General features: G+C 41.2%; 1 protein-coding gene across 4 annotated transcripts; it reads left to right on the top strand.

The window, feature by feature from the left end:
- The first annotated feature begins 18695 nt into the window (after positions 1–18695).
- Positions 18696–121036, top strand: CDK6 (cyclin dependent kinase 6). 4 transcript variants are annotated; one of them, XM_083405505.1, is made up of 8 exons: positions 18696–19855; positions 29419–29913; positions 48726–48861; positions 63508–63675; positions 83285–83394; positions 101068–101118; positions 108650–108785; positions 109413–121036. In XM_083405505.1, the coding sequence occupies exons 2-8, from the start codon at positions 29681–29683 to the stop codon at positions 109557–109559; spliced, it is 981 nt and encodes a 326-aa protein (XP_083261631.1). In that variant the 5' UTR covers positions 18696–19855; positions 29419–29680; the 3' UTR covers positions 109560–121036. The 4 variants fall into 4 exon arrangements, with proteins under 4 accessions (XP_083261631.1, XP_083261633.1, XP_083261632.1 ...); XM_083405507.1 differs by lacking the exon at positions 18696–19855 and adding an exon at positions 20839–21081; XM_083405506.1 differs by lacking the exon at positions 18696–19855 and adding an exon at positions 20853–21198.
- The last annotated feature ends 860 nt before the right edge of the window (positions 121037–121896 follow it).

Raw genomic sequence — 121896 nt, forward strand, 5'->3', positions numbered from 1 at the left:
TACATGCATTCCAGAGGGGAAAAGCAAAGATAATCTGCTTAGCCCGGACAAAACCTCTGCAGTTTGGGTGTCTAGAAATAACAAGCAGATAATTACATGTTATTTTTAGCCTTTCTTCCTTAATCAGGCTGTAATACATATAATGGCTTGGATCCAGAATTTAGAGAAGACCCATTGAAATCAATGGGGCTTAAGTTAATCATAACTGTCTTAAGTCCTGTTGATTTTCAGTGGGTCTACTCTAAATAGGACTCTAAGTCTAGAGCCAACCCACAGTATAAAATTTAAATACTTTGATAGTCAGCCTCTAGTCTTTGTCCTGAGTGCTAAACTCGTGGCACAGATACTCAACGCACTGACCCCTCTATTTACCGCATTGCTTCATTTACAAGGGAGTACACTCCACCCAACACAGTCAGGTCTACTTCTGAGTAAACATGCAGAGAATTGTGTTTGACAACTCTCTAAGGGGCTCGCAATGTTTCATTAGAACCACACCAACATGCCATTGAAACACACACACACACACACACACTCACACACAGCCATTTGAATGACTTAGTGCCTGCCATGAACTGGCAGAATGAAGGGGAGGAGGAAGAAGATCCCAGCAAGGGGTGACTGGGACACACTGGGGCAAGTAGGGCATGGGGGAGGAAGTACTTACAGGGGTGACAGAGAATGGTGAAGGGATGGAAGTCAGCGAACAGGAACCAGAGCAGCAAGACCCATCTATACCAGGAAGGGTGGGTGTGATTCCTCTGCTGGAGTAGGCTTGGAACAGGTGAAGGTCATATATATCTCATCAAGCCCAGTTGCTGCAATCAGCAGGCAAAGTACAAAAGGGAAGCAGAGGTGAGGTGCTGTGTCTGCTCTACTGCCCATGTTGATGGGCCTTGGCCTGGATGCTCCTGGACCTCTATGGGACTGTGCTTTGGGTTTGACAGTACACTGTATCCTGACAGCTGGCCTTCACACTTGGCTACTTGGATTGTGTTTCTTCACCTTTGGACTTTGCTTGTGTGGTTTGGCCCCTGGATTTGGACTTTGGACTTGACATACTGACTTGCTGCCAGGTAGGCCAGGGGTTCTGAATAGTGCCCAACCATGTACTTGATGGAACCTCCTTTCATATCAACTGGCCTGGGCCCTGAAATCAGCTGGGGGGTGGTATTCAGTGGGTACAACTTGCTGTGTGGTGAAATGGAATAGGGCCTTCTCTGTAGTGATGCCCTAATCACGGAATTCCACACCCCTTGGAGGTACAGCTGGCCCCTCCTGACACTCTCAGGCTTCCAACACCTGGTCAAAATGCATTTGTTCACTGTCTTGGGTGAAAGTTGAGTGCTTTATTTAATATTTTTGCTATAATGTACTGCTGTTGTATTTTTCAGATTTGAAGTTTCAGTTCTGTTGCTGTCGGTTTTAAAAATTTGTATATTGGTCTTTACTGATAGGCAATTTTTGATGTGATGTTTTGTGAACTGCCCTGTGATCTATTCAATGAAGGGCAGTCCATAAGATCGTAGTGAATACATCATATGTAGAATAAACCCTCAGCTGCTGCTGGTGTAATAACTTTACAAACCAGCTCCATTGCTGCTAAGCATGTAGGCCTCAGATTTTGTGTTGACCTCCTTGAGATGGCTGGACAGCCCTCCTGCTGGTCATTGCTCTACCTACCAGCATATAACCATGATTGCTTGGTTGGCCTACTGCTCCATCTGAAACACCAGGAGCACGACTGCCACTTCCATTCATTCAGACATAGACACAGAACTACCCCAATCCTTGAAGGTCCTTGAAGGTCTTGATTAGATGTTATAGAATTCCATTCACATAAGCATTCAGAGATACTTCTGGCCTTTAACCAATCATTCCTAAGTGCATTGAATACAGTGAGTTGTAAGTGCAGATGTAGGGAGAATGAGAGGAACTAAATTAAAATACAATAGTCTGTTAAACATTAAAAGCTTCCCTAAACAGGGCTGCCTTCAGATGTCTTCTAAGAGTCTGGTAGTTGTTTTTCTCTTCGACATCTGGTGGGAGGGTGTTCCACAGGGCGGGTGCCACTACCGAGAAGACCCTCTGCCTGGTTCCCTGTAACTTCACTTCTCACAGTGAGGGATCTGCCAGAAGGCCCTCGGGACTGGAGCTCAAAAGATGTAATGTGCATGCAGCTGTACATGCTTGGTACTTCTCCAGGTGATTTGAGAACCCTGAAAGAAAGAAAAAAACTGATTTGCCAGTCTCACAAAGTCCTATGCACATACATATAGTCAAATGCATTGGAGTTAATTTTGGAGCTTATCATAAATGCATGGAGGCTGAGTGCACCCCATGCTATTTCCACTCCTTCACTCTCCATCCACGTACTTATGTAATGCCTGAAAGGGGCTTTCATCTCTCTGCAATTGATGACACATATCAACATGTAGGAACTTACTGAAAATCATTGTGTGTGAAATTATGTGAAGGGTTGTGAAAGTTCTGTCTGAAGTCTCATCTGTGGTGGCTCATTTACACAATACAAGACACCACCCTGATACTGTTATTACTGACTAAGGAACATGCTTGTGTGAACTCTAGTCAAGAAATGGCACATCAGTGAAACCTGAACAAAGACAGAATTCCTTTGCTGCATTTCCTTGTCACAGAAGTTTAGGACTAACTGCAGTCAGGGGCAGAGGAAGGGGGTGCGGTGGGAGCAGGCTGCCCTGGGTGTCACCCCTGAGGGGGATGACAAAATGCTGGGCAGCACTCACCATGGGGTCTGCAGCGCACCCAAGCCACGCATCTCTCCTGGGTTCTGCGCTGCCAAAACGGTCTGCCCCCCTCCTAGCTGTAGGACAGCTGAGTGGGAGGAGGCAGGCAGACTCTGGAGGCCTCGCCCTCACCCCACTCCCATGGGCAGCTTGTCCCGCCCCTGGGCGTGCCGCCCCAGGCACCTAAGCAGCTTCCTCTGCTGCTGACTGCAGTAGCCTGCAATCATATTCCCACTTACCTGGGAAAAATCCCCATTGAATTTAATGGAACTTACTTCTTAGTAGACATATATATAGCTTGCTTTTTAAAAAAACAACAACAGGGGAGCCTCTAACAGCTGATACAAAACAAAGAGAATATGTGTCATTTTATTTAAGCGATTTATATACCGCTTAACTATAATAGTATTTAGCGGTTTACAAAGATACAATGCAACAAATAAAAATCAGTTAAAACTACAAAAATCAAGCTTCAGTTACAATGCTCGATGGAGCTGAAAAGTCTGCAGTAGTCGCCAGAAATTGAATAGGGGTCTGACCCGTCCAAACCGTGCCTGAACCCAAACTGAAAGAGATCCAAGTAATTTGTCTCCTCCAGGAATTCTGGTAACTGCTCAGCCACCACCCACTGCCCCACCTTACCCCCCAAAAGGGGTCCAGTGGAACCTCGACTTACGTACGGCTCTACTTATGTACGATTCCAGTTACGACCTTCAGTAGGTGCTTCGACTTATGAACCTTCCTCTAGATACGAACAGAGGCCTTGCCAGCAGCCCGGAGATCACCCCGCCAGCTACAGGGCAGCGCTGAGGCCTCTGCTGCTGGGGAGAGGGCCCCCATCCCACCCCCAAAGCTATGGAAGAGGTGCTGCCTACAAGAGGCACAGGAGGGCACACTGCGGCCCCAAACCCTGCCGAGGAACTAACCTGAGGAAGTCCAGAGAAGAACCTGGCCTGGCAAGAAAAACAAGTGACCCTGGCCGAAGTAAATCAGCTCTTTACTGACCCTTGCACCACCCTCAGCTTGTAGCCAGGTAAGCCCACCCACCCTCAGTGCACGTAAGAAAAAAAAGTTAATTCTTTTCATCTACAATATTGTCTTATTTATTTCATAGTACAGTACATTGATTATTGCCTTAAGTTTATGGATCTATGGTCTCGTTGGAGAGTAAAATCCACGTTAAATTGCTGTTTTAGGGGGTGTTTTTCATCGTCTAGAACCATAGCTGTCAACTTACAGATTTGAAAATAAGGGACCAGCACCCTTGAAAATAAGGGACCGGCACCCTTGAAAATAAGGGACCGGCAGCCTCACCTGTTCCAGGCACTCCAGTCTTCCTGTCCTCCTGCAGTCTGGTCAAACTCATGCTGGTAGCTTCGAGAACACTGTCCAACCAACTTTTGTAACCCCTTCCCACAAGATCTCCTTTCCTTTTCCCCCATCATGTGCCCCCGCTCCAGACAGACCTTTTCACCAGCAAGGATGAGTGGGCCATCGATGACGTATCCATCCGATTCTGATCCGAGCACTCAGCACAGGTATGTTCAACTTCTGAGCCCTTCTGAGCCAAAGGCAGAAAGCCCAGCCAGCAGCCAAACGAAGCCTCAAGGAAAACCACTGTCACCTCTCCGCTGGGAAGCGCTGAGCAAGTCCCCAGGCGAGTCCCCAGGCAACACAGCCGATTTGATCAGCACAAGGCATGCAAGCTCCACCCCCCAGCAGGGAGGGAGGGAGAGGAGCTGCTTCCTTTGAAATTTAAGGGACATCATTTAAGAGACATTTAAGGGACATCCATCAATAAGGACAGCAGCGGGACATGGCGCTGGAATAAGGGACTGTCCCTTCGAATAAGGGACGCTTGACAGCTATGTCTAGGATGGAACAATTCACTTTTCCATTACTTTCTATGGAAAAGTGCACCTCTACTTATGTACATTTCTAGTTATGACCAGACCTCCGGAACAGATTATGGTTGTAAGTAGAGGTTTCACTATATTTGAAACTGGGTGGTACTTATAAACCCTAGGATTCAGGTGTTTTTTTGTTTTTTTCAGGAGTGGGCACACTACTGACTGCTTAAGTCAGGCATCACTCCATCACATAAAGATGCATATAATGACCCTCTAATTCCTTGTAATGTTTGATACATTTACAGAACAGCAGCTGACAGCCCAAACAAACACAGCATATATGGATATAATAAATATCTGCAATATTTTAAATTGTTAATTTCTACAAAACCAAACTGAGGAGCCAGGAATAATTGTATCCTTATTTTAACTCAAGCTACAGACATACATTTTAACATCTTATAGGGGAGTTTTCAATTAAGTTTGTGGGGGTTAGCCTATAAAGTCATAAATTTCTCATGTTCCATGTCACAATTCACGTTTTCACAACAATCCACAAAATGTTGAAATAACACTAGTCTCAGAAACACGTGTTGCTTTTGCAAAGTGCAGTGCAGTCAATTTCTTTCATTTTTGCTATGGTCGAAGTGCTTGGATGATTCAGTATAACCATTTCCTAAATGCTCAATACCTTAAAAAAAATATTAAAAAGGAAACCAGTGATGATGTTTTGCTCATAAACTTTGTGATGAATGTGTTGGAAAAGAACAGTTCTGGAATTATAGTGTTGGTATAATGACTCAGACTACATTAGTTAGTGCATCAGCTTTTTTTCAACCCATACCTATGAACCAAAAGCATTTTATTGATGCATGGTGAATATTTAGAAACAAGATGGCCTTATCAAAACTGTGCAATGCTCAGTATATTGGATTTCCAGCTATTCTCTCTGCTCAGCCAGCTCAGCCTTCTCTGGTACCTTTAACACAGCAGTGGATAACCTTTTTCAGCTGAAGGACCACATTCCCTTCTGGGAAAAGCCTCACAGGGGCCAGAAGAAAATGTGGGCAGAGAAATGAATGCTAACTTTACCTTTGCACCGTAGGCTCATTTCTACACATGCCCCTCTCTACAGTGGCGTAGCGTGGGGGGTGCAGGGGGGGCTGGCCTCACAGGGCACAACATCTGGGGGTTAGGGTTGGGGGGCGCAAATCCACGGGTTAGAGGGCGCAAATCCACGGGTTAGGGGGCGCAAATTACTTGCCTTGCCCCGAGTGCTGACAACCCACGCTACGCCACTGCCTCTCTATCCAGGCAAGCATGAAGCATTATCTCAGAAACACTAGAGCCACGCAAAAACACATGAGGAGGGTGCAAACCAGAAGGTGTGACTTGGGAAAGTTTGTGTGTCTGGGAAGGGTATGGCCTGAGGAGAATCCCAAGGACAGGACAGTGAGGCCTGGAGGTCACATTTGCCTCCCAAGACTAAGGTTCCGCACCCTTCTTGGTGAAAATTTGATCCACAGAAACTAGATGCATTTTTCAGGTCATAATGGTGAATGGGATCACCTGGCAGTTGCCAGCGTCCAGGGGCACCAACTTGGGCTCCAGATTGTGGGTGCCCAGCAGTGCCCACATGTTCTCTAGCTTTCCTTGATTCAAGAGTTTTGTGTGGCTGAAAATTTTGCATGGTTTCAAGCTAGCAGAAATCTGCCGAATAATAACGACCGAATATCACCTTACCTGTTATAAAGAGCTCATTCAGTGGTTTAGAAAATGCAATTGGTCTCTAAGGAAGCCATTTGAGCCTCGAAATGGGAGTAATTTATATAAAGAATCAAAGGTACTCCTAACATATCATTAAACTAGCAGCTGTTCTGAAAACAGAAATTTGTCTGCAGTGAAAAAAATAACCTGATTTTTGTTTGTTTGTTTTGTATTTTAAAGGACACATGCAAGTTTTGGCACCACCTAATCAGCCACCCTTAGCGCAGATGCAGGAATACAGTTGAAAGTGCAATGAAACACCATCTAACTTGTAAAGATAAGGAGAAATGATAAAACAATAACTACAAAGCTGGCAGATATGATGCTTCTCTGGATTTACATGTGCTTTGAGCATATGATTAAAGAAATTAAGAAGCCAAGGAAATGCACAAAAGACGTATCTGTTCTAAACACTAATTAAAGGATTAAAAAAAAAAATAGAAATCAGCAGGTGTTCCTAAAAGTAAACACAGATCCATTCTGGGATTGCACACCTGTTAGCTTTGAGAAAGAGTTATGGTTATTGCATTTATCATTAGCAATCTGAAGATGCATGTATTGTGGTAGATTTTCTTCCCTTGTTTCTCTAAATAGCACCAAATAGAAACTGGAGGGTAGGGAATGCCCACCATGCCTTCCCAAACATTTATAATCCCCTAAAATACTACCTAATTAGCAGAAATGGCCATGTGATAGCCAGAGTAATAAGATATGATCAAGCCTGTGAGATGTCAAACTGACTGAATGGGGGCACCTGGTTAACATCTTGCATTAGAAACCGCAAGAGACATCGAGGAATCTAATCAGCTTATGCAGAATTTGCTCATTAATTGGAAGGACATGGTCACATTGGGCACCAGAAAATCTCCTTTATTGCTGGCAGAGTTGCCACTTTGAAGTGATTTGTGGCAATATGTGACACATATGAAAAGTCGTAGGGCAGCTGCTTTGCATCCAGAAGGTCTCAGGTTCAGTCCCTGGCAGCTCCAGACAGGGCTGGAAATATCCCGTCTGAAATCCTGGAGAGCTTCATCAAACAATAAGGAGCTAGATGAACCAGTGGTCTGACCCCAATGTAGCTTCTAATGTTCCTGGAAATATACATGCGAATACAGAGGGCGATTGCAAAAGGGAAACCTGAACGGTCCCTTTGTATATTTCCTGCTAGAATCAGAGTATTTGCTGTGGTGTAGATAATAAACAAGTGGTTTTGGAGTAGGGTTCTTATGGCACACAATTATTAGACGAATACAATGCTGGAATAATTAGTCAGAGTATAGAAAGAGCTTTGAATAATGGAGCGCAAAGTGATATTTTTGCGGTGTGGGGGAGGTAATAAGGCTCTTATCAACTGCAGGTGGGTCTTTAGCCCCTCTGGAACTCCCTCCCAGTACATTGAACTCAGGAATATGCACATCTTAAAATGAAAGAATAGTGGCTGACAACCATTTAATGCTTGGGAGAGACTCTCATTTAAACTGTAAGCATTTTCCCCTCCTCTATAGTGCATAGTTAGTTAGGCATTGGGGGCCAGGATGGAGAAGGAGCTGAAGAGAGAGAAAAGTCCCTTTCAGTCTCTATTTCATGGTTTTCTCGGCAGAGAGGTAGCCCTCACGTTTTTGTCAACCAATGTCTCCTCTTGCCATCATTGTGTTTGGAATCCCCCCACTGGACTGACAGCATGGATTTCAGTTCCTCACAGCAGGAGACAAGCAGTCTGGAAGCCAACTAGTAGGATGTCTTTGTCGCCATTTGACAATTCAGAGGAGGACAAAGGTTCTCCTGCAGGTTAGGAAGATGGATTTGCTTACTATTTGACCAAAGCAGATTTCATCCCTAAGATTGCCTAGCAGCGCAAGATGAAAAAAAAACACAAAAACCAGGCAGGATTTGCCTCCATATTTGCTCCCTAAAGAACATTGACTTGATTTTTCAGTTAAAACCACATTTGCCAACTACCCATTATTTTTTATGCCCATTATTGACCTTCATCCGTTGGGTGCCGATTCCTTATTACATTTATATTCCGCTCTTTTTCCAAGGAACTCAAGACGTTTATATATGTTCTCCCTATGTATATAATCATTTTCACAACAACACTGTGGAGTAGGTTAGGCTGAAAGTGGCTAGTCCAGGATCATTCATTGTGGCCAAATGAAGATTTGAACATCAATCTCCTAGGTCAACGCACATCAGGCCCCAACAAATAGGGTAGGAGTACCAGATGTTACAGAACTGTGGGCATAGGCCTCCTCAGCCTCTGGAATGGGAGGCTACTGTAAAGGAACCCTATGGTAGAGCAGGACATCAAATAAATAAAATTAATGTGAGACCTGCAACAGAATGTTGCAATGTATGATGCTACTATTCAGCGTTCCAGCCCATCAGCCATACTTCCTTGTGGGAAATTCCATTCTGTTCCCTGTCCACCTTGGTTTTCCATTTCCCATCTCTTGAGAGACAGTCGTCATTCCAACTCCATTAATTAGCTCTGTGCTTAATTCATTTGTTAGGAAGACTAGTTTCTTGATTAGTTTCTCAATCCTGCTTAAAAAAAATAAATGCTGCAAAACATTAGGGTTTTAATGAGCATACCGTTACCTCCCTCTTGTTTGTGAATGCTGCTGTTTAGGCTATGTAAGGATATGTACTCAAATTGAACTCATTATTGGTATATATGATTTAAATAGTGCTTATGTGTATGTATAGTTCTGTTGGTTTCACCGTAACTACCCCTGAACTTTTGTGTGATTTTCAAAATCGAGGATAAACTAGGAGAGATGTATCATACTTGAAAAGGATGTAAGTGCTTAAAATATAAGAGGAAACAAAAGAATCACCACCCAAGGACATTCCTTTTTTTTTTTTTTTTTTGTTTTTTGTTGCAACATCGCCAAATGGGATGTTTAGAAATCATATTTGGAGCTTTATGTGCTCTAACCCCAAATTTATAAGCTGCTTTGGACCCACTGGTTTATTGGTGACTCTTATTGTAAGCATAATATGACAACAGCAGGAGCACACATTTCTGATTCAAGCAAAACACGGACATTTTCTAAACATTTGTATGTAGTAGAAACATTTTAAGACACTTTGGTAAAGAAACAGAAATGAGAAATCGCAACACTGGCTCGAGTCTCCTAAATCTAAATTCCCAGTATTAAGTGAATCATGCATGTCAACCCTGAGAACAGCCCCAAACCACCAGTCTTCATTCTACCTAGCTACACCAGACATCAGCAAGCACCTGCTGCTGTGTGGCCCCGCCCCTCCGAGAACTGTTTGCATCAGCATCCATTCTGCTTGGCTCCATTTGAGGAAAAGCCAAAGTAAGCAAGGACCTCTTTGTTGGCTCAGCTGGGACCTACTGCCATTTGGCTCCTCCCTTCCCAGGATGCCTCTGCTGTGACTATTCCACCTTATCCTCCTGTTGTTTTCTTTCTTCAACACCATGACAGGGTTTATATACCTGGATAGGATTCTGTTCCTTTTTCTTCCCAGTTCTGTTTTCGTTTGGAATCATGCCCCATACAACTGCAAGCTTATAAAATGAAAGCTGCCTCAAGTACTTTGGCAGGATATATTTAAGTGTAGTAAGGAAATGAATGAATATGTAAGTGAGAGGCATGCGCCCCTAAGCAGGGCCAGAAGAGTTTGTTCACTGTTCTTCTGCTAACTGTACAATGTGAGAGAAGATTAGTGATGGCTGACAAGCTAGAATACTATATCCCATACCAGATTTTACCATCATGGAACCTTGGTAAACCCTGAGAGGTCTGTGGAGCACAGTTTGAAAAAACACACAGATTGGTTTGGAACAGTTAAAGGCCATGATAGTAATTCCACCTCCACACCCTGCAAATTTATAAGTTTCCATTGTATCCTAAGCAAGGAAAGCACGAGAGATGTAGGAACACCTGTCATTTAGCAGTTAACTGCAATGATATCATGTTCTAAGTGGCAGGTGTTAAAGTAGTATGGTTACTCATAAAGGCTAAGAGCGTTCAAGGACTAGGTTACTACAGATTAAAATGTTTGTTTGAGAGGGCAGCGCTCCAAGCTCTGCCCTCGCACACTGACATGTAAATCCTCTGGGAGCCCATATTTAATTTATGTTAATCAATTGGTTTGAGACTGAATTGTTCTTCGTGCTAGTCCTCATTTTGATCTTGTATTTATTTTTGCAAACCAAATCCTTAAGAGAACCCTTTCAAAACAGAATGCTGAAGCCAAAGTAGGGTGATAACACTCAGGTCACATCTGCACTGTACATTTAAAGCAGTATCAAACTAGTTTAAATAGTCATGGCTCCCCTCCATCCCCCCAAAAACCCCTGGCAACTGTAGTTGGTTAAGGATGCTGGGAGTTGTTAGGAGCCCTTTATTCCCCTCAGAAAGCTAAGGTTTGCAGAGTGGTTTAACAAACAGTCTTGGGGAACTTTGAGAATTGTAGCTCTGTCAGAGGGGTCTCCTAAAAACTCTCAGTATCTCCTAAGATACTTCAGAATTGTTCAAGTGGTATAATAGTACTTTAAATGTTGATGTGGATGAATCCTGAAGAGGAGCAAAAATCAGCCATTGTTGTATTCATTGGAAACTGGATAGAGGCTTGATTTACAGAGGTGTGCTTTAGTAATTTTGGATGCTACACAATGGCTTTAGTCTCTCTCTCTCTCTCTCTCTCTCTCTCCCTCCCTCCCCCTCCCTCTCACCCACCCACCCACCCACCCACCCACCACTCTTTAGAGAGTAATGTATATTGCTTCACTCACTTCAAAACATTGTAAGGTGTTTTATTGGGGGACCAACCTATTCATTTTACTAAGTAGAACCCTTGATTTATGCTCGCATGTCCTGCCCTCATGGTACCACTGCCAGGTGAGGGGGTTAATATTGTAAAGGGTCATTCAGATATTGCAAATGAGTTACTAGCAATAGATTTTCCTTAGGAAATGTAAATTGGGATTAAATTGTGATGGCGGTAAGTATGTCAGTATATGCTCTCCATATGTCCAAATAAGTATTCGGAAGTTGCTTTAAATAGTGTACTGGCTAGAGACAGGGGGGATTGGATTCAGTTTACCCTTAAAAAAATTATGCCTAATTCACAATTTGTGAAACAATATGTGAATCAAAACAGGCATCTTTTGAAATTTGCCCTCCTCTGAAATTCACAATGCAGTTTTCTCCCCCCCCCCCATGCATATACTAAAGTGTACATAAGAATGCATATATTTGTGGAATGAACTTGTGAGTAGGTGAAATAGTAGGTGAAAGTACATGGCAAAAATGTGTATATTAAGCAAAATTGCATACACAAATGTGTATACTGGGGGAAATACAAAAAATGTGTATGAATTTTCATTAGGAGCTTTCTTTTTAATTGCAAACTAATGTGGAGAACTGGAAACTGGAAAGATAAGAAACTGAAATAGATAGATTCACCTACTCAAATGTAGAGAGGGTAGTAAGGGCTCCGGTTTATGGAATAACTGGGGACAGAGAGCTAAGTTTCCACCATTGAAGTATAAGTCTCTTTATCACTGAAGGTGCTTTCATAGTCTATTTGTGTTGCCTGTCTGTTCCAAAGAGCAGGAATATAATATAGAAATGCATGGACATTCATGCCATGTGCATTTGAGGTCTGTGATTGTAGATAAGTAGCCCATAGATTAAGTCAAACAACTGACTGTAAAGATTTCTATATGTTAAGTATATATTACCTTCCTGCCATAAAATTCAGGAGATTGTCATAATGTCATTAAACGCCCAGCATAAATAGTCTGTTTCATGCAGAATTTGAAAGTGGATTGAGACTGAGCTTTTGCTGTTGAGACATCTAATAAACCATACATTGAAGGAAATTTCTAAATATCTCCAACTCGTTTTTCTAAGGGGGAGAACAACATCTCTTCCCTAAGTGTTATTCTCATTCCACCAGTTCATTACTAGACAATTATGCAAAAATAACAGAAAATTATTACAGGCAGATATGTAGTGAAGTAGGTGGCAGTTTGTTCATTCCATATACGTTTGGGTACTGTGGGTTTAGGGACGCAGGTGGTGCTGTGGGTTAAACCACAGAGCCTAGGACTTGCCGATCAGAAGGTCGGTGGTTCGAATCTCCACGACGGGGTGAGCTCCCGTTGCTCGGTCCCTGCTCCTGCCAACCTAGCAGTTCGAAAGCACGTCAAAGTGCAAGTAGATAAATAGGCACCACTCCGGCGGGAAGGTAAACGGCGTTTCCGTACACTGTTCTGGTTTGCCAGAAGCGGCTTAGGCATGCTGGCCACATGACCCAGAAGCTGTATGCCGGCTCCCTCGGCCAATAAAGCCAGATGAGCGCCGCAACCCCAGAGTTGGCCACGACTGGACCTAATGGTCAGGGGTCCCTTTACCTTTACCTTTACTGTGGGTTTAGATGACAAAGTTTTCTTTCTCTCCCCTGCATAAAGAAACAACTCCTAAGGAGTGTGTGCAGAGAGGGAGGGACTCTTTCCAGGCTATGGCAGTAAGAAAGTCAGCTATTTTCCAGGGACGTCCCTGATTTAGAAAAGCACTCCTGTCCCAATTTTCCTTCTGCTTTCATTGGAGAAATGTTGGAAGGTATGGAGTTATCCAACCCCTGAGCCATTTGAAGGCAATCCTGTATAGGTATGGTTGTTGTTGTTTTTTTACTCTTTAATGCTCTATTATGTTTTTATATATGTTGGAAGCTGTCCAGAGTGCTGGGGCAACCCAATAAGATGTGTGGGGTATAAATAGTAAAATTATCATTATGGAAAAGATGTCCCTATTTCCATTGGAGAAATGTTGGCGGGTATGGGATCCCAAAACAGACTGTTTAGCCACAAGGTTGCTTGAAAAGGAAGCCATAGTGCCTTCCCCTCCTCCTTTGTTCCCCCTTGCCCCCTATTCAAGGTGAGCTTTGAGAGCCATCAGTTATAAATAACATTTATTTTTTAGCTTTTATGGTCTCACAGGACTCTTCGCTGATCTTGAACTCAGCCAGCAATTGTCGGTGAAATGGTCTACATCAGCGGTTCCCAGTTCTACATGGACTTCCCGTGCTCTCTGCTACCCAAAAGAAGAGATTTCCTGGACCATTGTTTTTGTTAATAATGATGATGGTTTTATTTATCACCCCTCCACCTTCACCTTAATGTCCCAGAGTGGGTCGCAACTCTTCAAAATACATTAAAAACAGTTAACACAACTTAACAATCACAAAAATTGAGCGGGTCCTAAAAATCTAGCACGTCTCAGCTGTCAAAAGCCTGGGTAAAAAGCTGTATCATTCACTTTAAAACTATAAAGTGAAGACACCTATGGAGGGAGGAGATTCACTACTTTGGGGCTCTCCTAAGCCATCGCCACCTTGAGCTTTTGAGGGCAGTTAGTCATCTGCTGATCTCTAAGGAAGGAGGCAGTCTTTTGGATATCTGGAGCCTAAATAGTTTAAAGCTTTAAACGCTAATGTGAGCACCTTGAATTGGCACCAGATGTGAACTGGCAACCAATGCAGCGATTTTAAAACATGGAGGATATGATATTTAAATGGAACCCCAGCCAGTAGTCTAGCTGCTGCATTTCAGATCTGTTGAAGTTTCTGAGTCATCTTCAAGGGCAGATTCAGCACACTGTAATAATCCAATCTGGAAGTTGGCGGAGTACAGTGGCCAAGTCATTTCTGTCCAAAAGGGGTCGTAGCTGGCGAACCAGCTGGACCTGGAAAAACAGTTGTTGAATCCAGGAGTACGCTGAAGTCCTTGCTCCTGTAGCCTTAGCATTTACGTTCTACCTAAGCTTCTAGCCAACTCCACGTCATGGATCTCATCCTGTCACGTACCCCCCCCCCCAAAAAAAAAGCTGGAGAACTGATAATAGGCATGTCCTACTGTTGGGCAGATTGAGGAAACTGCCTTCAGGCAACTGATTTGGGATGTCATGAAGTTATTTAATTTCTTGCTATTTGCTTTTTACTCTCAGGGGAGGAGAGCTGTTTGTGGTTTGTTTGTTATTTTCCTTAGGTGCTATGATAACTTTAGCCTTATTACTATGCATCTTGGCTAGTGGGTTGGGGGCAGGCATTTGCTGCTCTGCCTCAAGCATCAAAATTACTTGGGCTGGTCCTGGAACCATTATATTACCTTGTACTACAAGTGAGAAACTTCTGTAGGGTTCAATGACTGCTCCAAATGTCCAAGAACTTGCAAATGCAAACTCAGAAGGGCCACCCACCTACCTCAGCAATGCACAGTACATTTATTTTGAACTCAGATGCAATGTCCAGAAGCTACTTCCAAACACAGTTGCAAACAGCATCCATCTTTGACCTCTCTGTCTACATCTCAAGAGTTTATGCAGATGGAACCACCTGTGTCTATTACATTTCGGTGCATCAGCATCTTTGAATCAGAAGCCCCTTTCTATGATTTGACAACATGAATTTCATTTCTTGACTGTGCTGTTGCCCTTTAGTGCGCTGTTAACTCTTATGATGGTGGTCTTCATAATGAAGCTTTGTTGGACATCATTAATAGGTATTATTTAATTACTGAATCACCCACCCAGATGGTCACAGGTTTTTATAGCATTCTATATACAATATACAATTTATTTTTGTACTTGGAATGCCTTTACAATTCGTTTCTGCATCCTCAGTTCTTTTTCCATAGATTCAGTTTTCACATATCTGCATTGCATTTACCAGATGGATTAAAAGGTATTAAAGAAAAGCCTTAAGGGATGTATTATTATCTCCATGCAAGGGAAAGTCGGCTGGTGTTAATGGGAGTTAGATGTCTATTGCCACATACAGGATGACAGTATACTCGCTGGAATGCAGATGGAAGGCTTTACATGTGGAAAACACACCTTCCTGTGCTCACAATGAACCTCTTTTTGTTTGGCAACTTGGCCAAAAGATTCTTAACTACTATTATTAAATAGGATTTAAGTCACGGGGACTTCCGAGAGCACTGCCTGCTGTTGACATGCTGGTTTGATTTAGAAGCATAATGCTACAAAACAGCTTATAGTTAGAGTACAGTAACACCCTATTTAAAAATAAATAAATTTAAGAGTATCCAATAAATTACCCTTATAGACAACTATTAAATTAAGGATTGGAGTGGAGGTTGATTGTGGGATGTGGAAGGTTATAAGAAAAGACACACATGGCAGAAGATTCCTTGCTCCCCAGTGAAGTGTAGTGTTGAGCTGTGAGGTTTACATAGAACACTGCAGTGAAAATGAATTTTAAAAAATATCTGCGTGGTGCATACAGGACTGGAAATCATGTTTATGCAAGGAATGTGTTATGCACCTATGGCTGTGTTATGCAACAATGTGGGGATTTACTAAGGAAGCTACTATACTGAGTTAAATCACTGGTTTATGAAGCTCAGTACTGTTTGCAATAATTGGCAATAAACTTCCAGGCTTACCCAACCCTTCCTGGTGATGCAGAGGGATTGAAACAGGGATCTTCTGTAGCAAAGCAGATGCTCTACCACTGAGCTATGGCCCCCTCCCCCAAATGATGCCCCTAGATTGTAAGAACATGAAAACGGTCATGCTGGATCCATTCTACTCTATCTTGTTTTGTATTTAAAAGATCCATCTAGTCTAGAATTTCAAAGCATTCCAGTGTCATGGTTGTACGCAGGGACCTCTCCCTCCCAGCTGCAGCAATGTGAACACACCCACACCCACCCAAAGCTGGGCTTTCCCCAGAGCATCACCCAATGGAACATGTCAAGGGAAATATCCCTGTGCATGTGTGGAAGTGCTTTCTGCTTGTGCACAGAGGTGGATTCCAGCCTCTTGTTTCCTCTACCACTAGCCAAAGATGCCTCTGGGAGCTTATAAGCAACAACTGAAGGTTATGGTTGGCACGTCTGTTAACCAGTTAATTGCCTCCTCAAGGTGATTTTCCATAAATGAATTGCAAACATCATTTACCGAGTTAGGAACCTAGGTAGCTGCCTTCTACCAAATCTATCAGTCAAGCATTGTCTACATGGAGAGGGGAAGCTGCTATGTGTGCCATCTTGAACACCTTGGAAGAAATGTGAAATTTAAAAGCAAAAATAAGTAAATAAAACCACCTGCTACCTGGTCCTTCTAACTAGAGATACCAAGAATTGAACTTGGGACCTTCCACATGTGTAGTATATTCTCTACCACTAAACCATGGTGGTTCTCAGGGGTCAGAACTGTAGTTTCATAAATCTTTGGGGCATCAGTGGATCATTATTGTTACACATCCAAAGCTCACTTTATGCCTTAACAAGCAGCATAATTTTGCAAGAGCATCAGTCTATTTTTTATGAGGTTGGGGTTGTTGTTTTTTTGTTCAAATAAAACTACTGAAGTAGATTTTAATGTGTAACAGTTGGATAGCTTGGATTATTATTCTATAAAGATTCAGTCTTGTTTTTTTTCTGTACATTAATAACAAATGTAATATAATATCACCACCTCTGTCATTCAAAATGTTTATTTCTGGTTTTAAGAACTTGGCACAGTATAATTAGGGTTAGAGAATGTGATGTCATTCAGATGTTGTTGGACTCAACCTCTCACCACCACCACCACCACCAATAATAATAATAATAATATGCTGCCCATCTGACTGGGTTGCCCCAGCCAATTGTCAGGGGTGGTGGCAGTTGGAGTCCAACAGCTTATGATGGCCAGAGTTTCCTCATCCTTGTCTTAGCTACTATTTTGTACTTGGCTCTGGATGATGGCCCTTCAGGTTCTACCACCACCAACATATCTCCCACAATGCTTCAAAAATGATACAAAAACTTTAGCACATAATTATTATTTTTTTGACATAAGTGTAGGACTTGCATTATGTCTTCTAGCCTCTGCAGTGAATAACATCTGTGGCATTCTACAGCCACAGGACAGTTTTCCTACATGGGGAAATACTTTGTGTATATATTGTAACATGAAAAAGTGCACATGGCTCTATTTGTTCTCATGCTGCAGCACCAAAACTCATTGTGCAATGTCACATGTTTTAAGTGCTGTTTTCCTGCATGGAACTTTATCTCTCCAAATAAGTTACATTAATTTCTTGGCTCCAAAAATTATTTTGGGAGAATCAGAAATGTTTGTATCGGCAGTTCAGAGCCTATTTAAATACAGAAATCCATGTTTATTCTTTTTTTATTCTTATTATGACATGGTGAAAAACAGCAGGCAGAATTTGCTTGCAAATTGTCGCTTCACGACACAATTTTCTTTCCTTTCCCCTTGCATGAACAAGCTGGCCATGAAAGAGTTCCTATTCCCCAGAATAGGAATATAAAGACTACCAACCTGTTCCATTATTCACCTGGGAATAAAATATTTTCCAGATTGTATGCACATAATATTATGTTTCCCAATTTTATGCATGTTTATTTGAAAATATGCCTCATGGAGCTCATTGGGATTTACTCTTAAGTAAGTCTACGGGATTGCAACTGTACAGCATGAGCCTATGCATGTTTACTCAGAAGAAAGTGCTACTGAGGTCATTAGGGCTTACTTCCAAATAAGTATACAATAGGATTTCTATGTCCCCCAGAATGGTAATTGTTGTGGTTACTATCAATATCATTAGAATACACTGGAGACTGATTTATGGGGTGGATTATGTGCATCCGCAATAAAGAAAAAAATGAAATGCATTCATAGTTTCCACATACATTATTTCAGAAATCCTTATAGCAGCCATACATAGGTCAATATTAATTATCCCCATATTGCAGATTTGTGGAATCTGGGGCACCTAATGAGTTAATATCTGAGGTGAGATGTGAGTTGAGCCTGAAAGTCCCTGCTTCATAATAGCAAACTATTTTCACAGCAGCCATGACCATCCAATTAATACTAAAGGAACCAAATTAATACTAGTGATGATTATAATATATGCTAACCATGACAGCAACAACAATCATTTATTTATTTTTGCATTTGTACCACACAGAGCACTCCGGAGCAGTAATGATAATCATTGTCCAGCGCTGAGCACTTGGTAGCAATTATAATAAATGAATAGTAATATTTTCACATTTGCACAGCACCAAGCTCCTACAAGCAATGATGATGATGATGATGATAATAATAATAATGATGATGATGATGATGATGATGATGTTTGAATTTGTACAGCCCTGAGCCCTGGGGACTAATAATACTAAGAGCAGCAATATTTGCACTTAAGCAGCAACAATAATATTTGTGCTGTACAAGGTACTTTGAAATAATATAAAATATATTAATGTATAATAATTTTTGTCAGCTGTACAGCAGTGAACACTCGGTAGTAATATTACTAATAATATAGCAGTAATAGCATGATCGCGCCTGTACAGCCCCGAGCACCAGGGAATAATAATGACAATAAATAACGTGTTTTTTGCATTTGCGCAGCCCCGAGCACAGCGAGCAGCGCAAGCGTGTCGGGCTACCTCCGCCCGCGCTCCTCCCCGCGGCGGAGGGCTGCCTGCCTCCTCTTCCCCCCGGGCTGCCCCTGCCCCGGGGCGCCTGCTCCTGGCCGTTGCGCTGGCTGCTGCGACCCTTGCGGTATGTGACTGCTTTTGGCAGCGAGCACATGAAGGATTTCATTGAGTGTGAAGACAGAGAGCAGAGACAGAAAGCAGAAGGAGGCGGCCGCTGCCTTTGTAGTCGGGGAGGAATGCGGAAATGTTGAAGCACTATGTCAAACTTTTTTGAAACGGGGTCAAGTCACATTCAGCCAGCGTGGGAAACGGAGGGGGAAAAAAAGTGGAGGCGAGGTGGGGGGAAACTCTTCTACTCCTGCTGCTGCTGCTACTCCCAGACTGAGCACAGACTGAGCACAGGAGCAGAGAGAGAGAGAGGAGAAGCGGCGGCAGGAAAAAGAGTGGCAGCAGGCAGGCAGCGTGGAGAGCTGGTGTAAGAGCCCCGCACTCTCGGGAGACTGATCGCTGCAAGGCTTTGATCAGCCCCAGAATAGTTAGCACAAGCCTCTCTCTCTCTCTCTCCTTCTTCTCCCCCCCCCCAAAGGGAGGGGGGAGGAGGCGAGATCCTCTGCGCATTAAGGTGCAGCCTGCCCTACCGCTTGCAGGAAGATGCGAACTCAGGGCAGAGGCAGAGCCCCAGAGGAGACGCTGCGACTACCTGTGTGGCCCCGCCACGGTGCCTGCTGAGACCTGAGCCTGCAACCTCAGCCACCATCACCATGTGAACGCTTCGAATCCGGTTCGGTGCTGCTGCTTGGACCCATCATTCTTATGAGATGCTGATTATTTAAGGAAAAAAGAGGGGGAGGGAAACCTCTCCCCCATCTTTTCTTGTTTTCTTTTCTTTTTCATTCTTTCACCCCCTCCCTTTTTCCTTTTTTTTTTTTTTTTAAAGCCCAGCTCTCCTGGAGATCACTTTAGGTGGGAGTTTTCCTCTGAAGACCGAGGCAGTTCCAGAGCAATATCAGGTACTTTGGAAAGTGCCCATGTGCTCTCCTGGGTAGACCCTGTAACTTAATGCTCCACTAATTTCCTATTTAGGGGTGGGGGTGGAGAGAAAAGTGGGTGGGAGCAGGAATCTTTTCCTCCCCCCCCCCCCCGCCCCAAGATCTCGCTCTCCGCCTTTCAGACATTCCTTATTAATTTGCAGATTGTGCCGGATCGAGCCCACCCACCCATCCCGGAGAGGGGAAAAAACTTATTCTGCCTTTCTCCCATTGCGTGCATGCTGTATAAGGGAGCTGCTTTGGGGTGGTCCTCGAGCACGTTTTCTATGAAATGCCACGAAGGGCGGGTGTGTGTGCGCGCATGCATGGATGTGGGTGGGTGAATGAGGACTCATGCGGGCATTATGGAGAGTCTTGATCCTGGTCTGAGTATTTTGGGGGGTGGGGGCTGCCCGCCCGCCCGGGGAGGCGTTGTTCTTGTGGAAATCGCTTACCACGCATACTCGGCCACCCCTCCCGATTCCCCCAGTTTGGGGGGGGGGGGCGTTGCAGTACGAAATGTTTAGGGAAGAGGGGCTCGCCCGCTTTTGCCGTGCAGTTGCAAGGCGGCCGGGCGAGCACGCAGGGCACCAGGCTCGCGCATGCATTCTTCATGTGACTTGGGAGGGGGGCAAGTTGCGATGTTAACCGCGCTCGAAAAGGAGCTCGGAGGGAGGAAAGTAACAACCCGCCGCCCCCCCCCCACCCGCACCAGGATGTGCGTTTCTTATAAGAGACCGGTAACTTTCCACTGCCAACCGGCCCGTTTGCAGCCTCCGGTAGCGGCTTCTCGCGGAACCTCCCTTGCAGCGAGTCTTCTCCGGGGCTCCGGGCTCCCTCGCCTCAGGCTGGCAGGCAGGCGCGGCGGTGTAGCCGCAGGCCCCGCCCCCTGGCGACCCCCCACACGCAGCTCCCCCCCCCCGCTCTCCCCGCGCGCCCCGCGTTCCCGACCTCACACAGACACGCAGGCAGAGGCCGCCTGGTCGGTTGGGGGCGACCTCCATCCCAGAGGCACCCAGCGGCCCCGCCCTCCCCCGGGCCGTTCTCTCTTTCTATTGGCTGACGAGGCGCTTCCCTCAGAGGATCCTCTTCTTCGCTCGCTCGGGGGCACGTGGAGCTTTTTCCCTTCCCCTCCCCACCGGCCGCCTCTGCAGTCGCCACTTTTCGCTTTGCTGGGCACGCGTCGCTATTCGTTTTGTCCACCTCAGGTTTTTTTTATTTTTTAATTATTATTTTTTAAAATTGGTATATATATCTATATATGTGTGTGTGCGTGTCAGAATGCCGGGACCTCAATTTCAAGCCCAGCAGGGCATGGTGTGAAGGTAAACGAGGCAGCAGCCAACCTTGCTTGGAAGCTAAAGCGGTGTCCTCGATAGGAGGCAGCATGGAAAGCTCCGTGGTGGGAGGAAAAGTGGGATATAAATATAAATAAATAACTTGGGAATAACAGAGAGAGAGCGAGAGGCGTTTAGCATGCACATGGGTACCTGTGCCTCACAATAAAATAGCCACAATACGCCAAAGATTTATGGGATAGGTTGTCAAAACGTTACTGCACAACAGACTTTTTTCTTTCTTTCTTTGGCCTTCCCATCTGAAAATGGCGCAGGTGGTCATAGCAGTTACTTCCATAAATGGGGGGGGGGGTTAATGTAAGCAGCCACTGTGATCTGCCTTTGCTAGATGGTACCTTGTTCACATGGCTGGACTTATTTCTCTGGGCAGTTACTAACTGGTTAGCTGGCCTCTATTATGCCTGAACTGGCTCAAGGAAGGCATAATGTGAAGTGTACACCTACCGTTTCAAATTTAAGCTCTGCTGCTGACAGTACTCAGTTATTTGTTGTTTCTGGCATATGCTTTAAAAATAATTTTCATATCTAAGTCTTGAGTTGGGGGGTTTTGTTTTTGTTTCTTGCATGTGTGATGCAGATGTAAAGTGTACTTTGGCAAGAATGTGCATTCAGGTTGAAAAAGGCTTCTGTTTTGCATCCACCTTAGAAACATGGATGCATTTAGACAAATAGCAAAATATAGGCTCAAAGGTGCTTTTACACATGCCACATATGAGATTGCTCTAAGGCTGCCATAGAGCAGTTACTCTAGAATAACTGTTGTCATTGTTACTCAGATGTTTCCGAAGCTTGGGTAATAGAACTTAGCCAGAGGTCGAACATATGCGCGCACACAGTTACATGGTCTTCGAAAGTCATATAATGCAATATGTTACTAAAAATGAAATTACACGCACATGTGAAATGCAAGAAAACTATTTTCACAGGGGTCCATAGCCCAGTGGTAGTGCACATGCTTTTTATGTGGAAAGTCCCAGAGTCAATCTCCGGCGTCTCAAGTTTTAAAAAGAGGTAGCAGGTGATGGGAAAGACTTCTGCTTGAGACTCTGGAAAGCTGCTGCCTGCCAAAGTAGACAATATTGGGCTAGTTGGACAAGTATTTTGACCTGGCATAAGGCAGCTTTGTATTCCCCAAACAGAAGTGATAAAGTAGGGCTAAAATAATATGTCAAAATAAGAACTATATCACACAATTGAAGGTTTTAAAAAATTATGTCAAATAATTGCATATCAGAACAGAAATACAGTGTCTATAGTTACCACAGAAAAAGTCTTAATTTTGTATTGATCTGTTCTGGTCACCTGTGAAGACTAAAATTAGCATGCCATCCTCTTTACCACTATTTAAGCATTCCAAAGACCAGTTTTCAGAATAATACAGTTTTGTTCCCAACACAATTTAAATCATGCTTGACTTCACTGCCAAGATGATGAGGAAGACAATTTATTTAATGTATGAATTGCTTCACAAAGCAATTTACAACATAATGGAAATATATATGAAACAGATACATATATAAAAAGTTAAAACAATTGCATGTATGAAATCACACATACATACACATACACATACATTTTAAAACAACAACAGAGCATACATAAAATCAATTCAATACAGGTACCAACTTGGATAAAGATCTCAGTTATTTCAATAAATGCATTTATGCTGTGTGCTGGTTCTCATCCATGTGTGAGAATTGGTGAGTAAATGCAAATATGATTTTTCTACATAAATCCAACCTGAATGCGATTGTTTGGATAAAAAAGTTGGTGAAAATGATTAGTAATTTTCTACTAAGTGAGCTTTTGAAATATAGAGAATATAGAGTATGCCTTCTTATGCTGTTGCTAACAGGTAAATGACATATAGATGAGGTATTAGTTATGCTCCAGACAGAACTATTACTACTCATCAATATTGTACTGGGAAGAGAGAAGGAAAATGTTGAAGCAAACTCCTGAACATGCGGGTATTTTATGGTAATCATCCTGTCTTGCTAAGTGTTTTTGTTCACATTGATCTTTATGTCAGAGTAGACAGCAATTGGTAATTGTTACTTATCTTTTGTCTTTCTCGTATGGCATCTTCCTTGCCACTGAATGGTCACAGCCATTTGGGTATAAGACTTTCAGACATTGACACCACTAACGTTATCACAAACATCCGTAAGCAAAATATTGTGAGCACCAGAAAGAAACAATGTGGTTTCTCCAGAGATAATAGTTATCCCTACCACAAACCAGTATGTGAACAAGTCTAAAATGTGGGCACTGATAAGTGGCAACTGCCGTGCTGTTAGTGCAATGGGAGAACTACCCAATAATCTGGTTTATTCAGTTGAGTTCTCTCAAGAGCCTATAGGTCCATTCTACAACATGTTAAACCACTGTTACATACATTCTGTGCCTTACTGGAGTTCCATAAGGAGTCCTGAACTGCTGGTTACTTAAGGGCTCTATAACACAGCATGATAAGATATAAACATCCATCTTTATATGTTCTCTACTCATTTCACAATGCGTAGCATCTGCCTAGTTCTTAGAACTGTTTGCATCTTCATCTAGCTTCATATCAATTAACATTGTTGTAGTTCTAGTAGGTGTCAACAGCTACTAGCCATGATGGCTATGTTCTGCATCCTCTGTTAGAGGCATCTTGCCTCTCAATACCAGTTGCTGAGAATAGAAGGTGGGCTGAGTGCTATTGCACTCATGTCTTATTTGCAGGCTTCCCACAGGCATCTGATGGGCCATTGTGAGAACAGAAAGCTGATGGGCCATTGTGAGAACAGAAAGCTGGACTAGATGAGCCATTGACTTGGTCTAGCAGGCTCTTCTTATGTTCTTAGTCTTAACCTTCCTTCACTTCACCAAGTTCCCTTTCATCTCATGGTACAGATGGATGCTTCATACAATTCGCAAAATGCTCTTAGCCTGGCCTTGTGAAAATTTAACATATGCCTCACCCTGCTCTGGAATATATTTTGAAAAAGTAGTTGAACTGAACATGGCGAGTTCCTCTTCTATGTTTCCGTCCCTGCCCAGTTTGTGACACTTGTAGCCCAATTCTGTGCATTAGCACAGCTCAGCAGCATCCCACTGTTTTCATTAGGGTTAATTCTTAGATAAGGATATGTAGAATCACAGTTCTAGTTTTTCTCTTTCCCTTCTAGCACACTGATGACATCTCTATAGAACAGGGCATGTCCACATTATAAACTTGATCATTCTTATTTCCAAGAATTCTGGGAATTTTAGTTCAGTGAAGTTAGTGGAAGCCTAAAGACCTGTAACCAAAATCCTCAGAAGCTCATAAAATTACAATTTCCAGAATTGTTTTTGGTAGAACATGTGGCATTTACACAGTAGGTGTCTACATATCAACAAATGGAGGGTGGCAGGAGCTCCATATCATCAAAATTGGAAGGAATAATGAAACATTATCTATTCTGTTGATTAAAATAGAAGTGCCATGAATTTACTTGAAGCTAAAATCAGGACAGAGATATTTCTATGATATAAATTTGAGTGTTTTACCTAAAGTTCCAAAGAAGACACACTTGATTTTAATTTGAACCTCCTAATCAGCTAAAATGTGCCATTTAGCTATTGGATAAGCTGCTGTGATGTCATGGACTCTTCATAAACCTTTGAATTGTTGAAGAAGTTGTCAGCAACAAAGTTCTGTCAGTTGAGCTTAAAATATGGGAAATGAAAGCCTACATTGGGGGGGAGGAAGACCACATCCATTACATGGAGGCAGGATCTTTTGGCAACTCATGGGTGCTAGGAGTGGAAGGTGAAAGGTGGGAAGGAAATAAAATGAGAAGAGAACCAATGATATAAGAAGGCAAAAAGTCAGAGAGCCCAGAAGGGTAGGGAAGACTAGATGGAGGATGCAGAGGGTTGAGGGAAGGAGAAACTTGTGTGAAATACACTTGCGAAGTCGTACAATAATTAAAAAGAAAGCTGTGTATTTTAGCACAAATGACAAAGAAAAGCAGATCTGCGAGGAAGGCTGTATGGAGAAAAGAGTGAAAACAAAAGTAGCTGAAGGACGCGGGTGGCGCTGTGGGTAAAAGCCTCAGCGCCTAGGGCTTGCCGATCGAAAGGTTGGCGGTTCGAATCCCCGCGGTGGGGTGCACTCCCGTTGCTTGGTCCCAGCGCCTGCCAACCTAGCAGTTCGAAAGCACCCCCGGGGGCAAGTAGATAAATAGGGACCGCTTACTAGTGGGAAGGTAAACGGCGTTCTCTGGCTCGCCAGAGCAGCGATGTCACGCTGGCCACGTGACCCAGAAGTGTCTCCGGACAGCGCTGGCCCCCAGCCTCTTGAGTGAGATGGGCGCACAACCCTAGAGTCTGTCAAGACTGGCCCGTACGGGCAGGGGTACCTTTACCTTTACCTTTAGCTGAAGGACAAGGGACACACCAGTTAGTAGATCCAGAAGTAGATCTGGTAGGGAGGTGAAAGGCAGGGCCAGTGTTGGGAAAAACCAAGGGGAAAGCTTACCCAGGGTCTTAAAGGCTGGTGGGTTCTAAGAGTCCAGGAGCAAAACAGGAGAGGCAGATCTATACTTGATGAAAAAAACTCAACTGCATAACCCAAGAACATTGGAAAAGTAATGCTAAAGTCTTGCTGTATATATTTTTCTAAGTTGTGGTTTTATTGCCATCCTTCATTAGCTTTGTCTAATTTGTCTCCCAAACCTGACTGCTTTGATTTCTGTTTTTTAATTTATTTGTAAAATGTTGGCCATTGTAATCTGTTGCCAACAGTCTGAGAATTGCTACATTAAAAATGAATGCAAATAATTGTTTTTCAAAATGGCTCCTTCATGATAAGATTAAGATTGGCAGTTATGAATAATATTTGATACTTGGTTATGCTTTGGTTAATCATTAGTATTTGAAAATAAAGGAAAGTTGTGATCTGTATGTAGGCAATTTTGTTGCTATTCATTACTTGAAAGATGGATTTGCTGTAGCTAGTCATAATTAAGCATTGATCTTGCATAACAACTCTTAAATTAAGAGATAAGAGACTTGGCCTGCTATTGCCACATCTTTGCTGGATTACTTTGGTCAAGCAAAGTGATCTCTTGGTTCTCATTTTTCCTTCTCAATCTTAATTTGGTTGAGGGACGAGAAAGAACAGAAATCTATCTATCTGTACTACTATCTGGCTTCCATAATTTTACCACATTTTTTCATTTAGAAATGATCCAGTCCTCATCCAAATATGCATTAACAAGTTTTGAAATGTATTTGTATAAAAAAATACCACGTAATATATAAAAAAATCTCTGAGTGGTTTACATAAAAACAATTTATTATTTTTTAGATGAATCCAGAGGAGTAATAAAAGTATTACTGAATGTTTATCATAATAGGGCAAGATACAGCATTAAAAGTCTTGCAGGCTGCAGTGGGAATGTTAAACACTCTGCCATGATTAAATTTCTCCCACTTAAAGCAGTAAGATTTAACTGTGCTTAACGTTGCTTGGATTGTGCTCCATTTTTAGCCACAAATGATAAAATTAACAAAATATTATATTCAGTTTTCAATCCAATAAATGGAACTACAGCGATTATATATTACCTAATCTGAAAGAGCATAATATTAATGTAAAACTCAGGCTTTACTGGTACAGCCTTTTGTGAGTAGCTCACAAAATGGGATGAGGATTATATCAGCAATGAAAAATCAATTGCATGATTCAGAAAATGAAACTTTATATCCGGCTAGTTAATAATGCACGTTCAGAATTTAAGTACTCATGGTCATTGTGAGCTATGTGTCCTAAAGATTTTGTCAAGTACTGCCAGCTGTGCAAGCAGTTACTGAAATGGTCTCAGACTAAATCTAAGCCCAGCTCCTTTCTATTTAGTCTGAGTACATGTTGGTGGATCTGGACACTTGTCATGCATGTTATACCGACTTGCTGATTAGATTACATGGGTCTACCCGTGAAGATGTTTCAGAAACTTTAGCTGCCATGAGGCACTAGGCAGCTACCAATTTGTTTATTAGCCCAATTTAAGGTGACAGTTTTGCCCTATAAAGCCCTAAAACACAGTATTCTGATTATCCCAGGAAGTGTCTTATTCCATGTGTTGTCCCTTGAGAATTGAAACCTGCAGATGGAGCCATCCAGGTTCTGTCCATTCTGGATGGTAGGTTGTATTTCACAAGAAACAGGTTTGTTTTCTTTTTTCTGTAGTGACCCTGGACCTGAATTCCAAGAGGTCTTTCTCTTTGTTTGTTAAAGGCTAGGTGGACTTTTAAAAAATTTTATTTCATCAAACCTTTGGGGTTTTAAGGGTACAGCTTGTGCTGTTGTTTTTCCTGGTGTATTAAATATATTTTTGTATATTTATTGCTGATTTGTGTTTGTGACTTGGCTTAGATGTAGCAGGAAACCCACATTTTGGTTTCAACTTCCAGGCATATAATAGGCAAACCATGGTTTAGTGGGGCTTTCCTGTTTAATTTTCTATCTGGGCAGAACTTGGGAGGTGTCCATTGGGAAAGACAGCAACACAGGTTGGTTGTTGCAGCACCACGGATAGCTCCTAGTGAGCAACTCCTCCATCCAACAAGGGTTGGAAGCAGCAGTCCACTCCATCTTAGCTAAGGGCTTATCAACACTTAAAATTTTGCCCCACGCTTTCCAGGCACAGGCCCACGCTTTAAAGCTCTGTGTCTAAGTACTCTTTTTTTCACCCCAGAGCTTTCCTTGAAAAAATCTGCTTGGACACAGAGTGTGTGGATAAAAGGTCATTGTCTTCTTGTGGAAAACAGAGTCTCTTAAAGGACCAACTCTAGCATGAAGACAGACACTTGTCCTGCTTTCCATGGCCTCCCACTTGGCATGTTTCTTAATATAAGAATGTTTTTGAACCACCAAAAATATATTGCACCATTGGTCTTGTGTGATACTGTGGGGGGCACTTGGTTCCTCAGACCAGATACTTTGGGGAGCTCTTTCAATGGGCACATGTTTATCAGGTTTAATGATCTGATCACCAACATCTGGCTTAGGAACTTTGTCTGGCTCCTTAGCTGGTAGCACTGTAGCCCCTGACTTGGTGTTTTGGTCATTGCTGGACAGTCCCCCTGAGGCAGAGCAGTGACTCAAACTGTGCTTTGTTGGTTGTCTGCGAATTCAGTTATAACAGCAGACCCCAGTTAGCCTTGAACTTGTAAATCATCACTCCCCATCTAGATTTACCTGCGTGGAGGAGGTTAGAAACATTTTCTTCCATTTTCAGCTAATCATGGTTTATCTTTATGGAACCAGGAACTACTGCTTATCCAGACAAGCATGTTTAGTTGCCTCCTAGCCATGCAATACTTTCTGTGCCATTCAGCCAACCCACAGGTTTAGGGCAAGGACGGGAATTTCTCCCTAGCATAGCATTGTACGACATGGAAAAACTTTTTTAAAAACTTACTTGCAAGAGAACAATTTGTTAGCAGGCAGTTGCATCTGCTGAAGCACAGAAATATGTCTAGGATTCTTTATGTCTTCTATTATCAGATGAAGACCTAATGAGACACACATACCTCCCCAAACCTGCCTAACACTACCAGTTGTTTTAAATAACATGCCAGTTTCTTACTTGAGATCAGACAAGCAGGCACTCCTGACAGGGTGTTTTAATTGGTGCACCAAGACTGTGGAATAAATTCCTATGGAGATCTGTCAGGCTATCTCTCTTTTCATTTTTTTTTGCTATCTATGGAATACTTGTTTGTTTCAATGTGCCTTTGATTGTGAGTTTTCTGCCATTTTGCTGTGCTTGTTTTTTAATCTTCTGCTGCTTTACCTGCCATGTTTTTAATGGTGGTTGTTTATTTCTGGAACCAGACTAAATTATTCTGAATGAACTGCAGAATGCACATTTCTTAATTTTTATAATAAAGTCCAAGTGTAACATTTAACTTAATTCAGTTCACAGAGCACAAATATTCTGTCCCCTTGATCTGCATCCCATTGCCTCTTGTAATTGCACTGTTTAAAGGGCTCATTTCACTTAAATGTGTGCAAGCCAGTTGTATTACATATGCCAACTAAATGTGCAGACAAAGTGTTTAATGGCAATATTCTATTATGGAAGCCGGTGGAGAGATACTCCTAATACTAATTATGTTCTCTTTGGTGGTTGTTTTTTTGTCCCTTAGATCTCATTAGCTTTACAAAGATAATGATTCCAAAGACTACCAGATAATTGCCACTGGCTAAGCAAGAAGGCTCACGTGGGCATTACTACAGTTCTGGAAGGGTGCAAGAACCATCCTGCAGGCTGCTCCATCTGTCAAAATATCTGGACACCCTGTTCCAATAACAACCAAGGACAGATTTGCACATAGGGAACAAGGGCAGCAGCCACAGCACCTGAAACACCACAGAAAGAAACTGGGGAAGAAGGAAAGCGGTGTCACCATGGAGAAGGACAGCATGACCCTAGCTGATCAACAATATGAATGTGTAGCTGAGATTGGTGAAGGAGCCTATGGGAAGGTGTTCAAGGCCCGGGACCTGAAGAATGGTGGACGTTTTGTAGCACTGAAGAGGGTGCGGGTGCAGACAAGCGAAGAGGGGATGCCACTTTCCACCATACGTGAGGTGGCTGTATTGAAGCATCTGGAAACATTTGAGCATCCCAACGTGGTCAGGTGAGGAAGGTGTGGGGGGCGGTGGCAAGGCATATGGCCAACTGTATCCCAGTTACACAGTTTGGGTGTTCTGAGCATCATGTTTGGGGTATGTGGCTCGATTGAGCACTAGAATAGTTGTCTGAAATGAATTTGAAGTTTGCTCAAGTGTATGTTTTGCCAACCTGCCTAACCCACCTTTTCTTGAGCTCTGCCTCCCACGCATTCAAACATCCATCTCCAGAGGCATAGGTGTGTGACTTAAGTATTTGAGTGGATGGGCATGGAGCCACATGTAAGCTGTGGTCTTTTTCAGCACAAAAAAGGAAGAATAGAAAGAGAGAAGCTCTTTTGTCCTGGGTATTAGTTGTGCCTAGTAAAAGCTGGTGCTATTTTAGCGCTACTAAACACTGCCTATGTGGCAATAAGAATCTTTTATACTAGGCAGGACAATTCTGCAGTTTTAGAAAGCTCAGAATTTGTTCTTGGTTAAGTAGCTTTCTAATGCTTAAAATGTTAAAAGTAATATGTAAAATTCAAAATGAACATGTAAATAAAAATATTAAAGGTTGAAATCTTGCTCAGCTGCAACCTTAACTCAGGCCACCAAAATCTCTGCCTGATTTAAAAAAAAAACATTTGCAAAAGATGCTCAGACTTGCCCTTCATGTCTCAGTGTGCCTAAGGATCGGTCTAAAGCATACCTCAAAATCATGGTCGGTCATGGGATAGGTGGTGGTCTGGCAAGTATGTTGGACACAAGCCATCTAGTGAAACAGAACCTCAATTGATTGACAGATAGTATAGAACCCAGCTGTATGTGGCCTGGAAGTACATTACTTTTTAATTTTTAAAAATAAATTCATACTCCTTCCTTCTTCCCAAAGGAGCCATTACTTGTTAGTCCACAGTGGTAGTTCCATTTCTGTCAGCAATTCTTGTCCTTCATCACTCTGAAGTTGGTTGATTGTGGGAGAAGTCAGAAAATAGAACTGACTTATTTTCATTATTGCTGCTCTGATACATGACAACTTTAGTTTTGTTCAAAACAGTGCAAGGCTGCCTGTCAGCAACCAGACAGTCTTGTGTGTTCAAATCTACATTATTTTCATTGTGTTCTTGCTGGTAATTGTGTTAGCTGGGGAAGAGGACTCGTTGACCACTTTCATGGGTGTAGTCTCAGTACTTTTAATCATACATTTCTTCAGATGAGTAACATGTTAGATATGTGATAATGTGAGGTTCAAGTCTGAATGGTGATTAATCATAGAAAATCGTGCCCGTACATACCAAGAATCATGATAGAATTTGGAAAGAATCAGGCTTGGGAGTTTTTGTGACATCTTCTAAGCAATTCTGAAGTATATAATTAATCCATAATAAATCTTCACATTGAGTGTCTTATTTTGGAATCCATTAAGATAAACAGTAACATTTGTGTTTACAAAGTAATTTTATATGTGCAAAGTCAAGTAGATTTGAAAACCCTTATTTTCTGCCTTTTTTAGATGCAGTGAAAGATCTGTCTTGTCATTAGGAAGACTGGGTAAACTGTAGTTTGTTTAAGATGGTGGATGGGATTATTTTGTGCAAAAGATAATTTCATCCCACCCAGTACTGCTGCTGATCAAACTCCATTGATTTCAGTAGAGTACAATCTAGTTAAAACCTGTTAATTATTACTCTCTGAGTGCAGTTTTCAACTAACTGTTCATCTATCTTATACTCATATATATCAAGCTTTTGTAGGAAGTTAAAAGTATTGCTGAAATCCAAATACGATTAGCATCTTTTTCTACTAAACCACTTCTTTATTTAAATAAAGAAACTGTGTTGGTCTCATATGACTTCCTCCTAACAAACTCTGTTGGTTATTTGTAATACCATTTATTCTTGAACTACCCAGAAACTGTAAAATTGACATATTTAAAGGCCTTGTACAGTGACTGCATACAATTTATTTATAGTAATACCTTTGAATCACCAAAAATATTATGGTGGCATACAAAAAATAATTGAAACGTCTTAAAAAATAAAATCATAAAATACAAAATAAATGACCAACGCTCAATCAAATTAATATTGTAATAGTTTAGAAGGCTGAATGCTTATTTCTTCTAAAACAAAGTTTAGAAGGCCCATCATCTTAAAACTAATTGATTATGAGGCCTATTTGTGAGGAGGTATCTCAGGGTTGTATCATTAATCTTCAATAACAATAAAATAAAGAAGAGAAAACATATTGCAACAACTTGTGTCATTCTCTATTACCCTCTTTCTTCCATATCTTTAGATCAGGGTTTCCCAAACTTGGGTCTCCAGCTGTTATTTTGTACTACAGGTCCCATCATTCCTGGCCACTGGCCCTGCTAGCTAGGCATGATGGGAGTTGTAGTCAAAAAACTGCTGGAGACCCAATTTTGGGCAACCCTGTTTGGATCATATAGCATAGTATCCAACTAAGTTTTGGGTGTTCTCTTATTTTAGATAACTTTATAATCCTCTTATTTTGCTATATATCTTTTATATTTTAGCCATTAACTTAAATACCAGATTGCCCTTTCAAATAATCAAATGAGGCCTGAGTCTCCATGTCCTTGCCATAATCCTCAATCTGAGGGCCCTGCTGGGGTGAAAGTGCTGCATCCCCAGGTCCCTGTGCACATCATGGAGCTTTGGACTACAGATGTTAACTACATCAACAAGATCACTTCACCAAGATAAAGCACAGAACGAACTCCCTCCCACGTTTTAATTCCTGGAAGAACCTCAGGTAGCAGGACTAATAAAGCTCTCTGCGCAGGATCTTGAAGAAATGCTCTTTCATATAGCTTTCCTAAATGCCAAACACTATCGTCTAGATACGTGCAGAACATAAGCAGCCTTACGTAATCAATCTGACCCTAGAAACATTCGCAACAGAATCTGCAGTTTAGAGCACTATGAGCTCCCTTGGAAAGAATTGTCCGGGTGTAAATGTTCTGCGTTTCACCTTTCCCCTACATAGAAAACCAATCAGTCTTTTGTCTAAATGTCTGTTTGGCATACCATGGACATAAGCACATCTTACTGTGTTTTGTTTTTTAAGAATCTTGACATTTCAAATGTATTTAGTAAGATAAACTTAGTGTATCCAGCCCAGAGTTCAAATGAGAAGATGAAATGCTTAATTAGCCTTTATTGTGCACAGTAGATAAATCTGGCACAAATATGTCCACTAGTTATGTAAGTTACTGCTGCTCTGCTTGCGGAAAACATGAAGTATACGTAGACAAAGGAGAGACTTTGCCAGGAATAAATGACATATTGGATTCAGGAAATTCCTGTGTGTAAAATTAGGAGTATTTCCTGCTGTAATGCATCTGTAAGAATTCTTCTGATTATACTTGTTGCATTCAGCTCCATTAGCTTGCATATACTAGAATCTGCATTTATAGAATATGACTCAGAACTGGGATATTTTAAGCTAAATTGCTACATTTTCAATGGAGAATTTATTTGTTTGGACCATAGGTCATAACAAAAATCGTAATTTGCATTTCAATTAAAGGTAGTCACTGAAAGTTTAAAGCGTTCAGTGTCTTCAAGTTCTATAGTCAGATAATACCTATGTTTGTAGTTTCCCGCCCACTTGATTCTTGGCACTTTGTATTCTCCTAGAAATATTGTGTTAAATGTTTTGAGGAGTTATTCTCTAAGCTTTGGGTACACAAAAAAGCCATACTAGAATGGAGTAATCTGAGCTCTGTGCTTGTTGCTTAGGAAGCAGCCCCAAATGCTGGTATATGTAGCTATTTCTAGTAAAATTAGTTATGTGTGATGGAAGCAGTGATTTCTAAGCTCACAAAAACACTCGGTGCACAATTTCTTTTTTGGGAAAACAACCTATCTTTTTCTTTTTTTTTGTTTGTTAACTCCCAAGGCACCAATTTTGGAAAATTAGCTTCAGCTCCAAAATCATGAATCAGACTACATGAGATATTGTATTACTAACGATGTCTCCTAAAACATGGGAGTACAACCTCTAGGGAGGCCAAAAAGTATTGCTCCTATTCTTTGTGTAACTTTCCAAAAAAAAATGCCACAGGAGCTGAAGAAAATGGTTTTGCAGAGTTCTTGTGAACCATATTGTTTCCCGTTAGGTTGGACCTCTCCCATCCAATGATGGCCTCTCACTATCATCACCAACCACTTTCCATGTGGTGTGATGACCATACAGAAGCTTTCACAACCTGAAGCTGAAGGGAGTTGCAGTCTAAACCATCTGGAGGGTGCCAGGTTGACAAAGCTGCCTTGCGGTATGGCTTTGTCTGAATGATGACACAACCTCTCTCACTGTTCCTGTCAAGCCACACCAGACTTCTGAAATAGGTGGGCAGGTCTTGGCATACATACTGGTTAAAGTTTTGCTTTGAGGTTAGGTGTTGCTGGTGCCTGATAGGTTAATGTGCCAAACCCCTCAGGACTCAATAGGTACCATTCATTTCTGTTTTAAATACATGAAATAATAACACACACCAAAAAAATTACCCAAAAAAGGGACTGTTCAGGAGGCGCACTCAAAAGTGATGACCCTTGTGATGTAGATTGGCAGGGATTCTCGAAGGCTCTCATTTGATCTTTAGAGGATGTTCTGTGAAGAATCAGGCGCCAAACAATAAACAGAAAATTACATAAAGCATAATTGGAAGAGCACAGAAGACATGAAGATATGAAGATAAGTGTTTTCTCTGCCTCCCAAATATGTGTATTATTTATATATTTATGGAGAGCTAGAGAGAGATTTTCCTAAGTGCTCAAAGCAGTTCACATATAATTATCGCAACAACTCTGTATGGTCACCATAATTATTCCCTTACTGTAGACTGTCTGAGGCTAAGTCTAAGAGACAGCAGCTGAGCTGACATTTGCACTAGGGACTTCCAAGCTCATCATTTATATTCCTAACCAATATTTTTAGATGGTAGTTAGCACCCTTGCTGCATGGGGAAGAAGCTGACAGTATTTCTTCTTTCTGCCTGGAGCCTTGATCAGAATACCTTGAACGGCAATTAAAGCTGCTGTGGAAGTCTAGTTAGTTGAACAGTGTAAACAAACAAACAAACAGAATAACATTATTGACCTCTTAAAATTTAGCCATGATGGCTCCTTCTGGGATTGCCTTTTGTCTTTTAACATTAGGAGAAAGACATTTGTTGTGAGCATCTTAAGTGGCATGGCTGTTTTTTGTCTGTCCCTTTAATTATCTTCTAACTAATGTCTGCATTTTGTGGTGTTCTCTTTTTTGAAGTTAATTGTTACTGTGGTAGGTTTTCCTACCCCTGCCTGCACAGCTGTTGAACTTTGAATTCCTTATGGTTGCTGTTGTAGCACACGTGGACTGATTTTTATGCCAATTCAGTGTTGTTCATAAGACCCCATAGCAAGGTTTCACTGTCATCTTGGATCCAAAGCAGTTCTTTCATGTGATCTTGTGCCTTTTGAAGACAACTGCTTTCATACAGCCAACGTTTCTTCCACATGTTAAATGGACAGCAGTGAGCATGGGCATTTATATTATAATGATAATTCTATTGGGTTGTATTTAATGTAGCAGTAGGTAAATTGTTCCATTAGGGCAAGGATTTATGCTTGCGCAAAGAAACTTTCTCCCCTACCTCAAGGATAGTTGTTGTGTCCTGCACACATGCAATAGCAGATGCCTGAATACATAGCTAGTTAACCCTATACTCCCTAAATAAGTTGCAACAAAGCAATGAGGCTCTTGGGCTTTCCGATTGGAAAGCCCACGGTTCACATCCACACGATGGGGTGAGCTCCCATTGCTCTGTCCCAGCTTCTGCCAACTTAGCAGTTTGAAAGCATGCCCGTGCAAGTAGATAAATAGGTACTGCTGTGGCAGGAAGGTAAACGGCATTTCCGTGCTCTCAGGCTTCCGTCACTGTGTCCCGTTGGCACCAGAAGCGGTTTAGTCATGCTGGCCACAAGACCCGGAAAGCTGTCTGTGGACAAACACCAGCTCCCTTGGCCTGAAAGCGAGATGAGCGCTATACCCCATAGTTGCTTTTGACTGGACTTAACTGTCCAGGAGTCCTTTACCTTTACCTTTTGCCTGTTTTACATTTCCATAATATATACAGGCAGTCCAGGACAGTAAATTCCTTGACATAGCCCAAGAAAGAGTAGCAAATCAGAGCCTTTTATCTTTTTGGGTTTAAGGGTATTTAGGATGGTCATTTACAGTAAAAGAAATTTGACCCTGCTGTGTGCAGGAACATCTGTCTGTATCACTATAGGACTGTAGTGCCTCCCAAATGGCTAGCAAGCTTTCTTAGAATTAAGAAGGATCATTACTCTTGGTGCATTTTTTAGAACTCCATTTGTCAGCAAAACGTATGTGTGCTTTACTTTGTGTTCTCTATGTAAACTCTACACATTTTGATGCAATGATGAACAAGTGGTTTTAAAATATTATAAATATGGGCTTAGAAAGGCACAAGAGTCATATGTAATTAATATATAGCGTTTTCCTGAACCGAAAGAAGACATTCCTTTGCTTAGATAAATTATTCAATAAATATGTTCCATATTATAATAGCAATAATGTTGTAATGAAATAAGCATTGGTAACATTTTGAAGTGCTATACATTTGAGCTGAAAAGCACTTGCTATTTATAGGAAAAAATGTTTTGTCAGTTTCCATGGAGAATGGTGTAGTGTGGTTTTAAGTTTTCCTCTGAGAAAAAGGTTTTAAAAGGAAATATTCATATGGCCAAAACTCAAAATGCTTCTCAATTAACTGCCATAGTTCCTGACTTACAATAAGTTTTTCATAAAAGTGGGAGACAGACATAATAGCTGCATACAAATAAATATAAATAACTACATTGATATTAAGATCATTTCTGCTATACAGTGTTTACAAGTGAATTGGTGCCAATGTCTTCATTGGTCTAGTTTGCACATCAGGGTAAACCATAGCTAATTGTTATTTGCTGTTAACACACCTTTCAAGGCTGTTTTTTCTCCTCTTTGCTAGTGTGCAAAGGAAACAAAATACAATCCCTTGCTTGCCATTACAGCTGAACCAGAGATTGTGGTTTGTTTTGCTCCGACAAACCATGATTAAGGCAAGAGCAAACCTTGGCTATAGATCCTGGTTCTTTGGGAGTAAAAGCAACCAGAAGCCTGGTTCAGACATAATGCAAAGCCAAGGGTCGTTGTTTATTTTCTCTGAGCATGAGCATAGTATAATAGAATTGTAGAGTTGGAAGGCATCCAAAGGTCATCTCGTCCAACTCCCTGAAATGCAAGAATTTCAGCTAGACCATATATGAAAGATGGCCACCCAGCCTCTGTTTATAAACCTCAAAGCAAAGAGAGTCCACCACCTCTCATGGGAGTCTGTTCCATGGTTGAACAGTAGGATGGAAACACGTGACCAAGAGCTAGGGATTAACTATTAACTATGGTTTACCATTATATGAGAACAAAGCCAGTGAGACTTTTACATATATTAGTGTACTTGGCAACACACACATATTTTCCTGATTTTAGAAGAGATAAATATGTATTTCCCAAATTATCATACACCATCTTACGTTGGACTGCCAGATCTGTGCCAAGTAACAGAAGAGCACAGAATCCCATTTTTATCATGTTGCAGAAAGTATTATTTTCTGACAATTTCCAGGGACAGGATTTATCATGAGCCCTCTGCATGATAGTAAATGAATACGACCAGCTTGGTATGGGCTGGGAGTTGGATTTTAGGGGATCAGACCTAAACCGGAAGGGACCTAATCTCAGTGGCAGAGCAGAAGCTTTGCACGCAGAAGTTACCAGGATCAATACCTGGCTTATTCAGATGCAGTAATCAGGTAGCAGGTGATGGGGAAGGGACATCTGAGACCTCTGGGACCCCAGTGGATTGTTTTTCTTAGAGTGAAGTGGTATATAAATTTTAATAAATAAATGTTCACTTGTCATTGTCAGTGAAGTTACCACAGCAGAAGTCATTTCTAATAAAAGTTAAAGGGCACACGTAGACCTTTAATTCTTGTAAACTCTTTTGTTGATCCTGGAGTTTCCACTGAAAAACTGAGTCAACTAATTTGGGAAGGAATCTGACTAATATAACCAAGTGTGCATGTAGGTTATGATCAGAAAGTCACACAGTTTTAAATAGTCATTTTTAGCTTTATAATACAATTCTATAATTCCTAGAGAAGGTGGGGCTGCTGAAAAGAGAACAATAGGAAAAGAAAACAGATTTTGGTGTTGTTGTAGGCATTCCCCATGTTTGTTTATGTAAGATATAAAATGAGTCATTATCACTTTATTTAAATCTTGTTAATCTAAACTCAGCAGAATGAAAAGACTTGTTTTAAAATGGGATATATATATATATATGTTCTTGCCATGAAGTATTGGGTAGTTTTAACATATGTAGATGAAACTCTACAGATGAAACTTGGGTAATGACTCAAAGTATCTGTTGCTGTTTAATATTTCTGAGGAATTCCCCTCTCAGAATTATCATGATATATACTGGCTGTGTCAGCTTTAATGTTTCCCAGACTAGCACATTTCTTCTCCAAGTGTTGTGTGAATGCATTTCCCTGCGCATGGGTTTTGTTTCTCTCAATCTTTCAAGCTAGACTTATAGTGTAAATGGGAGTTGTGGAAAGAGAGGGGAGGATTTTGCATCTTTATCCCCCCCCCCCTTCCACATTTGATCTGGTAGTTTGCATACAGCTGCTGAGTAGACAGTTACCTTTGAAAGGAACATTTGGCTGGTTTAATTTGATTAGAGCAAGCCACCTCAATCATTTCTTAACTAATAGTGCTTTCATTTTTGCCTGGCAGTAGGAGTTAGGAAAGTACTTACTGGTAATAAGATATTGGGGGAAATTACAGAAAGTGACACAAATGAACTAAATGATAGAACAGTTTAAGTGGAGTTTTTATTTTATTTTAAGTCTACACTAAACCCTGCTTTTAAAAAAACAACTTTCAGAAAGCAGATTAAGTTAACAAATGTACTTTATCTAGGGCAGGAGGGGAACCCCAGCAAATTAAGATCAGTTTGAAAGTTCCAACAAGAGCAGAGATATTTTGTAATTCTTCACTTCAAAATTTGAAATTAAAAATTGTGGGAAGATAAACACACGCACGCACACGCACACACACACACACACACAGAGAGAGTGTGTGTAAATTCACACTCTTTCCTACCTTTTTGTTGGATAGCCCAGTTGTCAAAGCACTGCATCAGAAATCTCACTTCAAAATTTACTTTTAAAAAGCAAGATTAAAAGGCAGTTTATTTTATTTTATCCCCATACATATGATTAACTTTCAGAGTTATCAGAGAGTAGTTGCCTGATTTTATTTCCAAATGAAATGAATTTAGTGAACTGGAGGAGGAAGAGTTTGAGATTAAAGAAATAAATTATGGGAAATTAGGAAGCGCTATTTAAAAAAAAGTCAACAAAAGATGCAGAGGGTGGACATACTGCACATTTGTGATTAAAATGGTTTATAATGTAGAAGTGATTTTAATATGTTTCAGAAAATTATCGCAATTGCAAAAAAAGTAATTCTGTATTTGACGGCAAGGTTACAAAGTTGGGAGGGCAGCGTTATATCTGCTGTAGCCTTGTTAAAGTTTTATTTTGATTACAGTACATAATCAAAAGCTGCCATAGAATTTAATTTTTCTTGTGCATTAATAATGCTTCTGCGATTAGATATTCCCTCATTAGCAACCATGGTTTTGCTCCTACCCTTTGAGACAACATTTCATCACTTCACTAAGCCATGGCTTTTTGAAACAAGCTGCAAATTAAGCTCTCACTTAAGATACAATAAAACTTGCTTGCCACTGTCAATCTTAAATAGGATGTAATGTTTATTGATATCAATTGAAGTGCCTTCCAAGTATGGAGGCTTTGCCTAGCTGCCTTATAGATGGCTGTGCCAGCCATAACTCATCTGTGAATATCAAAAGCCCTTCAGTGCATATCTTGCCCCATTTTCTTCATTCTTCCAACTCTACCCCCCTCAGTTACCTAAAGGTCTGCTGCCTCACAGTTCAGTGAGGCATGTCTACTCAGAAGTACGTCCCAGTTATTTCAGTGGGACTTACTTCCAGTTCCTGGTAAGCATGTATAGGACCGTAGTCTTAAATGATCCTGCCCACTGTTCTTTGCAGGGGCTTATGCCTGGTTCCTAGAATTTCCCTGTAGTACCAACTCTTTGTCCTCAAAAGTCATCTTAAAGAAGTCATAACTCCAGGGGTGAGGAATCGCAGGCCGGGCAGAAAGGTTTCTCATTCTTCCCTTGCGACTCTCTCCAGTGAACTCAGCTGAACTTAACTTTTGAGTTGAAAAATACAGAATTGCGCTGTGAATTCATCTTATCCGAAACTCAATATTTAAATATGTATGTACTATATATTTTCTCTCAAAACGAGTATTTAAATGTGTATTTTTATTGGTTTATAACTGCTGATAACATTTGGAGATGTATGAAATCTTTAGGATAGCTAATTTCTGATCCATGCATTAACTGGGAAGTGTGGGTCGAGTCATTTCATATAAGAATTTGCAGAGAATGAATTCCTCAGACATCCCTTGATTCACAGTGTGTGCCTGGTCAATCAGTTGAAGAAGACATCTGAGCAGAAAAGTAGATGCGTGCTGTAATTATTACTGTTCATTGAATAGGTCCAGCTGCCTCCTAGGATAAAATGTTGGCTATAGTGACATCTCACTAGGCATGCTTCTCCTTAAACTATTAAAAAGAAAGAAAGAAAGAAATATACCTCCAGACAAAAATGATTAAGAAGGGTTGGCATGTCTGGGAAAGAGTGATGTACTGAAAAAGCAAGGAGGGAGGGATGGAAAGAACACATTATTGGGCGCTGTTTCCTTGATGCCTAACAATGAGACCTTTTACAGGGCTGGTGACATGGTGTGTTAATGAGGCACTGGCCTTTATAACTCTTGGGCACAAGCTGTGGAAGTGAAAATTAGTTTGGTGGTTTCATCCTAGTCCCTACCAGACATTTGTCTCCATCCCCAAACCACGGTAGAATTTGGCAGTCAGGACAATGACACCTCAAAAAAAGTCTAGGGCTAGAGGAATCAGTACTGTGGAGATGCCCAAAGGCAAAACTGTGTACTGAAAGATTGCCCAGACTGACCTTACTGGGTTGGCCTTGAGCCTGAGCTGTTTACTTCATTTTCAAAAGAACTCGCTTGTGTGCACACTGACATAGGAATAAAACAAAGAGTATAATCTGTCCAGACCTCATCCTATGAACCCTCTTATATTGCCCAATAAGATGCAATATAACAACTTCCTTGCTGGTGCGGTGCCATCACCTGTATATTACCTTGTTCACGCCTTCATGCATACCTATTGCCTTCTCATCATTTGATTACTCAGCAGTTGATGACTAGCAGCTGAATGTGTGAACGTGACACCACTGGGATATGTTGACACTGGATGGTCTGAAACTCCTGTGTGGTAAATAGACTGATGGTTTGTTCATCAGTGCAAGTCATTTCTTGGTTCTGCAGGTAGGGTAATGAACATACATGTGAGAATTGGCTCAGAGCTGTTCTGCACATTACCAAGTTTCTGATGTCAAGTGAGGTACTGCATGTTTAAATGGTCCACTAAATCAACATCTTACTGGCCATGCAAAAATAGCTCTGCAGCTGGGAACCCGACATTTCTCCTTGATGTTTCTCTTGCCTTTCTTAATTTTAATCGTTGTAAAGAATGAAAACATACAATAGGTTGTATTTACGGCATTCAGTAGGCAAATCTTGTATTAATTTGGATGCATTTCTCTTTATTATACCTGCACATAATGTAGCCTTTTGAAGCAAGTTTTTCACATGTTCTGGCTTGTTACAAAGTTATAATAAGCAGAAAATGGGTGGGTAGGAGGGGGAACCCAGAAGTACTTCTGAGTAACTCATTATTCTTAACATAGTAGGCAACTGTTATGGAAACACATCTGTATGATTTTCACAGTGGATATAAAAAGGATACAGTTTGTAATAAAGAATTCTTACCCAAGCAAGAGGGTGTTTCTCATGGTGTTGTCTGCTTCTTCCAGAAATATTTGGCAGAGACATTTCTAGAAGTTGTTTTGTAGTATTAAGGCCTAATACATGTTCTACTTAAAGGTGCTTAGTTTAGATAGCATTTGTGGCTGCAGTTGTAGATATTTATGCTCAATTAGCGACAGAAGGGTAAAGGGTACTTGTTCAGTTTACTGTCTTCAAAATATTTCTAGATCTTCAGAACGTTCTTCCCACTTTTGTTAATTCAGAGGTGCTGACACTGGGTATACCTACTACAGTTTTAAACCAGTTTTAAACCTGGTATCTCCCGGAGAATCCTAGCAAGTGTACTTTGGACAGAGTGTTGTGCTAAATGATCCCTAGAACTATAGTTCCCTTGGGAGAGGGCATTTATGTTAATACAGCTAAATCCATAATATAGTCTTAGGATTGTGTACACATAGCTTCTTTGCACACAAATTGTATACAATGGTTGCACGCACAGGTTGGCACTCTCATGGGTAACCATATTGTGTGAACTGGTTAACCATGGATATTGGCATGTAACAGCTCCCACTAATGCAGCTGCTAGAAGTGCTTCTATGTCTATGGGAACAGTTGCGATTGGCTAACCTAACCTATTTGTGATTGGCTAACCTACACCATATATTTGTCCTAGGGAATTAATGCCTGGGAGACACACTGATGTGTTCCTAAAATGTGTTTTGTGAAGGAGAAAAACTTCAGGGTTTGTGTACATGTTGCCCTGTTGCTGTATGTAGAACCAACAACTCCCATTTGTAATTAGGTAGCTACACACTTATATCTAAGGAGAGGCTTGAAGTAATTGAGAACTCTATTTTGCTGTGTACAGATGCTGATGGCTAGTACTCTGGAGTAAATGAGAACAAAAGCCTAATGTGTGCATAATTCCAAAATGACAAGACCAAGCTTTAATTGTTTTACCTTCCAATTTACATCCTGGTTGGGATTAAGTACTTTGATTTAAATTAACTTGTTGAATTCTATGAGACTAACAACCTGATGCACATTGCTCTCCATTGACCCACATTGTATTGCTGAGAAAGTGGGCATAGTGTTGCAGCTTAAACTGTATTAAAACAAATTATATAATTTTATCTTGGTTGTGGAACATTAGGTAGCCCTACTGAGAGTCTTTGAGCTCCACATAAGCCCTTTGTCAAGAAAAAGATATTCAGAAGATCTGCAGGTGTGCATTCCTTTGTCTTGAACAGAGGGAGTTAGGATTTTGAATATGTTACAATATTGTACACTGAATGCATGCGCTTGGGAAATGGAGTCACACCTGCTACCCCTCCCCTCTCCTCCCCCTTCAGCATCACTATTAAAAGAACCTATTCATGTACAGACAAACTATACCTGCATAGGCTCTGTATAAATGCAATTAGAAACCATGCTTTAAATATGCATATCTAAAGCCTTCTAGATGTTGTACTTACAGTATGTAGAGAACACATGTAGGTGCATATACAGAGGCATTATGACTCTGAATACCAGTTGGTGGGAATCACAGGTGGGCAGAGTGCTCTTGCACTCATGTCCAGTTTGCAGACTTACCACAGGCATCTGGTCAGCCACTGTGAGAACAGGATGCTGGACTAGGTGGGCTGTTGACCTGATCCAGCAGGCTTACCTTACGTTCTTTGGTTTTTAAAACACGTTCATTGGGCACCAGTGGAAATGATCCTGCTCCCCCCCCCCCCCCCGGATTCAGTGTACAGTCGTACCTTGGAAGTCGAACGGAATCCGTTCCAGAAGTCCGTTTGACTTCCAAAATGTTCAAAAATCAAATTGCGGCTTCTGATTGGCTGCAGGAAGCTCCTGTAGCCAATCAGAAGCCGCAGAAGCGCTGTTGGATGTTTGGGTTTGCAAACGCTTGCAAACCGGAACAATCACTTCCGTGTTTGCGATGTTTGGGAGCCAAAAGGTCCGAGTTCCAGGGAGTTCAGGATCCAAGGTACAACTGTACACAATTATAACAGAACCTGACAGTACTCAGAACCTGACAGTTTGAATTGACAAACTTGTTCCAACAGATTCACATGTGGGTAGCTTTAAATGGTATTCCTAAGGCATGGCATTGAATTATTTGGATCTCAAAATATCAAGGCTGATACCCACGTTTTGTTTAAAAAAAATTTATACAGTTCAGTAAAAGAAATGAAAATAAAATAAAGCAAATAGCTGTAATGGGAAGTTTTTATTGTTTGATGTTTTACTGTGGTTTTATACTTTGTTGGAAGCTGCCCAGAGTGGCTGGGGCAACCCAGTCAGATGGGCTGCATATAAATTATTATTATTATTATTGTTGTTGTTGTTATTATTATTATTATTATTATTATTATTATTATTATTATTATTATTCTAAATCCCTGGGTCCCAATTGCTTGATATAATGAAAGGCTCTTGCATAATTATTGATATGTATAATATTTGTGCTTTCAAAGTGTCTCATAGAATTTATGAACAAATTGTGGTTACCATCATTCTGCAACCTGGTAGCATGGCCTGTCTGGTAGTAACTTTCTCCAGGGCAGTTTTGGAATCCCAGTCATGAATTCCCTCCCCACTGAATTGTGGCTGCTGCTACCTGCCCCCAATCACATTCTTTCCATGGACAGTGAAAAACATATTTATTTCTCCGAGACTTTGGGGAAAGTCGCCTATTATTTATTTCTGATGAATTGTGTATAGCGTGGATTAAAAATGTAACAAAACAAATAAATTAAAAGTCCCTCCTCACACTTTCCAGAAAGTAAAATAGATATTTGGATTTCAAATAAGCTTTGGAACAACTCTTGAGTTCTACTCCATATTTGTTTGCTATGTGCATACAAATATACCGGGGAATTATATCATGCAGATCTCATTGAAGTCCTGTTCCATAGCAGTGCTCTCTGCACCAGAGGAGACCCTGGTGGGTTTTGCCCTTGGATTTTTAGCCTGTCCTACACACTCAGATTCTGCAGTGAGTACTCAAAATACTCAGTTTGACAGGGAGGTTGATCAGTCACTAAAAGAACCCAGCCACAGAAACTTGGCCAGAACAAATCATCCCCCACTTGCTTGCCATGGACATGGGTAGAATAATAATATCAAGCCAAGTAACTTGGCCAAGATGTTAAAACATATTGTAGTTTAATGTTACTTATGAATTAAACTTATACCACTTTTCCAGTTGTGTATTTCCCAAGATAATTCACCATGACATTATATGATGAAACAGAATGCACAACAAAAATAAATGAATGAAAACAGTGACAATGCCACCAACCCCCAAATCACTAGCACTATACAGTCAGGAGCCAGAGGTGTAAAACCCTTTACAGCCAAGGGAACCTGGCAGCCGTAAGCATTTGATTGACCTCTAGAAGAAATGTGCAGAATATTGATGGCGTTCACATTCTACACAGAGGAATCTTTTTAAAAATACTGCATTAGGTGAAAGAGTAGCTTTGCCAATGTATTAAATACTTGGCAAAAAAGGTGTTTAAAAATTAAGTAAATGTTGTTTAACAGAAACATACAGTTGGAAATATTTTCCAATGTTTATGTTCAGATCTCATACCTGCCTGGCTCCTCTATGTTTGTTTACTGTGATACATGATTTATATAAATATATTGCAAATTATTAACTCCTGACAAATTTCAGGGAATTTAAATTTAACTAGTGACTTCAGCCCATAGTGGTCCTGCTATGCAAAGGCACTCCGTCCATGTTCCTTACCTAAATGAATCTAAGAAGATCTCTGCAGGATCAGACAAAGGGCATGAGCACAGTAGCAGCCTCTTGCTCACGATCCCCAGCAAATAGTGTTCAGAGACATACTGCCTCTAATACCAGACATGGCACATAGCCATCATGACTCAAAGTCCTTTTTTCCTCATGAATTTGCCTATTCTTATTTTGATCCTTGAAAACAGGCGGTTTTACCTATGTAGGAAAATGCCGCCACAAGTACACAACTGGAACCTGTCCTTGTGTCTGAGGAAGGTTTTTGTCGCATGAAAGACTGATAAAGAAATAACTTAAAATTGGCATATTTATACTATGGGCAAGGAACACAAGATTTTAAACTGTTCTAGGCCACTTAGAATTTGTATAGATGTACAGAAAGGGTAAGACAGAATGGGTCGGTACCTTTATTTCTCAGTGTGTGGGGTTTCCTCTTTGCATGATGAGCCTACCACTTCTCAATTTCAAAGAGATGCCTAATGTATTAGAATTTTTTTAAAAAATGGATTTGTTAAAGGCTTCATAATTCATTTTTGTGACTGCAGCGGTAGACACATATCTACTTTTACTGCACTAGTTTCCAAGGCCAGATAATACATAAGCCATGGCAGAGAAGATGCAAAGGACCTTTCACAAGGTGATGGTCACTGAGTCATGTAAACAGTTTCATGCTGGAAGGGAGAGTTCATGCATGGATTGTTTCTGCTCCACCACAGTTCCATGAGTCCCCTCCTCCTAAACTACAGTGAATTCACAAGTAGGCATTTTGCATGAGCAGCTACATTCACAGGTACTGCTACATCTAGACAGACACACGGACAAACCCAGTATAATTGCAAGCCATTATTCTATACCAGTTCTTTTTCTGTACTTTTTAAATATACGTAGTGCAACTATGTTCCTGTCATTCATCAAATTACCTGGGTTAGCTTCGCTGAAGACTAGCATCTCTCACTGGATTTGCTAGAAGATACCATGTTATAAAGCATCATCTGTACAATTAAAATATTACATTGCTTAAAAAAATTAACAGATATTTAAATTCACCCTTTAGTTATTTCTCTGGCGACTCTTTGTCTACTGCAGGGTAGAAGTACTTCAGGAACTCATCTTCCAATTTTCCTTTAACTTGAAAATGAATTTGGCTGAAGCCTGTAAGCTAGTGCAAGCCCCATTCAGCTCTGGGTTAATTGGGGCTTCTCTGCTTAGCCCAGGTAATCTCTGAAATGGCAGATCAGAATCTTAACTGAAAGATTACTGTGCTTCCACTTGCAGGTTGGTTCGGCTCTTTGTTCTTTGGGATATTAATGCTTACCCAATTTGCAAACTTCCTTTGATATCTGAAGATGAAAAAGTTCTAGACAAAGGCAAAGCATTTTTCTTAACTATATTTTTCTTAACTGCATTGTGACCTGTCTGGTATTATAGAATACACAACTTACTTACAAGGGGCAGATGGTATCTTCAAGAGAGAAATTAAAGTTGGTAGGAAGCAGTTGAAAGTGGAGCCTAGAAAGAGTGCATGTCTAGGGCAGATTCAGCTGTGTAGTATGTACCGAGTTTGGAAAAGTAAATTGCTACTTTCACTGGATCTTCCCTTTCTCCATAGTTTATGCTTCTTGGAAAGGGTGATGATGGGGGCAAACTGCTTGACACACCTCCCTTTCCCTTTGAACATACCAATAGCCGTACAGAGAAGCAAAGTGCTCAAGGACCTGGAGCAACAACTCCCCTATGAGGAAAGCCTACACTATTTGGATGAGAAATATTATACATGATGTGGATAAAGTGGATGGATATATGTGGGGTCATCCAATGAAACTGAATATTGGAACACACAAAAGTACTTCTTTACATAGCAGACAGTTAAACTATGTCATTGTCTCCTACAATATGTAGTGATGGCTGTCTTGGATTGCGTTAAAAGGGGATTAGACAAATTCAGGGAGAATAAGGCTCAGTGGCTGCTAGTCGCAATGGCTGCATTCATCCAACTCTATTATTTTCATTGCCATGATCCTACACTTTCCCACCAGAGTAGAAATCATATATCGAACAGATGGAAAGATCTTTAATCTGAGTAGGCTGAAAGCAAAGAGTAAGGTTACCGTAACTTCCGTCATAGAGCTTCAGTATGCTGATGACAATGTGTAAGCTTTCGCAGAATCTTACAAAAAGCTTGTCCTGTCACTCAGCATCCAAAACACCAAAGTGCTGCACCAACAAGCACAAAACAACCCCTCTGCAGCGCCACAAATCCAACTCAATGGTGTAACGTTGGAAAGTGTCAATCACTTCTCCTACCTCAGCAGTTATCTTTCCACAAGGGCCAACATTGATGTTGAAATCTAGTATTGCCTGAGCTCTGCGAGTGCAGCTTTCTCCCAATTGACGTGCAGAATGTTTGAGAACCAGAACATTTGCAGGGAAACCAAAATGCTTGTTTACAAAGCTATTGTACTACCAAGCTTACTGTATGCTTGTGAAACATGGACCACTTATAAGCGCCATCTTCAACTCCTTGAAAGATTTCAGCAACGGTGTTCGAAACTCTAGGCACATTTTGTGACAGGGAATATCATTAGTGTGAGCAGCTTCTGAGCTCTGGGTGCAGTACTGTGGCTAAGATTTCATATTAAAACTGCAGAGTTGAAGGATAAGAGGACCTTTTTATGCCTTCCAACTGCCAGCTACTCCGAAGACTGGAGAAAAGACCCTCTTAAGAATATTAAGGGGTGGGCAGGGGAAGGACAAGACAATGTGAAAAATGAATATAATATTTTAGCTGCAGTTCATTCATTTTCAGCTTTGTATTATTAAAAAAAAATTGCCTAGACATTTGGTTTTGTGCCCATAATCTAGGTTTAAGGTGCCATTTAGATCCTAGTTTTCATATCTCAGTTTCTAACACTAATCTTTTGCTGGTTTCCACCCATTTACTTAGCATTTATGTGTTTTTCCCCTTTCTTAGGTTGTTCGATGTATGCACAGCATCCCGAACAGACCGAGAGACGAAACTAACACTGGTGTTTGAACATGTTGATCAAGACTTGACCACTTATTTGAATAAAGTTCCAGAGCCTGGTGTGCCTAGCGAAACTATAAAGGTATCAAAGAAGGGTAGGGGAGGTTTGTACATAATTTTATGGAATAATATGCTAAAGACAAACATACAGCGGAAGCGTTTTCAGGAAGACTTCTATCTGATTTAGAGGAGATTAAATCAATTACTTCTCTCTCAAATTCAGAGGCATTGGTTCTTATAAAAATAATTTATAATTAATTATAAAAAATGCTCTTCATCATAGTTTCAGCTCCTGGGTTGAGAACAAGTGGTTTGAATAAACCAGTTTGCAGTGCATCTAAAATCACAAACTACAGTTTGTTGTAAATCAGAATCAGAAGCTTCTAGTCACCCCGCCCCCCTTTTATCTAAAGGCTGGGTACATATGGGGAAAGGGGAGAAAAGTGTTTATGAGCCTGAGGCTTCCCATTGCTTGTGCTTGTACCAACAAACCATGGTTCACATCCGAACTGGGCCTCTGTATTTATTATCAGCCTCTAGTAAAGAACCATAGCTCAGCAGTAGAGCTCATGTTTTGTAGACAGAAGCCCAGTGGCATCTCAGGTAGGTCCAGAAAGAGCGAGGAACTGCTTTTTGGAAAGTTGATGCCAGTTGATTGGGGTAGCCAAAGTGCTATCATTCAAATGTTGGTGGTCTGCAATTTTCATCATACCAGATATTTGGTCATGGTTGCAGAGGGTGATAGGAAATGTAGTCCAGCGATATCTGGAGAGCACAATGTTAGCTAATCCTATTGTACCCAGTAGTAAACTATATGGAGCAATGGTCTGACTCAACGTCAAGCAGCTTCATATATTTATATGATTTTGTTATTTATTTGCTGTCCAGAATATTCCTGTACTGTATTTTAGTGCATTCCACTATCATGTTCCTGTGACTTGTGTTTATGTGTTTTTAATAAGTCTATTAGATAGCTGGAAGGCAGAAAGAGCCTGTCCAGTTTTGTCCAGTATAAGAGGCAGATAATAATAATAAATTTATTTTATTATTTATACCCCACCCATCTGGTGGGGTATAAAGGCTTGATGCTATCACTTGGGCAGGCATGGTTTTTTTATATTTGATTCATATATTTTAAATATTTTAATCTTTCTGCAAAATGCTCATGGTGGCTTGCAGTTAATATAAGAAATACACTGAAACGATGAATACACAAGAGCTGCCAGCAACAAATTATCATGTCCTTAACCCAAAGCTTGAGAGAAAAAACAGGCATCACTCAATGTCTAAATGATAAAAAGTAGGCACTAGGCAAATATTTATTCAGGGGGGCTCTCCATAGGAGGGGGTGCCACTACAAAAAAGGCCCTGCCCCAGGTACAACTCAGCCTCTGAAGATAAGAATGCTCAGGGTAGGACTTGAGATCTTAAAGAATGGGCATGTTCATATAGAAGAGGACATCCTTCAGACATTGATTATAGGTCACTTAGAACTTCATAAGTCAAAGCCTAGGACCTTGAATTGTATCTGGAAACAAATTGGAAATCCTTTGTCATCTACTAGATATGGTCATTACATATACATCTGCTATAAAAAAAGGTGAAACCAGCATGCCATGTTTGAGCAATGGGTACTATCTTTAATGATATACTCAGTGGTGGATGCTGTGCTCCACTATAACTGTGCAATAGGGCATGGGACCAGGCTGCTAGTTATTGCCAGCTCTAAAGAATGCTTGCCATGTTTTACCCCATTTCGGCAGCTGTCCATTGTGAGGTTTGCACAGTCTAAGTGGAATGGACTGCGCGTCTGTTGCCCATTCTGTATGCTTTGCATTTTCCATTCTGTCCATAAAACAGGCAACGCATGACATCATTGCATGACAAAGAATCAATTACTGTGAAGATCTGGCTTCTCTGAGAATGTCAGTTTTCAGTGTTGAGGCAAGAGCCATTTGCCATCTGTCACTGATGCTCATAATCAGTTGATCATATTTGAGTATTGGCACAATGCACAAGGTGAAAAACTCCAGGACAGATATATATAAATAACAGTGAAATAAACAAAAGCTGAGGAACCCCAGAGTTTTAAAATCATGAGCGTTGCTAGAATTTAGCAAAAAGTGAAGTCATTGTATATAAATATAAAAATCATTATTTCTTGGAAAGTACATGGATATTTTACATTTGCCTATTTGAAAAACATAGTGAATGTGTTGTGTTACTAATTCTATTTTTACTTTTAATTCTACTGCTGCTTAATTAAGTGCCAACAATCTGGTAGACACTTTGCAGGAGCAACAAAGTCCTTTTCTGGTATGCTAAAGCTACAGTCCTGTGTAGTTTTAAGTGGAAATAAGCCCCACTGAAATGAATAAGAGTTCGTTCCAAGTACAGGCAGCCCCCAATTTACATGGGGGTTGCGTTCTGGGTCATTGTGTGCTTGCATGAAGACAGAAACCCACTGAAAAATCTTGCAAACGCCCCTTTCCACCCCTGTTCTGCCCTTTCAGTGATGTCTTTATGACATTTCTGGTCACTTCCAGGTCCGTTGCTGTGCGCAATCGCACACATATTTCTCACACCTAAAATGGGAGTTGCCTGTAAACCGCATTGGATTGTTAGCATTCAATCCTACTTATAGGCTTAATAGGAAGTGAATTTTACTGAAATCAGTGATACTTAAGTTAATGAGATCAAATTGTCACCAACCTTCTCCAAGATGAGAGCCTGCACCAAACAGCCTTGCATAATTTAACCCACATAAGTTGTGGTGATCATATGCTAATTTGAAAATACCTTCACCTCCTATCTGCAGGGGGTGCATGGGAAATCTCCACTTATATTCCATAGGTTTGTCAAATCAAAATTTCAGAATCAAGCACAAGACATCATTAAGGACCTGTGAGAGCTATTTGCAGATTAGTAAGGAGCTATAGGGTTCTGAAATCAAGGATACCATATTATGTAACTCATTTTTTGTGTCTTCGCAAAAACCTTTAATGATCAGTCAGGAATAATGCAATTTCCATATGTGAAAAAAATGAAATCCTTGCACTTACAAAAAAATAGCAATATCCTGGGACAGTCATTGTTTCTTTTCAAATCCATGCAAGCTCTTTTAGAGGCTATAAGCAAACGTATTTTCCAGTTATGAATTTCATCATTCCCCCCCCCCAAAGTATATAAACAGTTAAGTAAAGAATATACTTAACTCTCCTATTGAAATCAGACAGATGTGGAGGTGCTTAACTTTGGTTCTCATTCTTTGAAGACAACAACACCAAAGAACCACATATACAGAACAGAGATTCTCCACTTTGTTTCTTCCTACGTTTGCACACATTTTCAGAACTTTTCCCTCTCTCTTCGTCACCATTTCTGATAACCGGCATGCCAGTCCAGTTTCTGGTTCCTCAGGTTTCAAATCAGTATACATAGAACTGCCTTTATTTTGAGAGTTTTCCCCATTTTTAAAATAAACTCAAACAAAGTACACATTATGGGAAAGTTAGAGTGTTGCTGCCAGCAAACAGAAAACTACGAATGAAGACATGAGTGAAATAACAGAGATGCACTGTTTGGGTGCTTAATCCTTTAGATACTTACCTGATAAGATTATTTTCACTTCAGTAAAGTGGATCTGATATTACAGAATCTAAGAGATATCCACACATTTGGGCAGGGGGAGCATTTAGCATAGCCTCCTGGAATTGCATTACTCCAGAAGGCAGGAAGGTCAGAGGCTAAATATTTGAATGCTTCCCTTATATATTTAAACTCCGTACCAGAGCCATCCCAAGTTTTTTTTTTTGCTCCCTATGTCAAAGGACAAGATAGTATCCCTCCCCAATTCCACATGCAGTGTACAGAAGGCAACCAGACTGGCTGTCAACTCTTGACATTAACACTGGCAACACTGTCAGTAGGACAATATTCATACTGCCTCTGAGGGCCGCGGGGCAATTTAGGGAAACCACACAGCTCTGCACACCTTACTGCCACTTCCCGTCCCAAGACCTGTCATCTGGGATAGCTTCTTCATTCTGCCTAATGATAGGGCCAGCTCTCCAGACTACACACAGAGTCTTTCTTGTCATAATACTATTACATTGCAGGGAGTTGGACTAGATGACTCTGATTCTATGAATATTTCAGGGGCAGAGATTTTTAGTCAAACATGCACTTGTCACATCTTCTCTCTAAAGTGCTGTACTCTCAGGACCGTAGAATCAAATGATTTTTCTGGAGGTACAGATCTGCTGTTAGGTTCTTCTTTTGGGGGGGGGGGGGTTAGTGACAATGGATCAAGATCATTGTGATTTAAAATAAACTCTGGTTTGTTAAGCATGACAGCTTCATAACCCATGATTTGAAGTTGGCTTGTTTTGCAACTAAATGGAGTTTATTGTAAGCTGTGATTCCTGATTTATACATGACGAAAGTGAAACTGAATATTGTGGAAGGGAGAGGCTTTGCTCAGTCTCATACAGGCTTCTGCGCGTAATGCTAAATCATTGTTTAGTGTTAAAGGCATCTCCCTACTTACACAGACATTACATTCCCAGACTCCGTGCATATATGGGAAATCGCATAAAGTGGGAAGGGCACTGTTGAGAGAGGCTGGGAAGCGTATCTCTCTCGGCAGATCCCACCCATCCCACTTGCATTCCCCGGGTGGTGATGTGCCCTTGCACATGTGCACCCACCTGCCCTGCCTGCCTCCAGTGATCGGAAAGTTGAATGGTGGGTCAGTGGCTCCCAGTGCCCATCACCACTGTGGAGCCTCTTGGTGCTCTCCCTGTTAATCTTGGAAGTTTATGGAGACAGTTCCCTTTATCTAGTTTCTCCCCCATCCCCAAGAAATAACATGGCTGCATGCTTGTGGGGTGGCAAGGAAGAGGAACAAAATGGCCACAAGCGAGGGAAGAATGGGCAGGTGGGTGCTCAGAGGCATGGAGTCCCCCCTCCATACTGGCAGGAAGAAAAAAGCCAAGGAGGGTGAGTGAGTGAGGCTGGCAAGACACTTGGAGTGACCACGCAAGCTGTTTCCCTCCAGTTCTCTCCTGTTCTTTTCATGGCTCTCTTGGCACCATTTCTTGGTTCCAAAAAAATTGTGCATTTGGCAGCTGTGTAAATGCTGTTGCACACAAGTGGAATGCACACGAGTGGAGTGTTTGTGTGTGCAATCCAGGCCAACATGTATTGAGCTGAAATTTTAATTTAGCCAAACAGCATGACCCTTGCCTTAGTTAAATTGCATCAGAAATCCAGTGCCCCCACTGTAATACTGAAGTAGCACAAAAATGCTTAGCTTTGTTAGCACTGTACCCCCCACAAAAAAAAGGTAGTGAATTGGTGTTAAATGGACATTTTGATGGTATACAGGTAGATATGCTTGCATAAATGCATAGAATCAAGAATATTGTTAATATGTTCCAAGTATTTTATTTCACTTACTCCCGAAAAATTGCTCTTATTCCTTTTCACATGAAATGTGCCCTAGATTTACATTTTGACTAGCACTGAATGCCATTTTGACCAACATAGCTGATGCTATATGTAATCCATCTCAGCATACTTGGTGCAATAAATTCGGCAGACAAAATACATACCATTTGTTTTGCAGTAGGACAGTTCTGCTGTGCAGCTGCAATTTAGAAATCTCAAAAGGCTTCAGAATGTTATGTTACAGCCATTAATGGAGATTCCAAGGAGTTTTCCATCCATTTTTATTGCAGGAGGGAGGTGGGGGGATGGAAGTGGGGGTCAGAGAGCTGTTGGAATGAGAGGGTGTGTGGGCTGAAGTATGAATCCACATAAAATATTATTTCGTTTGAAATTAACCCAAGACATCCCTGCTTGGATAAGCAAAGAATATATTGTGTTGTGTGTGTAAAAGAGAGATGGAGATCTATTCTAATAGCACCCCTCCCTCTGTGATACAAAGGAAATAGCTGCCGCCCAAGCCTGGACTCCACAGTTCAATAGAAAACATTCCAAAAGAATGCATAGGATGTTATAAATATAAAAAGGAGTTTAATGAAAGAGCATACAGATGTCTTTCATGTATTTTAAATTGGAAAGACTAATTCTGAAACTATAAGAAAAACAACAGTGAGCTACGAGCCATATGCTTCAGATTACTGAAGTATGACTTACACAGGCCTGTCATTCAATGAGAAGCAACACAGACTAAAACAGGAGATGTTGAAAGGAAAAAAAAGACTTGTGGGAAGTCAAACCATCTCTAAATATGTGTTTTATTATCTTCGGGTGTTCTTTGCTGAGTTACCACCATGATTAAAACCAATGCCCTGGCACCAGGAGAATGGGATTCCTTTAAGTTCCTCTTCCTTCCCCATATATCAAGGAAGGTACATAGCAGACTTGACTGCGTAGTGGTGCAGTTTCAGCAAAAGAGGAGCAGCAGATAGAGAGGCGCCTTTGCAGCCTGCAATGCCACATCCACATTTGAACTCATACTTTTGCAAGGGTGTTAAAGATTGATTTGATACCAAGATGCTGCAAGGTGCTGTGCAAGGAACAGAAATCACATAGTTGTGGCCAAGGGGGCTTTCCGTCAGCACTGAAGGGAAGATATTTGCAAGGAAGATCGGAATTGACAATGAGGAACAAGGGCAAGAACATCAAAAGGCAGTGCAAAAACAGTAAGACCCAGTTCATATATTACCATCTGAGGCATGGCTGCTCTCATGCTGCCCTGGTAACACTGGAGCCTTCTCTGCACAGGTCTTCCATGGTGTAGGGCTAATGTGAAAACAAGGTAGCAGGGCTGTAGTGTGAAAAGAGCTAGTGGAAGTGGGTCATGGTGATAGGGCTAGACACATTAATAATCCCCACACCAGGTTTGCTGGCCTGCAGGGGCACAGCCCCCGTCCTCATGGACACACTTCATACATTACCAAGATGGTATAGGTGGAGTCACACAGCTTTGGCTCTCTACCAGTGATGTAAGGATATGAATTGGGTCATAGGTTATAGTTGATCAGGGAAATCTAAAGCACAACATTATTTGAGAATCTTCTGAACCTTGCAACTCAGTTAAAAGTGGATGTTCCTCCTCCCCTCCGTTTTTTACACACATCCAGCATTCCATGACCACGAAGCATGATCAGTCTCTATTGGCCTCTTTTGGGTTTCTTTTCTTTTTTAAAAAAAGGATTTGTTGTACTTCTGCAAAACTTGGGGTTCCTGCAGGCCTGCACTGGGTTACCTCAACCACTCTGGGCAGCTTCCAACAAATTAAAACATCAAACACAACGAAACATCAAACATTAAAAACTCCCCTATGTCAGATGTCTTCTAAACGTCAGATAGTTGTTTATTTCCTTAACATCTGACAGAAGGGCGTTCAACAGGGCAGGCGTGACTACAGAGAAGGCCCTCTGCCTGGTTCCCTGTAACCTCACTTTTCACAATGAGGAAACTGCCAGAAAGCCCTCAGAGCTGGATCTCAGTGTCTGGTCAAAGGTGGTGCCATTTTGGTTACATAAGTATCAGCACTCGGTACCTAACAATTGGAAAGAAAGAATAATGATTTACGTGCAAGATGCCCCAGGTTCAAGCTCAGCATCTAAGTTAAAAAACCCTCAAGGCATAGGACTGGGAAGGAGTTCAGGCCAGTTGATCTAGAGGTCCCAAAGTTTGGATGCACAAATGTTCCAAACTTGACCGGTTAACATGTAATCCTCCATCTCCGCCTGAGTCTCATAAGGCAGGTGGAGAGCAACTTGCTGTATGCCATCTTCTCAAATTTGTTAGTCAGCCAGGGTGGACTTGCACATCTTCCAGTTTATCTTGCAGCCTGAGAAAGCTTCAGGGAGCACAATGCCCTGAGAATTCCCTTGGGAAAGGCTAGTCCCGAGTAGCTTAGTTACGCAGACAACCAGCTCCAAACCAGACATGTTATTGGATATAGTCCTCAACACACATATATAGTGCAGAATATTAGCCTGGAGGAAGATGGTTTGGCTGGGCTGATTTCCAAAGCTCTGAAACTGCTGTGCAAGGCACTTTTGCATTAATCCACAATGGCCAGTGCAGCTCTATTCATGTGTAAGTTCTGGTTCCAAAGTTCTCAAATCTGTTGGTATGAGCTTGCAAGGCAGCAGAGGAGATCAGGGGCAAAGGGCAGGACCAACAAGGCTAGACTCAGACCTCTTCCATCTCCAAAACCAGCCCACTCATATTGTCGCATTCACAGTGGGCTGGGTGATTACTACAGCTGTGTTGTAGTAATCCCTTCCAAAGCACACAAAGCAGTAAATTACGTTTTTGGATTATGATCCAAAGTTCTCCAGGCGAAGCAGTGCCAATTTTGGCCTGCAGTGGTGAATTGCATGGATTTTGCAAACTGGCCTCATTTTTTTCTGTATGATCATGGAACTTTTACTGATTTGATGTGCACAGGCCATAATGTACCTCTAGAAGAGCAAAGACGTCCTGTTGGCTGCAGTAAACAAAAACTGCAAAGGGTAGCATACTTCCCGGGAAGGTTGTAACAAAAGCAAACCCAGTCTCTTTCTGGAGCATCCAAAAAATATCTGAATAGCCAGAAAGAAATTGTTAGTTCATGAGAACAGGTGGCAATTGTATTTTGAGTTTTTCATCATTTTTATCATTAGCTAACCTGCTTTCCTATCATGTGTTTCTTTACTTGTGCTCTACTTGTGCTTCTACTTTTAAGTTAATGGAAAGACTGTCGGCCAGTAGTAGAGCATCTGCTTTGCATGCAAAAGTTTCCAGGTTCAACCTCTGGCTGGGGAAGTCTCCTGCATGAAATCCTGGAGCGCCACTACCAGTTATTGTAGGCAGTACTGAGCCAAGTGGACAATGAATATAATAACCCTGCTGGGTCAGACCCAGCATCACTGCCTCCGATGCAGAGACAGAGCACAGCCATCATGGCTAGTAGATGTTGATAGCCTTATCCTCCACAAATTTGTCCAAAGCCATCCAAGTTGGTAGCCATGACTGATTCCTGTGGGAGCGAGTTCCTCTGTTAGCTGAGCGCTGCCTGCATAAGTGCTTCTTTTGTCTGTCCTGACTCTTCCGACTTCCAGATTCTTTGGGTGCCCAGGAGTTCTAGTCATATTGCCTCTTCCTCGCCTTTTCTCTAAAATGAAAAGCCTCAAATGCGGAAACCTTTCCAAATAGGGAGGTTTCTCCATCCCCTTGATCATTTTGAGTACCTTTTTTATTTTCAGTTCTTGCATAGGGTTTCCTAGCATGGAATTTGCTTTTTTCACTCCTGCCGCACAATGGGTCGGCATCTTCATTGAGCTATCCACTACAACCCAAGGTCTTCGTCCTGGCCAGTCACTGCCAGTTCAGACCCCATGAGCAAGCAAGCGACCATTTCACGTGGGGATTCTGTTCCCGGCCCCCGCAGAGTGCATATAAGCACGCCCTGTTTCATCCCCATTCTGTCTTCTTCCAGATCCAAAAGGACCCATGAATCGGTGATCACGTGTGAATTGGACTTACCTAAATGGTCACCACCTATACGTGAAATAAAGTTTTTTTGCCCCTTCATGCATCAGTTTATACTTGTTCGCATTTTCCTTCTTCAGAGCTAGCAAAGGGCATTTTTATTTTTGTTTTAAAGGAAGAGAGATAAAATTATTCAGGATGGTGAATTTTAGCACTTGCGCTTAGGCAGTACAATTGCAAAAGCACAGGTCCACGTAGTCCCTGAATATGAGCTGTGGCGAGGTTTGTCAGCGCAGGCGCAGCTTGAGAAAAACTTGAAGCCACAAGCCTGCAATCAAAATTAAGTAAGTGGACCCTCATGCAACAAACCAGAGGCCTTAAATTTTATGGGTTCTCCCCACACACGAAATTGATGAAGGTGACCCTGATGAGCTATTTAGTGAAGTCATTCTGCATTGTGAACAGCAAACCAAGAGCATTTCTCCAGCAAGTACAAGAAAGACCCACCTCACAGTGATTGATGAGAATGTTATAAAAGTGCAATGAGCTGGAAAGTCATCATCTTGTCTTTTCCTTTTGCCACCGGAACGGCATAGCAGAGAGATCTCTTTTCTTCTGGTTCTGCATAAGGAGAGGTTACATGGCATGGAAATGTGTTACACCCAGCTGCTCACTAGTTTGCAGGGCACACAGTAAATAATACTGTTTAGTATATCTAAGGCACAAAAGAGAACAGCACTCTTTTGATGGTGATTCCTAGCCTCTTTCATTTGCTTTCCAGTTTGCTTCCAATTCATTGAGTGGCATTTTGCAACAGTGCATACTTTAGTGTGGTGGGTTCTCTGATTGGTGGGTTGTTGTTGGGGTCCCCCCCCCTTTAATTGGCATGAGTAAATGAAAGGTTACTTAGGCCCTGGTGTAGCAGAGGCACTTCAGTTTGTTTAAAGTTGTTTGCTGAACTGAGCAATATCTAAATTAACCCTCTGAATTCATTCTGCGTGAGCTTCATTCATAGCAGGAGAAAGCCCCAATTGCTTTACCACCATCAAGATTTCTTTGGCACAATGGTATTTTATTTTGAAAATAATATATTGTTTGGAAACCTGCTTTTTTCATCTTTTAAGGTTTCATTCTATTGATCAGTTCCTAGGGCAAGCTCAAATTATTTTGCGCTTTTTTCTTCTGAATTTGAAAGTTGTGTTGAAAGTTGGTGCAGTATACTGACCTTAACACTTATTCTATGTCTGGAAATGTATTATTTATTTAATACATTTAATACATTTCTATACCGCCCTTCATCTGAGGATCACAGGGCAGTTTATATTTGCCACAACTTCCTCCTCGCTCAAAAAAAAACTTGCTAGTTGGATTCCTGTTCCTCTTACCAAGCTTACCCTTGACAAATTTACCCTCTATATTTCTTGGGGAGGTCCCACAGTTCAGTGGGGCAGCATACAGAAGGTCCCATGTGCATTCCTAGTTAGACTGGCAGAACTTTGAAAAATCTTTTAGATTTTTGATACAGTGGATATATCAATGTCATATAAAGTCAACTGCCTTATACCAAGCCAGGCCTTTGGTCCAGTTAGCTCAGTATTGTCAACTCTACACTGACTGGCAGTGGCTCTTCTAAGCCCTACCTAGAGATGTCAGATATTGAGCCTAGAACCTTCTCCATGAAAAGCAAGTGTTCTCCACTGAGCTCCACAAAGTATTCCAATGTGGCAGACTCCCTCTTCCCCACTATGATGTTTCTTCCCCCATACTTTCCAAGGAGTTGATCCACAGAAAGAATTAGCTTTGCTCCTGCTTTCTGGCCCACCTGTTTTCCTCTCGTAATGGGATGGGCAGAGGAAGAACAGAGAACTCTTCCTCTGGTCCATACATTGGGAGAAATGTGTGGTGCCAGGGAGCAAAAAGTTACCAGAAGGCATTTGTGGACAAGGTTCATCTTCACCCCTCCATCATGTGGCTTTAGCATGGACTCATGGGAAGTAGGTGTGGTTTTGTAGAAACAGTGGTTACTTAACTTCTCCCAGTCAACTCTAAATTACTTGATTCAGGGACAGTGAAAAGCAAACTGTTTTATTGCATGACCTTTCTCAGTTTCCTAGGAACCTAATCCCTGAAAAAAATAAGTTCAGCCCAAGCCCAAGGGACCACCTCCCACCGTTATGGCCACAAATGTGTACTTACCCATAACAACCTATCTTGAATGTAACTGTTATAATAGTAGGGCAGCCCTAAGCAGATTCTTCTAGGTCTTAGATTGCAGAGTTTGAGAACCTTTGGTCTGAGCAAGTTAGACTTCACAGAAAGGTGTTCCATATAAGAAGGTTGTAAGGTTTGCACATGGGTAAGTATACTGCGACTAAGATCAGTCCACAAGTCTATTTTCATAACTCAAATGCCTCGTTGAATTTCTGCCGGAGTTGTCTTACGAAATTTGTGTCGCCCTAGTCAACCTTAATATGCAGAGTAAGGAGGTGGTGAAACATTCAGATGCTCTTATTTGAGTAAACTTGATCTCCTGATCTGAAGCTGCTTGCAAATGTTTTTTTCCCTCCCCCCTTGGTGCATTGTTTCAGCTTCCTAATCACTGACCAGCTGTCTTGTTAGTGAATAGAGCTGTGGGCCCCTTGCCATGTTTCATGTGAGGTCTTGGCTGGGTGGCCAAGCAGGCAGCCTGCAGCCACTGTCAAAGCAATTCAAGAGGTATTGGCACAGCAGTGCCACCATTAATTTCTGCTTGTCACATGCTGTCATGCAAGTTACACCAGAGAGGAAATGACCGTTGAAAAAAGTGTGCTTGTGGCATTTTGTCCCCTCTAGACATTATCCCTGAGGTTAAACAAGTGGATACAATTAGCTGCTGTCCACAAACAGCTGTTAGGAAAGAGAAACCCAGATCTGGGCCCCATAGCCATGTGTCTTTCCTGTTGGTGAGGAGAGCCTGCTATCAACATCTGCCATACTTTAACCCTTCATTGAGGTGTTAATTTCGGCTGTATAGAGCCAAATCAATGACTGACGGCAATCCTGTGTGTGTCTGTTCAGAACTAGTCCCATTAGTTCAGTGTGACTTACTCCTAGGTAAGTGTACGTAGGATTGCAGCCTGTGAGCTGTAGTTCGGAATCAGTAGACAGGATACAGAGGACTGAGCGGGTTAGCTCGAGATGCACGGCCAATAAAAACACACTACTCTGTATTTCATTCCCAGAAATGTGCCTGTTTGCAGTACTACTTAGTTCAGGAGCTTTAATAAATGTATAGTTCTCATGATCACATTTACTGGTTTAAAACAAGTATTTATTATTCAGGAAGACCTCTGGAAATGATAAGTAACTAGGAGATTCCTAAATTTCCTTTCAGCAGGCTTAGGAAAGATTCACTAAAATCTTTTGGTGAATGGCCTGGTAGTCATCTGGCAGGATGAAGATAGTATGTCATATCTTGGCTGATGCTCACATTCAATTTTGGCGTGGTAAGATCATCACCATGTTCTCCTTTTTTTTATCTTATCAGTTTAGAGTGGCCTGTGTATTTTCCTGGAAAGAGTATCAAGGGTAAAGCTTGAGAACTAGCTCCTTAACATACCCTGTCAACTGTCAAAAGTGAATTCATAAGAATTTTTCACTGTGTGAGATTGGTGAGCTTATATCACCATTCCCACAACAATTCATGTTGAAATAGAATATGTAGAAATTAGTATTCAGAATGACCTTGGCATAGTTAACCTTTGTCTCGTACAACTTTCATCTGGGAGCTTTCCTTTCTTCTCCCAGTCTCCTATCCTGGGATATCTTCCTTTCTCTGCCTCTCACACAGGGTCTTTTACCTGCCAACCATCACATTTTTAGTGTTATGAAAAGAAACTAAAATGTAGAATTGTAGATGGAGACTTATGGAATGGTACAGGTGACAAAACAGGTGCGTTTCCCCCCATTTGTATGCATTTGAACATGTAAAAGACAGAAGCAGTAAACATGATCACCAAATATCTGTGAATATTCTGTGTTACTTTGGTTCAGATTTTAATATTTATTGGTCATTATAGTGATCCGATTCATTTTTTTTTTTTTAAAAATGCTACAAAACTCAACCCTTCGGTTGAGCAATTAAATGTCTTGTGTGTAAATTATCATGTTGGATTAAAGCAGATGTGGGCATCCTGTGACTCCAGATGCAGGACTCCCATCAGCCCCAGCTGGCATCCTCAGTGGCCAGGGATGATTGGAGTTCTACCGCAACAGCATCTGAAAGACCGCAGGTTCCACACTCTTGGATTAATGCATTTCAAATGTGAAATTGATTAAGGAGGCTCAAAAGCCTTGAGAGCTTGCAGGTCAAAGCTCTTGTGACTGTGCCAAACACCCCTGTCACCCTTGCATTTAAGTCTTGTAAACTCTGCAGGTGTGAATACAGGAGACGGCACCTTTTCAAGGCACTGCTCTCAAGAAATTTGCATCAGGTTTTTAATAAATCTTTTTGGTTTTATGATTCCTCATGTTAAAAACTGTTCTGGGTGCTTTATGAGTAGAAGAATGGTGTATAAATAATATATTATTTACTAACTACATGCTTTTATTTGTCAAATGTTAATAGCCTATTTCTGTTGTGCAAATTCTAATAACATAGAGACTTATGTTTATCAGCTTGCTCATAATCCACCCTATATGAAAAGTTAGTCTTACTAATGTAATTCCTGTTGATTTATGAGGTAGAGTAGGACTACGAGAGAGGAGGGGGAGCCCCTGGAGCTGCGTGAGTCCTCTGGCCACTTCATGTGTTTACAGCAAATTTCTGCAGCAGGAAGCTTTGTGTATCTAGATGTTTCCCATATGAATGGGACTCTTGATCTTCCAGGGTCTTTATTCCGTGGAAAGCCTCCATGAATACACAAGGCTCCCCATTGCAGCACTTTCCTGCAAACATATAATAATAATAATTTAATAATAATAATAATTTATTTATTCCCCAGGCACTCTGGGCAGCTCCCAACAGAATTGATTATGTTGATGATGATAAAAATGTGCATTAAGGCAAATGTGCATTAAGAGGGCTGTTTGTGTATCTAGGTACACAAGCATAGGTACACTTATCGGAACCATGTGCATGTTTATTCAGGAGTAAGGCTCACTACCTTAAATGGGGCTTACCTACTGTATATATATCCTAAGTGTATATATAGGGTGCCCTGTCTATATATTTAAGCTGTGCAAAAATGACATACTTTGTTTCTCATCAAAACTCTCAATTGCTTACCCTTAGGACATGATGTTTCAACTCCTACGAGGGCTTGATTTTCTGCATTCGCACAGAGTGGTCCACCGTGATCTGAAACCGCAAAACATTCTAGTCACCAGCAATGGGCAGATAAAATTAGCCGACTTTGGCCTTGCAAGGATCTACAGTTTTCAAATGGCTCTTACATCTGTGGTAAGTTTCAATGTGTTCTTTCTTTAAATCTAATTTCAGGATTTAGTTTTGCATAGATGTTCTTTGGTCGCTATTTTAGAACAACTAAATAAAGCAAAAGATAGGTGTTACTATTTGAGAAGCGTTACAGTTGAACTTTATCTGAAGCGATTGCCATTACTGCAGAGTGGTAAATTATTCCTACAAATTGCTGAAACCGACTGCTCAGTCCTGTACTTGTTTCCGTGGAAGTAAGTTCATGAAAAGTCCAGTGTACAAAGAATCAAAGCCTGATTGACATTCCAAGACGATATACAAAGGTGGACTTCCCTGAATATTATCCTTTTTTTATCTTTTCCTACTTCATTAAACTGTTTTAATATGCAGTGACTGCACATTACACAGGAGGTATAGTACAGTTGGCATTTTTCCTCCCCTTCTGAATCACATCTTGATAGTGCTTAGAAGGAGGCCTGCAAGTTTCTTAAAAGATAATGTAGCAGTTGCTGCTTTGCTCAGCAGGCGATGTGAGTAGAGTGCACAAGAGGGAGAAAAATAAAATATGGCACCATGGGCTTGTTTACATGACTACTTGTAACCTGGTTGTGCATCAGTCAATTCCCATTTGTTTATGGCATTGGAGTAGGAAAAATGTGAGATATTATTTCCTTGGTCTCGTGATGATATTTGGATCATCATATTAGTCAAACAAGAATTTAAAAATATAAACGGGGTCCACTATGTGTCCCACTGTCAGTTTTTTTAAAAAGATTGTGCTCTCCAAGCATGAGCAAAAAACCCCACCTGCCTCTCAAGCAAACCTTACAGTTCTAAAATGTGGGAAGTGCAAGAGAATTTGTGGCAGATCTGAGCCTTAAGCTTCCTAGTAATCTTAAAGGGCAGCTCCTGAGACACAAAGGAACATATGAAAGCTGCCTTATACTGAGTCACACCATTGGCCCATCTAACTCAATGGCTCTCCTGGATTTCAAACCGGGAGTCTCTCCTCACCCTACCTCATGCATGCAAAGGATATGCTTCATCACTGATCTACAGTCCTTCCTGGACATCCCATATGTCAGGGTCTTATTATAGAAGTGGCCTTAACACTATATGCAAATGATAAAGAATACCCCTAGCTTATAGCTACAGTCTGCTTCTTAAATAAACAAGGTCAGGTCCAGGTATATATGTTGGCATGTGGAGTTTGTCTGCTGCAGCAGAAGTTGACTTTAGTTAAATGAACCCTTGCTTGGAGCATACCTTTAGTTGAAAGGTATTCAAACTAAGGCTTTGGTATAAAATAAGAAAGCTTATGTTTATTAAAGGAAGTACACTCTTGATAGGAAAGCATTCTGTAGTCCTAGCTGCCTATCTTGTTGGAGAAATGAAGAAAGCTATGCTTGTCCCTTTATTCTCAGAAGACAAATCCAAACTGACCACTTGCCTCAAGGTCCAGAGAAAGTGTGTGGGGAAGAGCAGGAAACTGTAAACAGGATGCAACCTAAGACTTACTGGTCATCAAAGAGATAAAGGTACAGAGATAGGAAGCTGGAAATCTTATCTCTCTCAACCCATGCAAACCTCTCTCAGCCAGCTGACTTGCATCCAGACTTCCAACATCATTTGGGAACAATGATATAGAACATTGCACTTCTGACACTGCTCCAAACCTTACGAGGACTCCTGTGTGCCATATGGATCCTGTGGTTTAGTTGCACATTGACACAGCTGATGCATAAAATCTCCATTCATAGTATAGTACAGTGTTTCCCAGCCGTGGGCCTGCAGTTTTTTTTTTTGGACTACAATCCCCATCATCCCTGACCACTGGTCTTGCTAGGTAGGGATGATTGGAGTTGTAGTCCAAAAGCAGTTGGAGACCCAAGTTTGGGAAACGCTGATATAATAGAACTGTAGGTAGCACCTAATAGGTCATCTAGTCCAACCTCCTGCTCTAAATCATCATCATTTTCCAGCTAATGGTTCCCTTGCAGATATCTGTCCAAACTGTCCAGAGAAAATGACTTCACGTTGCTGAGCTTATCTAAATCATCAGGAAGCTCTTCCTAATGTTTAACCTAAACTCTTCTCCCCAGAGTTTAGAGTCTTCACTTCTGTTCTTCACCTTGAGAGTGAACAATTTGTGAGTCACTTAACAGATGTTTCTATACAGGACTGAATACCTCATGTTCTAGGAGCTGTGCACGTAATGAAGTTATAGAAAGTCCCCTGTCAGGGTTATCATTGTGATCAGTCAACATGTGAACTCTCTGTCATTTCCTACAGCGGTGCAGTATATTGAGGCCAGATAAAGAATTATTTCTTGAAGTATCAGTTCTTTCCCAAGATACATCCTCATTCTCTGACTACAAAGGAACTCCTCTAGTGGAACAGAAAGAGCCGTGAAAGTAAGGCAGCATAAAGAACTGATCCAGCCTAGTTGACTGGGTGCTGCAAACCGATAACTTCAAAGTATTTTAGCTGCAATGATTACTTCCCAAATAGTAAAGCATTCTTTTGGCAGGTAAACCTTCTGGGCATATTTCTGTCATTTGTAATCCCTTGATGCTTCCTCTGATAAATGAATGAAAGCCTCAGAATAAATCGACACATGTTTATGTAGAGAATACCAGTCCCGGAGCTAGGAAATCTGAGCAATTGATAGTCCTATGTTGAACATCTGGGCTTGTTCTCAAAAGCAGAACAATGGGGACAAGTATTCAGTGTCATGTGGAGTTAAACTGTTCTGCAAGTGTTGGTGCTGGCTCTTGGGAAAGCTTTGATTAGAAGAGGCGGGAACTGTTCAAATCTTTGGAGATCTTCTGCCAATTGGATTTGATTGTGCTACACAGGATAGACCAATGGCTTGACTTGATATGGTACAAATGGACATGATAGGTTGCTTCATTCTGGGGGGTATAGGAGAAATGGCATCAAAAATTGCAATGAATGCAGTGAGCTTGCTTGCTTATTTATTTATTTATTTATTGGGGGGGGGGGATAAGGTACAGCCCAGTTTACCCAGTTTATCTAAAGCCACAATGTTGATATGATCAGACGTTTGTTTCAATGACAGTTTGGTTTACATGCTATTTTATTCCAAGAATGGCACTCCTGATATTGTTGAACTACAGCTGACATCAGCCTCAGTCAGCCTGTCGTGGAACGAGTACCCTGCCAGAAAGGGTCACCAACATAATTAAAGGGATAGCCTTTTATTTATTTATTTTTATACATTCATATTGTGCCTTTCTTCCATTGTGGAACTCGGTTGGGGGTGTATGTGGTTCCCAGGTTCTTAACCTATCCGAATACTGACCAGACCCTGTCTTGCATAGCTTCAACAAGGTGGTGGCCTCACGTGCCTTCAGGCCATACGCTGAACCATCTACATATTCTTCAAGTTTACTCTTATTAATAAATCAGAGAAGCTATGGCCCTCCAGATGTTGCTGGACTAAAACTATTTATCATCCCTGATCAGTGGTCATGCTCGCTGGGACAGCTGGGTGTTGGAGTCCAGTTATATTTGGAGGCTTCTCAGATTCCTAAGATCAGCAGTATACAGTCAAGTTCATATAATCAGCAGTAGAGTTCATATATTAACATATATAGTTAATATATGTCTATTCAACTGTATTTTTCATCCCACGTGTGATTTCACTCTCCTTTACTGAAGATATACCATTTGCTGTATTTGTATGGCACTGCTATGGTTAACGAATACCCAATCTGAAACTTCAATGCAACAAAGGCATGGATAGTTTTAAACAATTTGTTTCATTACAAGCTATCTTTACCTTATGTAATTCGAACGGTAGAAATTTTAAATAAGTAGAGTCCCATCCATCGTATCAGTTCTTGTGGGAAAATATGCTTCAGTGACTTACTGGCACTGGCGATGGAATGTGGCATTTAAAAGTACCTTTTTACAGTGGGAAAGAATTTGGTCGAGAATAAACAGTCTGACCTTGTTAAATGGACCAAAGTCTGTACAGATCCTAGTTCCAGAAAGCTAGTTTCTACTAGACTGTGAAAGAAAGCTCAGTTTGCAATTAATGCCATTAGGAGTGGGAAGGCTTTGGAGAATCCTGCGCACTGTGTAAAGCTAAATGTTTCACATCAAAACTGTGGAATTAAAAAGCCATATATAGCATTATTGTCTTCATATAATCATGTTTGAGAGACGTGATTTATATTTGTATTTGGAAATAGAAATTGAAAATCAATAATAATAATAATAATAATAATAATAATAATAATAATAATAATAATATTTTCCACCCCCTTTTGTGGAATGCTCTCCCCGGGGAGGTTCCGCTAGCCTTCATTATACACCTTTAGGCACCAGGCAAAAACGTTCCTCTTTAACCAGGTCTTTGGCTGATTGACATCCAATGCCCTTTTAAATGTGCTGTAGAAGGGGGATTATTGGTTTGTTTCTGTTCTTATTTTTATTATGCATTTTGTGTTTTTTATATTGTGATTTTATGTTGTGAACCGCCCTGAGGTCTACGTGCATAGGGCAGTATGAAAATGTAATAAATAAATAAAAATATGAGAATCCGGACCATAGGAAGCAGCCTTATTTCAAGTCAGACCACAGTTCTGGAGAGGTGGTTCAGGCAGGAGTCTTCCCCATCCCTACCTAGGGATACCAGGGATTGAACCTGCAAAATGTATGCTCTCTCACTGAAGCTGTGGTATACAGAAGTTCTTAGAAAAATACAGATCTACTTCGTTTTGCAGCACTAGCAACAGAACTCTGAGACATCCCAAAGCCCTTCAGCTGTATAGATTAGGAGTCATATGATGCAAGAATCCGCAGAAATTAATTTGCTGTTTCAGACAATTATCCTGAAGGGATCTTCCTAAGTAAACATTCTAAATATCAAAAGAGTGAGAAAATAAAATATATACTGAGTACTTTGATAAATAGTTATTTCCCCTAATGAATATGTTAATTCACATTAAACTTCCACCCTACATCTTCTACATTGAAGACAGACACAAAGGATTCATTCAGCTTCTCTTCAGCATCCTTTTCCTCCTTTTGGACACCTTTGACTCCCTTGTTGTCCAAAGGGCCAACTGCCTCCCTTAGCCGGTTTCCTGTTCCTAATATATTTAAAGAATTTTTTTATTGTTGGTCTTTTAGTTTTAGTCAAGAAAGCGAACTGTGGTATATTAACATAAGATGGTTTTAGCTCGGTACAAGTCAAGAGTTAGGGTAGAGTTTACCTTTGGCCAAGTTTAAAGGCCGTATTAAAACAAAGCAAAACAGAAACAGCAGCAAAGAATGCTTCTTTTGAATCTCTGCATTGTTTCCAGATTTTTATAACCAGTGTAAACATTACCTGAACTTTATCTGAGCTTCCTGAATTGCCTTTCATTTTGTAACACCAGCATTTACCATACAAAGGTTGACATAGTTGCCAAGAGCAAGCAAACCTGCCTCACCAAGGAAGCTTAGCATTGAACAGATTGTATATTTGCAACCATTCTCAATGTAGTAACTTTCTGAAAGCTACAAGCACAGTAGAAGACTGCAAACCAATAGCTGTTCTTGCCTTTCCCATCCTTTCTAAATGTTATTTGGGTTATCGTTGGACAACCATAGTGATCATTTGACTTAGACTGGATATGGGCATCTTACCACAACTCCCCAATGCTTTCAGATCCCGACGACTAAAGTGCTTTCCCCTACAAGGCCCTTTTCTATTTCTGATTTAAACTAATCAGATTGTAGAATCATCTTTCTACACCAGCTGGATCTAAGAAAGTTCCCACTGATTTTTGTTGTTGTTGAAATCACTACAAATGACATTTGCATATGCATAGCCTGACCTCCATAACTGCACCAGTGCTTAGGCATAGATTTGAATATACAGAGCATTTGGCCTCTCAGAAAAGAGGAGGAAGTGGTGCAGTTTTAAAAGGAAAACCTTAATAATCACAGGCACGAGAGGAGAAGGAATGGAGTATTGATTTGCCATGGTAGCCCTAAATTTAAATGTTTTGTCTCCTTGAATCTCTCCTTGGCATCCAGGTTCCTTTAGCCCAGGTGTGAGTTGGGGGGGGAGTGTATTCAGTTTCTTAATTGATCATAAGGCATTCGATTTTCTTTTTATATCCCTGCTGCTTGGTTTATTGCATAGCTGAAATTCTTTCCCAGTGAATATGTGAAATATTATAGCCTGGATTAGCAATTAATGTCACAGATGACATACCTTTGTTCTACACATTACTGAAGGTAGGTGTCCAACAAGGAACTTTTCCATCTCAATGATTTTTTTTAAAGCCAACCACAAGACATTCCTAATAGGTAAAGACAAGTGGGAACCCGTGAAAAAATTTCCATTGTTTGTGCACTTTGCTCCTGTCTTTCACATTGATGTTGCTGCATTCCCATCCCCTTTCCGTGCATGGGTGAAATATGGGGTCTTCTTTTAGCTCTGTGATTTAGATTTCAAATTTCTGTTCACTGCATGAACAATTCTGGTGGTTTTGATGTATCTGAAGTATATGAACTACATAAGATGGCACAGACAGTGGGAAGGGCTGTAGCTCGGTGGTAGAGCGTTTGCCTCGCATGCAAAAAGTTTCAGGTTCAATCCTGGCATCTCCAGGTAGGGCAGGGGAGACAAAAACAAAATAGGACTAATAAAATAATACTAGTTACTCTGACCTGGTTTGCATGTCACATTAAAGCATAGTTAAAATAAACCATGGTTTAATGTGAGCAAGCAGCGGGCTGGTGGTGGCTGTTACTGAAATATTGGACCACCACTGCTCCTTCTGCTACTGGGAAATGTGTAATGGTCTGGCTTGTCATGTTGACTAAATCTAGGCTTGTGATTTGTTTCCTTCAAACTAGCCACATTCAGTAAGCCAAGAACAAACTTTACACGTATATTTTGTAGTAATACTACTAGCGTTATGCCCATATTGCATGGCCTTAACAGTGGGGGATTTGGAAACTATGGCAATTGCTCAAGTGTCCGGAAAACTGTGTGGGATTGTCATACTAACTGGTTTTACACATCAGTCATAGCTTAGTAGCAAGTGAAGCGAATGAAGAGTGAGTCTGGTTTGTTGTTGGATCCTGGGGGAGAGGGGATGGCTGTATGCGTCAGTAGATTAGCCGGCTGATTAAGAAGAGGAAGTATATGTTGTAATTGCATGTTGATGAAAAGAGTTTTTAATCTCCCATTGCTATTATATCTGGAGCGAGGGGGAGGGGAAACATGGGGGGAGGGGTGGGGAATCTATTTAAAATACCAGACTAATTAATACATTCAAGAGAATGTTACAGACATATTTATAAGCCCTGGAATTTCCCCTCCTGTTTAGCTCTGCCTGCAACCATGCATAATGGCAATCTGTGGTCCATTCCGTATCCCAAAGAGCAAGCGGATGGAGGTGCAGGGTGGGGAGGGGGGCAGAGAGAGCTCCCTCAGTCCCCTCCCCTCTGGTCCTTTGCTGCCGGTGCTTTCCCCCCATGGCTTTTCATGTCAAGACTTCCATAATTAAAGGGAGGAAAGTAAATTAATTACATGAATATTAAAAGGTTACTCATCCGTTTTAACATTTGGTCACTAGTTGGCTAATGAAAAGGAACTCGGGGGGCTGGAGGCCTGCCATGCTGCTTCTCCGCTTTCTTTAGTAGGCCACATGCTGAAGCAATGATTGTGCGTGACAGATTCTGGAAACAAAGAGTCTGCGCGCAGCTCATCCAGACGGAGCATGCTTTGCTAAATTGCACCAATAGCAGGGTGGCCTACAGGCAAACAAAATGGTTAAACAATACATAATAAAAGTTTTTATTTGGTATTTCCTGTGAGGCCGTGCCAGTTGCCAAGGGGTGTTCTCTATTTCCACCTCTCTACACCCCCACCCCCCCACCCCCCAAAAAACTTTGGTTGTATTAATTGTTGACCACAGCTGGCAAAGAACCAAACTAGCAGGGACAGATAAGGAAGGAGGGGAGGGGAGGGGTGGGGTAATGGCATCTGGACATTGAAGAGCAGGGGGGGGGGGAGCACAAAAAATTACAGCATATATCTGGAATTTTCCAGCTAACGATGTGCGGATGTGGTAGTGCTAGAGAAAAAGAGCCAAACTGAGACTGCTTTGTTCGGTAAGAGAGAGGCCCCCTGTAACATTCCTTTTAGCTGTGTATATTTTGGCTTCAGTTGTGCAGTGTTAACTATATGCTGTGTATGGAGCACATCAGTTGTTAGCTGCATGTATATATAGCGATAGATAGATTTTGTTGCAATCGATAAAAGGCCATCTATGGCACATGAAAAATTTGGTAAAGGGACACCTGGAGCTGCTTGGGGTGTTTTGATATTTGTATAATATTAAGGGTTGGGGGCAGATGCAAAAAATGCAAGACTTCACAGCAACAGCTGCCTTTAGGGGACACACAGATGCAATGAATGCTGCCTTTTTAAAACCCATCAACGAAGTGAAAGAATTTAGAGCTAGCTGATGTAATGAAAAGACCAGTGACTTAACATAGTTGCTTGGGATAAAAATAGGAAGTGAAGAAACTGATATAACCTTTTCTGTTCTGTTCTTTATTCCTAATCATTAAGCAATTGACTCTTTGTTAAACAGGGACGTTTTACAGTATGCTGAGTGATTATTCACAATAGCCCTATCACCACCACCCCTGGCAGTAATCATAGCAAGAAAATCGGGAGCCAAAATGATTTGCTGTTGTTGTGGGGAAGACGCTGAAGGAAACCACAACAACTAATTCAAAATACGCTGTTAAAACTGCAAAAAAAAAACACCCCAGAGAAATTGAAAGAACAGAAACCAAAGGTTAAGACTCTTAAGGGTACCATATAAAATGCGTAGGTGTAAAGACGTCATCGACCTACGCCTCGGACTGCATGTTAAAGTTGCCAACTTTAGTAGCCTCCAGGAGTATCCGGCCCTCAGAAGTCAGGCTAGGATCCAAGGAGCTGCTTTAGGCATTGCCAAGGAGCTTCAGCATCCCTGTATAATTGTTGTAAACGCCGCCCTTTGAATGGGAGACTCCCATACTGTAACACATACTGCTTTTTGAGAGCCCCCTCCTTTTCATTCTGCTTGCCATGCTGCGTAGGGATCTGCCTTTTAAGAACTACTGTTGGAGAATGTTCGTAGCTTAGTGCTGGAGCATCTGCCTTGCATTTAGAAAGTCCTAGGTTACAGCATCTGCCAGGTAGAAGTGGGAGAGATTCCTGTCTGAAACCCTGGAGAGTAGCTGCCTGTCTGTGTAGACAGTACTGAGCAGGGATGGATCTAATAGTCTGACTTCATATAAACGAGAGCTTCTTACGTTCCTACATTCCTTGAGTGCCTGTAGTTTCCTGTTTCCATCATAGTAGCAGTGAAAATCTACGCAAGTTTGCTCACAAGTAAGTAGATAAATAGGTACCACTCCGGCGGGAAGGTAAACGGTGTTTCCGTGCGCTGCTCTGGTTTCACCTAATTATGCTGGCCACATGACCCAGAAAAACTGTCTGCGGACAAATGTCAGCTCCCTTGGCCAGTAAAGCGAGATGAGCGCTGCAACCCCAGAGTCGTTTGCAACTGGACTTAACTGTCAGAGATCCTTTACCTTTTTTTAAGTCTTTCTATATTGAGAGGGGCTTACTGCATAGGATTGCTCTGCCAGCCTTCTCTGGTCTATGGCACCCAGTTCAGACACCTTAGATGATAGTTTGCCCAAATCAGAGCTGCCAGATCTTCTGATTTTCTCTCTCAGGATTGTGGGTATTTTCCTAAACCATAATTGTAAAACGTTAAAACGCTTAACATTGCAGTGTACATAAAATTTAGAAAAAAGAAAAGAAAAAAAGATAGAATTACTTACAGTCCAAAAGGCTTGTACAAAATAAAGCAGGGAAAAGGAAGAGAAAACAGGAACATAATATGCAAAGATGAGGTCAGCTCATTGTCCGCTCTGTGAAACGCTTCCTATGCTCCTGAGTCATTTCTGGTTATTTTGTTTATTATTATATTAATAGCCCACATTTCCTCCAGGGAGCTTAAGGTGGAATGTATGGTTCTCCTCCACCCCTCCATTTTATTCTCACAACAACCCTTTGGGGTAGGTTAGTCTGAGAGACTGTGACAGGCCCGGGACTGCCCAATGAGCTTCATGGTTGAGTAGGGATTTGAACTCTGGTCTCTCAGGTCCTAGTCCACACTCTGACTTCTACACCTCACCGGCTCTCTTTCCATATCAGCTCCCACTGAAGAAACATCAGCATTTGAGCATTTAGCCAGCAACCTCCATAACAAAACTCTGGCTGTCACCAAGGAAAGGTAATGGGCAAAACATTTTGGAAAAGTAGGCTTCGTGATTATGAGATGTTACTTACTTGGGTGGTTGAAATCACAAACAAGTATCACAAGGTGTTGGTCCTGTCCCATCTAGATTGCTGCAAGAACGGCTGTTTTTGCAAGTGCTTGCCTGCTAAGCCTGACTGCCTTTCATTTCATTTCATTTCACTTCTTCCTTTCATACTCCTATGCTAACCTTGAATGATGAAACACCATAGGGAAAGTGTGCAGTAGAAGTTGGGAAGGGGGAAGAGCCAAGCAGGGGTAAAGACTGCCAGTCTTTTCCTTGCAGGGCTTCAAATATCTTTAAGAGCAGCATGACAGGCAGGCATCTAGCAGGTGAAGCTGTAGCTGGCTTGGAAGTTTAAATTATAGGAAAACTCACTGCAGCCAAACATTGGCAATCCTTGCAGCCGTACATGCAGGGGGATTGTAGGGGCTGAGCAGGTGTGGGAGGAAGCCACAGCAGGGAGGCTGTAGAAGTTAGATTGCTTTATAAATTAATGTGCCCATCAAGTTTTGTAGTTGGGAAAGGTTGCAGAACATGCAGCAAGTTTGGTTAGCAAGTAAAATTTCGTAAACGTTTGAGGAAAGCAATCAGCAGATGCGTAAGGCAAACTGGGAATAGAAGGGTGACTTGTTTGCTCTGCTTTGCCTATCCAAAAAAGGAGAAACTGAAATCTGCGAGGTGCACCTAACTCCTCTCTGTGTTGAATCCTCCCTTTTTGCTTCAGTCTGTCTTTAATTTCAAGACCAATTCCTTTAGTGAGAATATGCCAGGAGGAGGAATCACCACCACCAGTTCCAGCAGTGCTCATTGGCTAGGCAGGAAGAAAGCATTTCTTCCTAAATTGGATGCTTCCTTCTCTCCTGCAGACTCAATATGCTGTTTCACAACCCTGTAATCTAAAGTCCATTGTTTGCTCTTGGGAGAACCTTCACGCTTTGTGGCAAACAGAGGGGGGGGGGGGGAGAGGGAGTGTGTTGCCCGTCTACCTCTGGCTAGAGTGACCTTTTGGGAGGAGAGAAAGGGAGCTCTCTCCTGTGACCCTGATAGTCTGCTGGGAGTCTACTGTTATCCCAGCATTCCACGGCTGCCACAGCCTGACAGGTTTATGCCCGGAAGGGGGCAACTGTGCTTCCACGGGAAGGCATTTCCTTCCTAAAGCTCTTGTGCCCACAGTCTCCAAAGGGTTAACAAGGGAGCTACTTTGAAAACAGAGGCAGAAGGTCATTGGCGGCAACAGCAAAGGCTTGTGGAGCCTGCCATCGAGAGCCTTTGACCCTGCATTTCCCACCCAGGGGATTGTAAACATTGGCTTGCAGCCAGGGCGCTCTAAAGAACTCCTCTGTCCTGCCAGCATACATGGTTACAGGTTTGAGTGGAAACTGCAACACACCAGAGTTATTTCTGCATGTCCCAAGAACACTTCTGTTCCAGGGGAAGAGATGGGGTTGTGGGGGAAAGGGAGAGAAATGTGCCATCGCTATGCTGGAATTTGAAAGCACAGAGATAGGCTTGTTTCGTGGTGCTTCGCGTGTAACATAGCTGCCTTTCTTGAAAACTTCCTCAACTTGGAGGAATGTGTAGAATGCTGTCACTTTATCAGTAGCCATAAGAGCCCTTTTTATCTGGTGTTTGTTAGTAACTAGCAATATCATTCTTATCTTGCTGCCCTTTAGCTGGATGTTATGCTCTCGGACATGAGAACTAGAAACATGAAAGCGCTTATTACCTTGAACATTCTTTGGCATTGCCTTTTTGTCATTGACCCTTCAGCATGTGAAGAGAAGGTGCTTTTCCGAAATGCATAATTAAAAAAGCTTGCTCCGGATGTAGCTAAACAGGTTTTAATTTCAAGTACAATGGTTGCAACTTGAATTTTAGACATATCAGAAGCTGTGATGGGAAACTTCTGCAGGATTTTAATTAGAAGGAAGGCCAGATGTGGCCTGGCTCCTTACTTTTTGTGATGGCCCCTGTTATTGTTTCTACTTTTTTGCCAATTAATTTTTATTCATTTTCCAAATTTATAGCACATCAATGCCAAATTAAAACTAATTTAATCCAATTTTTGTCTGTTACTGTTTTTAAAAGAGTAGAGGGAAGCTATGATTTGACTAAAATTTGAGGAGTCAGGAAGTGAAGCTTGTGGGTTTTTAAATTTTAGGATTCCAACTTTTCCCTCATAATTTGTTCATTGTCTTTGTTGATCTGCTAATTTTAAAACTTTTTTGTTTGTTTGTTTGTAAATGAATAGTGTGGTTTGATAGTTTATATGGCTGTGCATGACTCCTCAGTTGTGCTTCTCAATCTTGGGAAGCATTCTACTAAATTTGGCAACTGTTGGTTCAGTTTGGAACTTTCAGGTCTATCATCTTGATTCAAAATGGTGTTAAACAGTATTCAAACATAGGCAAAAACCAACTCCTCCATCTTGGGAACTGTCATGCCACGTATGCTGATAATATCTCAAGAAGCGTCTGGATGGACAGACAGACAAACTACTTTCCAAAATACTTAGAAGGGCAACCAATAAGGTCTCTAAGGCATGCTTGGAATTAGTATGTGGTATCTAACAGTTGTCTGTGGGTGTTACAGCTTCAGATAGGCTTGACAGTGGACCAGTGTTGGCCTGCTTCTGTGGCTTTAGATAGAATGCATTATCATCTACCAATGTCTATAGATCAGTCTACTGTTAAAGCACAAGAGTATGGGTTTTTAAAAAAAGAAAAGAAAAAGGAAATTCTAGCTGAAGATGCAGAAGATGGTGATTAAATTTGATTAGATTTATATCCTGCCTTTCCTTCCAAAGGAGCACATGGCATCAAACACACAAGCGATCTAACATCTAACAACAATTTCAATACAGAACATGTCTATTTAAAAGGCCTGTCTTCAATATGTGCTGAAAAGGCAACAGAGATGGCAACCCTCACAAATGAAGTTTGTGTGGTCAAGAGTAAAGACTGGTTTGGCCAACCAGTGTACTTGATCCTCTCTGCTTGCTCGCTCTTGGTTCTAGCAAGAGAAATATTTGGTGACTAGTGCTATGTGGACTTTAGGGTGGCCAGATGCAAAAAAAAAAAAGGGGGAAAAAAAGAGCAGGTCACCTGCCCCTTGGCTACTTATGTAAAATAGGGAATGCCATCTCCTGCTTTGCATCTGGGCACCCTAACTTCACTATATTGTGACCTGCACCACTTCATCATCTAGATGAAGTCAGTATTACTAACCTAATACTATCCATTGCACTGCATACCACTGATTGCAAGGAATGCCAAGGTAAATATACTTGCCTCATGCAGAGTAAACTGTGAAAGCTATTTGAATGCATGCTTCTCCCCTCAAATTTCCCGTAGGGTGCCCTTTCTCATGAAGACCTCAAGAAGTAACCTCTCTGCTAGGAAGAGTTATCATGGCAATTCCGCACCACAGAAAAGAAAGAAACGTGAATGAACTATATATAGTTGTTTAATGGGCTTTCTAATTTTTATATGTATATTTTAAAAAATCCATTCCTATTAAAAATGGTTAGATTTTCTAGAAATGAGTGCAATACAAGCTTTGAAATATACTGGTAGTCTTACTTATGTAATCAGGAATGGTTAGAAAATTTAAACTGCAGTTCTGTCTAGTAACAATTGCATACACGTGCGTAATGCATGAGACTTGATGAAAAAAAATCACTATATCGAGATGAAGTGCCTTCCGCTAGTGTTTATATATACACATGTTCATGTGCATTGAGATACCTAGAAATACTTTAGAACAGCACCAACATTCTAGGGATGTGGTTCTTCCTAGAAATATAACATAAAGTTCTGATTAGTGTTTTGGTTAAACCATCAAAGGAAACAAACAGTTCTTATATTTAACTCTCATAGCTGTTCAATTTTTCTTTCCTTTTCAAGATTCAGATGTTGTAATGCAACACATAAAACTGTGCTTATTAAATTGGAAGTGCTGTGAAAGACAATAAGAAAATACAGTTGAAAAAATAATTCTCACACACTGAACCTTAAAAGTAATTTATGCCCCATAGAATCGAAAGTAGTGTCAGGGGTGGGATTGCCTTCACAAACTAATAATTAGAAAATATGGTTTCCTTTCTAATAACATTGTTTGGAGTGAAAGTTACCAAGTTCACAAACAATTATTTTAGTTTTGTTTAAAAGTCCTAGAACTTAGTTGCTGTTGTGAAGATGGTGCAAGGAACAGTTAAGGAAATATAAAGGTTTTCCATATCCCGGAGAGGTGAGAAAAGCAAACTGTCAAGTATAGTAATTTTAGTCTTATTAGTGAAAATCTGAACATGGTTGTTCAGATAAGTACTACTGAGTTTAATGATACTTTCCCCCTAGTAAGAATGTTTAGGATTGCTGTCTTACAAACCCTTGCAAACCCTTTTCTCAAGTAGAAGTATAATTGTACTTGAGATTAGCAAGATGCCAGGTGTCTATTGATGCTGATGTGCCCCCACCCGCTATTATCATTGACCATTGGGCATACTGACTAGGCTGATGAGACCTTTAATCCTACAACATCTGAAGAGCCACAGGTTCCCTGCAGGCACAGCATTGGACTAGAGTCTAGTTTATGTACAAGGCTATCTTTATGAATGAATTCATTCTTCAAAGAGCCCCGAACCATATAGACTAACTGCATGAATGCACTATCCTCCCTAAAGGTCAAGAGCAGTTGACAAGACACAAAATGTTCCTTTTGAGCGTACAAAGTCTTACAGTGCTGGCTATCTTCTCATAACATGAAAGCAGGTACAGCATTAACAAACACATCAGTGAAGGAAGAAGTGTAAACCAAGAAAGAATCCACGCCTCTGTTCTTTGTTTTGGTCTTATTCTTTGTATAGAGCCCTTTCATTTGGTAAAAAACCAGCAAGATAATTGCATCATAGAGAAATCATAAAGAATTATAGAATTGCAGAGTTGGAAGGGACACTTAGAACCATCTAGTCCAAACCTCTGCAGGGCAGGAGTATGCAGCTGTCCCATACAGGATCAGACCTGCAACCTTGGTGTTATCAGCACCATGATCATGATTTGGTAGATCAGTTGTTGATTAGCAGTTGTGGAACAACTGGATAACTGTATGTGGAAATCCTTTTGATTTGCTTTTATTTTTTAATGTTTGTGATATATGAAATAGCTGTACATTAAATGGAGGTATTCCCCAAATACTCTTTTCAGTGCCAAATGCCTGGTGTCACACTTTTGCATTATTCTCTCTCTAATCTAACCATGAAGTTAAATGGAATCATGTGATGAATTAAACATGCTAACCAGGTACGTCAACACTCTGTTTTGGGTAATGTTAAAGCCTAAAGCTTTGGGTTTATGTTACAATGCAAACTCGTACCACAGAGAGAAGGCACAGAAAAAAATTGATTAACCATTTTGATTGCAGCTGAGATCCTAAGAAGCTAATAAGAGAGTTTCTACCTACTCCAGCAGAACTAGATTGCACCATTAGGCTGCTATACTAAACACCCCTACTTAGGGAATAAGCTCCATTGAGCATCTAGGTATAGGATTGTGCTATTGTCAGCCTTGCCATTTGGCTCTGCCTTACCTGTATAGTTAAGTCTGTACAGTCGTACCTTGGAAGTCGAAAGAAATCCGTTCCGGAAGTCCGTTCCACTTCCAAAACATTCGAAAACCAAATCGCAGCTTTTGATTGGCTGCAGGAAGCTCCTGCAGCCAATTGGAAGCCACGGAAGCCTCATCGGATGTTCGGCTTCCAAAAATCGTTCAAAAACCGGAACACTCACTTCTGGGTTTTGATCGTTGGGGAGCCGATTTGTTCGGGAGCCAAGGCGTTTGAGATCCAAGGTACAACTGTATTACTATTTAAAAACAAATCTTATTCTTAGGAGGGCACCTGGTTTGTCCTTCCTTCAGCATGTCCTAGCACTCAGGGGCACTTCTACATACCCATAATGATGCAATGCCATTGTTTTCTTTTAGAGATGAAACATCCCTCTTTTCTGGCTTACCTAAGCAAACACTTTTGTAAGTGAAAAATAGAAATAAAACCAATGCAGAAGAGGAAGTTCTGCTCTGGTGTTGAGCTCACCATATCCTGCCTTCAGAATAATTTCCATTTCTGCTTATCTGTTTCTGTGAATGGAATGTCCGCAAATATTTATTTGGTTTCTCTGGTGAAAAAGGGATGAGGCAGAGGGAAATGGTCTTCATGAATCAGTCACTGCAGATTCACTGCATCACCCTGAGTTGTTTGGGTTTTCTTTTTTTAAAAGTGAGAAAAATATCCTGTGGTTATTCTTTGCTTGCAAGTTCCTTGAAGGCAAGCGGAAGCATTTTACCATTCTTAACATACAGATTACACACCCAGAGAGACCCCTCCACACTGAAAAATTACACTGAAGCACGGCAAATCTGATGATTGAAATGCAACCTGCTCTTGTGTGCAATTTCCAAATTAATAATTTTTGCCTCCCCACTTCTCTAATCTCTAAACTTCTCTATACCCACCTTAGAACATGTATTTAAATATATAAAATACAAGGAAGAACAAGCTTGCAATGCAAGGCCTTTCCAGGGTTTTATCTCTTTTGAGGTAATGCTTCTAAAAGAAAGGAAATTACATATCCTGACATTCAAATTACAGCACTGGTTTCTGGGAAATGCTACCCCCCCCCCCCGCAAAGTTTCATGCTGGCAACAGGAATTGCTGTGTGAAATGAAGGTGTGCAAAAGTCTTTGGCATCTTAAGTTAAGGCTGGTGCCCATGACATCACTGGTGAAAAACTACACAACTTCTCCGTTCACATCGCGTTTTGTGAACTGTTTTAAAATTATCACAGTTCAAGGATGCATTCCATCCAGCCAGAACTGAGGATGTGAAACAGGACCAGTGAGTGGTGCATTCTGGGAATATGGCCTGAGGAGGTAGAGGGGAGGTGCCTAGGTAGAGCTCTCAGGAATCTACCTAGTCTGCTAGAGAGCCACACTCAGCTTGTGGGCCTGAGGGCCCCCAACCTTGCTTTTGAGTGTTTTTCTTCTTCAGTACTGCGAACATTATCATGGCTGCTCTCTGCCGCAAGACGCACACACCGCTCCCATGGAATCTGTTTGTATAGATGGAATACTATACAACTGGGACATGATTGTAACTCACATGAGTGTTGTGACAATAACGTGGGAAGATTGTAGAAACAGAAATCACAGCTGCACCTTCCCCCCTTTTCTTTAAAAAGCAACACATGTGAAAATACATACAGTGATACCTTGGTTTTAGAACAGAATGCGTTCCGGAAGTCCACTCGACTTCCGAAACGTTCAGAAACTAAGGCACGGCTTCCAATGGGCTCCCGATTGTGCAGACGCGCCGGAAACAATAGAGGAAGCCGCATCGGACGTTCGGCTTTCCAAAGAACGTTCGAAAACCGGAACACTCACTTCCGGGTTTCGATCGTTCAGGAGCCAGAACGTATGAGTGCCAAGGCGTTTGACAACCAAGGTACGACTGTATATGCTAACAAGAAGAAAGTAGTCAAAGTGTATCTGCTTACTATGTGGCCTTCCTCTCAAAGAAAAGGGGCGCAGCATGACTGTCACAAAAGTTTGTGATACATCAACTAGTATAACATTCATTCACATTGTCCCATTCGTGAAGAAAGGGACACAATTTTTTCTGCTTCTTCCCTGAAAACAATAAAGGGAATAGGCAAACCATAAGGGGATAAGCAAATCTGTCAGTTTTGGTTCCTCCCAGTTTCTTGTTTTTCCAGCCTGAAGTTCAATTCTCCAGATTTCCACATCAGTTTGTGATTTCTTTTAAGCAAAATTCCTCTTGGAACTTCAGCATTTCAGTGTCCCCCCCCCCCCATACACATTTTTATGCAATTTTGCTAATACATTATAATGTATTTTTGTATTTTGTATTTCATTAATATATGATTTTTTATGTACAATTTACCTTCGTATATGGGGTTTTGTACACATTGCTAAGCTGGAGAAGTGCATTGCAAAATTTGGAGAAGTGTGAATTTTGGAATGGCTGCCTTTTGGTTTGCATTTTGTTTCGGGGGGGGGGGGGAGAATTAGGTAGGTGTGCATTTAAAAGTGAACTGGGCTGAATTTCTCTCCCATCCCTAGTGTGAACCAGTTGTGGGCACAGACACCGCTCCAATGTGTAACACCACTTCAGTCATTTGACAAAAGCTGAATGCTGTGGATCAGTGGCAGTGTGCCTGCTCAGAGAGCTAACACAAGTTTACCAAGCAGCCTCATGCATGAAAGAGTCATTTGAATCATCCTAAAGAATCACTAATTTAACACCTTCCAAGCTCAGAAAGCGAATGGGATTATAGTTACACCATCCTGCTGTTGCAACACCAGTTTAGATGGTCATTTATGTCAAAAGTTCAACAGTCTCAGCTTTCTTTTGCCCTTAATTTATTGAATTGTTCCTAAAACAGATGTTGTAAGATCAAAGTGCTGAAAGGGCTTTTAACCAATTTGACCACTTGTGTAAATATCCTTGAACTCCCCTCGTTTATCCCTTCAACATGTCCATTTTATATATGTTCTGTATGTTTATTCTGATTTCAGGTGGGTCTGACCAGCAAATTAAGCTGATGTGGGTGAGAGGAGGAGTCTTCCAGAAAGCTCATGTCATTATTATAATAAGAAGGCTGCTTTTAGCTTTCATTTCTAAATCTTAGCAGTACATTCTCTAAAGCTCAGATAATAGTTTCCTTTTCACCCTAGTAGCTTTAAGTGTTGGTATATCTCACAACTATAACAAACTTTATTTCCAAGTTCTTCCATTTATAAATTTATAACAATGTTGTTTTAATTTTAACTGCCCAGGAAACTAAAAACATAACCTGTTCACCCAAGTCTGTCCTCACCAGTATTAACTTGTCTGTCACGTGGCAATATTGCTTGAGATGGTATTTTCATTTAAATTTTGTAATTACTGTATAGTTTTGTTTTGCTGGTTTTGTATGTTTTTATATTTGTAAACGGCTTTGGATACATGCAATATAAAGCAGTATATAAATGTTTTTTGAAATATATAAAATAAATCAACAGCACCTAGACCTCCGCACTTATAAAAATGAAAGAGCTACGAGCCACTGAAAGTCTCCAGTCCAGCAATGCATTTTTGTTTTAGCCAGTAGCCCAGGACGGTAAAGCAAAGGAGTCTTTTCCTTCTCCTAGTAATTATCACACATATTCTTTCCGATATATTCATTTTGCTGAATCCCACTCTGCTTTTTGTTTTGCAGGTTGTCACTCTATGGTACAGAGCTCCTGAAGTTTTGCTTCAATCCAGTTATGCAACGCCAGTCGATCTTTGGAGCGTTGGCTGCATATTTGCAGAAATGTTCCGTCGGAAGTAAGAAATGATTTAATTTTTTTAATCGTGGTGGGACAAATGCTAAGGATTTGCCACAGCTGTTGCTGGCATCCTATTTTAAAATCTTTACATTTGTAAAGGCCCATTTGTAAAGAGATGTGCTGGGTTAGGCTGCTATGGCCATGTCTGTCTTCCTCATATTCAGTGCCTGTGGGCTCGTACCTGATAAGCACATGTTGGGAATAAAGAAGATGGTGGTGAATGCAACCATGAGGGTTTCAGGCAGTGGACTAGCTTACCGTATTTTTTGCTCTATAAGACACACTTTTTTCCTCCTAAAAAGTAAGGGGATGTGTGTGCGTGTTATGGAGCACTCCCTCTCGCTGTTCTAGCTTCAGGCTTAGCCGCGCGAAGCCTCCGCAGGGCAGCGGGGAGCCTTCATCCTGCTGCCCTGGAGAGGCTTTGGGCAGCTATCGCAGAAGCCAAAACAGCAAGAGGCTATCCCAGAAGCCAGATCCCTCTTGCTGTTCTGGCTTCTGGGATTCAAAATAATTTTTTTCTTGTTTTCCTCCTCCAAAAACTAGGTGCATCTTATTGTCTGGTGCGTCTTATAGAGCGAAAAATACGGTAACTCATGATACTTGGCAAGTTCTCATTATTGCTGCTCACTGCCTACCTGCTCATTGAGGCTCCATGCCTTGCTTTAGTGTCTATAAAGGAGGGCTAAAGGGTGTTTTATCAGAGTGAGGCATTCTGGGTGAGGTGGTCAGGAGAGTGGTTTGCCGCAGTGGCTAGAAAGGTTGTTAGAACTACGCTTTTTCTAATCTTAAACATTTCTAGCCTCAACAACGGCACAGAAACTCTCCAAGCTGCTTCACCCAGGATGCCTGCAAGGCAGGGAAGAGGGAGAGAAAACACCATTGCAGCTGACACAAATATGGCAGCAAAACAAGGCGGGGAAGGTGAAGTGGAGGGGCAGGAGGCAAGACGTGTGGTAGTGGCAGGGGGAATAGGTGGGGCAGGGGGCAGTGGCAGCAGCAAAGCAGGGGGCCCACTGCCCTATCAAACCTGGTTCCAACCCCGAGATTTGAAGATCTGTTTTAAAGTTTTTGTTCTGTTGTAGCATTGTTCCTGCCCATTGATTTGTTCTTGGTATATGTATATCTAGATTGCTGAGATATTGATAAAGAGGACCTTTGTAGAACTCTAGAAAGAATATTGAAGGTGTCACAACTGGCTTTAGGAGATCATTTTTCCCTGCATGGAACAAAAATTTTAATATCTTGAAAAAGAAATGGCAGGGCTCTCTTTTGATTGGAAACCCCAACTTTTGATTAGGCAACATTCCCTTTTAAAAAATATATAGTGGCTCTTTAATTACTCTGTAGTGGAAAAAATACACTCTGCATCTGCTTGGGGAAACTTTCATCTGTTCTTACTACGAACTTACTACGAATCTGCTAGGGTTAAGCCCAATGAAAACAACTGCCAGACAAGTCTGAGCACAGTGCAATCTAGCACAAGTAAAGTCCTTTCCACAAATGCTAGTACATAACACCTCACAGGTGATAGTGATCATTGACCATATGTTGCATGTGAATAAAACTGTAATTTTGGGGGAGGAATCCTTTTGTTATTGTTTGCTGCAGCAGGTACCATCTTAAAAGGAGCATTCACTCATTTGAGTGAGAGGAGAGTAAATGTTTCTTGGTTGTTGCCATCTGTACTTTTTAAAAACTTTATATTAAAAATAATGATCATTTAAAAAAAATATACGTTATCTGATTAATTGATGGTGCCTCTTTAGTTGATCAAAATATTTTTGGTGAATCAATCTGATTAACTCAATAATTGATTCAACATTTGTAAGATTAATTTAGGAATAGTCTGCTTTCCTTTTTTAAAAAATAAAGTAAAACTGATTTCTCAAGTAGGCTTGAGTGCAAATGTTTGTATGTGAAACAGAGTTAGATAAAAATAGGCTATCTTCCGGAGCTTCCAGAAATAGTTTTACAATCCTGGTCTTAAAACCAAGGAGAAAATGGTTGAAATAAATAGAAGTGCAGTTGACTGGGCAGCTACCAACCACGTTCATACCCTGGTAATCTACAACTTCATTGTTAACTATTTGATATACAGACATTGTCACAGTACCGCGTTGAATATTTTCAACTCGGCTTGTTGTATTTATATAGTTTTGCAATAGCTATGGCCTAAGATGTGTTATTTCTCTAAAGGCACGTTGCAAGAAAACAAAAACGAAAAGCTGGCAATATTATAGTCTTAGTATCAATAAACTGTGAAGTTTTGCAAACACGCATGGATTGTTTCTGAAGTGGCTATTTAAATGCAACTCTTACTTCTGTTAGCTTTATCGTGAGCTGCTTTTGACTAGTTATTTTAGGATGGAAGTTTGCCTGTTGGGTCAACATTGAAACAAACTGAATTTGTTTGTTTTATTATCATGGTGACTTATACTTCCTTTTTCTCATCTCCTCATTGTACACATTATTTAAAGGATTTCAGGTGTGGCTTTGTTCTTCTGTACTTTCCCACTGTTTGGTATGCTGCTGTTGAAGCCATTTTGGTGGGATAAGAATTTCTGTAGAACTGTGTATACTCAAGAGGGCCAATGCATGTGAGACTTTGCTGTTTTGCCACCTTTTGCAAGCCATTTTAATGTTTCCTTAATGCTAAATGGTCAAACTCCAGAACTGCATTGTGTCCACCTCAGGCAAAAAAGACCACTTTTTTTTTAAAAAAAGTAACAGACCAGGGGGTGCATTTCCATCTGGGTAACTGTCTGGAGGTCACATGTCTGTGGTGGGCGGGGCTTGAAACAAAAGTTGGTAAAGCAACAAATACCTCTAGCCAGATAGGCATAAACACTCAAGGAAGGTGTGAAGTATACCTGGTGACTGGTGTATCTGAGGAGAGGGTGTGGCCTGGGGACAGTCCTGAGGGCCAGATAGAGAGGCCTTGAGGGCCACCAGGCCAGAGGCACCACACCCTTGGTTTTAGGGAATGTAGGGCAAATGAGGAGAGAGAACTGGCAGAGCTGAAAAGCAGGTTTCCAAGAAGGCAATCAGAAGCAGGAATGGGAACGAGGCAAAGAGAAGCTTGATATGAGAAGAGACTGGAGGAGAAGGCAAAGGCATGCAGGGAGAATTAGAAACTGGGGAAAGAAATACAGTCATGCCTCATGTTGCGTCCGCTCCAGGCTATGTCTTTTCAAGTTGCGTCCTGCAGCAACCCAGAAGTACCAGAATGGGTTACTTCTGGGTTTGCCGCTCGCACATGCTCAGAAGTGCTAAATCGCACCATGCGCATTCGCAGGTGCGGTGCTTCTGGATGCGAATGCTTCGAGTTGCAGACGTGCCTCCGGGATGGATTACGTCCACAACTTGAGGTTCTACTGTACTCCATTGACTAGGCATTGAACAAAAGGTCAGGGTCTTGGAATTAAGCCTTGCTCAGCCAATCAGGGAGGCCCATGCTGCTCTTCTTTGGTGAGATGACTACCACATGAACTGAAAGAATGCATGAGAAGGTGGTGTGGCCTCACCCCATAACTGGCACATGTTGCTGACGTGCCCCCCCCCAATCTGTCAGCATGTCTGTAGAGCTCCTCCAGGTGAAGCCAGGTGTGCAGGCCTCCTCCTTACACATAGATGGGCTACTATGTATGTTACTTTCGGCATACACCATGACAGAAATACTCTAGCGTAGCAAGTTTGTGCTGCCAATTTCTCAGAGCCTAATTTCCCAGAGTAGTTTATTTATCATAACTCTTAAAGGTTCGGGAATAGTAGGAGCTTGGTGACCGGCTGAGAGTAGTCAATGTCATAGCAATAACCAAGGAACCTCATATGTGCTTTTATATGAAGCCCACGCTATTTTGATATATTGGATGCTAACAGACAAATGTGTCTCCGTAAGCTATCCAGAAAACATTAAATTTCTGCTGCATTCAAATTATATTTCTGAAATTGAAACACCTTGCTTTTAGCTCTGTTTGTGCATCCTGGGGCAAAGACTTGGAATAAAAAATATCGCTTTTCAGCAGACCTGTATGCCTTGCTGCCCTTTTGTCTGGTAGGGAAGCATGATTCAAGCTGTCATTGTTATTCTGTTACATTGAGAGGTCACTGGGTTAAATTAGAGGCCTGTGTTCATTCAGCCTTGATGGTATGAGTCCAAGACTCCAGAAGAAAAGCTGAAATAACCAATCTAATAGGCTAGCCACCTGTCCAGTGATGAATTAAAATTCAGACCAGGACTAGCTTGAAAGTACTAGAAGCCTCCAATGCATCTATATGCCCATGAAAGATAGAACAAAGGGTTGGGGGATGAGCTTAAACACAGAAAAAAATAGAATCTAGATGTTTCTCAGGAGAAGGGTTGCTCTTCTAGAGTAGATAATCTATACTGTAGTGAACATTTAGAAACATCTCTTGGTTAAATTTTTCTTACTTTTACTAAAATAGTTTTGAAAATGGATAGCACCAGGTCCAACTCAGTTACAAGGGATTTTGGGTCAGTAGTAGTAAAATGAGATCTGAAGTCAGTATAGATACTGATTTAGAATATTAAAATGGCCACTTTTTCTCTGAATTAATAGGAAAATGGTGGGATCCCCTTGTATTTACATTTTTCTGCTATGCATATTTTACAAAAACCAACAAGATAAATTGGGACATTATTTTGTTCTTTTTCTTAGCTCCAGGAATGATAATTATAATATTTTATTATTTATATGCCACACATCTGACTGGGTTGCCCCAGCCACTCTGGGCAGCTCCCAGAGCTAAAAAAGAGTAAAAACACAGTACAACTTTTGTGTTTCACTACAGAAATTATACCTCACACCTAAGTGCATTTAACTTAGGTTAAATCATTGCTTTCTTTGTGGGGCTACCCATAAGGTTGTCCCAGAAACTGCAGCTAGTGCAAAATGCAGTGGCTCATCTACTCACAAGGGCAGAATGTCACCATCAGGTTGTGCCATTGCTGAAAAACTTGAAATGCTTGTCAATTAACTACCAAGCTAAATTCACCCTTATGCAGCTTGGATCCAGGATACCTAAAATACTGTCCTATCCCTTCTAGATCAAATCAATTCCTGTGCTCTGCAGAAGAGGGTCTCCTGCAGATACCACCTCATCATGAAAGCCATTCCATAAAATGTTGGAACTGGACTTTTAGTGTGGCAGCTCCTGTCCTTTAGACCTTTCTCACGCCGTATACCAGAGGGACACTGTCTTTATTTTTATTTTATTTTTTGGCTGCCTATTGAAGATCATTCTCTTTCAAGTGAGGGATTGTCTTGTTTAAGTGAAGATCTTTCAGCCTGCTCTCTAATCCGCAGTTGCCTACAATCTGTGTTTTTATATGTTTCACTGTTGATGATTTTATTGTTAAATTACTTCAGGATGGTTTATGGGAAGTGCTTCATAAATGAAATAGATAAATATATAAACTTAAGTAAGCTGCAGTGAAATCATTGGGATGAAGGGGCAGCTTCAGTTGAAAAGTTTGGTGTTGGCTGAGGTGGTGAAGGCACCATGAGAGTTGTGTCTCGGTCATGTTTACTTTTCATGTGAATACTCTGGCATCGCACATGGCCAAGCTTTAGTTCACCACCTCATAAAACGTGGGGTGGTGAACCAACAGGTGGTAAACCTCTTGTCATATGTCTGTGATGGGTCAAACAGTCATCTTCCCAAATAAATCATCCCATGGGGCTTAATCTCTTCAACTGTTTGTTTGAATCTGTCCTATTTCCATTTGAGCATGTTTGGGAAAAGTGCGCCCTTTCGTTATTTTTGCTTCAACTCATTGGTCTACTCTTGTTCTTCCTTCAGAATTGCACGTCTGATATGTCTGCGGGATATGCTCTCATTCATAGCAATAAGCATTTAAATACAATTAGATTGTATAATGATTGTTGCTGTCTTGGTGTTAAACTGGTGCTTCCCTCAGCAAATCTGTTATGTGTGGACAATGTTACCTTCTAAACAGCTTAGTTCAACAAGGTTTCTTAGATGCAGGTGAATGGGTGATTAAAGATAGGTGTACGCATATATATGATGTCCACATTTTATGTATTTGCAGGAAACACTAACACTTCCTATAGCTGTCATAATGTGTGGTGCTCCCCTGAGGAACCAGATCTATTGTGTGAAACATTTAGGAGTTAGAAAAGAGTTCCATGAGGCGAATAATTCCATTTCATTATATAAACAACTGAAAAATATTTCGTATTAGTTTCCTTCTTCCTTCTGTTTTTTGGCTTGTTATCTTCCCAAGGGCCTACAGTTGAGCTGATTGATAACCGTTAGTCAAATCCAGTAACTGTATCTGTCTGTGGTTGGAGAGGGGTGTTGAAGTGGATGCCAGGCTTATTCAGTTGTGGTTTTTTTCTTCAAGCTCCCAATCATGCCAGGCTTTGTCACAATAGTAGATATGATGGGCAAAGGAAACCGTTGATAAACCATATAAACCAAAAACTGTTACTTGCCCTAACAAAAACGAAGAGGGGAGGGGGAACGCCAGCTTGGCAGACAGCGTGTTGTTTTTTTGAGAGAGAGAAAAATATTTTAAACGCAAAGCAGTGACAGAATTCAGTTGTGTTGCTAAGCACAAAGGCAACATTTGCTAGAAATGATGCAGCATCAAACATTTTGTGAGAGCAGGAGAGCTGTAATTAATTAATTAATTAATTAATTAGTTTGCGAGAAGTGGGGAGCAAAGGGGGTTTATTCATTTGTTTTGTTTTTGGTCTTGTTCTTTTTATGTATTTTGTTAATTTTAGCTAGTATTTTTATGTTGTGAACTACCCTGTAATCTGTGGATGAAGGGCAGTATACAAATTTAATGAACAAACGAACAAACAAAATCCTCAACTGATAGCCTTGATCTTTGTAAATAAGATTTTTGTTTTCAAAGCTCCAATTGGTTGTTTGTTAAGTATAAATTTAAGGCAATCCGCTAGGAAGTTACTCTGCACAAATTCTATTGGAATGAATGGCAGCTTCATGGGAGAATGGCCGTTTCACCCATTGAGTTCAGTTCCTTTATATGTGGCTGCAATCTTATACCCACTTACCTGGTAGTGTGTCCCAAGGAATTCAGTGGAACTTACATTTGAGTAAATGTGTGTAGGATTGCACTGTTAGATTCTATTAAGATCTTTTGAGAAAGCCTACCTTTCTGAAGAGCTAAGTTTGTTGTGCACATTAAGAGCTGTTGTTTTGTTGAAGGAAGTTATATTGAAAATAACAAATGAAAATAAGTCTGCAGTCTTAACTACACTTGCTTAGAATCTGCAAACTTCACTAAAATCAATGAATGTGCTTAGGTTTGGAGTGAAATCTAACCTACTTAAAAAGATAAAGCTTTGTATACTTTGACACTTTGTATGTCATGCTGACATCTGAGACTGTTTGAAGATGAAATCTAAAAGGTCAGAGACCCAGCTCTTAGGGAAATAATTTCGTCCATCATATCTATATCTATATAGATCTATATGCTAGTTTGAGCTGATTAAGAAACATCCTTCTTTATCCTGTATAGTAATGAAAATGTATATATGGTTCTCCAGTTTACAAGAAGCTGCCAACAAAATAGTTTCAAATTCCAGACAGGAGTGCAGAATATTCTTCCCACTTTGGGATCATTTAATTCAAACTGAAGATATTTCAAAATGCACCTTTGTGTTTAGTTTTTCTAAACAAAAAAGTAGTTTACATAGGTTAAAAGAGGCAATTTTATATTTATAGGTATAAATCTATCTACTAGTCGCCCCCCTTTATCAGATTTGTCTTAGCAACTCCCTCTGTGCTCATCAAGGCTTTTTGTTTTATTCATTTTAAAATTATTTTAAAGCATAAGGTTAATAGACATTCAGGCAAGTGGAAAATCAAATAGATATCTGAAAAAAGATAGGACAGCGGGACATTGACAGCCGAGGCAAAAACATAACACAACTCTGAAATATTTTGCCATCTTGTACCAAGTAATTACAATCCTGAGCCAGATTTGCTCAAAGGGAATGAGAGGGAGCACAGTGTGGGATCTGATGCTGTTTAGACATTTAAAGAATTATATATTTTTTCCAGTTCATAAGCACATCACAGCTCCTTTGATACTGGCTACCTCTGTAGACGCCACATCGTTTCAGCCAGAGGGACTGTGAGAACATTTTATAGCCTGTAGATCACTGTTATTGCAGACCCTTTTGCGGAATCTAGGAGTAACTCACAATATTCCAAAGCAGCTGGGGGCAGGTGGTCGGGAAAAGAGGACAGAAATGGAATGTTTCAGAAGAGTGATATAGGAAGCTCCCTTTTACTGAGTCAAACTATTGATCCATCTTTCACAGTACGTATTGTCTACACTTTTACTGGCAGTGTTTCTCCAGGAACTCAGGCATGGAGACTGTTCCAAGCCCACCTGGAAATGCCACTTATTTACATGTGCTCTGCTACTGAGCTATAACCTTTCCCCATAGGGCATATGTTTTGTTTTCTGCTGATCCATAGTTCATGACTAGATATGTGGACTTAAGTTCATCATTCTATGGGCTTAAGCTACTAGCCATGATAGCTGTGTTCTGCCTCTGAATGCCAGTGGCTGGCAATCGCAAGTTGGGAGCGTGCTGTTGCACTCACGTCCTGCTTCTGGGCTTCCCATAGACATTGGGTTGGACACTGTGAGAGCAGGACTAGATGGGCCATTGGCCTAATCCAGAGGACTCATTTAACCTTCTTAGAGGGTAGATTGGTTGAACCTTAGGAGAAATTTATTGATGGCAAGAGCAGTTCAAGAATGGAACCAATTACATTGAGGGGTGTTGGGCTCACCTTCACTCAAGGTCCTCATAGAGAGGCTGGACACATTGGGGATTCTTGGGTTCAGAATTTCTTGCATTGACCAATTATCTTACCATGGTGTGCTTGAGCTCCATGATAATAGACTATTATCCAGACATAGTTGTCTGGAGCAGTTTTTCCCCTTTTCCATGACAGCAAGCTGGTCATCATGACCAGGTCAGAATGTATGTTAATACTCAGTGACGAGCTATTCTTATCTTGCTGTGCGTCTCACAAATAAAACTGCCTATATATTGAGATCATCATTATGCATTAATTTCAGAGTGCCTGACACATTAGTTAACACTCATAACAATGCCTTGTGCTCAGGCTTAAAAGAAAAGCAACAGCCAGCAGATCGAAGGCATATGGAAAAGAGAATGGGAAGGATGAAGTTGCATCTTGAAAACAGGTGGCTCCTATTTAGCCCTTAGATGAAAATCACTTGGCTTTTCAAATACATAAAGAGGCATGTAAATAACTTAACATTCTTTTCCCCCTTTAACTCATTATTTCTTGAGGCACTTCAGGTATATCTAAGGAGTATTTTTAAAAGCACGTACAGGCGGCAGTGACCATTTTGCATGGGGGTTCCATTCCTACCCGCCCCCCCCCATCAATGGAGCATGCATAAGCCTGCCCTGTTCTGCACCCTTCTGGGTCCCACAGAATGTGTGCAAAATGGTCACTGCCTGTATGCATGTTTCAATATAAGACAATAACAAAGTACTTCGTAATTTTGATGTGAAATCAGACTCCATGTAATTTTGTCAAACAAACTGATTTAGTTAAATCAGAGCAGCCAAACTGGATGAACTCAACACATTTGCCTAGTCCTTCCTGCTGAATACTGTATATTGTATTGTTTTGAGCTCAAATCACTATGGTATATACTATGTACAAAGCATCAATTTTCTGTCTGCTGTCACGAGAGCTCTTAATTTCTTCTGCACGTGTTTAGTAAGCTTTGATAAGGCAAAGCAGCTGCTCCAAATTATATATTTTACCTCATCTTGCTTTCATGGCTTTTATGCCAAAACCCAAACAGCTGGTATAAAAGTTGAAATTTCACCTTGTGCTGCATAATAGCATGGTATTTAGTGTTGTAACGGTTTCCGATGCTTTTATTGTTTTGAAAGTCTAACCTTCTTCTGAAGCCCTTTGCTAATCGCCCATGTTCCATTAGATATAATTTCAAACGTTTGCTTTATCTGGTTTTTAACTATAAGTGCAGGCCACACTGTGAGCCATTAATTATCGCTTGATATAAGCCACAGAGGTGGTACCAAGTATACCTTGATCAACAAGCTGGGCAAATTAAAAATGTACATCAGTGGAAAACCGAATCCGGCATTCACACTGTTACTCAAGCTATGCCTGTTTAAATTAGGTTACATTATTTTTGTTTCGTGGCAAAATTCATATATTTTTAAAAGGAAGTGGTAGAGAATAAGGAAAGATCAATGATGTTGATGGAGGATGCTACCCCATTACCAGCATACAATTAAGATTCTGTTGCTAGACCAGTTGGATTCTGTGTGTTTCTGGCAGCAAAAGGGCATTCTCAGCCCCCTAATAAAAAGTACAGTAGACAAACCCAAGAGACCATTTTGGTTTTTTAAAGGGTTACATGGACAACATCTGCCTTTAAAGGTGAAGGACCATAGCTCAGTGGTAGAGCATCTGCTTTTCATGCTGAAGGTCCCAGGTTCAATCCCAGGCATCTCTGAGTAGGTCTGGGAATGCCCTGGGGAGTTTGAAACCTTTCCTCAAAGATTCTGTGTTGCATTGTCCCAGCATGCGTGGCTTAATCCATGATTCATTGCTGCTTATAAAGCATTTAACACAGTTTTTAATTCTATTTTTCAAACACCGGTGTTTTAGTGATAGAAACAGAAGATGGTGTTAATTGTTCTTCTACAAGGTACTTGTAACATTTGAGGTAACCAATAAGTTGACTGCATTTGTTTCTTTTTTTCTATTTGCTTTTTGCTCTGGTGTTAGAAAGGCCTCAAGTAGGTAAGAGTTAACTTCCTTCATGCTTTCATTCATGTGTGCAAAGGCTTTCAGCTGATACAAGTAGGAGTATGTTTGGTTAAGCAAAGTTTATTCCATGAGAAACTGACCTACTGGCATTAAACATTTGCTGTTCAAAGGTTTCCCATCATAGCAGTCTGATTAGAAATATTTTCAGTTGGTGAGGCCCAAAGCAAATATGTCTCAAACTTGGAAGGTAGAACTAGGTGTTTTTAAATAAAAAACATTCTAGTATGTTAGAAAGGAATGGTCTTAATATACAACTGGTGGGACTATACATCACTCTGACAGCCTCCTATTCAACTGCCCCTCCATAGTAAATTGGCACCCCCTCTTTTGCTGTTACAAGTATGTTTTGATCAGTGAACTGATCAGTGATTAAAGACTTAAATTTATGAAATGGTCATTCCAGATCCCTTTCCCCAAATGACCATTCAGATAACCTGAATGCTGTCCCATTGCCAGTTTTGAAATAACATTGGCCTTTGCGCATGGAACGGGAGGCACCTTCATGCCCTTTGCATTATGTAGCAAAATGTCTTGGACTGGCCCTGTTTTCAAAAGAAGCAGTTCACGTGCTCATCTGAGAATCATTGGGTGATGTACAGCACATTTTCCAAGTGAAAGAAGAAAACAGCTGTCATCATATTCACTTAATGCTGATGTTAAGTGGTCCTTACCCATGATCAGATTGCAAGTGAAATAGGAGAACCCAAAAATAAGATAGTAGTTTCTTGGGCTAACACAAGTTATAGTCCACAACATCTGGTGAGTAGCCACATTGGCTAACATACTGAATTAGAATGGAGGTCATACTTTGATCATCTGTAGAATTTTACATTACGTTTCATTTCTGAATTGTTTCTGTTTTAATTGTGCTGCTTTTTCCTCTAACCATCCAAAAGGAACCTCTAACGTTGTTGTTGTTGCTGCTGCTGTTGTTTCCAGCTAATTCTTAGAATTCTGGACTTCTCTGCCCAGCCAGAGTTTGTGGAGTGTCAGCTGGTAAAAGAAGCGCTACATAGTAAAGTGAAGTTCTTCTTTGTGAAAAGTTCCAAACCTTTAAAATTTTGCTCATCTCTGTAAGACCAAAAGAACAAACAGCCCTAACTCATGTAGGGATTAACACAGTTTGGCACAAACTGCTCATCAAGACTCTTAGTTGCTTTGCTACGACCGAGTAGCACAGTTAAGCACTCTGTGACTGGGATGGGGGACCTGCGGTCTTCCCCATCTTGTTGGAGTCCAGCCAGTAGGGCCCGTGGTCACGGATGATGGGAGCTGGGGTTCAACAACATCCAGAGAACCACATGTTCCCCATCCCTTCCCAATGAGGTCGTAACACCGAAGAGTCATTGCATACTTGTGAGGGAACCACAGGTGCAGCTAGAGCCTTCTTTTCCGTATTACCTGGTGAAAAGGCAAACAAGATTTGAAAACCGAATCACAGTTTTTTGCATCGGCCTCCAGGAGCTGCACCAGTAAAACTACAAAGCAAGTTTCAGCTTTACAAGATTCCTTATCGCGCATGTAAATAGCTCATTTGGATAATGGCCAAGGTGTGTAATCTCACTCTTTGATTTTTTAAAAAAAAAGTTTTTCCCCCTTAGAAGGAAAGCGGAATCTAAGCAGAGTTGACTATAATCTTCATGGATTCCTTATCTTGTTTCAAGGTTCATTACCTACTGAAAGGGTTGACATAAAAATACAGTGTCTGTATTCTTTGTCACCTCCCAGCTTCCCACACTGATCTCTCTAGAACAAATCATATGACCCTTTGCAAATGGCAGAATGAGAGCTAAGAACCCCAATGTTTCCTTATAAAATGGATGCCCGGTAAAGCCGTCGTTTGATTGCTGCATTAGCTTCTCCACTTACCAGTCAGCATGCAGTGAGGTTTGTACATTTTCTAGCACACCACAGTATAAATTGAACTAAGAACAAGCCAAACAAAACACTGGAGTGACCCAGTGAGACGGATTTGATTCACATCTGACCATGTGAATCAACCTTTCTGTCTGTCTGTCTGTCTGTCTGTCTGTCTCTATTTTTTTTATAAGCCACTTTTTTCAACAGCTCAGAGTGCTCAAGAAAGAATACAAACTATATGCATGAGAACAGTATAAATCAAAGAGCAAAACTAAAATTAAATAGAACACAGCTGAGCCAGAATAGCCACTAAGAATCACTTGTCTGTTGACATAAAAATGTATTGCACCCTTTCCAAAATCTTGCAAAAAACGGGCTTTCTTACCTCAGTGCATTCCACGGTCTGACACTCCACATAGAAAAAGTCTTTCCCTTAGCTACAGTTGTAATGATCAGACAGTGCTCAGGGCTACCACCCCCATCTTAATAGATGTATAGCTTCATATGGAGCATGTGTGGCAAGACAGTCTTTTGAGTATGTGGGTCTCATGAAGAGGTTTAATCTTGAAACCAGAGCCTTTGCAGATCTGTAGCTTTTTATGTAGTAAAATTAGTCCAGGTGTCCAGATGTAACTAGGGGCTCATCCACACCCACAATTGCCCCACCACTTTCCCCGGAGTAAACCTGTGGTTTAGTGCTGAATCGAAACAAACGGCAATTGAGTTTTCAGCAGATTGCTGTTGGTTCTGATTTAGCGCTAAAGAGCAGGTTTCTTGGGGGAAACAGTGGGGGAAGGGAAAAACCACTTGGAACCATGCCTAGAAAGCACGGGACAAGTGGTTCTAGGCACAGGACAAGCAGAAGCATGGACGAGTCCTAACATAGTACCCTCCAGAGGCTATGGAACTCCACCTCTCATCAGCTCCAGGTAGCATGGTTCATCTCTGATTTGGAATGTATCTTCCAACCACCTCCCATTATTAAATGGCTCCAAAATCTGTTTTTTTATGGAAATAACTCAGTAATAACTCTGCTTTGCGCCCCAGTGAGTCTTGTATTTCTTGAGCTTGAAGCCATTCTGTAGACCTCTCTTGAAACTCACAGGGAAGGATCAAGAATCCCACTGGATACTTCCAAGCTTTTTCACATATGGCTGAGGTAGCTTTCTGGACTATGCACTATGTTGTTATTATTTATAAATCATGCTTCAGAAAGAGATTGTGCATGTATGCCTCATGGGTATGTATCAACATTCACTTTATTCTGGATAATAGTATCTCAGACAACTCTTTCCTGTTCCAGCAACAGCTCATCTGGCTATAAACTCTACTTCCGCTTATACATGTATATGTAGGGGGGAAGGCAAACATAAAGTGTATATCTTAACAGTGAATGTTTTTAAACGTTTGCAGTAACATGTGAAGGCTGTAGCCAATCACAAAGGAAGGGTGACAATTGTTCATGCATCTGTTGAATGTCCAAAGTGCAGACCTACACTAGGCTATGTGGAGTCCATAATTTCAGACATTCTCCAGATGCAAATGGGATCATAGAGAGTTTCTGCTGTTTGGACATTTATCTGTAACAGATATATAATACTTCATTTCTGGGTGATAACATAATGTTCCACAATCTATAAGAAGGGTTCTGGCATTGAGAAGGTTGTTTTGGCTGTTTACCTATACTTTTATGCCTTACAGCCAGGGTTGTGCCAATAGCCATGTCTGCCAAGGAAATTTACCTAAAGGGATTTGGTTAGCAGGCCTTGTTCATTTGACTTTTGGAAGCACATCACTGAAAACATAACCACCACCAAAACCAAAAATCTTTAAAGACATTAGAAGCAAGAAACCAGCTTGGGAGGTGGTGGAGTGGTGAACTTCATTAGTGGTTTTTAAACAGAGGTTGAATGACCACCTGCCAGGGATTCTTCAATTGTGATTCCTGCATTGCAAGGGGTTGTATCCTTGGGGGTCTCTTCTAACCATAATTCTATGATACTTTCCAGCTTTGTGCTCTACTGCAATTGGACTTGGTCACATTGGGCTCAGATGCAAACTTAACCCTATCAGATTCCTGCCATTTCAGTGTGCTGGATGTTGTGGTAATTTTTGGTGCCATTTCAGATTAAACTCATATTGCCACCTACAAAATGGTAGGCCTATTTCTAGAAGTAAGCACACATTCAATAGAAATTTCCCCCCATCTAGCTGTGGCCGAGTCATTCTTTTTTATTTTTGGTAAGGAAATAACGTTTGCTTGTAATCATGCTTAATAGCGACATTCAGATGAACTTCCTCCTGCACTGTGTCTCACATCCACTTGCACAGACATAGTAACTGAAAGGAAAGAAGAGGAAGAAGTATCTGACCACACTGAGAAGTTTCATGCTCACAGAGAGACAACCAGGAGCCAAGCAGAGCTCATCACAGGAGCTTGCATTTGAGTAGAAGTAACTCAAAGTGGGTCCAAATTATGCAGTGCTGTCAGCTGTGGCTTGTGAAAAAAATTCCCCATGGTTGGTTTAGAGCTGTAAAAACGAGGCTGTATCTCAAGATGCTGAAAATATTGAGGATTTTATTTTCAAAGCAATCCCTCACATTTCAGCCAATTATTATTTACAGCTATTCTGCAGGGTGCTTTCCAACTTTTGCATTTTTTGCATTTTTGTGTACAGCACAAAAACAGAACTGAGGAGAGCCCAAGCAACATTAGAGAGGGATTTTGTGAGATTATCTCACGTTGGGGCTGTGACATCTGCTAGTTCCTTGCCTGCCATTTGGACTCCCTGGGCTCATAACACAAAGACCTTCCACTGGAAAGCAAACTAGGGTATTTGACATTGTGCTGTCATTATTTAATTTTGTGGAAGATCCAGACACCTCTTTCTCCTCCCCCCGCATTCAGTAAGCGTGTCAGTTCTAGGGAAATCACATGTTCCCAGGATATAGGCTGCAGTTTGCTGGGAAAATATGATTTTCCCTTGTCTGGTACATCTGTTTCTGCTTGGTGGTTCCTCCCCATAATGGGAGGTTTCAGTTTTAAATATTCAATTTTAACACTGTTTTTATGGAGGCTAGACTAAGCCAATAGAGAGGGGCCATAGCTCAACGATAGAGCCCATGTTTTACATGCAGAATGTTCCAGGTTCAGTTCTAGGCATTACCAGTTTAAGGTCAGGTAGCAGCTGATCCCAAAGATGTCTTCCTCAGAGCTAGTTAAGAAAACTGTGTTTTGTTTTGTTTTGTTTCAGTTGTCATATTACCATCATTCCTCATTGTGTTGCTGTTGGTTTCCACAGTTCAGGAAGGTTGAGCTTGGCGCTGTTGCTTCAGTAATAAACCTGTTCAGACTGAGAGCATATCAGAGGAGCTGGAGGTTCCACCCCTTCCTGGTTCTTTGTCAGGACTTGACTTACACATGCTTCTTCCACCTCTCAAGTAGCTAGTTGAGCACTTTGCTGGTGGCATTGAAGCTCCTCCCTGGAGTGTCACCTTCTCCAATCCTGTGGCCCTGGGGGGTGATTGGCAGGGTGTCTGGCGGTGGGGCAGGAACCAAGTCAAGCAGTATTGAGACCTCTGGTCCTGGGGTGAGAATGTCTGGATCAGACAGCTGTTCACGGAGGGAGGGGGGAATAAAAATAGAGAAAAGCCAACCCCACCGCTGCCTGTCTAATTCACCCTCTTAGTAACATGGTTGTTTTTTTAACAGACCACAGAATAGAACCACACACATCTTGGCAAATAAAAGCAGTTGTTCCTCAATAAAAATGTTATAAATTCTTCCACCTTACAGTTCTGTAGGGAGTTGCTTACATAGTCATTGGACTGTGGTGGGTTTTAAAAAAAAGATTGCTGTTATGGAGTTCCTGTCATTTCCTTGAAGGTGACAAAAATATTGGAAGGTTGACGACCACAAGCAGACATTTGAATTGAGTGATATGAGTGAATTTGCAACGCTCTTTCGAGAATATTTGATGCTGGATTGTGGAGAAAGTAAGAACATCACGAGAGGCAGCAACCATCTTAGCTGGCTATACTGTACTAACAATGACAGAATCCAGATATTTGTGTTTGGAAGTTATTTCTCTTGGTTTTCATCTCTGGCTTCCAGCCCAGAATTTGAGGCTGCTGTATTGGCAGTTCTAGAGGGTCCCACGTGGCTCTCCGTAGTGTATTTGGATTAGAAATGGGAGGTCTTGTTTTTCTCCTAAACACTAGTTTCCCTTTCCTATTGTACATACTTGGTAGATTTTGTCATGCTGTGAGGTGGTTTCCAATGAGTTAATCTGTTGAAAATGCTTTGATACTCATGCCTGGCTCAGGATGAGTCATTCTTAAGGAACTAAGTATAAGGCTTGCAAAAATAGGCTTTCTACCTTTAATGCATGTGGCTTCCTTGTTGCAGAAGACATAAATAGGTTCCTCATATTCACAATTAATTTTGTTTCTATTGTTTGGATAAGGAATAGCCCTGACATTGGCTTGTACATGGAATGTAGCTCTACTCATTTCAAATGCACAACTTATGGAGTTGCTGTCAGTGGCACTATTAAACCCAAAGCATTTGTTTTAGTCTTATGAGACACACATAGAGCTTCTTTTTAAAAAGACTTTTCAGCTCTCACTTGGGAGAAAAATATTATGTTGGAAATGGTTTGGGAAGAGTGGATTCTAACAACCAGCTTTTTCTCTCTCAGTGAGCATTGATTTTTACAGTCTCCAAGTGGTGGGAAGCAACTGAACTGTCAGAAGGGTCCAACAAACCCCGCAGCTAGCATATGTTGGATGGATTTCAAAATGTATTCTTTTGGTTGGTCAGACACTGAAGAAGCTAAAGCAGCCAAGACTGGGAAATACATAGGAAAGCTAGATGAAGGATGTTAAAAAAAATTACTTCAATTACAGAAGGTGTTTCTGTTTTTCTTTTCAGGGCACTTTTTCGTGGAAACTCGGATGTTGATCAGCTAGGAAAAATCTTTGAGTAAGTAATAGCTTCCTGCATTTTTTTTCACATAATTGATTTTTAGTGCAATAAGTGCACAGGAATCATTCATCTGTTGCTGAGTCCAGATACTGCCCTTCTAAATAAAACTTCTATCTTACTTTCCAAGCATTAGATGTGCCTTTTTAATAGGAGGGGCAAATCCCTTTCTTCAGATTGACTGCTCTATAGAATGTCACCAGCGTCTGTTGCCTATTGTCTTTAATGATGTTGGTGACAGCAATGCAAATCCCCCTCCCCACTTAGTGAAATTCTATTATTTAATTTTTTTAAGAACAAACATGTTAGCAGTCTCTTCCATGTCTGTGTTCCATGAGAAGTGCCACAATTCTGGAATCAAATGTTCATCCTACAATTGTATTGAGTCTTCTTGCTTTTTAATTTCATAAAGTGGCAAGGCTTCCCCCTAGTGCCTTACAATTTCAGGAATTTTTGTACAGTGTATTTCTTTTCTAGGTGTACCCTAACCTGCTATGCAGAGGCAGCACTGGATCATCCATCAAATCTCTTTGCTTTTGTTTCATACTATGGCATAGCTGTAGGGACGCGGGTGGCGCTGTGGGTTAAAGCCTCAGTGCCTAGGGCTTGCCGATCGAAAGGCTACAGGTTCCCCATCACTGCTTTATGTGCAGATAATAGTTTGTACCACTGCAGCAACTGGCACTGGAGTACCCAGTCTTGGGACAGTTTACGGAGGATTGCTCCTATTGAATAACAGAAATTCTGGGCTCCTTTGGGAGAAAGGGCAAGATACAATTTTAATAATTAAATTAAATTAATCCCCTTTGGCACTGCAGTGGTCCGCTGCTTGATACCATTTGTAGTCAAAATGGGACTTTATTTTATGATACATATTTTAAAATCCTAATTCTATTTGTTTCCCCTAGTTAAGTCAGTATAGTGTTTTAAAAATTGGGATTGAATGGCAAGTAGCTTCTGCTCTAGTCTGCTACTTAGAGTTCTGCGTTGTTTGGCACAACAACCTGCAGAAATGAAAAGAAAGACTTCCCGATGCCTTTTTAACACACTTTTTAGGAAACCCTTTCTTCAGCTGTGGAAGAATGACCAAGCTATGGATAGCATAGGTCATCAGTCTTGAAGAGCGGCTGCATGCATGAACTGCAGACATGAATGGTAGAGAAGTGATGCTCAGCAAACTCAGGATGGAGAATAAAAACAAACAATGTATTAACAGGGAGCTTAAGCTTCGGCTAGGCATTAGTGTGCAAGCCTCTAAGCACTGACTTCTTCGTTCTCTCCTTTCTGTTTCTTATGCTCATTTTTATGTAGTCTTTCTTACTAGAATGTGCACTAGCCCAGGCAACATGACCGATGGTTGTTTTTAACCATCAAGCAAGGAAGCCTGGGTTGTTGGGGATTGTTTGTTTATTATTAAATTTATATCCCACCTTTCCTCCCAAAAGAGCCCAGGGTGGCAATATATCACCAGAAATCTTTAAAAATAAAAAAGAGTGGCCCATACATAACATAAACACAGGATATTTTAAAAATTAAAGCATATATGCTCCAGATCCACACATGCAGCAGACTTCTACAGCATGCATCAGATGGGTAGATGCCCACTGAATGCATTGAAGAAAGAGGGTGAAAGGGAGAAAAAGCTCCTGCTCTTTACTGTGCTCATATTCTTCCCAACCTCAGTTTTACATTTTTTATTTCTTACTGTTGACAGTTTAGTAACATTTTTATTTAAGCGCTATTCTGTATATTCTGTCAGCAATATTCCAGTATATTGAGAAGGCTACAGTATGTTGGGGCGCTTTAGTTTAGAGAAAGGTAAGTAAAGGGGGATATAATAGGGGATATCGGAATCTATTGATTATTTATTTAGCATAAAACAATGCATGGTATTGAGGAATTGGATAGAGAACTCATAATAGTAGAACCCGGGGTCCATTCAACAAAGCTGCATGTTAGAACATTCAAGACAGATAAAAGGACATTCTTTTCATCTAGTACATGGCTAAACTATGGAAAGCAGCTGCTGCAAGATATAGTGACAGTAACTGGCTTGAATGGCTTCAGATTTGCAGGGGGATAAGGCTACTAATGGATGCGGGTGGTGCTGTGGTCTAAACCACAGAGCCTAGGACTTGTGGATCAGAAGGTCGGCAGTTCAAATCCTCGCAACAGGGTGAGCTCCCGTTGCTCAGTCCCAGCTCCTGCCCACCTAGCAGTTCGAAAGCACATCAAGTGCAAGTAGATAAATAGGTACCACTCCGGCAGGAAGGTAAACGGCATTTCCGTGTGCTTCTCTGGTTCACCAGAAGTGGCTTAGTCATACTGGCCACGTGATCCGGAAGCTGTCTGCAGACAAACGCCGGATCCCTCGGCCTATAGAACGAGATAAGTGCACAACCCCAGAGTCATCCGTGACTGGACCTTATGGTCAGGGGTACCTCTACCTTTTAAGGCTACAAATGGCTACTGGTCATGATGGCTAGATTTTACCTCCAGTACCACAGGCAGCATGCTTCTGGATGCTTGTTGCTGGAGTATACAAATGGAAGAGTGCTGGGACACTTATGGCCTTTTGTTGTTGGCTTTTTGGCTTCCCATGGGCATATGGTTGGGCAGCTGAACTACAACTCCCGTCAGCCTTAGGCAGGCATGGCCAATAGCCAGGGGTGATGGGAGTTGTAATTCAGAAACATCTTGCGAGCCAAAGGTTCCCTACACCTTTGGAAGATCATGGCAAGGAAAGGAAATCTTATTTTCTCCAGACCAATTTATTCAGTTCTGAAAAGCCACTTTTTCAAAGAGCTTTTTAGAAAAGAGTCAAACAGTGCTTTTGCCAAAGTTATCACTGTCCAATTTTAAAACTGTATCGTATCTGTCTCTGGAGATTTTTATTTTGGACAACACGATTTCAATAGCTGGTTTTTGTCTTTACCAAGTTGGCTTCCATTTCCTGTGTGCTCTGCCCCACTGTATATGACTCATCAGCATGGCTAATTTGTCATGCCCCTGAATAGCTTTTCCTGCGCAGTCTAGAAAAAGTCAGCCTTCAGTGGTTTGGTCTTTTTGGCGCTGGGAATGATCCCTTCAGTTCATTTATATATGGCTTTACTAGATAAAGAATGCTTTGATATGTGCACTGTGCGTTTTTTCATGGCATAAGAAGCATGGCTGCAATCCTTTTTTAAAAAAATAAAGAATACAAATTATTTATGACATTTCTGGTGGGGGAAATGAGCCAGGACATGGCTGAGCAGCCAGAAAACAGCTTTTTCTATTTGTTTCTAGTGGGTGCAATTACCTGTGTGGAAAAGAATTTCCCCATGAATCCGAAAGAGAAAATGCTATGCCAACTTGAGCAGCCACAAGACATTCATTATTGCAAGTCTTCTTGCAGCGGCAGGGAAATGGCCAAGTCTCTGTTCCAGCTGTACTTTACTATTTCTAGCATTTCTCTTGCTTCAGAATAAGCTTAGTAGCACTTTCCTGTTTCCACAACTGGCAGTCCCAAAAATCTAATTGATAGCACAAAGATGCTGCTTGCATCTCTGAGTGGGCACATACATCACGATTTGTTTTCTGCGGACTGGAGTAGGACCAGGAATGGGCAGAAGATAGATCAGGCTCTAAGTGGGAGATCTCTGGGTGCTTTGAAGTATGTTGACAAGGGTTCCGGAATCGGAGCTGTTTAACAAATATTGATGTTGATGTTTTAATGTTATATTGATTTATATAACCTAGGTTTGATTATGCATTCCTTTTATATTGTACCTCACTCTGGGATCATTTTAATCAAGGGCAGTGCAGAAATAAGTAAATAGTAATGGCGACCACAAAATTAGTACTCCCAGCTTTCTAAAGAGGGGGGGCAGGAATAGAATTAATTCTGTACAGAAGGACTATGCCCTTGGTTCAGTTCTGGTGCTCAAAACAAATTTCTGGACTCCAAATAATTTAATTCTAAGTGCTTTTAGCACTCGAGTCTGGTTGGGATTCTAGGGGGGGAAAGTAGATTCTGCAAGTCTAAAGCCTACCCATCTCTGGAGTATGTTATCCATGGAAATACTAAGCTTACACAGGTGCAATGCATAAAAAGAGATAAAGCAAAGCATAAGGTAAGAAGCAACTCCTTTCTCTTTGCAATGGGATATGTGAGAGGAAAGAGAGCTTCCACTTTGGTTGTATATATCCACCTCCTCAAGACAAACTGTTGTGTAATGCTGTCTGTGCTGTTTCAACTCCTTGCCCTACAGTTTCCTGCAACGTTTTAAGCGAGAGCCATTTCTGCCTCGCCTCTCATTGCTCTTTTTGTGATGTTGCTTATAGAACCAAGGGAAGTGCACCAAGTAGTTCAAGAGGCAGCAAGTAGGAGTGGTCGCTGTAATTCCCAGGGTAATTGTAAAGTTCATTTGGGATTATAGAATCCTAGGGCTGGGCTGGACCAAAAGGCTATCTGACCCCACTTCCTGCTGTGATGAAGGACCATCCCTCCACCCATCTGCTGCTTTCCCATACCTTGTGTTTATTTTTCTCATACATGGGCAGAAGGGCAGCTGAACAACCAAATGTGTTGAGCACCTAGGAGAAGCTTTGTAAAAATACCAGGGCTGCGGTCCTGAGCACATTCGAGTGGAAGCAATTTCCATTGCAATCGGTGTTGACATCATCAGTGATGTTGGTTTTCTGGGAAAATTTGAGTGGGAAATCAGAATGCACATTAGGATAATTTGTATAGGGAAATTTGCATGGGAAAATGTTCAGTTTGCATCAGAAAAAATTATCAGATCCCCTAGAGTGTATTCTGATTTAGTATACACTCTAGTTACTTGCATTTAGTAAGTGTAGCAAAATAATTAGAAATGGCCAACCTCACTTTATACTGTATTTGCATTTTGACAGCCATTCATTGTGACTAATGAACTTATGAAACATGGAATTTTTCTATGGAGAAATAAGCGCTGGAAAGGTGTCCTGCCCACATCACTGGTCATCACTATTTACTCCTATATTTTTTATTTATTTGCAACTAGTTCTCAAGGTGTTGATTCATATATATTTACATGAATTGTAGTTAGGTCATGTGTTTTGTGTATCTGTAAGAAACTTTACAGCATGCTGTCTATATGCGTGCTCTGGTCCATGGGGTCACGAAGAGTCAGACACGACTAAACAACATCATCATCTATATGTTGACTGCATATCTTGCATTGCCCCACACTTCAGGGATACATGCATGTAACTGCCGTCATGTATGTCAGTCCTGGGATAAAATAGCAGTTGTGGGAAGCTGAAGTAACTCACTGTCAGTCACCTAAAAAAATACATCATGTTATGATGAAAAAATGCTAATAAGTATTCTTATTATTAGGCACTGTGTGTGTGTGTGTGTGTGTGTGTGTGTGCGTGCGTGTGTGTGTGTGTGTGTGTGTGTGTGTGAATGAATGAGTGAATGGAAAAAAGATAGGACAGTCACCGTCCAAAAACTCAAATCTTAATAGGAATGTGAAATACAATACAAAAGGAGAGAAGAATGGAGAGGGAAGAAGAAAACAAATAATAAATAATGGCATCACTAGGCATCCACAGTTAATGTATATGCAAATACTTAAGCCTTTATATAGTAAACCTGCTCAACCTCTACTGAAAAATAAAATAATAAACTGATAAAGTATTGGGGTTGTATTCAATTAAGTTTTATTCAGAGAATATTTTTTTTCTGTAAACCACCCTGACACCTGCAGGTATAGGGTGGTATATAAATTCAATAAATAAAATAATGAAATAAAAATAATGAAATACCTACTGGAATTAATGACCCTGTTAGCTGTGCCTATGGATTTTAAAGGATCTACTCTGAGTAGGACCAATGCAAACTATTTGTGACATTTCTGGTGGGGAAAATGCATTGAATACAACCTTTCCTCTCCCATTAATTGTGGTTATAGTTTTGTTTCATTTTGCATTGATTTCATTTTTAGTTATTTTCACTTATATCCCGTTCAGAACCTCCCAGCAGTTCACCTGGGCCGCCCAGGCCGCCTTTCTCATCCGGGCTGGGCTTTAATAAGATACCAGCATCTAGTGTGTTTTGTATCCTCTGGTTTTTTCCTGTGCTTCTTTTGCTTCTCGGCTAATCCTGTTATAAGGACATTCAGTTGATGTTATGTGCCATCCCGGGGTGTTTTTATATTACATTGTGGAGGAATTTTAAATATCACGGGGAAAATTCTGCATTAGTGTAGGCTTGATTTAAAAAAAAAAACTGACATAAATAAAGCTGCTATGATAAAGACAGTTGCAACAGAGGAAGTTGAAAGCTATTTTTTTTTATTTCTGACTGTACGTTTAATTTGCTAGTAAACCATGCATGCAAGACTCATGAGTTTGCACAACGGTCACAACAAAATCAACCTGCTTATGGGAGGTCTTCAGCACTAGGCAGGATCTGCAAGGTTATCCTGTGCCTGTGGGTAGCCAAAATCAGTACTCCTGACACCTGCAGAATGTTCCACCTTGAGATACAGTAACAGCTTCACTAGACATGCTCACTAAAAGAACGGTTCCTGGGAAACTAGAGCAGTGCTGCCGCCTTGTGGCGCAACACAAACATTTCCTTCTTGTTTCCCAGCCTTCCACGTGGCTTTGTGCCTCAAAGGAATACTAAACCCAATTTCAAATGCCAGTTTTGCTTATAATCTGGTATGAAATGACAGCTGAATATCTCAATGAGGCATCCATCAGGGATCCCTACTTCCCTTACTTTCTGCCGGCAGCCCTGTTTTTTAAACCTTCTGCCTTGTCCACTTAATTCCCAGCTGCAATCAAACTTTTAGGTACAGTATGTATAACTGCATTTGCCTACATTCCCAGGCAAGGATCTCCCATTCTTCTCTCTCTCAGTTGCTTTTCAACATTGTCTGTTTTTGATTCTAATCTCTTTGGGTACAGACACCTGTATGTTTCCCCTTATGTGGCCATAAGCTGCAATGCCACTGAAAAATAAGAACAGTGATAATAAGTAAACTCTGATATATCCTGATACATTGAGGTTTTTCTAGCTGCAGTCCTAACCCTCTAGCCTTGGAGTGATCCCCATTGAATTCTAATTGGCTTTTGCTTTTTAAACTTTGAGAGTGGAGGGGTGGAGGATTTGGGGGGGGGGGCACAGCTGGCTCAGTCACTAGGAAGACTGAATCAGCTGCTTCAGGCAGCAGAAGCCCCCAAGGTGACAGCCCTGCGGAAACCCCACCTGCTCCAGCACAGAAGCGGTGCCAGCGTCAGCTGAAATCGTGTGAGGTCTTGCTGAGTGTGCGAGATCTCACATGATTAGCATCAGCGATGGCACCAGTTTGGGGGGAGTGTGCTTTAGAGGGATAGTGCCAGGGTGTGGCACAAAGTGCATTTTTCCAAGTGGCTGAGATATGTCATCAGATAGTGAAAAAGCAGCACAGGGGTGTGAATGAAGCAGGAAGTAGTGGTGCTTTTCTTGGAGTTAAATGCCTGATTCTTTCTTCCTTTCTTCCTTGCACAGTGCAATTGGGCTTCCCAAAGAAGAGGACTGGCCCAGTGACGTTGCCCTCCCAAGGAATGCTTTTCCTGCTAGAGATCCACAGCCCATTGAGCTTTTCGTAACGGATATTGATGAACTAGGCAAAGACCTGCTGCTTGTAAGTGTCTGCTCCACTGAAGCTTTAGAAACTAGCTGCTGCCAGTATCACGGTACCCAAACAAAAAGCAATATGCTTTATACAGTGGTACCTGGGGTTAAGAACTTAATTCATTCTGGAGGTTCTGAAATTGTTCTTAACCTGAGGTACCACTTTAGCTAATGAGGCCTGCCACGCTGCCATAGCACGATTTCTGTTCTCATCCTGAAGCAGAGTTCTTAACTTGAGGTACTATTTCTGGGTTAGCGGAGTCTGTAACCTGAAGCGTCTGTAACCCGAGGTACCACTGTATATGAAATTAATAGGAGTAGTGATGATGGGTGCAAATGTCAGAACCTCTGATTATATCTTTTTAAAAATATCCATAAATGAAGTGTGTTAAAATCTTTCCTGCTCATTTTGGATATTAATAATTATAGTGTTTTTTCTCTCCCTCATGGTGTATTGTGGCTGGGTTGGAAGCAAGGACACAAAACCTCAGTTTTCCCATTATTTTCCTTTAATAAACGAACTGCTGCCATTCTTTGCTAAGCTTTTAAGGGACAGTATCATAAGATGAGCCTTGCTGTTATCTCAGACTCCACAGTGCTTTCTAATTTGTAATTGTCTCATTTTCCCTACATACAGAAATGTTTGGCATTCAACCCCACAAAGAGAATATCAGCTTACGATGCCTTATCTCACCCTTATTTTCATGATTTGGAGAAATGCAAGGAGAATACAGACTCTGATTTGTCATCCCTTCAAAACTCCACTGAGATGACTACACCATAAGGCTGCTTGAGGTCCAACTTACAGATGAACAAAATGTAGATGATAAGGTCACCGTTGAGGGTAAAAAAACCATAGCTGTCTGACTGAAGGTTATTCCCCAGAGGCTCTATGCGTTGTCTGAGTGCTTTTTCGGGATGATGACCTGCTTGTCCTCGGAAAATGACCAAGTTGCCTTCATCAAAGCAAATGCAAGAGTCAAGGTTTCCAATGACTCCCTCTGTGGCTTGATGTTTGTTTAGTTGACCTGAGGATCACCAGGTGAAGAGAAGCTGCTGACCAGTTTTTGCTGCCATTTCCTTCTTCCTTACATTGAATGGTGCCGTCGTGGATTAGAGAAATCCAGTCTCACTACCAAAACCTGACTTAACCTCGGTGTCTAGGTGCTGAAGTCTGATTTGGTACTCCTTTGGAGTTAACGGTGATAGTCTTGTTTGCTTTGCTTAAAAAAATGATTTCAGAAAATTACTTCCTTAAAAGCAATATTTGAAAGAATGACATTGAAAATACTGAACCTCTATACAGCCTGCAGTTAAGAGAAATGTGTACAAACACATCTGGCTATTGTAATCACACAGGAATGTCCTTCCCTGATAGGAAACATGAGATGATAATTACAGCATTTTGTTGCTACTCATAATAACTTGTGTCTCTAGCTTAATGCACAAGGGTATTATTAACAAGATTGTGCACATATGGAAAAGGGAAAAGGTGGGGTTTCTTTAAAAAAAAGAATGTAAGGATCACTTCTCTAGTCTGCTGACGTTATTATGTCAGTCATCGCAAAGTGTAACTTCTTGATTCATCCTTTCATGATACTGCTGTACATCTTCAGCAGTGATACATTTCCGACATCTATCATGCCCAGTTAACATGTTTAAATGGGTATACGAAAAACCAAGTGTTCCTTTAGTATTACCTCTGTATTATTTTCAGCGAAGAATGAGAAGCACATGCTGAAATGTTTTCCCTGTCTCTGGAGAACAAATCTGACTTCACAATCCTATTGTCACTTACCTGGAAGTAAGATTCATTGAACTCAGTGGGACTTACTTTTGAACTGACAGGTATAGGGTTATAGTGCAAGGATACAGTCCTGTGTGCTTTTTCCTGGGAGTAAGCTACACTGAGCACAATGGGACTGACTTCCGAGGAAGCATGCATAGGATTGTGTTGTTAGGAGGCAAGTGCTCGCTACAGCATTGCTTAACATACAAACACTGAACACCCTACCCACAATAAACCTCAGGCACTGGAGTGCACGAATTGTCCCTGCATATCAACCTCAGATCCTTTACATTTCATATAATTTAGGATATTTTATTTTTCTACACCGTGAGGCAGGAGGAGCCCTTCTGAATCACCGTTTAGATTGATCGCTTTGCTCTGCTTTCTCTGCCAAACGTGCCAGCCAGCTTTATTCAGTAATTCACCTAGCTGCCTTATCACAGATACTTTAAATGTTACATTAAATTTTGTATATATTTTAGTTTTAAGGGTTTTTGGTTTTTTTTAAAAAAAATAGAATTTTAAAAAGAAAATTTATTTTTGTAGTATGGTTTTGATGAAATATTTTTAATCCACGAGAGAAAGATGTACTCCTAGCCTGGTTCTACTGTAGTGATCCAGATGTAACTCTAGGGAAATACTGCCCAAATGTGTTACAAGCTGTAACAACAGCAACAACCAGAGGGATAGGTGCTGTTGGAAATAACTGATGGCTAGTACTGTTAACACACACAAGAATTATTGCTGTACTAACCCATCCTTTTGTTTTTGTTTTTGTCGTTTCAATTTACTGGGGGTCGAACTCTATGGGACAATTGGGTAGTTCTGGTTTTCTCCCAGGGGACAGGCTAACCAGTATTAGACCCCTAGCATGGGGACAGGTGGCTTTAACCCTTTGCATTACCAATCTGGAGTGGGGCTCTTCCCCCCCCCCCACACACAAACACCAAATCTGTTTAAATGGGACCTTTCTTTGTAATGCAAATTACAAGTGCAGGGAAGCCCGTTCCAGATCAGAATGAGAGCACATAGGGTTAAAGCCCACTAGCCCCATGCTTGGTTGCCAATCAGAATAGGGAGGCCAGCACTGGAAATGAGGACCTATACTCAAGGGCAGAACTATGCTGGTAAGGTCACTTGTAATTTGGCCCTGAACTGTATCAGCCACTCTCTTTTGTCCTTGCATGTTCACTTGTAGGAGATTCCTTCAACATTTTCTGGTGCATTCTCCATGCAGCAGCAGGGAAATGGAAGGATGTTGGTGTGCAAAAGTTCTCCAACGCGGTGGACTTTCCCCCCAGGTGCTGCTGCTCATCCTTTGCCCTAAAGCCTCAGATGAAGTATAGTGAAAGCTTTCTTTTGGGTGTGCCCTGAGCATCGCATGGCACAAAAGGTTTGCTTTAGGTGCAGTGTGTAGCTTCACTTTGCATGCTTAATTTTCCTAGTCTTTTAAGTAGTGGGCACGTAGATGCCCAGTCAGAGCAAGGGGAGGGGATGACCCTTTTCTACCACCAACATCCCATGGTGTGATCCTGACTAAAATTGCCCTCCCGGCCCTGTTGCTTTTTCGGGCACAAGGGACGGTGCCATTGGCACAAACAACATTGCAAGAGTAAAGGGGTAAAAAAAATCCCCACTGTAGGCCTGATCACACCCTGCCCCATACAGATGGCATTCAGAACTATAAAAAATTAAGCTCACAGGACCAAACTATCCTTTCATATGCCCCACTGATGCAATTGGCGAGGTGTGAAATTATTCTGAGTGCTGCCACTAGGTGGTGCACATTTCCAGAATTTTGAAGGAAGCATCCCTTTTTTATGTTCCCATAAGCCAAAGGTCTATGATCAAAACACCTTTTACAAAAATCAATCAATGTATGTAGCCATGAGTGCCACTATCTCTATGATACTGTTTTTCTTATCTCTGAAAAAAATGTTATCTGCATACAGCCTAAATTAGCACTTTCCAGGACCTGTAATTTTTCCGCAATTGAAGTACACCTGCATCTGGGAAGGACTATTGGGGGTGCACTGTAAAAAAAAAGAATGTTATGCTATGAAAGTTTTCTGCCACTTAACAACACATCTAAAAGTTAATTTCCAGAAGCTGAAATCATCCATTTGTCATAGTACCCATAACAGCATGTCACTAAAACTTAACCTACTGATAGTTGATTTATGGCCATCTCACAGTTCATAGATGCAAAAGCACCTTGCGTGACCAATCGCCAACCTCAGTCTCTTTCTAATCTACCCAAATTGCTGCCGTGTTTGAGGTGTAACCAAGCTGCCCAGGAGAGGATTGGGGAGACACCACAGCTCAGGGACAGAGCATGATCTTCCCGTATGGAAAGTCTCTGGTTGAGTCTCTGGCAACTCTGGAGAGCACTGCCAGCCAACACAGATGGGAGCAGGCTAAATAGACAAATAGCCTGACCTGGTATAAAGCTGTTTCCTGGGTGGCTGATTAGAGAAGGAACCTTTCCATACTTCCCAGTGTACTCCCGGTTACTGGCATATTAATCCTGTCATTCAGCTGCTTATATTTTTGTTTGACTATCCCCTTTAAAAGTGTGTCTCCCCCAACACCAGGTGCCACAAAGTATAAGTTATGGACCTCTGTAAGCTTTAGGATATGTAAGTGTGCATATCTGTTCATTCAGCACAGGAATGGGACTATAAATGCTTAGGGCACCTCTGCATAGGAAGCTCTCCAGTTAAAATCTTTGGCCCCAATCCAGAGAGCCCCTCTAGAACGCACAAGGGCTTGGGGTGACCAGTGGGGCCCCTTGCTTTTTCCACTTCCGGCAGAAGGTTCCCTGGTGTCTGAGGATCAGTTTTTCAGGCAGTTGTGATGAGATGGAAAGGAATCAGCCCTTGCTGTACACGCCAAGCCCACCAAACACAGCTCTCTGGATTGGGATCTAGAGCACCAAAGCGGGTGTTCAGGAGGAGTCTTCTGTGGGAAGAGAAAAATACCTTGCAGGATAGGACATCCCTGTGAACCCAGACCGTTCAGTGAATTTTGTGGGATATTGCATCAGCTACATGGTTCTTGCCATTTGCCATGCAGGTGGGATAGGTCAACACAGGCTCTGGCTACTTAAGCATGTGCAGTGTGCAATCCGAGGCATAAAGCCCTAGGATACGTTGTACTGTACACCAACATCCTCTGCCCCATTGGAAGGTAATACCCCAAAGCTCTCATATCATTTAGTTCAGCTGCTTGGGTTAACAGAAGTCACAGACTAGCCCTTTGCTTTGTTTGGTATCATAGATCAGCCTTGTTTGGATTGTCCACCTGCATTTTCATTTGCCAAAATCTATTGTCATGTTGCCTAATGTATTGTGCTCCGTTTCTATATTTATATGAGATACTTGTTTTAGAATAATGTTTTATTTGTACAAAGGACAAATCTCTTGGCTGCTAGAAACAATGCCTATTTTAAAAGGTGGAATAATTAGATATGCTGTGATAGTCTTCTAGTTAAAAGATAACGTCTCCCTGCAAACTTACAAACATTATCAGGACTTCTATATAGATACATACCGGTCATAAAATGTACATTATGCTTTAAAAGGTCAGGCATTTTAACTGTGTTTGCTGTGTTAAATGAAAGTGAATACAAAAGCATGCAGTGCTTTTGCGGTGTCTGCTATGTGAAACCTTTCTAATTAGTATCGTTCTGTTTGAACTGAAGTTTGGATGAGATTCGCTAGTACAATAAGTGGATTACAAATTCTCTACCAGTACTTTCTGTCAGATGTTCTCTCATATTCTGATTCTGCTTTTAGACAGGGTGTTAATTAGTTCCATCCCACCCCACTCAATTTCATTGACTGGTATTGGGACATAATTTCAGGTATTCTATATCTGTAGAGATACAATGTTGAGACCAGAGCTTTGGAAGGCAGTGGACATTGTCCACAGTAGGTATACCTAGAGAATGGGTGGCTAGCCTGTGTCCTTTGTCTGCCTCCAGATATTGGACTTCAGTCCCCATCAAGCCTGGCCAGTGGACAGGGATAATGGGACTTGTAGCTGAGCAGCATGTGGAAGGCTACAGGTTAGCCCCTTGACCTAGAGAATCTATGAAATTAATAAGATTTTAGCACATAACTCTGTGCTTGTGTTGCTCGTTCCCTCTGCATTCTGCCAACTTCCCTTGTTTATAATATTGTTCAGCATATTGCCACAAATGCTTGCAAATGTGTGGTTCAGTGAGAATCAGCAGTTCAGTGAGGTTCAGCAGTTTCCTAGCATATAACATTACAAACTTTAATTGTCAGCAAAGGGCTCTTCGCAAAATAGCTACTTCTGTCCAACCCATTTTTATCAAAATGTAGGGGAAAGACTATTCTTGGGGTACCCTCCGATTACAGGTTCTAGTCCATGAAAGCTTAAGCTGCAAATTCCCAGCAATGTACCTTTTTTATTCATTTGCTCTGAACCAATGGTGTTGAGACAATTGCAAAGGTCCTCTTTTATGAATCAATGAGAACTGCTGGCTTTGTGATGACTTCAGGAGAGGTAAATCCTCACACTTTCTTGAGATTTTGCTCTGTAGTGGTCACTTGCTATTCCTGCTACTGAATTTGGTCAAGCACTTTAATCCTAAGCACAACTACAACCCACTGAAACCCCTCTAAGTACTGTGCTTAGGATCAGGGTGTTTAAAAAAATGTTCCTCACACGAGCACGAAGCCACGCCTCTTAGTATTTATATTATGAACAACATAATGTAGAAAAGTGCATGGAGGTCGTGCAGGGAAATTATATAACCTGTTTATGCAAAAACAGTATTGTGCATGTCCTGTTAGTACTGAGCTATGGGTAGCCAAGCATGTGGGCAAATGAAAGTAGAAGTCCCATCATGACCGAGGCTAGAGTTGTGATGGTGCACCGGGGCAAATCCCATAGGAGGGCCTAGGCAGAATGTAGAAAGCAAGAGCCATAGAAATGTAGCGCAGCAGAGGTATAGTTGAGCATAGTTTGGGGAACAGTTCACCTGAAGAAGGCTGGGCAAGAATGGGGAGGAGCAACAAGTAAAAAGAAAGGCAGGCAGATGAGGAAGCTAGAAGACTGGCAGGCAGAGAGACCCAAGAATAGTGACAAAAATTGCCTTAGGAGGAGAGCTACAAAGCCACATAGCAGAGGCAAAATTTGGCTGATGTCAAATCAAAGAGAGCCCTGACCAGGAAGCAACTGAAATCAATGAGGGTCAGGAGGAACTGATGGGCTGCCTGCAAGGACCCATGCTGGAACCTTGGAAGAGAAAAATTGGCTCACCACAAGAGCAAGGAAAGGAGGGTCGCCAGCATGGACAGCTGCCTTATTCTGAGTCAGACCACTGGTGCATCCAGCTCTGTATTGCCTACACTGACTCAGCAGTGCCTTTATGCATTTCAGACAACGGTCTGTTCCAGCCATCCTTGGGAGACGCTGGAGACTGGAACAAAGCAGACGCTCCACCACTGAGCTATAGCCCTTCCCCAAGTACAATAATGAGAAACACACAAGGTATTGTGCAGACAAGCTGCATTTATTACTTAATTATTTGTTCCCAATGCATTTGGGTTGCTTTTCCTCGAGGGGATTTATCCAGCAGTTAGCTCGATACATACGGCATCTCTTGCATGCAGTGGGGTGCTATTGTCTCCAAACATGATTTCTATCACTTCCAATGGGTCGCCACAAGGGACACCAATGCACACTTTGGGAAATTAGTTCAGTTAATTCTTGACAATTAGCAGAAGAGGTAAAGTAGGAGTGAGGGGAGCCATGCATGCCCAAGCAAGCGTACAAGAACTCCATATAACTTTGGAGGAACTCATTTATAAAAACTTAAAAGTAGCCAAGTAAGCAAAAACCTTGGGTAAACCTTCATTAGGATAGAGCAGGATTTTAGTAAGTTTTGAAAGCTAATGATTAACGGATGCTAAGGCTATGGGAAATTGTGGTGCTAATGGGGAAAAGACTGTATTTCTGTACTGCATGCAGAAGGTCCCAAATTCAGTCTTGGGTATCTTCATTTGAAAGAATCGTGGGTGGTTGAACAAGGAAAGAGTCTGCCTAAGAACCTGCAGAGCAGCTGTATTTCTAAGGCAATAAATGCAAAAACCGTATGGTAAAAAGAGACTGAATCCATGGGCATGACTTGTTCAAACTATTTTTTTATATAAGCTCTGGATCTAGTAACAAAAGTAATTCCATAGCAATTTACCTTTCTTGCACTGTGTGACATGATAACTTTAAAAGTATTTCACAACATGGAATCTAAACCCAGGGACACTTCCATATTAATACAATTTGTGTGTTGGAACTTTCATACAGAGGGGTTCGTTTTTCCTCGCTGTAAAAGCATAATGGCATCCTAGATCAAGGCTGCAGTTCTAACCCTCCCTCACCTGGGAGTAAGCAAGATTAGTCTCACCTGTAGGTTATGTTTTTAAACCTACTTGCACTGTGTCTAGCACAATGTATAAGTTAATGGAAGGTACCAATGAATAGTCTTGACTGGTGCTGTTCAGCATTTCAAGCGTTTTCATAAGGCACTTTAGAATGAGCTTGTCCAAAGCCATTTCAGGTCAAACCTGAAACACATAAGGTGTTCAGTTCTCTCATTAACCTGGTTTTTGCATTTGCAGAAGGAAATCCTGTTTTCCCTGGAGCGAGGGAAAGGAACCTGTCACCCTCCAGATGTTGCTTTCCTAACTATTGGCCATGCTGGCTGAGACTGATTGGCGTTCAAGTGCCACAATGTGTGGAGGGCCACAGGCTCCCACCCCTCCACACCTTGTTCAGAGCCCAGATGCTAACAGTATACCCTGGTAGGTTCTGATATACAGCAAAATGAGTATTGGTGCAGCAGTAGAGGCAACACGTTGCATGCAGAAGGTCTCAAATTCAGTCTCGGGTATCTTCATTTGAAAGAGCCGTAGGTGGTTGAACAAGAAAGAGTCTGCCTAAGAACCTGCAGAGCAGCTGCCTGCCAGAGTAGACCATCCTGGGCTAGATGGACTAATGGTCTGAAGCAGAATAAGGCACCTTTGTAAGTTCCTAACAAATTGTTCTCCTAGCTAAAAAGGAAAGCACTTAAAGCCCTGCCTAAGCCTTGGAGGGCCACTTTGACGGTGGAGTCAGCAGCAGAGAGGCCAGGACCCTGACTTGCCACCCTGCAAAGTGGCCTCCTTACAAATCCTGTTGCCACTGACTGGTAATCACATAGTACCATTCAGGAGGGCTGAATTTATATGGCGGGGGGCTTGCATTTTGAAATAATAATGATTTATCCCATGCTCTTTAGATCTACTAGGACAGGGGTTGCTCTCCAGATGTTGTCAGGCTCCAACTCGCATTTGTCCAGCAACATGTGGAAGGTCACAGTTTTACCACTTTTTATTCTTCTGATCCAGTACTGCTTTTTATTTTTGAATGATGTGTTCACCTTAGCAAGATCAAATACCAACTGAGATCCCCATTTTCTCCACATATTTGGCGTGTCCTTCCTGAAGAGCCATCGGTAATAATCTGTTCTCCTTGACTCTGCCTCTCACGCTGTGTCCCTCAACGCCATATTGTAGTGGTCTACCTAAAATGCCTTCCCCTTCAGCTATTACACCTTTGCTTTTGCCACATATTGATGACAGAATAGAGTATATGGTGGGGAACACCTGCATTCCACCTCAGCCGCCTGCTGTTTAGACCCTGTTATAATATCCCCCCTCCTGCTAAAGAGAGTTGTGTGAAAGGCTGTGTGTCTGTGGGTTCACTGTGTAAACACAGAAAGTTGGTGCCTGGGGCAGAATTTGCCCTCCTGAGAACCTGAGCATTCATATAATATTATATATATATGTAAAAATCATCGCTTCAAAGACCTGTTTTATAACTTGAAATCCAGAATGTGGGGAATATGGTGCATTCTCTTAGAATCAGAACACGTTTTCATTTGTACATGTGCCATTGAGTAGTTATTATTATTATTATTATTATATAGTCATGTATTTTTATTTCCTCACAAGTTAATATTCCTTCAGTCCTAGGGCCTGAACATGCAAATATACAAGAGCGGTATAATTTGTAGCCTGCAATTAAGCTAAATGCTTCCGTTGGTTTCGGCTGGGGTCCCAAGTACAGCTCCATTGTAATCAGTGGGATTTAACTTCTATGCAATAGCCTTAATCCAATGGTTCTAATGGAAGTCTAGAACGCCATGGTCATGGAGTTTCACATCTAAGCACAAGGAGATCACTCTGTACACGACAAGAATCTCCTGTCCATGCATGGATCCCTTCATGGAAGAGAACGGGAAGGTTCTGCACACGCAGGTCTTTAGATTATGGACCGTGTCCCCTGGTTCTAAACTCTGGGTGCTCAGATGTGTAAGCAGAGCTCCCATGTAAATGGATCTCCCCATTCACTTGAATAAATGGGAGCAGCACTGGGCTATCCTATTAAGGCGAACTGATAAGAGTCTGTGTGCATGTAGAGTTCCCATGCTTCAGTTAGACTAATGGAGTGATCCTAAAACTTACTGTCCCAAATAAATCTTGTTGATTGAGCATCCCAAGTACCATGATACAAAATGCAGCTGTATCCATTTTTGCAGACAGATATGCCAGTGCAAATATTGGTGATGGGACTACAAATCATCCTACTAAAGTCAATTCCTCTGGCTCAGCTGGCTTGGGCTGTTACAGGAATAGAATAAAATCTCAATCCTCAACCCATTTATCCCCGAGTAGTTTCATTTACATTTCTTGAAGCCAACTGACTTTTCTACAGGATCATTGCAGTGCAAGTCATTTCAAGACGGCAGTTTCAGGGTCTCGACCCTAAGCATAGTTGCTCTTCAACATCTTCCATTGAAACCAATGAGATTTACTTGGGAATAAGTGTGTTTACAATTGCAAGGGAGTGTTTGCAGTCTCAGGTTCCTGGTTCGTAACTGACTGATGCAGTGAGGACACATGGTTAGTAACAGCACTTGGACCCAATTGTTGGGGTCAACATTTGTTGAAAAGATGGACATTTATATCCAAGTTATTTTATCTGCAATGTAAATGATTGCTATTTTAATTGATGTGTGCTTTTCTTTACTAAAACGGATACTACTATTGGCTTCTCAGAGTTAAAAACAAGTGTAGTATATTACTAGCCTTTTTAGGGAACGTGTCAGTAGCTGCAAGTGTAGAAGGTCTGTGCTTTTACAATATAGGTTGCCTTAAAATGTTTTAGATATGCAAGCTGCTAATCTGATTGTAGGGACTAAATGTTAGACAGGATATAAAGTACATAATCTGAGTGAGCCGCATAGTATAATATTTGCATTTTGCAACTGAAGAGAGAAAGCTTATTGGACGTAGTATTTTTTAGGTCTCATTTGTTTGTTTTGGTTTTTTTTAAATGTATGTAAACTTGAAAGTTTTGGTAAAGCGAAATGTACATGTAGAACAGTAGAGTGGAAAAGGATCGTGCTGGAAATTAAAATTAGAAGAAAAGAGCTTGATTTATTTTCTGTGTTTTGGTTTGACATTGTCACTAGAAACTAGTCAGTGACGGATACCTAAAGCCGTTTCACTGATTTCTTGTCATTAGAGTAAGCCTTAGGTATCATTGTACATAAAGGTTTTTGTAACAGAAGGAGAGAGGGCCGTTGTGCTTGGATCCTGCTTACAGGCCTCCTACAGGCACCTGTGGGAAAAGGGTGCTGGACTAAATGGGCCACTGGCCTGATCCACCAGGCTCTTGTTATGTTCTCTTAACTATGACTTACAAATTATTCTGTGTTTATTGATAGGATTGCCAGCTTACCACAAAAGCTTTGACTAGCCTGCTCCCGTTTCTTTATTAGTGGCATTATTTGCTGAAATCAGCAAATGACCCCTTTCTCATCACTGAGATGAACATTATCACTGGCTAATGCTTGTAGATCAAGCCGCTGATTAAAATGCTGGCAACCTAATTGTTGAACCATAAATGAAAGCCACAGAGTTATAAGTAAATATTGGCATCTGGATATAAAAGTCTGTATTTCAAAAATACCGTTTTCATGGTTTAGGCTTAGTTGCAAGAGTTCATGCCTACCAAAATATTGATTCATTATGTGTATCCTTGTATAGGCGAATGGTTGGGGGAACATATTATGGTGAGATTTGCTGTTAAATGGTTTTATCTTTATTTTTGTGATATTCTTTACCAAGATACTAATCATTGTCAATTAAGGGGGGGTTAAACTAGCAAGTGTCAAAATGGGAGTTTTTGGGTCATTCTCAAACAAAATATTAAGTGTACTTTGAACTTGATGCCCTGAATAATTTCCTGTAACTCTGCAATGCAGCAGGGACTCATCATATTCTGAGAGACATCTTTTTGTAAGGGATGCTGTTTTAAAATCTGAAATACCTGTGAATTTATAAAAGCCTTGGTGTACAATGTTATGGTGTTTAAAAAAAAACAGATTAACATCACCTGGTTCCTGTGATTTATTATTGTTGTTATTTTTCACTAGTAGATGCTCCCTATCAATTTTAGTGCAATCTGTCTAAACTAAAAGCAATGTAATATAAATGTGGTCTTCAACATGGTATCTCTTAAAATAAATCAGAGAAATTATCTGACAGCTTGGGGGGGGGGGAGGGACACCAGAATCTAGACGCAAGTATGGTGAACTTGGCGGACTCCAACTCCCATCAGCCTCAGCCAGCATGTCTGATGGTCAGGGATGATGGGAGTCCAGCAAAATAGAATTGTAGAGTTCATCTAGCCCCCTGCAATGCAGGAATCTCAACATGACAGATGGCCATCCTACCTCCACTTGAAAACATCTGGAGCACCACAGGTTCCCTGGCACTCACCTATTTAGAATATGATCTGAACAAGGGTGAGCACCAGTTTAAAAATTGTGAGCCTGGTGCTCATCTTGTGTAAACAAATGAAGTGAGTGACCCTATGAGCCTCAGCAGTGCATGGGATACAGTGGGGAGGTCACAGAGCCGGCATGTGTCTCCTTGTGAGAGCTATTCACAGCCTCCTGAGAAAAATCTTAAAGATGGAAAGGTTAAACTTGAGATTCTCGGTGCAACGTGTGGAGAAATAATTGCCAGCTAATGCTTTCCAATTGCAAGCAGGCAGAGCCTGACAGTTGTTTTCATGTGCCAAGCTTATTTCATGTGCAACAGCTCACGTCTCTGTGCTGCTGCAGCTAATGCAAACCATTAGATATGAGTCAGTGGAACTGAAGCAATTGACACAAATAGACTATCCTAGCCAAGGCACTGTATGTAAAACTCCCATGTACGATTTCATCCCACATAGTTAAATGTTTAAC

Source organism: Podarcis tiliguerta, assembly GCF_965153285.1.
Source record: "Podarcis tiliguerta genome assembly, chromosome: 12".
In the NCBI taxonomy this organism is placed as follows: Eukaryota; Metazoa; Chordata; class Lepidosauria; order Squamata; family Lacertidae; genus Podarcis; species Podarcis tiliguerta.

What these genes read in the sequence shown, in the direction of transcription:
- CDK6 (XM_083405505.1), top strand. Translation starts at nt 29,681, where the DNA reads ATGGAGAAGGACAGCATGACCCTAGCTGATCAACAATATGAATGTGTA. An exon ending in TGCCTAGCGAAACTATAAAG is followed by an intron (nt 48,862 to 63,507) that starts GTATCAAAGAAG and finishes GCTTACCCTTAG; the next exon opens with GACATGATGTTTCAACTCCT. An exon ending in TAGGCAAAGACCTGCTGCTT is followed by an intron (nt 108,786 to 109,412) that starts GTAAGTGTCTGC and finishes CCCTACATACAG; the next exon opens with AAATGTTTGGCATTCAACCC.